The following is a 144,179-nucleotide window of genomic DNA, read 5'->3' on the forward strand; positions in this document are numbered from 1 at the left end:
TACCATGCCCAACAGGCCATGAAATGTTCTCACCTTCTTCCTATAATGGTGTATCTTTCTCTGATATTTTATCATTTGCAGTATAGTCTCATCAAATATAGTGTTTGCCAAGCATTCAAAAACTAATATGTGAGGCCAAAAAGAAAAGCGTTCTCCTAAGCCTATAAGATGAATGATAACCAGGGCTGGGGATTTAGCTCAGCGGCATAAGCGCCTGCCTTGCAAGCAGGCAGTCATGAGTTCGATCCCTAGTACTGATAAAAAGGAAAAACACACAAAAAAAAGATGAATGATAACCTTTTGGATTTTTTTGAATATTTTTTTAAGATGTCCATATATATACACATATATGCCTATATTTAGGATCATAAAAATGCTGTATGAAAATTGGATTAATGTGTACATTGTGTTTTGGATCAGACAAGATATGTAGAAGTGTGAGGGAAAGACATTCACATACTTTATATTAATGCATAAACGTTCAATATTTCTCCTTACATAAAAATATGAATGTAATTTTATAAATGTATATAAAGGCATTGTCCTGATATATAGTCACCATATTACAATATAGCTATTAAATATGTGCATACACACATATATTTATAAATGTGAACTTTTTCTTCAGCTGTAACTGAATACATTCCAGAAGCAGTTTTAATGAATCTTCATTATCTTTTACACTTTTCATATTAAAACACATATACATAAATCTGTTGATATACTGCCCTATACAGTGACTTAATATCCATAACACTTACAAAAGTAATTCATATTAATGACAAAGTGTTCAAATTCTGGGAATGCATAAAGCCAAATAATTGTTCTCTGCATCCCAAGAAGAGATTTTAAAATACCTTTATTATATATTCCTGTATATTCCCTTACTTACATAATAAAGTCTTAGAGGCCGGGATTTAGCTCAGCAGCGTAAGTGCCTGCTTCCCAAGCACTAGGTCGTGAGTTCAATCCCCGGTACCAAAGAAAAAGAATCTTAAAAGTTTTCATTACAGTAAGTTCCTGCAGGGTCAATACCTTGCAAACTTGTTAAGTATTCTTAAAAATTATTCTTAATCATTCTTTGGCATATTCTTTTTTAAAAAAGGATTTTTCTCTTCATTGGCATTTCTCAATATAATGTATGCTTCTTTACATTATGTCCATGCACAGGAGCCATGCCTTTAAAAAATTAAAGAAAGGAGCTAGGCCATACTAAATACCACAATGAGGAAACAAGTAATTTTAAAATGTGGAAAATACTCATATTTCCTATGTGCAGTTACAAATACAGATTACCTACTTCCATGAGCTCAATAAAGTGTTCTCCATTAACAATTTGCCCTACAAATATTTGTTTTGGATTGATTCTCAAATTATGAAAGTAGTTGGGCCTAGTGGCACATGCCTGTAATCCCAGCACTCCAGAGTCTCAGGCAGGAGAATTGCCAAAAGTTCGAGGCCAGCCTGGCTTATACAGCAAGTCTGAGGCCATTCATGTTAGTGAGTGCTAGTAACCTTAAAGTTTTCTCTTCAAACACATCTCCTATTGATAAACTCCATGAAGTTTTTAGTTAGGATTGTTTTAATTTTCTTTAATATTTGAAACTTAGCCTTGCTTGGTATGGAATCATGGAAAGGCTGTTTTACTTTCTTTTAGAATTTAAATGTTACCTCTCCCTACCTTTCTTTCCATAGTTTGTAAAGTGAACTGACTGGTAATCTTATTGGAAGATATCTTACATATGCCAATACCATTATCTATTAATTCTTTCAAGATTGGAGATTGAGTTTTTGCTTTTGATAACATGATTATAATTTGACTTATATAATTCATTGTGCTTTACAAAGAGTTTATTGAACTTCTTGGATGTGTATAATCATACTTTTCATGGGCTCAATGTCATGTTCCCTGATTCTGACTGGCCAAATCCACATGTCTTAGTTACTTTATGCTCGTCACTGAGACAAAATACCTGAAGCCCAAAGTTGGGAAAGGAAAGGTTTATTTCTTACAGTTTTTGGAGGTTTCAGTCCACACTCAGCTGGCTCCAAGACAGGCGGGCATGGCTAGACTGCTGTTCATGGCGGCTGCAAACAGCAAGCTCAAACCAGCAAAGAGAAAGACATACCTTCTTCCTGCCATTACATCACATCCTGGCTCCACCCCTTTGTGGGTGAAGCACTAACACCATCAATCCAAGCACTATACAATGAACGAATAACAAATGCACAATTCAAACTCATGAGGCCTGGGGGACACAGACATAAACCATGACACCACATTTAGGAACATCTTGGGAATTTATCATTTGGTTTTTACATCTTTCAGTTTTGAAATTTGTATTTTGTTAGAAATAATTTCTACCTCTTGATGACATTCTATAATAGTGAGATGCTGCCCTCTTAATTTGCTGTGGTTCCATGTATTTGAACTTTTGCACTTTGAGTATATTTAGGAGAGTTTATTTGAAGTCATCTCCAGTTTTTATTACTTGTTTGCTCTGTGAAGGGACCATACTTTCTTGTTTTGGGGCAGGTTTCATTTTTTTGTCCTTGTCAAAAATTATACATTTTTACTATTATAATATACCAACTTTGAAAATAAGTTCTAAGCACCCTCCATGTTGTATTGATAGGTCTGGTCTCTAGGTATCAATCAATTTCTTCTCCCATTGGGCCTGCAACCCCTTAGTTGCCCAAAGCAGACAATAGAAAGTCAAGGAAAATACTGCGTGGTAGGGAGCAGAGGCACAAAGACTATCTGTGAAGAGTTGTGGGTGCAAAATAAAAGCAAAATCACAGCACAGAGTTTAGGGCAACAGGCTGAGTAAAACAAAAACACAAATGGCCTTTTTTCAAGCAGGCAGAGCAGGAGAAGAGCACGGGAAGACTACATTTCTATCCATACTTGGAGCACTACTGCCATGGTGCGGAATGAGTTTCAACACACTGGGCACCCTGACAGCATCCTTCCCATAAGGCCTAGCTGCTACAGAAGGTCCTGCTTATAGGGAATTTGAAGAGCTTTAACTCCCAGGCTGGGCCTCCTGTGCTCTCCTAAGCCCTAAGACAAACCTGGACACCGGGCTACCTTGCTGTAGAACCTAGGGAGTGAGAAGCCCACTGTGGACCAGCAGCTGCCAGAAGCCTCCCTCACAGGAAGTCATTGGGTTTCTCCTAGTGTGGATAGGACCAGAGCTACCAACTCATAGATAAGTTTAGGCCTTTGAGGCACCAGTCCTCTGCTCATGCTTCTTTGACCCAGCAGGAGTAAGCAGGCTGTTAGATGATGGCCCTATGCTATAGGGTTTTGGGTCCCTTATTGCAGCAATGTGAGAACAGCAAGGTGTGGCAGGTGCATAATTGGTCCCAGTCCCTCCCTCTCCAGATTGTATCCTCAACAGGATGTATTTGTGCCTTGACCTCGGTTGTCCTCGGAGAAAAAGATTTGGGGGCTAAACTTGGGTTTGGGCCCTTCTGACCTCTTACAAGTATTGCTCAAGTACTAGCAAGGGCTTTCATGGAGGAACAACTCATCGTTCAGGATTTTATGAAACAAACCGCTTCTTCAAGATGGCAGCATTTCCCAGAAGATTCAACCTACTCTGCTTTCACAGGCTGTATTTCCTCCCATCCAGTATGACAAAAATGTCACCAAAGAGACAGACACTAGAAACTGTGAATGTATTGCATTTTGCTCAATTTGAAGAGGCTCCACTCTTAGAATATTGCTTTTGCTTTCTATTTGATATCAAAATCATTTCTAATGTGCAACATCCTGTGTTCCATTTCCAACACTGCAAAAAGAAAAAGTCAGATCAAACCTACCCCACTGTAACAGGCAGCGTCTCTTTTCCCAAAATCGACTCCCACGGGTTCTCAGGTCTGCTCTTCTTCATCCAGCATTCTATCTTCAGTGTTTCATCTTGATATTACATTGTCGTACTGTGGGCAAATCCTCAGAGATCTTTGCCTAAAAAGGAAAAGAAAATGGTTACATCTAATAACATGGAGAGTGAGAAATATAGACATCAGGTCGCCTGAGTCTCATCCTGATTCAGTCCCAGATTCCTTGGGAGTCCTACTCCACAGTCTAATTCAGTAATATGAATTCTAAGACAGCATATTTTCCAAGTTGGTGTGTAGTGGAGGCATTAAAGAACCTTCTATAAAACCAAGAAATTGAAACTAAGCTTTAAAAATATCCTTATTTCACCTGACTCCTTATAGAGGGAGCAAAATTTGTCACACGCAGGGAGTGAGAAGCCCACTGTGGACCAGCAGCTGGAGCACGCAGGCTTAGCACCAAGATATTTACAGAATGTGACTTTCAGTGTTTTTCTGGATGAACTGCTGGACCACAGCCTGACTAAATATGGATAATTTTTGGCTTTGTTCTACCACTCTTGTGAGTAAAATCACCTCTGTACTTTTGGATGCGGGTAGAGTAGCTACCTTCACAATTTAGCTGAATTATGAATTAGCACATTTTCCCATTTTTATGGGTTTCATTCTACTCTTACTCACAGGAGGCAAAGGAATCCAGATAATCAGGGCCCAGATCATGCTCTATGAGACCTGAGGCCATAACTGACCCCTTGTGTGATTATACAGGTGCAGGACAGTCTTGTCATGACAGCAGAGGAGGAGAGACACATTGCTCTTTTCTACTGGCAGTGCTCATAGGGTTGGTGCATTGAGGCCCGAGGAAACCCTTACTTACTTCACACTAGCTCTGGCTTTCCTTACCATCATAATAGCCATCTTCCTAATGAAGATTCCCCAACAGCCTTACAAGGAACCCACTCTTTGGGTATAGAAACATTCCTAAAAGCTATGGTTCAAAGAATTAAAGATCTGTGGTGCTTGCTAATTAACCAGACTATGGGCACAGAGTTAAGGGAGGAAACAGGTTAATTCAAAACTAGCCCTACTTAAGATTAGGTAATAGGAGACTTTTTCCCTCTCAATTTTCCAACTTCTAAGAGCTCCAAGGTAGGAAGGACTGTCAAGGAAGACCAGAACAGTGGAATTATATTCTGGGGAGTGAGGAGTCTCAAGTGGCCTAGCAGCTGCCGGGATACACCATAGCAGGAAGTCACTAGGCGGAACATTGGTTCCTCTCAGGGTGGACAGGTCCAGAAAAGCCCACTCAGAGACAAATGAAGACTCTTGGAGCAGTTTTCCCCTACTTTGGTTTTCTCGTTACAGCAGTGTGAGAACAGCAAGGTTATGCTGGCTCCAGGTGACAGCTGTACTCAGGCCTGCTCCCTCATTCCCCAGGTTCTATCCAATCAGTCTGCATTTACACTTGGTTCCTGATGGGGCTCAGCAAAAACCCTGGCCGGCTAAGCTTAGGTCTAGGTATCTGAACTCCCCCAGGCCCTTCCTTCTTCAACTGCTAGGTCTTTCGTGGAGAAATTACTCATGGTTCGGGAGTTCATGAAACCAGCTTGTTACCTTCTTCTTGTCAAGTCTGAAAAAGAAGTGCAGAAAAGATATAAGAATATCTGGGAGTACTCTAACTTGGATGATTTGAAAAAACTTGCCCTAGTTTTAGATTTGGTTCCATTTAATTGCTATCTAATATCAAAATTAGATCTAATGTGCAAGCATTCTATTTTGTCTCTGGCCTTTGGAAAAAAGAAACAAACAAGGGAAGGAGGGAGAGAGAGAGAGAGAGAGAGAGAGAGAGAGAGAAAACAAAGAAAGCATATTTTCTCAAGCAGGCTGAAATCAAGTATACAGTGGATTTTTAAAACATCTTTTGAGACCACAACTAATAGCTTCTGCACGTTTTCAGGTTCAAGATCAACTTTTGTCATGACAGAATATGAGGGCAGCTTGAAGGCTTTTTTCTATTGGTTATCTGTTGAAAAGGAGAGAAATACTAACTCCTGAGAAAAACAATATTTACCTCACACTAGCTAGTGCTCTACTTGCCCTCTCCATAGTTAGCTCCTGTTGGAAAATCCTCAGCAACTTTAGAAGGCACCCACCCTTGGGAATGTAAACCTCCACACACCCCACATTTATTGGACCTAAAAGTTCGTGCTGTCCACTGCTCAGTGGAAGCTTGGAAGACAGAATTAGTAAAAGGAAAGAGATTTATTCAAACCAAGCCCTGAGGAAACTAGAAGAGGTTTTTCCTGTTCTGAGCATCTACTTATAGGAGCTTAGGATTTTGAAGAGTTTTACTGGGGGGAAAGGGCAAAGAGTGAGAGGAGAGGCAGGACATCACTGTCTTAGCCTGGGTCTTGTGTCTACAGTGAGTAACTCTTTACCCCTATCTCCTGTTATTCCTCAAAACATAAAAATCCACCTTCACATCCCTGGGCTAGGATGTGCATTTTCTTAAAAACAAAACAACTTTTCTGTAATTCCAGTCATATGACCTGACCAGAAGGACATTATTGAAGCCTCTTCCTAAAATGTAGCTACTATATTTTAGTGTATGGTAAAGATTAGAAAGATGGGGCAAACAATAGTGGTAAAGTCAGTTCTGCAGGACTCTGTTCTGTTGTACTGTGACTCCTGAGTGCATCACACAGAAGGCTGGGTAAAATTCTGTGGGTGCCCCACTCCTCGAAACAGTCTACTTCACTATCTGCTACTCAGAATCTGTATTGAGAAGGTGGAGGTAATGTGGACTACTGATCCCCAGGGAACTGGAGTGTGTCAACGTCTTGTTCAGGTATGACCTCTCCTCAGCTCTGGTGATGCTGGCAGGGACTCCCAGGGAAGGGGACTCTTGGGACATTCTTGAATCTTTCTAGATCTCCATCAAGATGGTCATTGTTGTTCTGTGAAGAAAGTCTAGACCATATATTGAAAGATACACGTAGTAATAATGCAAATATTATGTATGACTCTGAAATGCTTTCTGATGGTACTTTTCTTCTTTATCTGTCCATGTTTCAATATTTTTTTCTTTTGAATCCTTGGCAAGTATCCTTCTTTTTTAGTTTTATATATTGATTATACAGACTAGTGAGTTTCATTGGGTCATATTCATATATGCATATAGTACATGTTGATCATTCTTTTACGCAGCAGCCTTTCCTTTTCCCTGCCTCCCCCTCCCCAGATCTTCTTCCTCTTCCCTAGAAGTCTCCATCTAGGTAGTTTCATTCTTCAGTTTACACATGAAAGAGTATGATAAGCCTTATATCTAACAGAGAAAACACAGAAACAAACATCTTATGAAGTCACATGAAATAGTTGTGGAACATTTCATGTCAGAGGAAAATGGTAAAAACCTCAAGAGCACCTTTGGGAGAAAGTGATACCTATGTACCTAGAAAGATCCCACCATATGCATCTTGTATGACATGCAACAATGGCAGCCATGTAGTCACTCCTACAGTTTGTGAAAAATTGTTGTAATTCATCAAAGTAGTAAATGCAGGGCTCCTTACATTTTCCTCCTTGCTGGGTCATAGATCACTTGGATTTGTGAATTTATGTCATAGAAGATCTCTGAAATTTAAGAAATCAACCAGGAAATTTACCCTATAAAAGATACAACTAGATGCTATGAGGAAGGTGGATAACATTGAGTAAATTAAGTAAATCATACTTAAATGGACAGGTCGAGTGAAAATTAATGTCTGACAGGACAAGAGTACTAATGAATAACCATGGACTTAGGCCTCCATTTCCACTGAATTGGCGCTTAAAGCAAGTTCACACCATGGTGAGCTCCTGACACCAACCAGAGCAAAATGCAAGAAAACCATGTTTACTGGTATCTCTGTCTCTGACAAGCAAGGGCAGGCAAACACTACAGCACAGTACTTGAACTGATACATGCAACACTACTGCATCAAGTAGAGATAGTTTCAGCACATGGGGGGCCATTTTGGCTTCCTTCCCATCTTTGTCTTTTTCCTGATTGTCCCGAAACCTTTTAAATTTTCCCCATTTAATATGATATTTGTGATTGTTTTGTCTCATCACTTTTATCAGATTGAAATATCCTTCTAAACCTAATCCTTCAGGGTATTTTTTAATAAATAATTCTGACAAAAGCTTGTTTTGTCTCAATTGAGATGATCATGTGATTTTTGTCCTTACTCCGCTGTAGTGATGAATTACATTCATTGATTTGCATTAGTTGAACCATCCCTACTTCTCTGCGAAGAATCCTACTTGGTTATAACATATGATTGCTTTGAGGATTTGTTGCATTATTTGCCAATATTTAATTGAAGTTTTATGCATCTATGTTCCGTGAAGAGATTGGCATGTAATTCTCTTATTTGGTTGGGTCATTGTCTGGATTTGTAATCACAATAATGCTCACAGGAAGGAATACCTCTGACAGTACTCCTTCATTTCCATTTCATGAGTTCGTTTGAGGAATATTGGTGTTAGATCTTCTTTAAACCTCTTATAGAATTGGGCAATGGATCCACTGGGAACTAGGCTTCTCTTTATTGGTATTTTTAAACTGTTCCATTTCATTGCTGGTACTGGGTAACTCAGGGGATGTATGGCATGTTGGTTAAGTCTGGGTAATTCACATGTATCTGGGAATATATCGATTTCCTACGAATACTCTAATCTATTAAAAGTACAGGTCCTAATAATCTGGATTTTGGTGGTGTTTGCTATGATTTCGCCTTTTGAATTACATTGATTTTCATCTTGTTTTGAAGACCCACCAAGCTTTTGTTCTTCTGTCTCCATCGGTTTTATCATGTTGTATCTTACTGGATTTTATTATACGTGATAGTACAAACAAAATTTTTTATAGACGAGGAGATAATATACTAACCATTGTTCATTTTCTATTAGTTGGTTCTGAATACCCTGTAATACTTTCATTCTCTTGAATGGTTTTACACTGTCTTGTTATGTTTGATGCTATAGTATATAAAGTTATACTCAAATATTTCAAGGAAAGAGACACTATGGTAGCTACTGTTATGTCGGGTTGTCTTGTGGTGAAACACTATGTTGCGTAAATTGTAAAAAAAAAAAAAAAGAATTACACTGATTTGGGTCTTTTCTTTGTTTTTGTAAGGCTGGCAAGAAAGATGCCTTTTTGTATTTCAAAGAAACAGCTCTTCAATTTATTGATTCTTTGTATTGGTCTTTAAATCTCAATTTCATTAATTTCAAATATAAACCAAAGATATCTTCTTCTTTTCCAAGGCTTCCCTGATTCTAAGTTTTTGCCAAAATCCAGAGATGTATTAAAGGTTGTGACATATTTTGGAGGTTCAATCCTGGCTCCTCCATGCTTTTCTGGAGACAAGTGGTCCTGTCACTACTTTATCTTACCACCCTAACTGACATCATCTTTACATTTGCTTTTGGTACTTTAAGAAACATGAGTGCCTATTTACAGTGTACTCAGCCCAAAAGTCAGTTTTAAAGAAATAAAATGGTCTCAGGGGTCATGCTACATGTTATCAGGAAGGCCTTTATATATTTGTTCCATTTCAAAATTTTCAATATTTTTGTTGAATCTAATGGCCAGTATTACTTAGCAGTTTGATCATCTTTATGCTTCAAAAATAGATGAAGGAGTACATCATATTTCTGTTTAGATTGTTGTAATATGTGGGGGCATTTCACCTGGATTTTTGAAAATACTACTTCAAAAGAACGTGCCAGAATTCTTGGCTTCAATAGGAGGGACCACTTCCTTGGCCTTCCTAATTCCAGTAAGGAGCCACAGAATTTTGGGTTATTTCAGAACTTTACCAAGAATAACAATTCCTGCAATGTGTCACTAGGAACTGTGTTGCCATTTGTGTCTTATAACTGCTACAAGGATGCATGACTCAGAGCACAGTGACACCAAGTGGAAATCTGCTAACCTTTGCTCCCAATGGACAGAAATAACAACTAATTCCCCACATAAATTCCTGTAGTTCACTTGGAGTGAAATCCTCTAACACTGCCCACAGTGGAAAGCATCCTCAACCTTGCACATGTCCTCCAGCTGCACAATCCCTGTGCTCTGCTCCCTGGCAACTGGCCTTCCACTCTCCAGGCTTTGAACAGGGCATCAGCAATGTTCAGATGCATCTTGACACATCAGGAAAGTCCCAAAGAAGGAATGTGGCTAAGGGCCTCCAAAAACCAGAGCAAAAGCCCCACACAGTGAGCTGGTGGCCCAAGGCCAGGAAAAGTATAAGGCAGCCATGTTTCCTGGACTTTTTCACTCTTTAACTTGTTTTTTTCCAACAGAAAGGGCGGGAGAAGATTTCGGTAAGACTCAGCCACGGCGCAATGCTGCCATCCTGCGGAATTACTTTCCTCACACTCAGCACCATTATGGCTTCATTGGCTGCCATACCCAAGTGTTCGGGGAGATTCTACTTGTACTGAATTAGTAGGGGCTTTGACTCCAGACTGGGCTTACTTCATTTCAAGGTGCCACAAGAGCAGTACACACTGGCGCTGCCTTGGAGTGGGGACTGAGGGACCCGGAGTGGACCCGCAGCTGCCGGGAGCCGCCATTACAGGAAGTGGTGGTGGGGTGGAGACTGTTCCAAGTGACAGCTAAACTTTCAGTCCTGCTCCCTCACTCTCCAAGTTTTGCTCCAACACTCCGCATCTCTGCCTTTCTTATGGTGGCCTCACAAAAAAAGGGTGGAAGACAACTTGGATCTGGCTCTGTGTGATATCGGGAAGCCCTGCTTTCTTTGCTGGTTCCTGCTCTTCATGGAGGAGCTGCTCTGCACTTGGAGCTTCATGAAACTTCTTCCGCACGATGGCAGTGTTGCTCCGCAAGTGCTAAATACCCAGTGTCCCCTCCTCTCTCCCTCTGCCCTTCGCGGTTGGAAAAAAACGATAAAAAAAGCCTAAGACAAACCTATAGGAACCCTACTCAGTGCTTCACTAGACAAAATATGGAACCACTGTTAATATAGTGCTTTGGCTTTCAACTTGATGGCAGTATGGATTTGCTACTCAAGGTTCTGTGATCTCTCCCCAGCTCCACAAATATGAAAAGAAGCTGCTGTAGGGTGTAGAAAGCAGTTATCTGCTCTGCCTACACCTTTAAATGATTGTTAGCAGGTATTTTGGTGCTGGCCTGGTGCAGTGATAGTGAACCTATGCGAGATTGCATCTCAGCTGGCTGTTGGTTCATAGTGAAACCTCTAAAAGCTTTACCATCACTGGACCTGTTGGTCCCTCCTTGCAGCACTGTGAAAACACTAAGATGCACTTTAGGGTGTCAGCTGCCTGCTCAGAAGTCATCCTTCACTCTCCAAATTCTATCCTGACACACTGCTTTTGTGTGTTTCTTCTGGTGGCCTCAGAGAAAGGGAAGATAGACCAGCTTGGGTCTGGGGTCTATTTGACCCCAGCAAGCCCTGCTTTCTGGAGTGTCTGGGGGTTTCTCAGAGTAGACTCTCATTTCTTAGGGCTTTGTGAAGTCTATTCCGCAGGATGGCAGTATTGCACCAAAAGCGCCAAAATGGCCCTCTCCCCTGTGCTCTGCCTCCACCCTCCGTGTTTGAAAAAGAAAAAAAAAAAAACAAACAAACAAAGATATCTCACAATTTCTTTAGTTACAAAATAAGTTCCACTGTTTGAATGCTGCTTTGCCTTTCAGTTTGATGCCAGCGCTAGATGTTAATACTTGTGATCCTGTGATGTATCTCCAGTTCCATAAATATGAAAGTAAAATTAACAGATTAAGAACTTTATAAAAGTGAGATCAAAGCTACTCACAATCATGATTCAGCTTGAGTTTTCCAAAATCAATTCCATAATTCCAAGCTTTTCCCTTTTATTGTTCTTCACCCAATATTCAGTCTCCAATGCTTCTGCTTGATCTTCAAATTACTTTTTTGGTATTGATGACCAAACCTCAGGGATTCATGCCTAGAAAGGAAAACAACACAATTGTGGGCTTCATGAAGAAAAAACTCTAGACTCCAGGGTGTTTGATTCTGATTCTTACTTAAGTTTCAAGTTCCCTAGAAGTTTTGGTTCATATTGGGACCTAACCACTAGTCCATTTGTGTTCCTCAGAGACTGACTTTAAGTGGACCTAACAGTCTGAAGGCTGACCTCGTCTTACCTGAAATGATACACATAACTAAAAATACACACACTTCGATCTGAGAGATCATTTTTGTCCCATTATATTTCTCCTTTATGAAGGGAGTGCAAGCATTTTTCCACAGGAAGTGGCCTATCCCTGGTTCTCAAGGTTGTAACCCATGTATGGGTTATTGCTTTAACTTAGGGAGAGGTTGTTTTTTTGTAAGGGAGAGCTCTTACATTTTTTCCTTGCTAATTCAGACATGGACCTTAGAAAGGATTCAGAAAACAGGTAGGTGCTCTATAAGGGACAGGCATAGTCATAAAACTTTGTATTTCAGGGTGATAACCTCTTGCATGTCTACGCCCATGTTTCCAATCCCTAGACACAATGTTCTAAGTGGGCAGTGAACACCACAATACATTGGCATTTAAATTGTATTTAGTTACTTATTGGGGTTTAGAATTGATATTTTCACTTCTCATTCTTAAGCTGTTTTTCATATTATCCTAAAATATTTGCAGAACTTGGATTATAAAATTTAACATTTGCAATGATCTTCGTTAGTGGGTTGTGATCCAAATACTAAGTTCTCCTTTATCATTTTATCCATAAAATCTATTCATTTCTGTATATGCACCTACATAAATACAGTTTACACACATTATGTAAATATACACATATATATTCTTTAAAAATTGGAATATATAGTCTTATATTTGTATTGTAGTGACATGAGGCTTATCACATGTCTGTAACCTCAGCTTCCTTGGAGGCTGAGGCAGTGCTATTCCAAATTCTGAAACCCACTAGACTCAGTGTAAAATAAAAAAGAATGTGCTCTACATCAGTTTAAAGACTGTTGTTTCAATCCCTCATACTAGGAAAAAATAAAAACTTGTATCTTAAAGTTTGATTTTGAGGCATTGACTGAATGGGTGCCAACTTGCAATGATGCCACCTGAGCATTAGGAGGGATCTTAAAAGTCTTCTTTTAAAAGCCCCACAGAAGGAAAGCAAAAGTTACAGATAACCCTTGAATGTTGGAATCTCTCAGAATCAGGCATCCGGATTATATCCTCAGAAAACTTAAATATAGATGTGATTCTACCATTCTTATGGAGTTAAAATTGCTAATTAAACTCTATTTATATACATAGGAGAAACCTGTTGAACTTTTCCAGCTCTCAAATTCATTACCTGCCTGATCCCACAGAAAACATAAAGATGTGCACGCAGTCACTCGATTCACTGAAAGCTCAAGTTATTCATTAATTTCTGTCTATATGCATATAAATACGTTGTCCCAAATGTCATACCAAAACATGCACTTTAACACCAAGCAATATCCCAAATACCAGCTTTGGAGGCTCTGTATTTGCATATCCTTACAGCCACCACAGACTCACGTCTATTCACATATCATTGTACGTGTTGGTCACATGACATGTTTTGCAAGTTCAGTCCTGGCTCTTTGATGCTTTTCCGCAGACACAGGGTCCAATCAATGCTTATTTCACATTGTTCACTGACATCACCTTTGTTGCTTGTTTTTCCCATTTCAAGAAACATGTGTGCATCCTGCTAGTAGATTCATTGAATGGTCATGTGTGAAGGAGGAGAAGGTGTCATAAGTCATGCGACATATCTCCAGTAAGGGGTTGAAATACTTGTTTTCAAATTTTTTCCTTGACATTAATGACCAGTCCCACTTCTTTCATTATTTTTAAGCTTCAAAAATGGATGAATGTGTATGTCACTCTATTTTTTTAGACTCCTCATAATATAGCAAGTTTTTCTGGCTATTTGGAATCTCTACTTAAGAACTCTCCAGAATTCTTGCTTTGAGTAGGCGAAACTATTCTTTGGGTTTTCTAATTCTTGAAAGGAGCCTACAGACATATATGTATAATTGAAAATCTCACCAAGCATCCCAGTTCCTCAAATATATCACCAGTAAGTCGCTTGTACTGTTGTGTTTTTTTTTTAAATTCTTTGAATTCAAGGATGAATAGAAAGAAAAAAAAAAGAAAAACAAAACAAAATTTCAAAACACATCAATCTGGGAGCAACAATGGTACATATGCTGCACATTATCATCCCCAAGTCATTCACCTAGAGCAGAAGACATCTGCATTCAATTGTCTGAACAACACCAGCACAAATCTTTCTCTTCAGAGAAATGAGTGTTATAACTATCCTATTTTTATAAACATACACATTTTTCTTTCAGCTTGTCACACTTATAAAAAAACATGGTGTTTACATGTGTGTCTTATTTATTTCACTAATGAGTATATTCTCAAATTGCATCCATTCACCTAAAAGTGTCCAGTTTATCCTTATTTATGGTTGAGTAGTACTCCATTGTATAAAAATACCACATCTTTTTTATCCATTCCTCAGGGGATGGGCATTTAGGTTGTTTGCAAGATCTGGCTATTATAAAGTATGCTTCTATAAAATTGAGTGCACACAGATTACTGTTCTCTGATGTTTTTAATTCTTTTGAGAGGATTCTCAGAAGAGGAATAGCTGGTTTGAATGGAACTTCCAATGCTAGTTTTTTCAGGAATCTGCACACTGATTGCCGAAGTGGTTGCACCAGTCTGGATCCCCAACAACAACAATGGAGAAGGGTTCCTTCCTCCCCTGCATCCTCTCCAGCATTTGTTATTCATTTCTTAATAATACCATTCTTTCCGGAGTGAGGTGAAACCTCAGTGTTGTTTCAGTTTGCATCTCCCCAGTGACCACTGATGTAGAACATCTTTTCACGTATATTTGCCTTGTCTGTTTCTTCATCTGGGAAGTATATATTCATCTCGGATGCTCATTTTCAGTTTGGGTCTTTAAATGTGGGAGGACTGATTTTTTTGAGTCCTTTATATGTTCTCCATAGAAATCCTTTGTCTAAGGAACAGCTGGCAAACATTCTCACCCACGTTGTGGTTTATCTCTTCACTCTATTGGTGGTTTCTCTTGTTGTGAAAAAGCTTTTCAATAAGGTAACTTCCCAGTGGTTGGTTCTTTTTGATACTGGCTGTGCAATCAGGGTTTCATTCATAAAGTCTTTGCCTATGTCATCTTCAAGAGTTTTATTTACTTTATCTTCCAGGAGACTTAATGTTTCTGTTTTAATATCAAGATCTTTGATCCATTCTGATTTTAGCTTAGAACACAGTGAAAAACATGGGTCCAATTTAAATCTTCTACATGTGCAGAGCCAGTTTCTCCAGCACCATTTGTTTAACAGGCTATCTTTCTTCCAGTGAATGTGTTTGGTACCTATATCAAAGAGAAGATGGCTTAGCGTGTCTACAGTTTTTGTGCATCTTCTTAATCTGTTCCATTGACATTCAGATCTCTTTTTCTGCCAGTACCACACTGTTTTTATCACAATAGCTTTATACTATAATTTCAAGTCAATGATTGCAATGCCACCATGTTGTGCTTGTTGCCCAGGATTTCCTTTGCTATTCCAGGCCTTTTTCTGGTTCCAGATGAATATTAGGATTGTTTTTCTAATTCTACGAGCTATGCTATTGGAATATTTATTGAAATTGCATTGAATCTGTATAACAGTTTTGGAAGAATGGCCGCTTTCATATATTGGTTCCAACTACCCTAAAGCAAGGGGTTTCTCTCCATTTTCTAATATCCTCTTTAATCTCCTTTTTCAGAGTACTATAGTTTTCAAAGTAGAGGTCTTTTACATCCTTTGCTAGATTGATTCCTAAATATTTCTTTTTCTTTGGATGCTATTGTAACAGGTATTGTTTTTCTGATTTCTCTCTCAGTCAGTTATTTGTGTACAGGAAGGCTTTTGATTTTTCAGTACTGACTTTGTAACCAACTACATTACTGAATTTGCTTATTAAATCTAACAAACTTTTGGTGGAGTTTTCAGGGCCTTATAAGTATGATGGCATCTGTGAATAACAATAGTTTAGCTTCTTTCTTTCCTATCTTTATCCCTTTTATTTCTTGTCTAGTTGCTCAGCTAATGTTCTCAGGACTATGTTAAATAACAATGGAGACAGTGGACCTCCTTGTGTTGTTCCTGATTTAAGAATGAAAACTTTAATTTTTTTCCCATTTAGTATGGTGTTGGTTGTTGGTTTGTCACAGATGGCTCTGATCAGATTGAGATAATTCGAATTTTCTGTAACATTTTTATTGTGAATGGGTGCAGGACTTTGTCAAAAGTTTTTTTTGGCATCTCTTAGGATGATCATATGATTTTTTGCCTTGGCTTTGTTACTATGGTGTATTATATTTATGCATTTATGTATGTTGAAGGATCCCTGCATGCCTGGGATGAGGCCACCTGCCCATGGTATAAATCTTTTGAAGATTTGCTGAAGGCTGTTTGGCAGTATCCTATTGAGAATTCTTACATCAGTCTTCATTAGGGAGATTAGCCCGTGACTGTCTTTCTTAGTGGGATCTTTACCTAGTTTTGGAATCCAATGTTTACATTCAGCAATTTACTTGGAAATGTTGCTTCCCTTTCACTTTCACTAAACAGTCTGAGAAGCAGTGGTATTACATCTTTACTAAATTTCTTGTAGAATTAAGCAGTAAAACTATCAGAGCCTGGGGTTTTATTTGTGCATAGGTTTTAAAATAAATCTTTGATTTCATTTATTGATATTGGTTTATTTAGGATTTTATATCTTATTGATGGAGCTTTGGTATTTCATACGTATTTACAAATCTATCCATTTGTTCTGTACTTATCATCTTATTATAATACAACTTTTCAAAGTGGGTATAGATGATCTTCAGAATTTCTGAGGGGTGTGTTGTAAATTCAACCTTTTCATTCCTCACTGCTTGAATCTGTGCCTTTCTTTTTTTCCTAAGTTTGACTAAGGGTTGGTCCATTTTATTTAATCTTTCAAAGAACCAAATCATTGATTCACATATTACTTGTATTATATTGTTAGTATTCTGTGTTTTAATTTACCCTTTGTGTTTTATACTTATTAAAATGATACACGTACCAGAGCAGAGGGACAACCAAGTGGGACCTGCTACAATTTGCTCTCAAAAGAAAGAACAACAAGGAAGTACAAATAAGTTCCTGTAGTTCACTTGGAGTGAAATCCTCTAAAGTTGCCCACAGTGCAAAAGATCAGCCTTGCACATGTCCTCCAGCTGCACAATCCCTGTACTCTGCTGGTTGGCAACTGAATTTCCACTTTCCAGGCTCCATAATAGGGCATCAGCAATGTTCAGATGCATCTTGACAAATCAGGAGAGTCCCAAAGAAGGAATGTGGCTAAGGGCCTCCAAAAACCACACTAAAAGACCCCTTCCACAGTGAGCTGGTGGCACCAGGCCAGGTAAAGTACAAGGCAGCCATCTTTCCTGGACTTTTTGAATCTTTGACTTGCTTTTTTCCAACAGGAAGGGCGGGAGAAGAGTTCAGTAAGACTCAGCCACGGCGCAATGCTGCCATCTTGCGGAATTACTTTCGTCACACTCAGGGCCATTATGGTGTCATTGCTGCCATGCCCAAGTGTTGGGGAAGATTCTACTTGTAGTGTATTAGTAGGGGCTTGGGCTCCAGACTGGGCCTCCTTCCTTCCGAGGTGCCACAAGAGCAGTGTACACTGGCGCTGCCTTGGAGTGGGGATTGAGGAACGCGGAGTGGACCCGCAGCTTTCTGGAGCCTCCATTACAGGAAGTCCTGGCCATCACAGGAAGTGGTGGTGGAGGTGGAGACTGATCCAAGTGACAGATAAAGTTTCAGTCCTGCTAGCTCACTCTCCAAGTTTTGATCCAACAATCCCCCTCTCTGCCTTTCTTCTGCTGGCCTCACAAAAAAAGGTTAGAAGACAACTTAGATCTGGCTCTGTGTGATATCAGGAAGCCCTGCATTCTTTGCTGGTTCCTGCTCTTCACGGAGGAGCTGCTCTGCACTTGGGACTTCATGAAACAGCTTCCGCATGATGGCAGTGTTGCTCCGCAAGTGCTAAAGACCCAGTCTCACCTGCCCTCTCCCTCCGCCCTTCGCGGTTGGAAAAAACGCTAAAAAAGACAAAGACAAACCTAAAAGAACTTTACCTATTCTTTGTCTAGAGAACATGGACAAACTGTTAGTATAGTGCTATGGCTTTCAAGTTAATGTCAGTATAGATTTGATACTCAAGCTCCTGTGACTTCTTCCCAGCTCCACAAATATGAAAATTAATATTTTAATAATTTTGTAATAATGATGTCTAAGCTACTCACAGTCATCAGACAGCTTGTCTTTTTCTTTCTTTCTTCATTCCTTTTTTTTGTTTGTTTGTTTCTTTCCAAATGGAACTCAGCACCAGCCTTTCTTATCTGGAACCAGTTTCAAAGGTCCAGTCTTCCTCTTATTGTCCTTCTTCAGCCAGCATTCTACCTCCAAGAGAGGTAGAATGATCAAGAGAGATTGCTCTTGATATCAAATTCACTTCTTGGTATTGATGACCAAGCCACAGGGATCAATGCCTAGGAAGGAAAATAACATACTTAAAACTCTGGGCTTCCTGAGGAACAATTCCAGGCTGCAGTGTGCTTCCTTGCTTGCTCCTGACTCAGATTCCAGGTATCCTGCAGTCCCATTGCAGTTTCTGACCTGAGCCCCAGTCCCTGTGTGTACCCCACAGGCTGACCTTAGGGGGGCCTCACACCTTGAAGGCTGAGCAATGTTTACCTAGAGGGACGCATATATTCAATGTGTATATATTCATGTTGCAGAGAAGATTATGGCCCATGTATTTATAATTGAAGAATGGTGTAAAATAATTTTGTCCCAGTAACTAGCCTGTCCCGTGTTCCGAGGGCTGTGGTCTGTATGTTGTTTGTTGTTTTCTGTTAGGGACAGCTTGTACATGTCTCCTTGATAACTCAACATGGACCATCAGAGGGATTAAGGAAATAGCCATGTCCTCATGAAGAGTCAGGCCCTATCATAAACCTTGGTAGTACCCAGTGATAACTGTTCTTTTATTTTAAAAGGAAAAAAAGAAAAAGGATAATACAAAATTTAAAAAATAGTATTAGAGATTCACAATGGTTATTTTTCTTTTTAAGACAAGGTCTCTGGCTGGGGATTTAGCTGAGAGGCATAAGCGCCTACCTTGGAAGCATGTGTTCATGAGTTCTATACCTGGTAATGGTAAAAAAAAAAAAAAAAAAGGCAAGGTCTCCTACAGGGTTTCAGCTGACTTTGAACTCACTTTGTAAAAGCCTAAGAATCTCTAAATTCAAGGATCCTCCTTGTCTCAGCCTCCTGACTGTAGCTGTCACAGGAAGCTGAGTTAGTGAGAAATAACAGGCATTCTGACAGGGCTGAGCCCTCAAAGGAGCCAGAGCACAGGTTCACATACCTTGCAGCCTAGGAAGAAACAAACATCCCCTGCTATGGCCAGATCTTAAGAGAGGAGCCAAAGAAATACATGCACATACCAAGCATTGGTAACTCAAATAGCTCTCCATCACCCTGAGGAAGTCAGGGGTCAGCTTCCTAACCTCACAGGAAGCCTCAGGCTGCAAAGCATGCCAGCTTATTCTGTGCCTCTATGCTCCATTTGTTCCTGATTTAATCAATTGTACCTGGGCCATTAATCATACAGGGGGAACCCAGTTGTCTCTCACCTTGTAAATTGCTATTTTTCCCCACCTCTGACCCATTTAATCTCATGATTTTACTGTATTAAAAGTACCTGGAAAAATCAGAGTCTTTGGCAACCTGCTCAGGACCCCTTCTGTCTCTCTCCAACAGAAGCTTTCTTTCTGTCCATAAATATATTCTACTCTGAACCTTCATTGTTAATAAAATGCATTCTGTTTTAGGGAAGAAAACTTATCCTGGACATGGTAGGTCAGGAGTTTCATTCCCCATTATCACAATGGTCTTCATTAGTGGCTTGTGATCAAATGCTAGGTTCTCCTTTATCATTTTTACCCCTATAACCCTATTCATCTTTATAGATACATGTTTACACATATATGGTCTATACATGCTATGTAAATGTATATATTCTTTAAAAATTGGTATTCTTAGTCACATAGTTTTATCCTAGTTCCATGAAGCCTGTCTGTAATGAACATGTCTGTAATCTCAGCGATCTTGGAGGCTGAGGCAGTGTTATTCCAAATTCTGAAACCCACTAGACTCAGTGTAAAACAGAAAGGGATGTCCTCTACATCACTGTAAAGACTGTTGTTTCAATCCTTCAAATCTGCAGAATGAAAAGCTTGTCTCCTAAAGTTTGATTTTGAGGCACTAACTCTCTGGGTACCAACTTGCGTTGACCCTGTCTGAGTAGTAGAAGAAATATTAAAAGTCTGCCTTTAAATGTGCCAAAGAAAGAAAGCAAAGATTAGGACCCTTAAACACTGAAATCTCTCAACTCACACATTCACATGACAACACCTGTGTCCCCAAAAGAAATCCTACTTCTTCAGGTTGTATTCTCTTTTCGATGAGTTAGTTACATTCTTATTACCAGCATTTTCTTCAGGAAGTATGTGTTTTGTTCATTGAAAATTGTGATTTAGTTTTCTTTTTTTGGTTTGGACATTTCTTGATTTAGGGACCATGGTAATGGCTCATCTCAGGAATGGTTCTCAGAGTAATCCTTTCAATTTTGTAAAACTGTTGGGGAGTAATAGTGATAGATTTTCATTAAAGGGGTTACAGAACTGTGCACTGCATCCACCAAGACCTAGAATTTCCTTAATTGTTATGTTATTACATTACATCTTCCATTTAATTTCCCGTCAATGGATTTTTTTTTTTTTAGGCTATGTATTTTTTCTTGGTAGTTTTTCTTTGTGTGTGTGTGTGTGTGTGTGTGTGTGTGTGTGTGTGTGTGTATTTCTTCTGAATTCTGTAATCAGTTACAGTATGCATTTGCAAGGTATTTACTCCTATTCCTGAAGATTTCTATGGAATTTGTTATCATTCTTCAATTTTTTACTCTAATATTAAGTGCTGTGATTCGGATGTAGTTTTTTCTTTTCAGGAGGGTCATATGATAGGATCAGGGTTTTTCTATGCAGTTCATTCTTTAAAGGACAATTTATTCATCTCATTGGTTATTTTCTAAAACTTTTCAGAGTCTGTGCCATTCATTGCAAACAGGCAGTTTCAAATGCCATAGCACCATCTCTAAAAAGCAAGAAACTAAAAAAACTGTCTTTTCAGTTGAAGCGTTCCAAAGCTAAAGTTTTTGAGGAGATGCAAAGCTGTGTAAAGGTAGTCTCTGTAATATCTTACAGGTTTACCCTTAGCCCTTTGATGCTTCTGTGCAGACAAGGAGTCTTGTATTCCTTATTTCACCATCCTCACTAACATCACTTTTCATGAATGCTTTTTGCCTTTCAAGAAACAGCTGTGCATCCTTACAGTATACACATTGGAATGGTCATGTCTGGGGGAGTGAGGGGTTGTCGCAGGTGGTGCTACATGTCTCCAACAAGGATATTAAATACTTTTGTTTTTCAGAATTTTCCTTGAGTTTCTTAAAATTGCAGACCAATACCACCTCTTTAGTCATCTTTAAGTGTCAAAAATTGATGGAGGTGAACGAGATGCTTATTGTTTGGACTCACCACAATATGGGGAGTATCTGTGGCTTTTTGAAATTTCCCCTTAAGAAAAACTCTCCAGAATTCTTTGTTTGAATAGGAAGACCCACTATTGGGGCTTTCTAATTCCACAAATAAGTCTAGACACATTTCTCTACAATTGACAGTCTCACTAAGTAGTCCAATTCCAGTAACTTAAAACTAGGAACTCTCTTTGTCACTTCAGCTAATCCTGCTACAAGGATGCAGGCGCCAGAGTCGAGTGACAACAAGTGGAAGCTCCCAAAGCACAAAAACACAAAATTAATTCCCCACATAAATTCCTGTGTTTCACTTGGAGTGAAATCCTCTAACACAGCCCACCATAGAAAGCATCCTCAGACTTGTACATGTCCTCCTGCATCAGAATCCCTGTGCTCTGCTGGATGACAACTGACCTTCCACCCTCCAGGTTCTGTAACAGGGCATCAGCAATGTTCACATGGATCCTGAAAAATCAGGAGAGTCCCAAAGAAGAATGTGGCTAAGGGCCTCCAAAAACCAGAGCAAAAGCCCCTCACAGTGAGCTGGTGGCACCAGGCCAGGTAAACTACAAGGCAGCCATCTTTCCTGGACTTTTTCACTCTTTGACTTGTTTTTTGACAACAGAAAGGGCGGGAGAAGAGTTCAGTAAGATTTGGCATGGAGCAATGCTGCCATCGTGCGGAAGGACTTTTCTCATACCCAGCGCCATTATAGCTGCCTTGATGTTATAAGCAACTGTTCAGGAATATTCTACATGTAGTGATTAGTACGGGCTTCGGCTCCAGACTGGGCTTACTTCATTTCAAGGTTCCACAAGAGCAGTACACACTGGTGGTGCCTTGGAGTGGGGACTGAGGGACCACTAATGAACCTGCAGCTGCCTGGAGCCGCCATTACAGGAAGTCCTGGCCATTACAGGAAGTGGGGGTGGGGGTGGGGATGGACCCAAGCAACAGCTAAACTTTCAGTCCTGCTCCCTCACTCTCCAAGTTTTGCTCCAGCACTCCGCATCTCTGCCTTCCTTCTGCTGGCCTCACAAAGAAAGGGTAGAAGACAACTTGGATCTGGCTCTGTGTGACATCAGGAAGCCCTGCTTTCTTTGCTGGCTCCTGCTCTTCACAGAGGAGCTGCTCTGCACTTGGGGCTTCATGAAACTTCTTCCGCAGGATGGCAGTGTTGCTCTGCAAGTGCCAAATACCCAGTGTCTCCTCCTCTCTCCCTCCGCCCTTCGCGGTTGGAAAAAACGCTGAAAAAGACAAAGACAAACCTAGAAGAACCTTATCCATTGCTTCTCTAGAGAACATGGAACCACTGTCAGTGTAGTGCTTTGGCTTTCAAGTTGATGTCCTTACAGATTTGATACTCAAGGTCCTATGACGTCTTGCCAGCTCCACAAATATGAAAATTAACATTTTAATAATTTTGTAATAGTGAAGTCTAAACTACTCACGGTCCTCAGACAGCTTGTCATTTTGTTTCTTTCTTCATTCCTTTTTTTTGTTGTTGTTGTTTTCCAAATGGAACTCAGCACCAGCCTTTTTTTTCTAGAACCAGTTTCAAAGCTCCAGTCTTCCTCTTATTGTCCTTCTTCACCCAGCATTCTACCTCCAAGAGAGGTAGAATGATCAAGAGAGATTGCTCTTGATCATCAAATTGTCTTCTTGGTATTGATGACCAAGCCACAGGGATCAATGCCTAGGAAGGAAAATGAAATACTTAAAACTCGGGCTTCCTGAGGAACAACTCCAGGCTGCAGTGTGCTTCCTTGCTTGCTCCTGACTTAGAGTCCAGGTTTCCGGAAAGTCCCACTGCACTTTCAAGCTGAGCCCCAGTCCCTGTGTGTTCCCCACAGGCTGACTTTAGGGGTGGCCTCACACCCTAAAGGCTGAGCAGTGCTTACCTGGAGGGACTCATATATTCAATGTGTATATATTCATGCGGGAGAGATGATTTTGGCCCATGTATTTATCCTTGAAGAATGGAATAAAAGCATTTTCTCCCAGTCAGTGGCCTGTCCTGTGTTCCCAGGGCTGTAATCTGTATGTTGTTTGTTGTTTTCTGTTAGGGACAGCTCGTACATGTCTCCTTGATAACTCAACATGTATCATCAGCGGGATTTAGGAAATAGCCATGCCCTCGTGAAGATTCAGGCCCCCTCATAAACCTTTGTATTACACAGTGATAACTGTTCTTTTATTTTAAAAGGAAAAAAAGAATTAAAAGGATGATATAAAATTTAAAAACATAATATTAGAGATTCACAATGCTCTATTTTCTTTTTAAGACAAGGTCTCATATGCAGTTTGGGGTGGCTTTGAACTCACTTTGCAAAAGCCTAAAACTCTCGAAATCCAAGGATCCTCCTGCCTCAACCTCCTGACTATAGCTATCTGAGAAAGCTGAGTTAGTGAGAAATAACAGCTAATCTCACAGGGCTGAACCCTCAAAGGAGCCAAAGCACAAGTTCACATATCTTGCAGCCTTGGAAAAAAGAAATTCCTCCTGCTATGGGCCAGATCTCAAAACAGAAGGCAAAGCAAATACACCACATACCAAGGATTGGTAACCCAGATAGTTCTCCATCACCCTGAGGAAGTCAGGAGTCAGCCTCCTACCCCTGCAGGAAGGGTCAGGCTGGAAAGCATGCCAGAGTATTCTGTGCCTCAGTTTCCCATTTGTTCCTGACTTAATCAATTTTACCTGAGCAATTAATATTACTGGCTGTTCACAGTTCACTCCCACTTTGCAAATTCCCATTTTTCCCACCTTTGACCCATTAAATCTCATGATTTTACTCTATAACAGTCCCTGCAAAAATAAAAATCCTTGGCAACCTGCTCAGGACCCCTTCTGTCTCTCTCAGAAGGAAGCTTTCTTTCTCACCATAAATATATTCTACCCTTAACCGTTATTATTCCTCAAATTCATTCTACTTTTTTAAAGAACAGGAATTCATACTGGATATGGTAGGTAAGGAGTTTCATTCCCCTATATCACAATGGCCTACATTAGTGGGTTTTGATCAAATGCTGAGTTCTCAATTATTGTATTTACACATCAAAACCTCTTCATCTCCATAGATACTGACTTACAGACATACATTTTATACATATTAAGTAAATATATGTATATGTTTTAAAAATTGGTATTCTTAGTCTCGTATTTTAATCTAATTGCATGAAGTTTACCTCATGTCTGTAATCTCAGCGTTCTAGGAGGCTGTAGAAATGTTATTCCAAATTGTGAAACCCACTAAACTCAGTGTTATATAAAAAGTGATATGCTCTACATCAGTACAAAGATCTATGTGTGTCCAACAAAGAAGTAAATACTTGTTTTTCAAATTTTTCCTTGTGTTTCTTAAAATTTCTGACCAATAGCACATCTTTAGTTATCTTTAACCTTCAAAAATAGGTCAAGGCGTAAGTGATGCTTTTTGTTTAGATTCACCATAAAAAGCAGAGTATTTGTTGCTTTTTTGAAATATCTCCTTAAGAAAAACGCTCTAGAATTCTTTGCCTAAATAGGAGGAACCACTTTTGGGGCTTTCTAATTCCTAAAATAAGTCTAGACACATTTCAGTATGATTGATAATCTCTCTAAGTATTCCAGTTCCTGTAACATGTCCTTAGGAACTCTCTTTGTCCCTTGTGCTTTATACCCCATACAATGATGCAGGCTCCAGAGCAGAATGACACCAAAAAAAGGCTTCCACAGGACGAAAACACAACAAATAATTCCGCACATAAATTCCTGTGTTTCACTTGGAGTGAAATCCTCTACCAGTGAGCACAGTGGAAAGCATCCTCACCTTGCACATATCCTCCTGCATCAGAAGCCCTGGGCCCTGCTGGCTGACAAGGGGCCTTCCACTCTCCAGGATCCATAACAGGGCATCAGCAATGTTCAGAGGCATCCTGATACATCAGGAGAGTCCCAAAGAAGGAATGTGGCTAAGGACCTCCCAAAACCACACTAAAAGACCCCTTCCACAGTGAGCTGGTGGCACCAGGCCAGGTAAAGTACAAGGCAGCCATCTTTCCTGGACTTTTTGAATCTTTGAGTTGCTTTTTTCCAATGGGAAGGGCGGGAGAAGACTTCAGTAAGACTCAGCCAAGGCACAATGCTGCCATCCTGCGGAATTACTTTCGTCACACTCAGGGCCATTATGGCTTCATTGCTGCCATACCCAAGTGTTGGGGGAGATTCTACTTGTAGTGAATTAGTAGTGGCTTTGCCTGCAGACTGGGCCTCCTTCTTTCAAAGGTCCCACAATAGCAGTACACACTGGCGCTGCCTTGGAGTGGGGATTGAGGAACCCGGAGTGGACCCGCAGCTGCCTGGAGTCGCCATTACAGGAAGTGGTGGTGGGGGTGGAGACTGAACCAAAGGGACAGCTAAACTTTCAGTCCTGCTCCCTCACTCTCCAAGTTTTTTTGTTTTTGTTTTTGTGTTTGTTTTTTTAAACATCTAATTTATTTGGAGAAAAACAAACACAAAAACAAAAAACCCAAAACAAAAAAAACCCACAACCCAAAGGATGGGATTTTACATCTCAAGACATCTCCCAGGTAGTAAGTCTACAGGTTACAAATCATTTTTATAGAAGATATTTTTGTACAAATTTTACACGTATCCAGAAGACCTAAACCAGTCCCTGTTTCTATTTAGTGGAGGCAAGGAAGGGGAGTGGGACAAAATAGCTTTTTTGTATACAACTATTCAGAAGAGCAGAAGTAAAGAGAGTAAACTACCTTTTCATTATCTACAACCAATGGTTTTAGAAGAAAACCCGTTCAACTTTGGGTATGTCTAAAAGCCTGCGTCCTAATTACTTGCCAACCCCACCAATTAATGGTAATTTACTAGGTATACCTTTAGTCCACTAGGTAAATGGCTCATTATGCCCACTGCCGCAGCTCACAGTCACAGGGCACATACCCTCTGCAGGGCCAGAAAGGCTACCCTAGGACCAATGGGAGAAAGCCTTGCAAATAAAGAGACCAACCATCATCTGTCAGCAGCACCAGTACTGCCCAGTGAGAAGAAATCTTATTTACCAAGCTGACCCCCAACTAAAGCTATTGTGTTCCAAGAGAAAACAGGACCTTGTGAAATATTTATCATTTATTCTCTCAAGCTAAAAACCACATCCCCTCCCACAAGCAGAAAGCCACACACTGACCTAGGCCATATTATAACCCAAGCATTGGTGTGGGACTTCAGTGAAAAGTTATGAAAACAAACTAAACCCCCAGCTCCCCCAATTGAGATTGTAAGAAAAGCTTCCATGTAACTGTCCCTATTTCTCTACTTATTCATCACCAAAGATCAACATAGAGCATTCTGATCTATAAAAGGGGTCAGAGCAGAAGGGAAGGAATGAATTAAAACACATCAAAGAACTGATTTTTTTTTTTTGAGAAAAGCAGTGATTCTTCATGTCACAGCATCCAGTGGCTGAGATAAAAAATTGCCTAAGAGGCTGCATCTTTAGATCTAGAGACTAGTTTTAGGGAGGTTAGAGCAGCATGAAGAACATGAGATTGTTAGGAGTCTGAAAAAAAAAATGTTTTTTTGTTTTGTTTTCTGAGCCAGTCTCATTACTATATAGTCCAGACTGGTCTTGAACTCACTTTGTAGCCCACGCTAGCCTCAAACTTGCAGCAATCCGCCTGTCTCAGCCTCCTAAGTGCTGGAATGACAGGTGTAGGCCACCATGCTGGGCCCTAAGAGTCTGGATGTGTTAAAGCTTCAAGGTTTCCAAAGAATGTAAATGTATTTAAACTTTCAGAAATGGTAAGAGAAAGGACACAATCAAGACACAAGAATGGAATTCCCATGACCCCTAAGTGCTTCCTGCTCTAGGAAATAACCATTCATGTGTTTATCAGGTCACACCACTTTCCCCTACTACCTGGTGCAAAATAATCCATCACCTCCCTAAATCTCTCCTCCAAGCACAATTTCCCCATTATTTTGGTCCCCAAGCAATTGTATTCTTCAGTGGCCTGTAGACACACTCCCAACTACACCCCTAGGGGGTAAACACTAAAGGCATTTCCCCTAGGCTGGCTCCATCAACTCAGAATAAAAATAAGAGGAAGGGTTGGCAGCCTCCTGGAGACAAACAATTTGAAAGAGAAAATCTACCTTTCCAAGGATGGAAAATTTATTCAGATAATGCTTGAGAATTCATATAAGCCACAACAAGAATGAAAAGGTAGAAACCTCACTGTTCCTTATCCCTCCCCTACTGCTCAACCACTCCAGACATCGTATCACTGTCATTACCATTTTTGCTAAATGGAGACCCCTAGGCACTAATCACACAGGCAATTGCATGGTATCCTAAGAACACACCACAATTTTTCCATTAAAAAGCTGTAGTCTCTGTTTCTGACTATAATGGTGATTCTCCGGTTACTTCAATACTTTAAAAGGCTGCAGCAGCATGCAAAAGAATTTCATTAAAAAAAAAAAAAGTTAAGAAAAGTCTCCAGGAAGATGGTGAGCTTTATTTTGCCTTGACTGGATAGAAGTTTGATTTGCTCTTGAATTTCAGGGTGGAGAAAGACTAGGAGAAAGCACAGGATGTAGATGTCTATTCAGTGTAGTCTTCTCCTTCATTATCATCTTCACCATCCATGCAGAGAGCAGCATACTTGCTTGCAGAACTGAACTTGGAGGCTGGATTTTCCTCAAGTTTCTTTGGCTCAGGTGCAGATCTAGAGTCTTGATCCTTTTTGCCATCTTTCCTATCTGACTCCTTCCAATGGTCTTTGTTCCCTCCATCTCCTGGACCACGGATGGAGTTCCCAGTTTGGCCTTTTTGGGTACTCATTCCATTATTTTCATCTTTCCTTGCTGGTCCCTCCTCAGAAGGCTGAGCTGGAGGTAGTTTCCCCCCACCACTTGTAGGAGATTGGTGCTCTGTGTCTGAGCTCTGAGATCAAGCAGGAGCTTTAGAACTTACTTCACCCACACATTCTCCTTCGGTGGAGGGGCTGGCATTACTTTTAGAGGCTGATCGGTTTGGGAGGCTTAGAAGTTGGAGAGTGACAGTCTTCCTCCTTACTGAGTGTTTCATTTTCTAGAGACTTCTCACTCTCTCTTCTTCGGGCACCCTGGTCTAACTTACTTCTGCCAGATGGGGCTGAGATTCCAGTCTGTGATGATTCGCTTCCTGTCCTTGGTCTTTCCCGTTCCTGAGTTTCTTCACTTCGCCAGCTTCGGTGTCTTTTCCGAAGGCCATCGTTCTTGTTTCGGCTCATCCAGCTGCCGTTGCAGCTGCTCCTGCTCTTTTTGTAGCCGTTCTTTCACTTCTCTTTCTCTGGCAGCCCTGTCAACAGGCTTTGCTCCTCCAAAGATAGAAGCTGCTCGACTGGACTGGGAGGTACTAGCAGAAGAGTCATCTTCCTTAGGAGTACTCCGAGGCTTTAGGTTCAGTTTGGGTCTTTGGGGGGGACCTCTGTCATCAGGCCTATAATCGTCCCGTGAGTAATCATCTCTGGAGCCCCAAGGTCGATCATCTCGTCTGTCATACCGGTCTTCATATCGGTCTCCTCCTCCTCTGTAATCATCATCTCTACGGTACCCACTACCAAAGGCTCTTCTGCCACTGCCTATTCTGGAATCATAGCCTCTATCATAGTCTCTGCTGCCTGGGTCATCATATCGATCTCGGCCTCCATATCGACCCATATCCCGGCGTGGGCCATCCCGATCCCGATACCCATCACGGTACCGGTCTGAATCATAACGATCTCGATACTTGTCGCCAAAGCTATCATCACCTCTTCTTGGTGGATAGTCATCAAAGCTGTCTGTGGCAGGACGTGCCCTCCAGTCTGTGTCTGTTTTGTCAGAATCTCGATTTCTATCTCGCCTGAAAGAACGATCATCCCGGTCTTTATCCTGTGCTTGATCAGCAACATCCACTCGAATTCTCCTGTTACCTAGAGACTCTTCATTGAGACTCAGGGCACTGAGCAGGGAATCCAGGTCCTCAAATTCACCATAACCAAAACCTTTCAACCTGTTTGGATTGCTGGATTCACGTGGCAAACGCACTGCACTGATATTTAAGCCTCTAAAGAATTCCTTAATAGAGTCTTCTGTCACTTCATAGGGCAAGTTTCCTAGAAAAGCAGTGTAGGGTGGCGATTTGGGAAGACGGCTCCGGTCAATATTAGGTTCCCGAGCAGCTCGTGGAGCAGTGGGAAGGATGGAACGGTCAGTTGGAGGTGCCCTATACACATCATCATCGTTACTGTGCCAAGTGGTTGAAACATCTCCTTCCAGGTCATCTGTTTCATCAGCCCAGCTGACTGGTTTGGGAACATAGGTGGTTCCTCCACCGGTCCCTCCATCCTCAGCCAGAAAGTCTGTTAGGGAGATAGTCTTCGCCTTCTTATTCTTCTTTTTTGCTGAGGCCGCCATGTTGGGAGAGGGGACTCTCCAAGTTTTGCTCCAACACTCCGCATCTCTGCCTTCCTTCTGCTGGCCTCACAAAAAAAGGGTGGAAGACAACTTGGATCTGGCTCTGTGTGATATCCAGAAGCCCTGCTTTCTTTGCTGGTTCCTGCTCTTCATGGAGGAGCTGCTCTGCACTTGGGACTTCATGAAACCTCTTCCGCAGGATGGCAGTGTTGCTCCGCAAGCGCCAAATACCCAGTGTCCCCTCCTCTCTCCCTCCGCCCTTCATGGTTGCAAAAAACGCTGAAAAAGACAAAGACAAACCTAAAAGAACCTTATCCATTGCTTCTCTAGAGAACATGGAACCACTGTTAGTATAGTGCTTTGGCTTTCAAGTTGATGTCAGTATAGATTTGATACTCAAGGTCCTATGACGTCTTCCCAGCTCCACAAAATATGAAAAGAAAATTAACATTTTAATAATTTTGTAATAGTGAAGTCTAAGGTACTCACGGTCATCAGACAGCTTGTCTTTTTCTTTCTTTCTTCATTCCTTTTTGTTTTTTTCCAAATGAAACTCAGCAACAGCCTTTTTTTTCTAGAACCAGTTTCTTGGTAGTTTTTCTTTGTGTGTGTGTGTGTGTGTGTGTGTGTGTGTGTGTTTCTTTTGAATTCTATAATCTGTTACAGTATACATTCGCAAGGTATTTATGGAGCCTTGTATTCCTTATTTCATCCTCCACACTAACATCAGTTTTCATGAATGCTTTTTGCCTTTCAAGAAACAGCTGTGCATCCTTACAGTATACACATTGGAATGGTCATGTGTGTGGAAGTGAGGGGGTGTTGCAGGTGGTGCTACATGTCTCCAACAAGGATATTAAATACTTTTGTTTTTCAGAATTTTCCTTGAGTTTCTTAAAATTGCAGAACAATACCACTTCTTTAGTCATCTTTAAGTGTCAAAAATTGATGAAGGTGAACGAGATGCTTTTTGTTTGGACTCACCACAAAATGGGGAATATCTGTGGCTTTTTGAAATCTCCCCTTAAGAAAAACTCTCCAGAATTCTTTGTTTGAATAGGAAGACCCACTATTGGGGCTTTCTAATTCTGCAAATAAGTCTAGACACATTTCTCTGCAATTGACAGTTTAAGTATTCCAATTCCAGTAACTTATAACTAGGAACTCTCTTTGTCACTTCAGCTTTATACCTGCTACAAGGATGCAGGCGCCAGAGTCGAGTGACAACAAGTGGAAGCTCCCAAAGCACAAAAACACAAAATTAATTCACCACATAAATTCCTGTGTTTCACTTGGAGTGAAATCCTCTAACACAGCCCACCATAGAAAGCATCCTCAGACTTGTACATGTCCTCCTGCATCAGAATCCCTGTGCTCTGCTGGATGCCAACTGACCTTCCACCCTCCAGGTTCTGTAACAGGCCATCAGCAATGTTCAGATGCATCCTGAAAACTCAGGAGAGTCCCCAAGAAGAAATGTGGCTAAGGGCCTCAAAAACCAGAGCAAAAGCCCCACACAGTGAGCTGGTGGCACCAGGCAAGGTAAACTACAAGGCAGCCATCTTTCCTGGACTTTTTCACTCTTTGACTTGTTTTTTGACAACAGGAAGGGCGGGAGAAGAGTTCAGTAAGATTTAGCATGGAGCAATGCTGCCATCGTGCGGAAGGACTTTCCTCATACCCAGCGCCATTATAGCTTCCTTGATGTTATAAGCAACTGTTAGGAATATTCTACATGTAGTGATTAGTACCGACTTTGGCTCCAGACTGGGCTTACTTCATTTCAAGGTTCCACAAGAGCAGTACACACTGGTGGTGCCTTGGAGTGGGGGCTGAGGGACCACTAATAAACCTGCAGCTGCCTGGAGCCGCCATTACAGGAAGTGGGGGTGGGGGTGGAGACTGATCCAAGTGACAGCTAAAGTTTCAGTCCTGCTCCCTTACTCTACAAGTTTTGCTCCAACACTCCGCATCTCTGGCTTCCTTCTGCTGGCCTCACAAAGAAACGGTAGAAGACAACTTGGATATGGCTCTGTGTGAGATCAGGAAGCCCTGCTTTCTTTGCTGGCTCCTGCTCTTCACGGAGGAGCTGCTCTGCACTTGGGGCTTCATGAAACTTCTTCCGCACGATGGCAGTGTTGCTCTGCAAGTGCCAAATACCCAGTGTCCCCTCCTCTCTCCCTCCGCCCTTCGCGGTTGCAAAAAACGCTAAAAAAGCCAAAGACAAACCTATAGGAACCCTACTCAGTGCTTCACCAGAGAAAATATGGAACCACTGTTAGTGTAGTGCTTTGGCTTTCAAGTTGATGACAGTATAGATTTGGTACTCAAGGTCCTATGACGTCTTCCCAGCTCCACAAAATATGAAAAGAAAATTAACATTTTAATAATTTTGTAATAGTGAAGTCTAAGGTACTCACAGTCATCAGACAGCTTGTATTTTTCTTTCTTCATTCCTTTTTGTTGTTGTTGTTGTTTTCCAAATGGAACTCAGCACCAGCCTTTTTTTTCTAGAACCAGTTTCAAAGCTCCAGTCTTCCTCTTATTGTCCTTCTTCACCCAGCATTCTACCTCCAAGAGAGGTAGAATGATCAAGAGAGATTGCTCTTGATCATCAAATTGTCTTCTTGGTATTGATGACCAAGCCACAGGGATCAATGCCTAGGAAGGAAAATGAAATACTTAAAACTCGGGCTTCCTGAGGAACAACTCCAGGCTGCAGTGTGCTTCCTTGCTTGCTCCTGACTCAGATTCCAGGTATCCTGCAGTCCCATTGCAGTTTCTGACCTGAGCCCCAGTCCCTGTGTGTACCCCACAGGCTGACCTTAGGGGGGCCTCACACCTTGAAGGCTGAGCAGTGTTTACCTAGAGGGACGCATATATTCAATGTGTATATATTCATGCTGGAGAGATGATTTTGGCCCATGTATTTATCCTTGAAGCATGGAATAAAAGCATTTTCTCCCAGTCAGTGGCCTGTCCTGTGTTCCCAGGGCTGTAGTCTGTATGTTGTTTGTTGTTTTCTGTTAGGCACAGCTGGTACATGTCTCCTTGATAACTCAACATGTATCATCAGCGCGATTTAGGAAGTAGCCATGCCCTCGCGAAGATTCAGGCCCCCTCTTAAACCTTTGTATTACACAGTGGTAACTGTTCTTTTGTTTTAAAAGGAAAAAAAGGATGATACAAAATTTAAAAACGTAATATTACAGATTCACCATGCTCTTTTTTCTTTTTAAGACAAGGTCTCATATGCAGTTTGGGGTGGCTTTGAACTCACTTTGCAAAAGCCTAAAACTCTCGAAATCCAAGGATCCTCCTGCCTCAGCCTGCTGACTATAGCTATCCAAGAAAGCTGAGTTAGTGAGAAATAACAGCCAATCTGACAGGGCTGAGCCCTCAAAGGACCCAGAGCACACGTTCACATATCTTGCAGCCTTGAAAGGAACAAATTCCTCTTGCTATGGGCCAGATCTCAAGACAGAAGGCAAAGCACATATACCACATACCAAGAATTAGTAACCCAGATAGTTCTCCATCACCCTGAGAAAGTCAGGAGTCAGCCTCCTACCCCTACAGCAAGGGTCAGGCTGGAAAGCATGCCAGCTTATTCTGTGCCTCCGTTCCCCATTTGTTCCTGACTTAATCAATTTTACCTGAGCAATTAATATTACTGGCTATTCACAGTTCACTCCCACTTTGAAAATTCCCATTTTCCCCACCTTTGACCCCTTTAATCTCATGATTTTACACTATAAAAGTCCCTGCAAAGATAAAAGTCCTTGACAACCTGCTCAGGACCCCTTCTGTCTCTCTCAGAAGGAAGCTTTCTTTCTCACCATATATATATTCTACCCTTAACCATTATTATTCCTCAAATTCATTCTACTGTTTGCAGGAACAGGAATTCGCACTGCTATGGTAGGTAAGGAGTTTTATTCCCCTATATCACAATGGCCTACATTAGTGGGTTTGATCAAATGCTGAGTTCTCAATTATTGTATTTACACATAAAAACCTCTTCATCTCCATATATACTGACTTACAGACATACATTTTATACATATTAAGTAAATATATGTATATTTTTTAAAAATTGATATTCTTAGTATCTAAAATAATCTAGTTGCATGAAGTTTACCTCATGTCTGTAATCTCAGCGTTCTAGGAGGTTGTAGAAATGTTATTCCAAATTTTGAAACCCACTAAACTCAGTATAATATAAAAAGTGATATGCTCTACATCAGTACAAAGATCTATGTGTGTCCAACAAGGAAGTAAATACTTGTCTTTCAAAATTTTCCTTGTGTTTCTTAACATTGCTGACCAATAGCACATCTTTAGTTATCTTTAAGCTTCAAAAATAGGTAAAGTTGTACATGATGCTTTTGGTTTAGATTCACCATAAAAAGCAAAGTATTCGTTGCTTTTTTGAAATATCTCCTTAAGAAAAATAATCTAGAATTCTTTGCCTAAATAGGAGGAACCACTTTTGGGGCTTTTAATTCCTGAAATAAGTCTAGACACATTTCTGTATAATTGATAATCTCTCTAAGTATTCCAGTTCCTGTAACATGTCCTTAGGAACTCTCTTTGTCCCTTGTGCTTTATACCCCATACAATGATGCAGGCTCCAGAGCAGAATGACACCAAAAAGAGGCTTCCACAGGACAAAAACACAACAAATAATTCCGCACATAAATTCCTGTGTTTCACTTGGAGTGAAATCCTCTACCAGTGAGCACAGTGGAAAGCATCCTCACCTTGCACATATCCTCCTGCATCAGAAGCCCTGGGCCCTGCTGGCTGACAAGGGGCCTTCCACTCTCCAGGATCCATAACAGGGCATCAGCAATGTTCACAGGCATTCTGATACATCAGGAGAGTCCCAAAGAAGGAATGTGGCTAAGCACCTCCAAAAACCACACTACAAGACCCCTGCCACAGTGAGCTGGTGGCACCAGGCCAGGTAAAGTACAAGGCAGCCATCTTTCCTGGACTTTTTGAATCTTTGAGTTGCTTTTTTCCAATGGGAAGGGCGGGAGAAGAGTTCAGTAAGATTCGGCCACGGCGCAATGCTGCCATCCTGCGGAATTAATTTCCTCACACTCAGGGCCATTATGGCTTCATTGCTGCCATACCCAAGTGTTGGGGGAGATTCTAGTTGTAGTGAATTAGTATTGGCTTTGCCTGCAGACTGGGCCTCCTTCCTTGAAAGGTCCCACAAGAGCAGTACATACTGGTGCTGCCTTGGAGTGGGGACTGAGGGACCCGGAGAGGACCTGCAGCTGCCTGGAGCCGCCATTACAGGAAGTCCTGGCCATCACAGGAAGTGGGAGAGGGGGAGGGGATGGACCCAAGTGACAGCTAAACTTTCAGTCCCGGTCCCTAACTCTCCAAGTTTTGATGGAACACTAAGCATCTCTGCCTTTCTTCTGCTGGTCTCACATAAAAAGGGTAGAAGACAACTTGGATCTGGCTCTGTGTGATATCAGGAACCCTGCTCTCTTTGTTGGTTCCTGCTCTTCATGGAGGAGCTGCTCTGCACTTGGTGCTTCATGAAACTTCTTCCGCAAGATGGCAGTGTTGCTCCGCAAGTGCAGAATACCCAATCTCCTCTGCTCTCTCCCTCCGCCCTTCCCCGTTGGAAAAAACGCTAAAAAAGACAAACACAAAACCTATGAGAGCCCTACTCAGTGCTTCACTAGAGAAACTATGGAACCACTGGTAGTATAGTGCTTTGGCTTTTAACTTGATATTGGTATAGATTTGATACTCAAGGTCCTGTGACCTCTCCCCAGCTCCTTGAATTTGAAAAGAAAAATTAACATTTTAACAAGTTTGTAATAGTGAAGTCTTAGCTACTCACTGTCATCAGACAGCTGGTCTTATTCTTTCTTCCTTCATTTTGTTTTTGTTTTTCCAAATTGAACCAGCACTAGCTTTTGTTTTCTGGAATCACTTTCAAATATCCAGTCTTCCTGTTATTGTTCTTCTTCCCTCAATATTCTACCTCCAGAGAATTCTCTTGATCATCAAATTTTCTTCTTGGTATTGATGGCCAAGCCACAGGGATCTATAGGAAGGAAGATAAAATACTTAAAATTCTGGGCTTCTTGAGGAACAAATCTAGGCTCCAGAGTGCCTCCTTACTTCCTCCTAAAACAAATTTAAAGTTTCTGAAAGTGGCACTGCACTTTCTGACCTGAGCCCCAGTCCCTGTGTGTTCCCCACAGGCTGACTTTAGGGGGGCCTCACACCCTGATGGCTGAGCAGTGTTTACCTGGAGGGACTCATATGTTGAACATTCATATATTCATGTCAGAGAGAAGATTTTGGCCCATGTATTTATCCTTGAAGAATGGAGTAGCAGCATTTTCTCCCACTTAGTGGTCTATCCCATGTTCCCATGGTGATGGTCCATTATTGTTTTCTGGTAGGGAGAGCTCTTAAATGTCTCCTAGGCTGGCTTTGAACTCACTTTGTAAAAGCCTAAAACTCTGGAAATTCAAAGAACCTCCTGCTTCACCCTCATGAGAGTTGCTGTCACAGGAAGCTGAGTTAGTGAGAAATAACAGGCATTCTGACAGGGCTGAGGCCTCAAAGGAGCCAGAGCACAAGTTCACATACCTTGCAGCCTAGGAAGAACTAAATACCTCCTGCTATGGGCCAGATCTCAAGACAGAAGGCAAAGCAAATACACCCACATACCAAGGATCAGTAACCCAGATAGTTCTCCATCACCCTGAGGAAGTCAGGAGTCAGCCTCCCAACTTTACAGGAAGGGTCAGGCTGGAAAGCATGCCAACTTATTCTGTGCCTCTGTTCCCCATTTGTTCCCGATTTAATAAATTGTACCTGAGCCACTAATCTTAATGGGTGAACACAGTTGTCTGTCACCTTGTAAATTGCCATTTTTCCCCACCTCTGACCCACTTAATCTCATGATTTTACTCTATAAAGGTTCCTGGAAAAATCAGAGTCCTTGCCACTTGCTTGGGACCCCTTCTCTCTCTTTCAAACAGAAGCTTTCTTTCTCTCCTTAAATATATTCTACTCTTAACTTGCACTGTTCCTAAAATTCATTCTCTTTTAGACAACATGAACTCGTACTGGACATGGTGGGTCAGGAGTTTCATTCCCCATTATGACAATGGTCTTCATTACTGGGTTGTGATCAAAATGCTAGGTTCTCCTTTATCATTTTTAGCCATGAAAACCTATTCATCTCCGTACATACACACTAACACACATACGGTCTATATACATTATTTAAATATGTATATACATCCTTTAAAAATTGGTATTCATAGTCACATATTTTTATCCTAGTTCCATGAAGCCTACCGCATGTCCATAATCTCAGCAATCTTGGAGGCTGAGGCAGTGTTATTCCAAATTGTGAAACTCACTAGACTCAGTGAAAAATAGAAAGGGATGTGTCTAAGTGCAAAGGCTGTTGTTTCAATCCTTCAACTCTGGAGAATGACCTTAGTCTCCGAAAGGTTAATTTTGAGGCACTAACTCTCTGGGTACCAACTTGCGTTGACCATGTCTACGTAGTAGAAGAGAACTTAAAAGTCTGCCTTTAAAATGCCAAAGAAAATAAAGCAAAAATTAGGATCCTTAAACATTGGAATCTGTCAAACTCACACATTCACATGACAACACGTGTGTTCCCTAAAGAAATCCTACTTCATCAGGTTGCATTCTCTTTTCGATGAGTTAGTTACATTCTTGTTACTAGCATTTCCTTCTGGAAGTATGTGTTTTGTTCATTAAAAATTATTTAGTTTTCTTTTTTTTTTTTGGTTTGGACATTACTTGATTTAGGGACCATGGCAATGGCTCGTCCCATGAATTGGTTATCAGAGTAATTGTTTCAGTTTTGTAAAACTATTGGGGAGTACTAGTGATAGGTTTTCGTTAAAGGGGTTACAGAACTGTGCACTGCATCCACCAAGACCAAGAATTTCCTTAATTGTTATGTTTTTACAATACATCTTCCATTTCATTTGCCGTCAATGGATTTCTTTTAGGCTATTTATTTTTTCTTGGTATTTTGTGTGTGTGTGTGTGTGTGTTTCTTCTGAATTCTGCAATCTATTACAGTATACCTTTGCAAGGCATTTACTCCTATTCCTGAGGATTTCTATGGAATTTGTTATCATTCTTCAATTTTTTACTCTAATTTTAAATGCTGTGATTTGGATTTATTTTTTCTTTTCAGGAGGGTCATATGATTGGATAAGGGTTTTTCTATGCAGTTCATTCTTTCAAAGGAAAATTTATTTATCTCATTGGTATTTTTCTAAAACTTCAGAGTCAGTGTCATTCATTGCAAACAGGCAGTGTAAAGTGCCAAAGCACCATTTCTAAAAAGCAAGAAACTAAAAAAATTGTCTTTTCTGATGAAGTGTTCCAAAGCTAAAGTTCTGAGGAGATGCACAGCTGTGTAAAGGTAGTCTCTGTAATATCTTACAAGTTCACCCTTGGCCCTTTGATGCTTCTGTGCAGACATGAAGTCTTGTATTCCTTATTTCACCATCCACACTAACATCAGTTTTCATGAATGCTTTTTGCCTTTCAAGAAACAGCTGTGCATCCTTATAGTATGCAACTCGAAATGGTCAAGTGTGTGGGAGTGAGAGGGTGTCACAGTTGGTGCTACATGTCTCCAACAAGGATATTAAATACTTGTTGTTTTTTTAAAATTTTTCCTTGTGTTCCTTAAAAGTAATGACCAATACCACTTCTTTACTCATCTGTAAGCATCAAAAATTGATGAAGGAGAACGAGATGCTTTTTGTTTGAAGTCACCAAAATATAGGCATTATTTGTGGCTTTTTAAACTCTCTTCTTAAGAAAAACTCTCTAGAATTTTTTGCTTGAATAGTAGGAACCACTTTTGCGGCTTAAAATTCCTAAAGCAAGTCTAGACACATTTCTATATAACTGACAATCTCATTGAATATTCCAGTTCCTATAATGTGGAACGAGGAACTCTCTTTGTCACTTTTGCTTTATACCTGCTACAAGCATGCAGGTGCTAGAGCAGAGTGACACCAAGTGGAAGCTACAAAGCACAAAAACACAACAAATAATTCGCACATAAATTCCTGTGTTTCACTTGGCGTGAAATCCTCTAACACTGCAAACAGTGGAAAGCATCCTCAGCCTTGCACATGTCCTACTGGATGAGAATGCCTGTGCTCCGGACCCTGGCAACTGGCCTTCCAACCTCCAGGTTCTGTAACAGGGCATCAGCAATGTTCAGATGCATCCTGACACATTAGGAGAGTCCCAAAGAAGGAACCTGGCTATGGGCATCCAAAAACCAGAGCAAAAGCCCCACACAGTGAGCTGGTGCCCCGGGCCAGTTAAAGTACAAGGCAGCCATGTTTCCAGGCATTTTTCACTCTTTGACTTGTTTTTTTGCAACAGGAAGGGCGGGAGAAGAGTTCCATGGCACTCATCCGCAGAGCAATGCTGCCATCATGCGAAACCACTTACCTCATACCATGCGCCATTATGGCTTCCTTGCTGTGATACTCAACTGTCGCCAAAGATTCTACTTGTAGTGAATTAGTAGGGCCTATGGCTCCAGACGGGGTTTCCTTCTTTCCAAGGTCCCACAAGAGCTGTACACACTGGCGCTGCCTTGGAGTGTGGACTGAGGGACCCGGAGTGGACCCGCAACTGCCTGGAGCCGCCATTACAGGAAGTGGGGGTGGGGGTGCAGACTGATCCAAGTGATAGCTAAACTTTCAGTCCTGCTCCCTCACTCTCCAAGTTTTGCTCCAACACTCCGCACCTCTGCCTTTCTCATGGTGGCCTCACAAAAAAAGGGTGGAAGACAACTTGGATCTGGCTCTGTGTGATATCGGGAAGCCCTGCTTTCTTTGCTGGTTCCTGCTCTTCATGGAGGAGCTGCTCTGCACTTGGGGCTTCATGAAACCTGTTCCGCACGATGGCAGTGTTGCTCTGCAAGCGCCAAATACCCAGTGTCCCTCCTCTCTCCCTCCGCCCTTCGCGGTTGCAAAAAACGCTGAAAAAGACAAAGACAAACCTAAAAGAACCTTATCCATTGCTTCTCTAGAGAACATGGAACCACTGTTAGTATAGTGCTTTGGCTTTCAAGTTGATGTCAGTATAGATTTGATACTCAAGGTCCTATGACGTCTTCCCAGCTCCACAAATATGAAAAGAAAATTAACATTTTAATAATTTTGTAATAGTGAAGTCTAAGGTACTCACTGTCATCAGACAGCTTGTCTTTTTCTTTCTTTCTTCATTCCTTTTTGGTTTTTTCCTAATGAAACTCAGCACCAGCCATTCTTAATCTGGAACCAGTTTCAAAGGTCCAGTCTTCCTCTTATTGTTCTTCTTCAGCCAGCATTCTACCTCCAAGAGACATAGAATGATCAAGCCAGATTGCTCTAGATCATCAAATTGTCTTCTTGGTATTGATGACCAAGGCACAGGGAACAATGCCTAGGAAGGAAAATGAAATACTTAAAACTCTGGGCTTCCTGAGGAACAACTCCAGGCTGCAGTGTGTTCCTTGCTTGCTCCTGACTGAATGTTCAGGTTTCCTGAAAGCCCCACTGCACTTTCTGAGCTGAGCCCCAGTCCCTGTGTGTTCCCCACAGGCTGACTTTAGGGGGGCCTCACACCCTGAAGGCTGAGCAGTGCTTACCTGGAGGGACTCATATATTCAATGCGTATATATTCAAGCTGGACAGATGATTTTGGCCCATGTATTTATCCTTGAAGAATGGAATAAAAGCATTTTGTCCCAGTAAGTGTCCTGTCCCGTGTTCCCAGGGCTGTGTTCTGCATTTTGTTTGTTGTGTTCTATTAGGGATAGCTCTTATATGTCTCCTTGATAACTCAACATAGACCATCAGAGGGATTCAGGAAATAGCCATGTGTTCGTGAAGAGTCAGGCCTCATCATAAACCTGTGTAGTACACAGTGATAACTCTTCTTTTATTTTAAAAGGAAAAAAAGAAAAAGGATAATACAAAATTTAAAAACATAGTATTAGAGATTCACAATGGTTATTTTTCTTTTTAAGACAAGGTCTCTGGCTGGGGATTTAGACCAGCGCCACAAGTACCTGCCTTGGAAGTGCATGGTCATGAGTTCAATCCCTGGTACTGGTAAGAAAAAAAAAAAGGCAAGGGTTCCTATGGGGTTTCGACTTACTTTGAACTCTTACTTTGAACTCACTTTGTAAAAGCCTAAGAATCTCTAAATTCAAGGATCCTCTTTGTCTCAGCCTCCTGACTGTAGCTGTCACAGGAAGCTGAGTTAGTGAGAAATAACAGGCGTTCTGACAGGGCTGAGCCCTCAAAGGAGCCAGAGTACAGGTTCACATACCTTGCAGCCTAGGAAGAAACAAACACCCCCTGCTATGGCCAGATCTCAAGAGAGAAGCAAAACAAATACATGCACATATCAAGCATTGGTAACTCAGATAGTTCTCCATCACCCTGAGGAAGTCAGGAGTCAGCCTCTCAACCTTACACGAAGCCTCAGGCTGCAAAGCATGCCAGCTTATTCTGTGCCTCTATTCTCCATTTGTTCCTGATTTAATCAATTGTACCTGAGCCATTAATATTACTGGGTGAACCCAGTTGTCTCTCACCTTGCAAATTCCCATTTTTTCCCCACCTTTGACCCATTTAATCTCATGATTTTACTCTATAAAAGTCCCGGCAAAAATCAGAGTCCTTGGCAACCTGCTCGGGATCCCTTCTGTCTCTCTCCCACAGAAGCTTTCTTTCTGTCCATAAATATAGTCTACTCTGAACCTTCATTGTTCATAAAGTGCATTCTGTTTTAGGGAAGAAAACTTATCCTGGACATGGTAGGTCAGGAGTTTCGTTCCCCATTATCACAATGGTCTTCATTAGTGGGTTGTGATCAAAATGCTAGGTTCTCCTTTATCATTTTTATCCAGAGAAACCTATTCATCTCCATAGATACACACTTACATTCATATGGTCTATAACTATTATGTAAATATATATATTCTTTAAAAATTGGTATTCTTAGTCACATAGTTTTATCCTAGTTCCATGAAGCCTGTCTGTAATGAACATGTCTTGTAATCTCAGTGATCTTGGAGGCTGAGTCTGTGTTATTCCAAATTCTGATACCCATTAGACTCAGTGTAAAACAGAAAGGAATGTCCTCTACATCACTGTAAAGACTGTTGTTTCAATCCTTCAAATCTGCAGAATGAAAAGCTTGTCTCCTAAAGTTTGATTTTGAGGCACTAACTCTCTGGGTACCGACTTGCGTTGACCCTGTCTGAGTAGGAGGAGAGATCTTAAAAGTCTGCCTTTAAAAGTGCAAAAGAAAGAAAGCAAACATTAGGATCCTTAAACATTGGAATCTCTCAAACTCACACATTCACATGACAACACGTGTGTCCCCGAAAGAAATCCTACTTCATCAGGTTGTATTCTCTTTTCGATGAGTTAGTTACATTCTTGTTACCAGCATTTTCTTCAGGAAGTATGTGTTTTGTTCATTGAAAATTGTGATTTAGTTTTCTTTTTTTGGTTTGATTTGGACATTTCTTGATTTAGGGACCATGGTAATGGGCTCATCCCAGGAATGGTTCTCAGAGTAATCCTTTCAATTTTGTAAAACTGTTGGGGAGTACTAGTGATAGGTTTTCATTAAAGGGGTTACAGAACTGTGCACTGCATCCACCAAGACCTAGAATTTCCTTGTTATGTTTTTACATTGCATCTTCCATTTCATTTCCCGTCAATGGATTTTTTTTAGTCTACTTATTTTTTCTTGGTAGTTTTTCTCTCTCTGTGTGTGTGTGTGTGTGTGTGTGTGTGTGTGTGTGTGTGTATTTCTTTTGAATTCTCTAATCTGTTACAGTATACATTTGCAAGGTAATTACTCTTATTCCTGAAGATTTCTATGGAATTTGTTGTCTTTAATTTTTTACTTTAATTTTAAGTGCTGTGGTTTGGATGTATTTTTTCTTTTCATCAGGGTCATACGATTGGATAAGGGTTATTCTATGTAATTCTTTCTTTCAAAGGACAATTTATTCATCTTATTGGTTTTTTTCTAAAACTTTTAAGAGTCAGTGTCTTTCATTGCAAACAGGCAATTTAAAACACCAAAGCACCATTTCTAAAAAGCAAGAAACTAAAAAAAAATTGTCAAAAATTTTCTGTTGAAGCCTTCCAAAGTTAAAGTTTTTGAAGAGATGCACAGCTGTGTAAAGGTAGTCTCTGTAATATTTTACAGGTTCACTCTTCGACCTTTGATGCTTCTGTGCAGACATGGAATCTTGTATTCCTTATTTCACCATCCACACTAACATCAGCTTTCATGAATGCTTTTTGCCTTTCAAGAAACAGCTGTGCATCCTTACAGTATACACATTGGAATGGTCATGTCTGGGGGAGTGAGGGATTGTCGCAGGTGGTGCTACATGTCTCCAAGAAGGATATTAAATACTTTTGTTTTTCAAAAATTTTCCTTGAGTTTCTTAAAATTGCTGACCAATACCACTTCTTTAGTCATGTTAAAGATTCAACAATAGATTAAGGTGTATGAGATACTTTTTGTTTGGACTCACCACAATATGGGGAGTATTGGTGGGTTTTTGAAATCTCTCCTAAAGAAAAGCTTTCCGGAATTGTTTGCTTGAATAAGAGCAACCACTTTTCGGGCTTTCTAAGTCCTCAAATAATTCTAGACACATTTCTGCCTAACAGTATCAGAGTCTCACTATGTATTCCAGTTCTTGTAACTCATCACTAGGAACTCTTTCACTTGTGCTTTATACCTGCTACAAGGATGCAAGTGCCAGAGCAGAGTGACACCTAGTGAAAGCTCCCAAAGGACAAAAACACAACAAGTAATTCTGCACAGAAATTCCTGTGTTTTACTTGGAGTGAAGTCCTCTAATAAAGCGCACAGTGGAAAGCATCCTCGGCCTTGCACATGTCCTCCTGCATCAGAATCCCCGTGCTCTGCTCCCTGGCAACTGGCCTTTCACTGTGCAGGCTCCCTAACAGAGCATCAGCAATGTTTAGATGCATGCCGACACATCAGGAGAGTCCCAAAGAAGGAATGTGGCTAAGGGCCTCCTAAACCAAAGCAAAATCCCCACAGTGAGCTAATTATACCAGGCCCCGTAAAGTACAAGGCAGCCATGTTTCCTGGACTTTTTGAAACTTTGACTTGTTTTTTTTAAATCAAGAAGGGTGCGTGAAGAGTTCAGTAAGATGGAACCTGGAGCAGTGCTGCCATCCTGGGGAATGACTTTCCTCATACCCAGCCCCAATATGGCTTCCTTGCTGTTTAATCAAATGTTGGGGAATATTCTACTTGTAGTGAATTAGTAGGACCTTTGGCTCCAGGCATGGCCTATTGATTTCAAGGTTCCACAAGAGCTGTACACACTGGCGCTGCCTTGGAGTGGGGACTGAGGGACCCAGAGTGGACCCGCAGCTGCCTGGAGGCGCCATTACAGGAAGTGGGGGTGGGGGTGGAGAATCATGAAGGGACAGCTGAAGTTTCAGTCCTGGTCCCTCACTCTCCAAGTTTTGCTCCAACACTCAGCATCTCTGCCTTTCTTCTGCTTGCCTCACAAAGAAAGGGTAGAAGACAACTTAGATCTGGCTCTGTGTGATATCAGGAAGCCCTGCTTTCTTTGCTGGTTCCTGCTCTTCATGGAGGAGCTGCTCTGCACTTGGGACTTCATGAAACTTCTTCCGCATGATGGCAGTGTTGCTCCGCAAGTGCTAAAGACCCAGTCTCCCCTGCTCTCTCCTCCGCCCTTCGCAGTTGGAAAAAATGGTGAAAAAGACAAAGAGAAACCTGTAAGAATCTTTGTCAGTGCTTCACTAGAGAAAATATGGAACCAGTGTCAGTGTAGTGCTTAGGGTTTCAACTTGATGTCAGTATAGATTTGATAGGCAAGGTCCTGTGATCTCTGCCCAGTTCCACAAATATGAAAAGAAAGTTAACATTTTAATAATTTTGTAATAATGAAGTCTGTTACAGTCATCAGACAGCTTGTCTTTCTGCTTTCTTTTTTCTTTCCCAATGGAAAGTTTTTGAGGAGTTTGCATAGCTGTGTAAAAATAGTCTCTGATACATTTTACAGGTTCACTCTTGGCCTTTTGATGCTTCTGTGCAGACATGGAGTCTTGTATTCCTTATTTCACCCTCTTCACTATCATCAGCTTGGCCAAATGCTTTTCGCCTTTCAAGAAATGGCTGTGTATCTTTATACTCATTGAAACGGTCATGTGTGCGGGAGTGAGAGGGTGTCACAGGAGGTGCCACATGTCTCCAACAAGAATATTAAATGCCTGTTGTTTTTCAAGTATTTTCCTTGTGTTTCTTAAAATTGCTGACCAATACCACTTTTTTAGTCCTCTTTTAGGTTCAAAAATATATAAAGGGGTATCAGATGCTTTTTCTTTAGACTCACCATTATATGGGGTGTATTTGTGGCTTTTTGAAGTCTCTCCTTAAGAAAAACTCTCTAGAATTCTTTGTTTGAATAGGAGTATCCACTTTTGGGGCTTTCCAATTCCCAAGTTGAGTCTAGACACATTTCTTTATAATTGACAATCTCAGTAAATATTCCAGTTCCTATAATATTTACTGTCACTAGAAACTCTCTTTGTCACTTGTGCTTTATAGCTGCTAGAAGGATAGAGTCCTCAGAGCAGAATGACACCAAGTGGAGGGCTACAAACCGGTGTGCCCAAAAGACAGAAACAACAAATAATTCCCACATAAATTAGCGTATTTCACTTAGAGTTAAACAATCTTATCAAGGCCCACAGTGGAAAGCATCCTCAGCCTTACACATGGCCTACTACAGCACAATTCCTGTGCTCTGCTGGCTGACATCTGACCTCCCACTCTCTAGGCTCTGTAATTGCCTCAGCAATGTTCAGATGCATCCTGACACATCTGGAAAGCCCCAAAGAAGGAATGTGGCTAAAGGACTCCAAAAACCAGAGCAAAAGCCCCTCAGAGTGAGCTGGTGGCACTATGGTAGGTAAAGTACGAGGCAGCCTTGTTTGCTGGACATTTTGACTCTTTGACTTGTTTTTTTCTGTCAAGAAGGGCGGGAGAAGAGTTCAGTAAGACTCTGCCACAGAGCAATGCTGCCATCGTGCCGAAGGACTTTCCTCATACCCAGGGACACTATGGCTTCCTTGCTACCATATCCAAGTGTTGGTTAAGACTGTACTTTGAGGGAATTAGTAGGAGCTTTGGATCCAGACGGGGCCTCCTTCCTTCCAAGGTCCCACAAGAGCATACACACTGGTGCTGCCTTAGAGTGGGACTGAGGGACCTGGAGTGGACCCAGAATGGACCCGCAGCTGCCTCGAGCCGCCATTACAGGAAGTGGGGGTGGGGGTGGAGACTGATCCAAGGGATAGCTAAACTTTCAGTCCTGGTTGCTCACTCTCCAAGTTTTGCTCACACTGCGCATCTGTGCCTTTCTTCTGGTGACCGCACAAAAAAATGTAGAAGACAGCTTGAATCTGGCCCTTTGTGATATCCGGAACCCTGCTTTCTTTGCTGGCTCCTGCTCTTCATGGAGGAGCTGCTCTGAACTTCGGGCTTCATGAAACTTCTTCCGCACGATGGCAGTGTTGCTCCGCAAGTGCCAAACACCCAGTGTCCCCTCCTCTTTCCCTCCGCCCTTCGCGGTTGGAAAAAACACAGAAAAATACAAAGACAAACTTGTAAGAACCCTACTCTGTGCTTCACTAGAGGAAAATATGGAACCACTGTTACTATAGTGCTTTGCCTTTTGAGTTGATGGCAGTACAGATTTGATACTCAAGGTCTTGTGATTTCTCTACAGCTCTACAAATATGAAAAGAAAATTAACATTTTAACAATTTTGTAATCGTGAAGTCTAACCTATTCAGAGTCTTCAGACAGCTTGTCTTCTTTCATTCTTCATTTCTTTTTCCTTTCTTTCCTAATGGAACTGAGCACCTGCCTTTCTTTTCTGGAACCAGTTTCAAAGGTCCAGTCTTCCTGTTATTGTTGTTCTTCACTCAAAAATCTACCTCCAGAGATTTCACTTGATCATGAAATTCTCTTCTTGGCATTGATGATCAAGCCACAAGGATCCATGCCAAGGAAGAAAAATAAATTACTTAATACTCTGGGCTTCCTGAGGAACAACTCTAGGCTCCAGTGTGACTCCTTGCTTCCTACTGATTCAAGTTCCAGGTTCCTGAAAGTCCCACTGCACTTTTTGACCTGAGCCCCAGTCCCTGTGTGGTCCTCACAGGCTGATCTTAGGGGGGGCCTCACACCCTGAATGCTGAGCAGTGCTTACCTGGAGGGACTCATACAGTGAAAGTGTAAATATTCATTTTGGAGAGATGATTTTGGCCTCCATATTTTTCCTTGACGAATGGAGTAGAAAGCATTTTATCCCAGTAAGTGGCCTGTTCTGTGTTCCCAGGGTTGTAGTCTGTGTATGGGTTATTGTTTTCTGGTAGGGACAGCTCTTAAGTATCTCCCTGGTAACTTAACATGGTCTGTTCAGAAGGATTCCAGAAATAGCCATGTCCTTGTGAAGAATCAGGCCCCATCAGAAACCTCTGTAGTACACAGTGATAACCTTTCTTGTATTTTAAAGGGAAAAAAGGAATAAAAAGAATGATACAAAATTTTAAAACATAATATTAGAGATTCACACTGCTTAATTTTCCTTTTAAGACAGGTCTCTTACGCAGTTTAGGGTGTCTTTGAAGTCACTCTGCAAAAGCCTAAAACTCTCGAAATCCAAGGATCCTCCTGCCTCAGCCTCCTGACTATAGCTGTCACAGAAAACTGTTAGTGACAGATAACAGCCAATCTGACAGGGCTGAGCCCTCAAATGAGCCAGAGCACAAGTTCACATATCTTGCAGCATTGGAAGAAACAAATTCCTCCTGCTATGGGCCAGATCTCAAGACAGAAGGCAAAGCAAATACACTCACATACCAAGGATTGATAACCCTGATAGTTCTCCATCACCCTGAGGAAGTCAGGAGTCAGCCTCCTACCCCTACAGAAAGGGTCAGGCTGGAAAGCATGCCAGAGTATTCTGTGCCTCCGTTCCCCATTTGTTCCTGACTTAATCAATTTTACCTGAGCAATTAATGTTACTGGCTGTTCACATTTCACTCCCACCTTGCAAATTCCCATTTTTCCCCACTTTTGACCAATTTAATCTCATGATTTTATTCTATAAAATTCCCTGGAAAAATCAGAGTCCTGGGCAACCTGCTCGGGACCCTTCTGTCTCTCTCAGACAGAAGCTTTCTTTCTCTCCATAAATATATTCCGTCCTTAACAGTCATTATTCCTCAAATTCATTCTACTGTTTTATAGAACATGAATTCGTACTGGACATGGTAGGTAAAGTGTTTCATTCCCCTATATCACAACGGTTTTCATTAGCGGGTTTTGATCAAATACTCAGTTCTCTTTTATAGTATTTACACATAAAATCCTATTCATCTCCATAGATGCACACTTACACACATACGTTCCATACATATTAAGTAAATATATATATATATATATATATATATATTCTTTAAAAATTGGTATTCTTAGTCTCATTTTATCCTAGTTGCATGAAGCTTATCACATGTCTGTAATCTCAGGGTTCTTGGAGGCTGTAAAGTGTAAAATAAAAGGGATATGCTGTACATCAGTACAAAGATCTATGTATGTCCAACAAGGATATTAAATATTTGTTTTTTTCAAAAGTTTTCCTTGTGTTTCTTAAAATTGCTGACCAATAGCACATCTTTAGTTATCTTTAAACTTCAAAAATACATCAAGGTGTACGTGATGCTTTTTCTTTAGTTTCACCATAATAAGTGGAGTATTTGTTGCTTTTTGAAATCTCTCCTTGAAGAAAAACTCTCCAGAATTTTTTGCTTGACTAGGAGGAACCACTTTTGAGGTTTTCTGATTCCTGAAATAAGTCTTAGACACATTTCTGTATAACTGACAATCTCATCTAGTATTCAAGTTCCTGTAACATGTCACTAGGAACTCTGTCACTTGTGCTATATACCTGTTACAAGGATGCAGGCGCCAAAGCAGAGTGACACCAAGCAGAAGCTTCCAAAAGACAAAAACACAACAAATAATTCCGCACATATATTCCTGTGTTTCACTTGGAGTGAAATCCTCTAACACAGCCCACAGTTGAAAGCATCCTTCTCCTTGCACATGTCCTCCTGCATCAGAATCCCTGTCCTCTGCTGGATGCCAACTGACCTTCAACTCTCAAGGTACTATAAGAGCATCAGCAGTGTTCACATGCATCCACACATCAGGAGAGTCCCAAGGAATTAATGTGCCTAAGGACCTACAAAAACCAAAGCAAAAGCACCACAAGGTGAGCTGGTGGCACCAGGCCAGGTAAAGTACAAGGCAGCCTTGTGTTCTGGACGCTTTGATCTTTGACTTGTTTTTTTTCCATCAGGAAGGGCGGGAGAAGAGTTCAGTAAGACTGAACATGGAGCACTTCTGCCATTGTGCAGAATCACTTTCCTCATACCCAGCACCTTTATGGTTTCTTGCTGTTATACACAAGTGTTGAGGAAGACTCTACCTGTACTGAATTAGTAGGGATATTGGCTCCAAAATGGGCCTCCTTCCTTCCAAGGTCCCAGAAGAGCAATACACACTTGTGCTGCCTTGGAGTGGGGACTGAGGGACCCAGAGTGGAACTGCAGCTGCCTGGAGCCGCCATTACAGGAAGTCATGGTGAGGGTGGGGAGTGATGCAAGTGACAGCTAAACTATCAGTCCTGGTCTCTCACTCTCCAAGTTTTGTTCACGCTGCGCATCTGTGCCTTTCTTCTGGTGGCCTCACAAAAAAAGGGTAGAAGGAACATGGATCTGGCTCTATGTGATATCAGGAAGCCATGCTTTCTTTGTTGGTTCCTGCTCTTCATGGAGGAGCTGCTCTGGACCTGGAACTTTATGAAACTTCTTCCGCATGATGGCAGTGTTGCACCGCAAATGGTAAATACCCAGTCGCCCCTGCTCTCTCCCTCCGCCCTTCGCCATTGGAAAAAACGTTGAAAAATACAAAGACAAACCTATAGAAACCCTATTCAGTACTTCACTAGAGAAAATATGGAACCACTGTTAGTGTAGTGTTTGCCTTTCAACTTGATGGCAGTACAGGGTTGATACTCAAAGTCCTGTGATCTCTCGCCAGCTACACAAATATGAAAAGAAAGTTAACTTATCCATTTTGTAATAGTGAAGTCTAAGCTTGTCACAGTCCTCAGACAGCTTGGGTTTTTTCTTTCTTCATATCTTGTTATTTCCAAATGGAAAGTTTTTGAGGAGATGCACAGCTGTGCAATAGTAGTCTCTGATACATTTTACAGGTTCACTCTTGGCCTTTTGATGCTTCTGTGCAGACATGGAGTCTTGTATTCTTTATTTCACCCTCTTCACTAACATCAGCTTGGCTGAATATTTTTCGCATTTCAAGAAAGGGCTGTGCATCTTTACAGTATACTCATTATAATGGTCATGTGTGCGGGAGTGAGAGATGGTCACAGGTGGTGCTACATGTCTCCAACAAGGATATTAAATACCTGTTCCTTTTCAAATCTTTTCCTTGTGTTTCTTAAAATTGCTGGCCAATACCACTTCTTTAGTCATCTTAAAGCTTCAACAGGAGATGAATGTGTAAGAGATGCTTTGTTTTTAGACTCACCATAATATGGGGAGTATTTGTGGCTTTTTGAAATCTCTCCTTAAGAAAAACTCTCTAGAATTCTTTGCTTGAATAGGAGGAACCAACTTTGGGGCTTTCTAATTCCTAAAATAAGTCTAGACACATTTCTATATAACTGACAATCTCACTGAATATTCCAGTTCCTGTAATATGTCATGTGGAACTCGCTTTTTCACTTGTGCTTTATAACTGCTACAAGCATACAGGCCCTAGAGCAGAATGACACCAAGAGGCGCTCCCAAAGAACAAAAACACAACAAATAATTCCCCACAAAAATTACTGCGTTTCACCTGCAGTGAAATCCTCTAACACTGGCCACAGTGGAAACCATCCTTAGCCATGCACATGTCCTCCTGCCCCAGAGTCCCTGTGCTCTGCTATCAACTGACATTCAACTGTCCAGGCTCTCTCTATAAGGGCATCAGGCCTGTTTACATGCATCCTGACACATGAGGAGATTGCAAGGAAGGAACATGGCTAAGGGCTTCCAAAAACCAAACCAAAAGACCCCCCCACACAGTGAGCTGGTGGCACCAGGCCAGGTAAAGTACAAGACAGCCATGTTTCCTGGACTTTTGCAATCTTTGACTTGTTTTTTTCCATCAGGAAGGGCGGGCGAAAAGTTCACTAAAACTGAACAGGGAACAATTATGCCATCGTGCATAATGACTTTCCTCATACCCAGCGCCATTATGGCGTCTTTGCTGTTATGTGTGGGGAAGATTGTACTTGTACTGAATTAGTAGGGCCTTTGGCTCCAGACTGGGCCTCCTTTCTTCCAAGGTCCCACAAGAGTAGTATAAACTTGCGCTGCCGTGGAGTGGGGACTCAGCGAACCCAAGTGGACCTTCAGGTGCTTGGAGCCGCCATTACAGGAAGTAGTAGTCTGGGTGGAGACTTATGCAAGTGACAGCTAAACTTTCAGTCCCGGTCCCTAACTCTCCAAGTTTTGTTCATGCTGTGCATCTGTGCCTTTCTTCTGGTGGCCTCACAAAAAAAGGGTAGAAGACAACTTGGATCTGGCTCTGTGTGATATCAGGAAGCCCTGCTTTCTTTGCTGGTTCCTGCTCTCCCTGGAGGAGCTGCTCTGCACTTGGGGCTTCATGAAACTAGTTCCGCATGATGGCAGTGTTGCTCCGCTAGCGCTTAATACCCAGTCTCCCCGTCTCTCCCTCCGCCCTTCGCGGTTGGAAAAAACACTGAAAAAGACAAAGGAACCCTACTCAGTGCTTCACTAGAGAAAATATGGAACCACTGTTAGTGTAGTGCTTTGGCTTTCAACTTGATGTTGGTATAGATTTGATACTCAAGGTCCTGTGACCTCTCCCCAGCTCCATGAATTTGAAAAGAAAAATTAACATTTTAACAAGTTTGTAATAGTGAAGTCTATCTAAGCTGGTCACAGTCCTCAGACAGCTTATGTTTTTTCTTTCTTCATATCTTTTTTCTTTCCCAATGGAAAGTTTTTGAGGAGATGCATAGCTGTGTAAAAATCGTCTCTGATACATTTTACAGGTTCAGTCTTGGCTGTTTGATACTTCTGTGCAGACATGGAGTCTTATATACTTTTATTTCACCCTCCTCATTAACATCAGCTTGGCTGAATGTTTTTTGCCTTTTAAGAAAGGGCTGCGCATCTCTACAGTATACTCATTAGAATGGTCATTTGTGTGAGAGTGAAAGGGTGTCACAGATGGTGCTACATGTCTCCAACAAGGGTATTAAATACCTGTTCCTTTTCAAATCTTTTCCTTGTGTTTCTTAAAATTCTGGCCAATACCACTTCTTTAGTCATCTTAAAGCTTCAACAGTAGTTGAAGGTGTAGGAGATGCTGTGTGTTTAGTCTCACCATAATATGGGGAGTATTTGTGGCTTTTGAAATCTCTCCTTAAGAAAAACTCTCTAGAATTCTTTGCTTGAACAGGAGGACCCACTTTTGGGGCTTTCTAATTCCTAAAATAAGTCTAGTCACATATATAATTGACAATATCATTGAATATTCCAATTCCTGTAACATGTCATTTGGAACTCTGTCACTTGTGGTTTATCCTGCTACAAGCATACAGGCCCCAGAGCAGAATGACACCAAGAGAAGGCTCCCAAAGGACAAAAACACAACAAATAATTCTGGACATAAATTCCTGTGTTTCACTTGGCGTGAAATCCTCTACCACTGCCCACAGTAGAAACCATCCTCAGCCATGCCCATGTCCTCCTGCATCAGAATCCCTGTGCTCTGCTGGTTGCCAACTGACCTTCAATTCTCCAGGCTCTCTCTATAAGGGTATCAGCAATTTTCAGATGCATCCTGACACATTAGGAGAGTCCCAAGGAAAAATGTGGATTTAGGCCTCAAAAAATCAAGAGCAAAAGGCTTACAGGGGGAGCTTATGGAAGTACTTTGTGTAAAACAGAAGGCCTCCATGGTTCCTAGCTTCTCTGTTAGTTTCCAAAGGTTTTTTTTTTTCCAAGAGGGAGGGCAGAAGAAGACCCAGCCATGGAGCACTGCTGCCACCCTGCAGAATTACTTTCCTCATACCCAGCGCCATTATGGCGTCCTTGCAGTTATACTCAAGTGTTGGGGAAGATTCTACTTGTAGTGAATTAGAAGGAGCTTTGGCTCCAGATGGAGTCTCCTACCTTCCAAGGTCCCACAAGAGCACTACACACTGGCGCTGCCTTGGAAAGGGGACTGAGGGACCAAGAGAGGCCAGGCAGCTGCCTGGAGCCGCCATTACAGGAAGTCCTGTGGGGGAAGGAGGAGACTGACCCAAGTGACAGCTCTATTTTAAGTCCTGCTCCCTCACCCTCCAAGTTTTGCTCCAACACTCCGCATCTCTGCCTTCCTTCTGCTGGCCTCACAAAAAATGGTTAAAAGACAACGTGGATCTGGCTCTGTGTGAGATCAGGAAGCCCTGCTTTCTTTGCTGGTTCCTGCTCTTCATGGAGGAGCTGCTCTGCACTTGGGGCTTCATGAAACTTCTTCCGCACGATGGCAGTGTTGCTCTGCAAGTGCCAAATACCCAGTGTCCCCTCCTCTCTCCCTCCGCCCTTCGCGGTTGCAAAAAACGCTAAAAAAGCCAAAGACAAACCTATAGGAACCCTACTCAGTGCTTCACCAGAGAAAATATGGAACCACTGTTAGTGTAGTGCTTTGGCTTTCAAGTTGATGACAGTATAGATTTGGTACTCAAGGTCCTGTGACCTCTCCCCAGCTCCACAAATATGTAAAGAAAATTAACATTTTAACAATTTTGTAATAGTGATGTCTAAGCTACTCACAGTCATCAGGCAACTTTTTTTTTTTTTTTTTTTTTTCTTTCCAAATGGAACTCAGCAGCAGCTTTTCTTTTCTGGAACCACTTTCAAGTGTCCACTCTTCCTGTTACTGTTCTTCACCCATCATTCTATCTCCAGAGATTGTTCTTGATCATCACATTCTCTTCTTGGCATTGATGACCAAGCCACAGGTATCTATGCCTAGAAAGGAAAATAACTTACTTAAAACTCTGGGCTTCCTGAGGAACAACTCCAGGCTGCAGTGTGCTTCCTTGCTTGCTCCTGACTCAGAGTCCAGGTTTCCTGAAAGTCCCACTGCACTTTCTGAGCTGAGCCCCAGTCCCTGTGTGTTCCCCACAGGCTGACCTTACGGGGGCCTCACACCCTGAAGGCTAAGCAGTGTTTACCTGGAGGGACTGACACATTGAAAGTGTATATATTCATGTGGGAGACGAGATTTCGGCCCATGTATTTTTCCTTGAAGAATGGAGTAGAAGCATTTTCTCCCAGTCAGTGGCCTGTCCCATGTTCCTATGGCTGTAGTCTATGTATGGGTTATTTTTTTTGTGTGTTAGGGACAGCTTTTACATGTCTCCTTGTAAATGCAACATGGACCATCAGGAGGATTCAGGAAATAGCCATGTCCTCCTGAAGAGTCAGGTGCCATCATAAAACTCTGTAGTATACAGTGATGATCTTTTTTTAATTTTGTGTGGAAAAAAAGAGTTAAAAGGATATAAATTTTTAAAGCATAATAATAGAGATCAACAATGTTTAATTTTGTCTTAAGACCATGTCTCTTATGCAATTTGGGTTAGCCTTGAACTCACTTTGTTTCCCAAAATCTCAAAGTGGGAGGATCCTCCTGCCTCAGCTTCCTAACTGCTGGTATTAGAGGCATCTGAGTTAGAAATATTACAGGCAGTCAGACGGGGCCAGAGCAGCAGTTTAGAAACCTTATAGCCTTGGAAGATACAGTCACTTCCTGCTGTGGACCAGATCTCAAGACAGAAGGCAAAGCAAATACACAGGCATACTTACGATTGGTAATCCAGATAGTTCTCTATCACCCTGAGGAATTCAGGAGTCAGCATTGCACTCCTGACATAAATGTCAGGCTGCTACACATGCTGGGAGGCCTAGTTAGGTTCATACATATGTTCATAAGTTCATACATATGTGGAAACAGTTTAATCTCAAAATTTTGCCATGTAAAATTGGAATGAAAGACACTTTCCAACTATTTATAGAATTCCCTTTTTCCATTCAGTACTCCTCAGTTATTACTCCATAAATTTTGGGACCCTTTTTGTACACTGAATGTATATTTATGGTGGAGCCCCACCCAGTGAGCCCCAGGTAGCCAGGAGCCACTGTGTGTTGAGGGCACAACCGGATGGCTTCCACAGTGATCTCTGCCTAGCTGTGCAGCCTCGCCGTGCAGAAAGAATATTTATACTTTGCACATCTTAACAGACTGATTTCTTCATTTATATACAAAGTCCATTATGGTCTCTTGAAACAATTGTTGCCTTAACATGTAGCTTATCTCCTATGAGTGCAACTCTTCCAACTTTAATTGGTTATTGTTTGCATAGAACTTCATTTACTTGTAACCTATTCATGAACATGATCTAAACAGGATCTATAACAGGATCTATATTTTCTCTTTTAGAGAAAATATAGTTCGATCATGTTTACTTTAACTCAGTTCTGCCAATCTCTGCTTATAAATAGGATAGTTTGTCAAGTTTAAATAAATTATTGGTAAATAGGTTCTTATTTCTGCCATTTTACCTATTATTTAATATGTGGGTTACAATTTTTCTTAACTACTCTCTTCTGATTGATTTATCTTTTGTATGATATTTTGTTTATAACCTTATTTTTTCAGAATATTTAGATTTTTTTCTCTGTATGAGTATCCTGGTCAATACTTTATTCTAATTTCATGGTAATTTTCATTAAGTAATTAGTTTTTATGGTACATAAAGCCTCTCAGCTTCAGTTCATTTTTGTGTTATTTTTGCAAACTTTAACATAAATATTTTATGCCTATTAACATAGACTAATAATTCACTGGATGAACTTCCTTTTAAAATCTCATGGGGAAAAAAGATACCACAAGATACACTACTTCTGTCTTTTATATTTATGTGTGTAGCTACTTTTTCCTTTATATGACTCTAATTTTCATCTAGTCTTCTCATTTGAGCTTTTTCTTTTTCTCTTTTTTTTTTTATTTTGGAAAGAACAAAACCAAATGAGAAAGAAAACACAATGGGATCATTCAAAACAAAAGGATGGACATAGCACATGAATAAAACCACAATACTAGCTGATCTACAATGGTTACTATTATGTCTCTTGTTATCTTCAATAGAGTTGTCTACATCATCATGCATAGTAAAATTGAACCTGGCAGTACAGAACAATATCAATAAAAACAAAACATTGGAGTCATAGGACTTCAAAAGCAGATAATAGCCAAATGGGGCTTTTTATCTTATTTCATCTTGAAAAACTCTTTGTGTCTATACTATGAAACATCTTTGATGGGCAACCTCAATAAATCGTTAATCTAGGGCTGCCATGATTTGTCTTTGATTTTTGAAAATTAGTACTGCAGAATGTGGAATTATTGAAGTTTTATTTTTCTTTTAGAACTTTAATGATTTGTTTACTGGCAGACTGTAGATTGAACCTGGACCTTCTGTAGTTCTTTTTGTTTTTGTATTTTTGTGCTACTGTCTCCCTGAGTCTGCAAATTGCCTGCTCTAGGCCCCAAACTGTGATGCTCCTGCCTCAGCCCCACAGAGTGCTGAGACTACATTTGAAAAAGATCCATTTCTCGTCTGCCTATCATCTATCTTGTATTTTGCACTTCATTTACATTTTGGGTTTCTAATAAAAGAGAAACTATATAGCATTTAAACTTATGCATCTGATTTATGTCACCTAATATGGTCTAAAGATGCAACTATTTTCTTACTGAGCAGTCGTTTGTCCTTCCTTATAGCACAGTAGTACTTTATTCTGTATAAATACCACATTTTCTTTATGTGTCCATCTGTTGATAGACATACAGATCTCTTGTGAAAGTCAGCTATTGGAATTGTATTATAAGCACCTATATGCGTGTATCATTGTATTACAATGTCTTTAGCTCTTATGGGAAAATGTCTATAAGACAAATAGCTGAGTCAAAGAAATTTCTATATTTACTTTATTTTTCAGCAATATCCATACTGAAATCCATAATATTCTATTGGTAAACAGTAACACTATTGATTTTTATGTATTCGTGTTGTATTCTCTCACACTACTGAATTTGTTTATATAATCTAGAAGTTTTAGGGGGAACTTTTTGAACAATCTATTAAAAGGATGCTGTCGGGGCCAAATAAAGATAGTGTGATGTCTTTTTTTCCTATACATAACCTTTTTGTTTCTTTGATTTCCAGAAAGCTCTAGCTAATGTTTCTAAAGAATATCATTGTCTTCTTTTAGTTTTTCCCATTAATCTGAAATTTCTTTGGTCATATATGACTTTTAATATAATGACATATGATCCTTCTAAGCTTATATTCTTTAGAGTATTTATTTATTTATTTGTCTTTTTGAGACAGGGTCTCATTATGCAGTTCAGGCTGATCTTGAACTCACAACAATCCTCCTGCCTCAGTCTCCTGAGTGGTGGGATTACAGGTGTGCGCCACCATGCTAGCAAGTTACTAATTTTTAATCATGAATGAATGTTAGAATTGGTCAAAGAGTTTCTCCATCTATTAAGATGATCATGTGACTTTTGACCTTGAATTACATTGATTGATTTACATACACTGGCAACCCCTGCACCGATGAAATGAATCCTACTTGATCATGGTATATGCTCTTTTTCAGGATTTGTTGTTTTCTGTTTGCCAGTATCTCATGGAGGATTTATGCATCTATGTTCACTGAAGAGATGGGCACACAGTTCTGTTTCAAGGTTGTGTCATTGTGGTTTGGAATCATGGTAATGCTACGTTCTGGGAATGAATTCAGGAGTATGCCTTACCTTTTAATTTTATGAAAGTGAGGAGTACTGGTGATATATTTTCCTTAAAGTGGTTATAAAATATAGCAGTATATCCCTTGGGACCTAGCCTTTTCCAAATTGGTACTTTTTTACATTATTACTTGCACTGCGTTGCCTTTTATTGGATTGATCAGAATTTTTTATCTTCTTGGTATAGTTTTGGTCATATATATATGACTAAACTATATGAATCTATTCATTTTTACTGAATTCTCTAATCTATTAGAGAACGGTTTCTCAAAGTACTTAGTCTTGAAAATTTCTGTGGTATCCATTGTCATTTTCCCTTTTTCTTCTCAAATTGTACCTGCAATGATTCGGGTGTATTTTTTCCGTTCTTGAGGGTGCTAAGATTGGCTAAGGGTTTCTATATGATGTTCATTCTTTCAAAGAACCATTTCTTCCACTCATTGGTTTTTCCCCTAATTTTAGTCTCAATGCCATTCATATAAATCAATTTAAGATGCCAGAGCCTCATCTTTCAAAATCAAGACACCAAAGAGGTTTTCTCTTTCTTCTTGAAGCCTTCTCAGGCTAAACTTTTTGAGAAGACACAGAGCTGTGTAAAATTGGCTTTTGACATGTTTTGCAACTTTAGTCTTGGGGTTGATGCTTCTGTGCAGACATGGGGTCCTGTCATTGTTAATTTCACCACCCTCACTGACATCACCTTTGATGTTTGTTTTGGGCATTTCAAGAAATAATGGTGCCTTCCTATGTTTATAGCAGCACAATTTTTAATCGCCAGATCTTGGAAACAACCCAAGTGTCCATCAACTGAGGAATGGATAAAAAAGTTGTGGTATTTCTATACAATGGAGTATTATTCAGCTATAAAGAAGGATCACATTGAGATATTTATCAATAAATGGGCACAGCTTGAGACCATACTCATAAGTGAAATAAATCAATCTCACATGTGTGAATACCGAATAGTTTCCCTAATGTAAGTAATGATTCAAATATATAAAAGTATGTGGTAATCATGATTCCCCATTATGTGCCTTGAAGCCTTATAAAGTTTTCACTCATTAATTAGAAAGGCTTTATTCTGGGCTTCTTGATATGGAAATATTTGAAGCTATAGTATATGAAGTTTTATCCAAATATTTCAAAGAAAAAGACAGACACTATGGTAACTACTATTAAGTCGGGTTATATGGTGGTGAAGTACTAGGTTGCTGAAACAGTCATGCTTTGACCTGTATTGTTATATTGTTATGTCCTGTTTTATCTCAATCTCCCCCTTATTCTTTAAAAAAATTATTCAGTTCTTTCTTATGTTTGTCTTAATTAAGGGGAAAAATTTAAAAAATTAGGATATATAATAGTAACTCTTTTTGATTTCCTATTAACTTGTTTTGAAGTCCTGTAGTACTCCCACGATCTTGTTTTGACTGATTAGACTCTGTTCCATTCTGTATGATAGTATCAAGTTTGAGGGTATAGGCAACTACTTTGAAGGCAATAAGATTCACTAAGATGCCCATACTGGTTTGACTATTGTCTCCTTTGGAAGTCCTGTAATGTTAATGCCTAAGTTTTATTGGTCTTGTTCTCTACTGTTTTGTCCAACTTTATAATATCTAATGAGATAGACAATTCTTAAGGAAACAAGAGACAACGTTGATAACCATTGTTGATAACCTTGTACTCTGTTCTACACCATGTGCTATGTCTATCCTTGGTTTTGACTGACAGCTTTGTTTTGCCACATTTGACTGTATTCTCTCCCCCCCACCAAAAAGTAATAAGAACTAAGGAGTAATAAAATCCAAAATGTGTAAATTTTGTTGTAAAAAAGAGAGGGGAAAAAAAAAAGAGCTCTAACGGATATAACAGCAAGTGTGTTTAGGGGTGTTAAATAGCTGACTATATCAATGTTTTTGGATCATTGAACGCAGCTGTTTGCAGTCTCCCTGTTTGAATGTCCACTTTGTATTCTTTGATACTGTGATTTGAGCAACTATCCTTAAGATGATAATATGTAATCTATTAACAGGTGATTTCTTACTGTTATTTTTTTTTTTTGTAGTTCTGTATTACGCGTACCCTTATACCGCTTTGTTTTGTTTTGTGTTTTTCTCTTTTTCCTCTTAAATAAAAAAAAAAAGAAAAGAAATAATGGTGCCTCCTTACAATGTACTTAGCCTACAGGTCACATATGAAGAAGTGAAAAGGTATCACAGGTTATGCTATATATCTCCAGCAAGGATTTTAAATACTCGCTTTTTAAAAAAAAAAGTTCCCTGTATTTTTTGGAATAAATGACAAATACAACTTATTTAGTCATCTTTAAGCTTCAAAAATAGATGGAGGTGTATCTTATGTTGTCTTTTAATTACAATATGTGGAGTATTTCTGGCTGACTGGAATAATTAGTTCAGAAAAACTCTCCAGAATTCTTGCTGTAAATAGAAGGAACCACTTCTATGGGTAGATTCCTGAAAGGAACCTATAGACACTAGTGTGTGCTTGAGAATTTCACCAAGCATGCCAGTTCCTGTAATGTATCAGTAGGATCTCTCTTGTCATTTGTGTTTTGTACATGCTAAAAGGATACAGGCCTCAGAGCAGAGTAACCCCAAATGGAGGGCCACAAACCTTTGTTCCCAAAGGAAACAACGAATAACTCCCCACAGAAATTACTGTATTTCACTAGGAGTGTCCTCTAACACTGCCCACAGTGGAAAGCATCCTCAGCCTTGCACATGTCCTCCTGTATCAGAATCCCTGTGCTCTGCTGGCTGACAATTGACCTTCTACTCTCCAGGCTCTGTAACGGGGCATCAGCAATGTTCAGATGCATCCTGACACATCAGGAGAGTCCCAGAGAAGGAACATGGCTAAGGGCCTCCAAAAACCAAAGCAAAAGCTCCACACAGCGAGCTGGTGGCACCAGGCCAGGTAAAGTACTAGGCAGCCATGTTTCCTGGACTTTTTGACTCTTTGACTTGTTTTTTTCCAACAGGAAGGGCGGGAGAAGAGTTCCATAAGACTCAGTCGCAGAGCACTACTGCCATCCTGCGGAATGGCTTTCCTCATACCATGCGCCATTATGGCTTCCTTACTGTGATACTCAAGTGTCGCCGAAGATTCTACTTGTAGTGAATTAGTAGGGGCTTTAGCTCCAAACCGGGTCTCCTTCCTTACAAGGTCCCACAAGAGCAGTGCACACTGGTGCTGCCTTGGAGTGGCGATTGAGGGCCGGAGAGTGGACCTGAAGCTGCACTGGTGCCGCCATTACAGGAAGTCGCCATGGTGGAGTTGGGGGGGGGGGGCGACCTGGGTTCCTCCGGGAAAGACTTGACCAGAGACCACTCAGACTGCTCTGGGCAGCACTGACTCCTTTGCCTGTCACTTAGAGCAACTGTTAGTGGACCTTTATGGTTGTCCTGGTGGTACGGGCTTCGGGTTTCTACTTTCAGCATTCTAAGACCGCAGAAACAGGACAGTTCCAAGTGGCATCTCCATTTCAATCCTAGTCCCTTACTCTCCAAATTTTCCTCCAATACTCTGTATTTATGCCTTTCTTCTGGTGGCCTCACAGAAAAAGGATAGGAAGACAGCTTGGATCTGATTCTAAGCCCTGCTTTCTTTATTGATTAGGGTTTTTCCTGGAGGAGCGGCTTGAGATTTGGGGCTTTATGAATTTTTTTTTCCACTGGATGGCAGTATTGCTCCAAATATCCAAAAAAGCCCGCTCATCTGTGCTTTCTCTCCACCCTTCATGTTTGAAAAAAAATGTCCAAAAGACAAAGACACTAAAATTGTTGCTGCTATCCCTATTGTTTAATTACAGAATATGGGTTCCACTATTAGAATACTGCTTTTGCTTTCAATTTGATGTCAGTATAGATTTAATACTCAAGGCCCTGTGGCCTGACCCCAGCTTCACAAATATCAAAGTAAAATTAACATTGTAAGAATTTTGTAAAAGTGAGATCTAAGGTACTCACTATTATTAGTTGGATTGTCTTTGCAAAATCAATTTTAGACGTCCAAAATCATTCCATTAATGTTCTTCACTCAACATTTTATCTCCTGTGCTTTCTCTTGATCATCAAATTGGCTTCCTGGTATTGATGACAGAACCTCAGGGATCCATGTCTAGGAAGGAAAACAAAATACTTAACAACTGTGGGCTTCCTGAAGACTGAATCTAGGCTCCAAGGTGGTGGTTCCATGCTAACTCAAGTTCCAGGTTCCCTGAAAGTTCTACTGCATTGTGGACCTCAACACCAGTCCCAGTGTGTTCCCAGAGAGTGACTTTAGGTTGACCTGTCAAGCTGAAGGCTGAGCAGTTTACCTGGAATGATGCATATATTGAGGATGTATATAGTCATATTGGAGAGGTCATTTTGGTCCCACATATTGTATTTATCCTTGAAGAATGGAGCGCAAGCATTTTCCCTCAGTAAAAGGCCTATACTGTATTCCCTTTGTATGTGGGTTATTGTTTTCACTTAGGGACAACTCTTAAATTTTCTCAGACATGGAACTTCAAAAGGATTCACCAAATAGCCATGTGCTTGTCAAGAGTCATTTGAACCATCATAAAACATTATATTACACAGTGATAATCTTTTGTATGTCTTCTCCCATTATTTCAATATATAGAGACAAAGTTGTAAGCAGACACTGAAAGAACAAAAGACATTGTCATTTAGATTATCTTCAGCTACTCACATGTTTTATAATGGACATTTTTCACTTCCAATCTCTGGGAAAATGTTGACATTGTCAGAAATTATTTTTATTATGCTCAAGTTTGTGTCCCAAACCTGTGTAGGACACAGTCTAAAGCAGAAGAATTGCAAGTTCATGAACAGCCTGGTCAACTCAGCAACCTAGAGAGGCTCAGACTCACAACAACACAGATGCTGAGGATACAGTACAGTGGACAGGGCATGGGCTCAATATCCAACACTGCAGGGGAAAAAAAAAAACAAGCTCTTACCATAAATTCTTGTTCATTTTTGTTTGTTTTGCTGTTGTTTGGTTGAGACAGGTTCTCTCTATATATTCCATGCTGGTCTTCACTTCTGTAGCCCAAAATGGCCTTGAACTTCAGGTGATCTTCCTGAAACTCTTAAGAGCCACACTGAAACAAAGCAAAATTCAAGAAAAATTACCCTAAATTGGCATATTTTGCATTCAGGCACCCTGATGTGTCCCCCATGAACTTAAAGATACATGTGTTCACACTCCTCAGTTAAAAAAAAAAAAGAATGGTCATTGGGATGATACGGATTTCACTGGCTCTTTAGAGATTTTAGTATAATATTGCCATAAAACCATATTTAGCATTCCAATTCATAAAAACAACAGGGTGTTTGTTTTACAATTTTTTTTTTTTTTGCATTGAGGATTGAACTCATGACCTTGCACTTGCCAGGCAGGCGCTTAGGCCACTGAGGTAAATCCCCAGCTAGAGTGTTTATTTTAATATGATCAAATCATCTTGAACTCCTTCAGCAATAATTTATCATTTGTAATATGCTAGTCTTCTTTCTCTTTAGCAGAAACTTATCCAGAGCCTATTATTTATTTTGATGCTATTATAAATGAAACTGATTTCCTTGAATTTTCAGGTTGCTCACAGCTAGTGTATACGTATGCAAATGTGACTGATTTGTGTTTGTTTTTTGATACAGTTTCTTTCCATAGCTCAGGCTTGTCTTAGATTCAAGACCCTCTTGCCCCCCACTTCATACTTAAAGATTCAAGGCATGCACCCCCACACCCACCACTACACCTGATTTTGCTGAGTGGCTTTTCTGCCCAGCACTGTTTGATGCATTAGATTATTAGGTCTCATAGGGCCTTTAAAATTTTTAAGGATTTTCTTTGTACAATATCATGGAATTGGCAGTAATCATTTTTCTTCTTCCAATTCAGATGCCTTCTCTATATTTTTCCTGCCTGGTTACCTTGGCTAGAACTTCTGATACAAATTCCACTGCAAGAGAATGAAGTGAACCTTTTTTTCCTGCTCACGATATCAAGGCAAAGCTTTTAATCTTTCACCCTTGAGTATATTACCAGCTGTATGATGGGAAAACACCCTTCTAATCATAGTTCATTGTTTTTGGCTGCTTTTCTCGAGGGATAAAATTATTTTATTCTGCCACTTTCCTTGAAATTATTTCACTCCCTACTTTGCTTTTCCAGAAGCAAACTTGGTTCTTTATTATGTACCTACTATGACAGCCACCTATGAGACATGATGCTGAGCCACAGGTAATGTCAAGGACTTTGTAATTGTAGGTTGATCTCCCATCCTTTTAACTGTTCTCGGTCCTCCACAGTTTATATAGAAGAAGATACAACTCTTCTGTGGCCTCTTCAGTACCCCCACCCCAATAGGGAGCACCTGAGACCTTCAGCAAATACACCTGGTGTTACTGTATGACACCTGGAAGAGGTCTGGTTTTGCTGTTCTCTAGAATTCCCTGCACCATAGCCCACTTACATCACTTAAAGGCATGCTGTGTTTGTTTTGTGGTACTAAGGACTGTAGTACTGGGGACTGGGGATACATGACAGGCAAAAACTTGCCAATCAGCTATATCCTCAGCCTGGCTTGCAAACTCTTAACTTTTAAAAAATTATTATTTTTAAGACCAAGTCTTGCTATGTAGTCCAAACTAGTCTTGAGTTCATGATCCTCCTGAATCATTACTGGGATTACAGAAACATACTGTCACACCCAGGTTTTGCCTGCAAACTGTTACACTAAAGAGCAGGAACAGGTGACAGGCGTTCTCTACAGCCCCCTCCCCTTTGTCTCACAGTGGCTCCTCCCTGTTCCTTCTACAAGGGGAGAGACTAAGGCTCCTCCCTACCACCTCCAAATACAGTAAACCTGACAGCTGCCGGTCCACATCAGTCCTCTCACAAGACAGGTTCTCCAGTGAGGTGCCTTCGGGGTCCAGATTTCTTGTGAGGCCTCAAAAGGAGACCAGGAGGCTGAGCCTAGTGTCCAAGCCTCTTCCAACTGGTTACCAGCAGGACCTTCTTGAGCTAGGAACGCTCACGGGAAGAAAGCCATCATGGCGCTCTTTGTATTGAAACTTGCGGCAAGAAGCGGTAGCGCTCTGGCTATGGACAGAAGCATTGCCCTCCAGCACTCTTCTATCGCCCCTCCAGTCTTAAAAACTCCATCCAGAGGCAAATGCCAGGAAACTTGGTTGCTTTGAGTTTTTAGCAGCCTGGTGCCTTAATTTCACTCTCTGGTGAGTTGGCTTACGTTTTCTACCTGAAAACCAACTAAACCCTATATCCACTTTTGATTTTCTTACTCCACAGCTGTTCAGGAATCTACTTTTGTCTGAAGTTAAATTGCCATCCCAAGTAATCTGTGTGCCTCGGCTCATTATTAACTCAGTGCTTCCACTTGACAGCCAAGGTTCTAGGCCCAAATGGGAAAAGGAATTGATTGATCTTTGGAGATCATGAGCTACCACTGGAGAACTCCAAGTGGCCTTTGAGCTGCCTTTCTGGACATTAGAGTCCACCTCCATTTTGTCACTTTTTGTGTTGAATGGTTGGCAACTCCTTGTCGAGTCACAAGAGGAGACCCAGAGAGCTTGTGTCACTCTTCCATAATCTGCCATCCTTTCTCCTTTCATCCATCCTGGTTCCTTTCTCCTTTCGAACAGTTTCTTGAGGCAATTTTTTTTGCTACTGTTTTACAACTTCTTTGGAATTTACTTCATATGTTTATGTTCTATTTAGACTTTTAGATATCAGACTTGCAAAGCTTTCTCATCAAGCATGGTGTTTGCAAAATATTTACAAAATAGTAAGTACTGACCAAGAAAAAAGCAGTATCATACCACCTATTAAGACAAGTGATAACCTTTTGTATTACTTCCCCCCATATATTTCAATATTCGGCTCACACACAAAAAAACCCAATATTAAAATTGGATTAATGTGTACATTGTGATTTGGATAAAATAGGTGTTTAAGATTTTGAAGGGAATGCATTCATATATTTTAACATAAAAACATTCATTACTATGGCTCCTGAAAGTCTGGAGATACTGTCATCATGATTAAAATGTACCTATTTAGAGCAGGAGGTGGGTAGTACAAGACTGTCATCCCTATGTTCAGGAATCTTCAAGAAGATTGGGAGTTTGAGTTCAGCATGGATTACATAGGGAGCGCAAAGTCACTCTACAGAGATAGACCCTGTCTCTAAAAGCAAAGCAAAACAAAACAAAAAGTGTAGCTGTTAAATATGTGCATCTAAAAATGTGAAATTTTTCATTAGACATAATTGAATGCACACTGAAGGCATTTAACAAAACCTTCATTATCTTTTATAATTTCCATATTCATACCTTTATACACAAATTTCTTGATTTCTGCCTAGTGCCTTATTCAAGAGACTTACAAAAGTAGTTCATATTAATGACAAATGTTCAAATTCTGAGACTTTATAAGGTCAAGTAAGTGTTTTCTGCATCTCGAGTTTTAAAATGTATTGATTATACATTCGTGGTCCCTTCCACTGGAAAGACTTAACTCTCCATTCTTTTGTACACACAGTGTTCAAATCTGTTTTCTGCATTTATTACAGGTTGAACATTTTGTAAGCTTAACTACGCTTAAAGATTATTCCTATATATTCTTTGGGATAGTCTTTTAAGATTCCCCTCTTTTTTTCACATTTCTCAAAATTATATCAGTATATATCTCACCACAGTAGCCATTCATAAAAAGCAACTGGTCACAGTAAATACTACAAACAGGAAAGAAGTAATTTTAAAATGTCGATATATTATAAATATTTATGTTTCCTATGCACATAATTTGCTCTAAGTTGATTCTAAAATTATGGATGTAATATTAGTTTCTGGAAAAGTTTCTTAGAATATTCAAATGGATGAAGAACAAACAGCGATGCTCGATTGTATAGTTGATTTTTTCCAAACAACCGTTGCTGGCCGCTTCACATGTATATGCACTGCAATGTTATACATGAGGTATAGGTTATCAGATATACAACCATATCCATATAACCTCATGCTACACCATATATACATGTATGTAAATATTTATATGTTTATATGCTGGTTGCCGGTTATCATGTATGTTAGAAGTAAAGTAAAACACACATTGCCATTTCTGTTCCATGTCATTAGCAAGCTTACATGTTTGATTTTCAAAGTCCAACAGTTTGCTTTTTTCCCTAAATCTTAGGTAGAGTAGGAATGATCAGCACACAGAGAAAATGGTTCAGACTTTGTGAGAGCAGAAGGGACAACCTGCGCAATTCAATTGATCCAACCTTGGATTTCTTGGAGTGTTATTTAATGGACAGGATGGGGAGGTTAAAGGTCACGTTTCCCCTTTTCACAAGGCAGTTAGAACCATAGAGCATGTTTACCAGAGTCTACAAAGTATTCTTTCATGGCAATGAAATTGACACTGTAAGGAAAACACAATTAAAGTTGTCCATTTCTCAAGATGAAATAGTTAACTCTGAATGGAGAAATTACTGGGCAGTTAAAACTTTTTCTTACAAAGCTCATGCCTTTAGTGAATCTCTAAGCAAAGAGGCCCTTGTAGAGAAATAAACTAGAATGAAAGCCTTTGTAGATAGAATGTAGGCAGAGTAGGGGAAGGGAGAAGAAAAGCATATTCTTTTAGCTCAGGCTGAGTAGAAACAGTAAATGCGTTAACTGCAATGTCACATAGAATTTTTAAACACAACAACTGCTCCTCGGCAAGTCCCAAAGTAATTAACAGGAAATATTATAAATGAATCCAAACTCAGATGGAAGTAGGACCAGGGAGCTCACAGCGATACGTAGGGATGCTTGTGCCAGGACCCCAGGACCAGGCCAATGAGGAAAAGAGGGAAGGGACTGCATACTAGGGGTTAAACTACTCACTGCAATCATCCTGGGGGTGCCTCTTTGCCACACCCTCAGGCTTGCAAGACTGAAGTAGACCCTTTGCTGAATTTCTTGATACCATTTCTATTCTTTGGATATGGGCAATGCCACATTTCTAACAGTATATATAGGCCAACCATGAAACCGACCATAACCAAACCAAAGGGGAATGAGACACTGGACAATTTGTCAGAAAACCCAGAACTACTGGGGAGACAGAATTGGCTATATTGTAGGTGATGGAATCTGCTTTATATATCACTTTTCGTTCTAGTTGGCTTACAATGTTGTGCATATCCTCCTTTCTCCTTCTACTTGGTTGTTCTATCCATTTTTCAAAGTGGGATACAGAATTCTCTATCTTTGTAGAACTCTTATTTCCCCTTCCAATTGTGCTCAGTTTTGCATCACAGATCTGATGATTCTTTGGTAAAGGGAATATGTCTATATAAAATTGTCACATCTTGATAGATTGACCATCTTATTCATATAAAATGTCCATCTTTGTCTCCTGAAAAAATTTTTGTCTTAAAGTGTATTTTGTGTGCTGTTAGTATTAGTGTTCCAAATTTGTTTTGATTGTTGTTTGCATGCATAGACTATCTTTTGAAATTCTTTTACTTTTAACCATTTATGAACTGGATCTAAAATCACTTTCCTGTTAAAAGCATATAGTTTGATCATGCTTATTTAAACTTTCACTAATTTCTGCCTTTAAATGGGAAAGTTTAATCCACTTAATTAAATTACTGATAAAGAAGGACTTATTTCTACTATTTTCGCAATTCTTCAGTTACTATCTTCTTTTGTGATTATTATTTTTTGTTTTCCACTATACCATTTTGTTGTTCTTCCCATTTCTTTTTGAGTCTATTTCAAGTTTTTCCTTCATGGCTGATACAGTTAACTGCCTAATTGTATAGTAATTTTGATTACATAATTTATTAGCTTCTATAAAAAACACATTCCAAAGAATACTGGATAAGCATGTTTGAAGCGAAGGGGGCATTCTGAGGGAAATTAATGGCAGTATGTTTTCCTGTAATAAATTTTTAAAATTTAAGCATTCACTATATTTTTGATGACTATTAATCCACCATTTAGTAATTTCCATTAAATACGAACTTCACAGTGTGTCCTCATCATCCTTATTCACTGGATCTGATAAAATGAGACTTCTGTCTCTTTCTCCAAGTTAAAATAATGATGGAAGGTAATTATTTTCAACAGATTCAGGACATGCAGGCAGGCACAATAGTCCAAATAAATAAAGACCCTCATGAAAGAGGACTTCCAGAACTGTTTCCCAAAGTGGTGAGAAGGATCAGATATGTGTATGCAAAGCAAGGGATTGTTTTTGTTTGTTTTTGCTTTTTTTGAGGATGATTAATGGCAATGTGTTTTTACTGTGGTGAGTGTTTAAATTTTTAGATCATCCCACATATTTCTTCTCTGTAGGTATGTGTTTTCTTTTGGATGGACAGTTATTGTCTAATGCCTTCACATTTTATTGTAAAGGATTCAACTTTCTGTTTGCAGTATGAGATACCTTAATCACAAACTCAATGAAGTCTTTATTTAGGAATTCTCAGTTTAACTTATAGTTATGAAAGTTAGTCTTTCTGGATAGGGAATTATTGATAGGCAATTGTTTGTTTTAGAAATATAAATGCTAACCCCTTTTGCCTTTCAGTTTCTGGAGAGAACTGTTCATTTTATTCAATGATTCTTGTATGTGAAAAAATCTTTATCTTCATGTCTTCAATAGTACTGATTTTGATAGCATGATTATAATGTCACTTTATAACTCCTGTGTATAGTTCACGTAGATTAAAGCCAGGGCCTCACATTTGCCAGGCAAGTACTGCATCACTCAATTATAGTGCTACCTTGGTCTGCAAACTTCTGGTTTTGCTGTGGTCCCCGTTTTGACACAGATTCTCTCCCTGTAATCCACACTGGCCTTGAACTCACTACAGGCATATGCTGACAATTCATGATTCTCCTGATTCTGTGTTGTGATTACAGGAACATGCCACCACACCCAGCTCTGGCCTGCAAACTCTTGCTCCAAGGGCAGAATGGGTGGCAAGTACCTTCAAGAGCCACCCTGTGAACAGGGTCCCTCTGTCCCATACACACTGGGGTGGACCTGAGTGCCGCCCCACTACTTCCTGTGATGGCAGCTCTGGCAGCCTCTGCTCCACCCCAGACCCCTGGGCACCACCTAGCTTCTATACCCAAGTAGCGCCAATGTCTAGGTGGTTCTTGGGGCCTTAATCAGGAGGTAAGGAAGCCCTTTCCCGACTCTAAGCCTTCCCCAGTGCGCTACAGGCAGGCTCTTTCTCCACCAGCTAGACCTCATGGGAAGGGAACTGCCACAGTGCAGAGTGGACAGAAACTCTGTCCGCGCGAGGGCAGTAGTGCTCCACTCAGGGCTGGCTTTCAGTCCTCCTCTCCCGCCTTCCCTGTCCGAAAAAAACGCCACCCAAAGACAGGTGCCAGAAAACAATGTTTCCTTATATTTTGTTTACCCTAGTGAACTGAGATAAATGCTGTGCGTTTGCTTTATTGGGTTTTGTGTGTTTTAACAGGAAATCAAACAGAACCCTATATGGACACCTCTTCATCAGGAACCCTCTTGTCAGAAATTTAAATCTCAGCCTGACATGGTGGTACACTCTTTAATCCCTTTGCCCTGGAGGCTGGGGCAGGAGGATCACTGCAAGTTGCAGGCTAGCCTGAGCTACCTGAGTTCAAGACTAGCCTGGAATATATAGAGACCATGTCCTAAAAAAAAAAAAGAGGAAGAAGAGAGGGGAAAAAAAGGAGGAGGAAATTAATAGCAGGCCCACCTGGAGCCTCTGTTTATTATCACTAAGCATTTCTGTATTTTTCATACGGTAAGAAGGTTCCAGGTCCAAATGGAATAAAAAATTGTACCTAAAGATCAGACTGAGCTACCAACAGACACTTCCAAGTGGTTTTTGACCCGTCTTTTCTCCTGTACAACCAGAAAGTCCACCACCATTTTCTCAGCTTTCATGGCTGGCAACTCTTTGTCAGGAGATAAGAGGATGCTCACACAGCTTATATCCCTGTATGCCATAATGTGGTCCATGACGCGTTACACCTAAGCTTCCATGTCTGTGAACTCCTAGAGTTTTATCACAGTTTTATCTAGTTGTTTCTTCATTTGAAATTGGAGTAAAGCACATTCTTTACCATTAAATACTTTTTGGCTTCATACTGTCACTACCTTATTTCTCTTCGTTATATTTTTTATCTTTGAGTTGTAAGACTTGCAATATTTCATCAAACATGCTGTTTGCCAGTTATTTAGAAAACAATACTTGCTGACCAAGAAGAAAAGCACACATATATCACGTATGAAGACAACTTTTTGGACTATTTCAAATGCACAAAAAATAACAGTAGCAATCAACAAATGGGATTATATTAACTACAAAGCTTCTGTGTAGTAAAATAGGCAGTCATTAGAGTGAAAAGACAACTTGCCAAATGGGAAAAAAAGTTTTGCCAGCTCCTCAGAGGACGAATTTCTAGAAAATACAAAGAACTAAAGAAAAAGTTAAACCACTTAAAATTCAAACCCCATCAAGAAATAGGTAAGAGAAATGAACAGACAGAGGGAGAAAAACGAATGGTCAACAAATATATAAAAAACTGCTCAACATCTCTGGTCACTAGAGAAACACAAAGCAATGTTGAGATTCAATCTTATTCCAGAAAAAGTGGCAATTATAAAAAAAATCAAACAATAACAAACGTTGGTGAAGCCATGGTGGTGAAAAAGGAACCCTCCTTCATTGGTTTGGGAATGTAAAATAGTATAACCATTATGAAAATCAATTTGGTGATTTCTCAAAGAACTGAAATTAGAAACTCCACAAGACCCAGAATCCCCCTCCAGGTATCTTCCCCAAAGAGCTTATGTCATCATACTGTAGTGACATACGCATACCAGTGTTTATAGTAACACAATTCATAATAACTAAGTCCTGAAAACAGTCCATCAACAGCTGATTGGATAAAGAAAATAGGGTATCTGTGTAAAATAGAATACTACTGAGCTATAAAGAATGACAGATTTAAGAAATTCATAGGAAAATGGATGCACCTGGAATGTATAATGTTGAATGAAATAAACTAGACACTCAAGCTTAAATGCCATATGGTATCTCTCATCTGAATGAGACAAGATAAAAAGAAAATAATAAACGATAGATAGAAAGGGATGGAGGATGGATCTCTTGCAATAGGGAATTTGTTCAAGGGAATAGATGCAAGGGCAAGGAGAAAAAAAAAGGGGGGGGGGTAAGTAGATTAAAGATATGCCATGGCCCAGGGATTTAGCTTAGTGGCATAAGCACCTGCCTGGCAAGCGCGAGGTCATGAATTTGATTCCCGGTACCAAAAAAAAAGATATGCCATGTGCAGGAGCCTAATAACCTCAATTAATGTAAATATTATATGCTATAACATTAGCTAAGGTTAACATCAGCAGGAATGGAAAATGACATGGGACAGAGGAAGAAAGAAGGACAGGGAGGGAACAGGAAAGGGACTTAAAAAAACAACTTACCTATGTGTAACCACTCCACAGTATAATTACAAACTGCATGAACTACAAACATGTACTAATAACTTTTTCTAAAGGGAAAGAAAGTCTTTTTAAAGTTCCCATTCCTTTATAGATCCAATGTTCAAATACATATTCTGCATTTATTACTGGTGGAATGCTTTGTAAACATGTTAGGTATTCTTTTTAAAATTCCTAAATATTATTTTGAATATTATTTTTTAAAGACTCTCCCCTTCTTTTTAGCATCTCTTAAAATTGTATGTCCTCCTTGGTAGTATTTCCAGGTACAGAAGCCATGCATAAAAAAGTGCAGACAGCCTGGCCTGGTAACACAGGCCTGTGCCCCCAGCTTGAAGCATGCTGGGTGTCAAGTATAAGCCTAGCCTGGGCAACTTAGTAATGTACTGAGAACCTGCCTCCAAATAAAGCTCATGTAAAATAAAAGCTGGGAATGTAGCTCCATTGGAAGAATCTGGGTTCAATTTCCAGTACCACTAAAGGGAAAAATTCAGCTAGGTCATAGCTAATGCCACAAATAGGAAACAAGTAATTTTAAAATGCATGCATGTTATAAATATTCCATTTTCCTATGTTTCATTGCAAACAGATCACTTATTTCCAGGAGCTCAATAAACCTTGTGTGCAACAACAATTATATTGCACATATTCATTCTAGATTGATTCTCATGAATGTAATCTTAGTTCAAGAAATGGCTTACAAGCCAGGCATCCTGGCACATGCCTGTAATGTCAGCACTCAGGAGGCTGAGTCAGGAGGATTTCCAGGAGTCTAGGGACAGCCTAGGCTGCATAGTGCCCTCAAGGCCAGCCTGAACCACATAGGGAGAATCTATGCTGGGTAAAAGAAACTCAACTGAAAAGTTTTAGAGTATTAAAATCCATGTAGGACAAAAGAAAACATCTTGTATAAGTCCAGTTTGTCCCAAGACCCAGTCAAGACCATTCTGCACTCAACATTACCTCAACATTCACATGACCCAAGTCTTGTCATTTCCACTTTCTTCCTGCAGCATTCTGCCCCTTTGTTTCAAATTGGCTTCTGAAATTGAAGGGTCAAGTGTTGGGGATCCATGCCTAGGAAGGACAAAAAATGTGTTTATACCTAAGAACTTGGAGAAGAACAAATCTGAGCACTAGGACACTTGGTCACCATCCTGTCACACTTCTCTGATTCCGGCAAATTCTAGTCTACATTCTGACCTTGGTCATGGTGACATCCAAATAGAGTATATTTTCTCAAGAGGCTAAGAATGAATTCTATGCTACAGTAGAATTGCTAAAAAATCCTCTTTGATCACAAGTAACAGCTTATAAGATTTTATGTATTTCTTTATTATTTAGAGATAGAGTCTCTCTAAGTGTCTAAGTTAACCCAGGCTGGGCTAGAACTTACAAAACTCTGACTTCAGCCTTCTGAGAAAATAAAAAATTGTGTTGTAGTGAATAACATGAAAAAAGAAAAAGGCTACTATGGAATGGCAGAAAATGCTTGTAAATCAGGTATAGTTAGCAACTTGTATTGAGAATATAAAGAACACTTATGACTCAGTACTGAAAAACAATCAATTGAAAAATGTGGACAAAAGTGTTGAACAGAAATTTGTCTGAAGACATCAGAATGGCCAATAAGTACATCAAAAGATACTCAACATAATTAGCCATTAGGGAAATGCAAAAATAAATTAAAAATTTAAAACCACAATAAGATGCTACTTCACACCCACAATCCATACCTTTGTTTATATTTTTTATTTTAATGTTTATTTGTTTCTATTTGCTGTACATAATGATTTCACACATGGAGAGGGTTGGTACATGTATGTAACATATCTTCTTTTTATTTTCCCTGCCCTCCCATCCTTCTGTAGTTTTGTCAACTTTCCTTTAGCAAAAGATCTATCTCCTGTTTCCTATTATCCATTATATTTGGTCTTTATATTACTTATACTTGGGTTTTTTCACATAAGAAACACTGCAATATTTAGGATTGTGTGTGTGATTTACTTAACATTGTGGTCTCAAGGTGCATTCATTTTTTTACAAATGACACAAATTTACCCTTCTTTATGACTGAGTAGTACTCCACTTTATCTATTTAACTATTGATGGATATATAGGTCTTATTTTCTTTATCTATTTAACTATTGATGGATATATAGATCTTTTCCATGATATAAGTATTACAAATTGTACTGCTGTAAACATGGGTGTATGTGTGATGTCTTTAACTCTCTGAGGATGATAACTAAAAGACAAAGAGTTAGATTGAATGGAATTTCTATTTTTAGTTTTCTGAGGAATCTCCATGCTGATTTTCAGTGGTTGTACTACTTTATAGTCCCACCAACAATGTGGAAGAGTTCTCTTTTCCTAGGCATCCTCACCAGCATTTGTTAGTATTCGATTTCTTGATGACAGCCATTCTTTCTGAAGCGAGGTAGTATCTCAGGATTGTATTAATTTTCATTTCTTCATTGGCCAGAGATATTGAAACATTTTTTCACGTATTTATTAGCCATCTGCATTTCTGGGAAGTGTCTGCTCATTTCAGTTGCCTATTTTTAAATATTTCATTTCAGTTGCCCATTTTTTATTTTGGGAGGTCTTAATTTTTAGAGTTGTTAGTCTCTCTGCCAGATTTTTCCCATTCTGTACTTTGTCTTTAAACTCTGTAGGTTGTTTCCTTTGTTGTGCAAAAGCCTTTTAATTTGATATAATTTCATTCTTTAACATTAGAGTGCAGATATTTTCCCACATTATTAAGTAGCCTATCGCTAGTTCCTTTGCCGCTTAATGTTTTTGTTTTAGGAACCAGTGTATATTCTCGTTGCTATATTGGACTGGGACCTTTGAAAGCATTCAGAAAATAATAAAGTTGCTCACCAAGAAACAAGCGAAGTCATAAAGTTTTGTATTGGGCTGGGGATTTAGCTCAGTGGCATAAGCGCCTGTCTTCCAAGCAGGCAGTTGTGAGTTCAATCCCTGGTACCGATAAAAAGGAAAAAGACAAAAAATAAGTAAAAAAAATAAAGTTTTGTATTAATCACTATTTGTATATCTATTCCCATTCTTTCAATACATACCGAAAAAGTTCTAAGTAGACAGTAAAACTCCACATTATTTGAATTTGAATTATTTTTAGTTACTAATTGAGTTTTAGAATGGACACTGTCACTTCTGATTCACAGAAAGTTTTTCATATTGTCATAAAATATTTAGAAATCCTAGACTTTAGAAAGTACACATTTGCTTTGCAAAGACCTTTTTATAGATGTATTCATCAGAAAATATTAAGATCCCATTTAACATTTTTATCCATAAAAACCATTTCTCTCTCTATGTATAATTATATAATTATATTTCACATATTATATAAATATACATTTATGCTAGAAAAAAAAAGAGTTTTAAATTCTTCACAAGGTTCCATCTTAGAGCCCTGTTGAATACAAATGCTTGTAATCCCAGCACTCTCAAGGCTGAAGCTGGAGAATCATAAGTTCAAGCCCAGCCTGCGCAAATCAGCAACTTATGGAGAAACTGTCTTAAAATAAAAATTATTTTTTAAAGGGGCTAAGGACATAGCTTAGTAGAAAGAGCCGGGCTTCTGTCCTCAAAACTGAAAAGAAAAACATGTTTTACTTAAATTTTGGTCTTAAAATTTTTTTTTCTTAAAATTTTTAGGACAGGGTCACTTTATGAATTCCATATTGACCTTAACTTCCTATGTATTTCAAATTGGTATGGAATTTAGTGTGGTCTTCCTGTCTCAGCCTCAGGAGTGATTTTAAAATTGTCTTTAAAGGCCACAAAGAAAGAAAGCAAATTTCAGAAAGAATTGCTTAATATTGGCACCTCATATTCAGGTAGACTGAGATGTTCCCTGAGAGAACTTAAAGATGGATATTGTCACCATTCACATGCAGCTCCCATGTTTCATTAATGTCTGTTTAAATTCGTATAAATTCAAAAAATACAAGTACATTCTCAGGGTAACACTATGATCACAAATACACCGGTTTTTGAATTTGTGTGTGCATCCAAATGGATGTACCTATGCACAGCTCACGTCATGTCTCTTTAGATATAGTTACATGTATTTACCACTTTACACAGGCCTTACTCCACCATTGACATATCCATACCAAAGCATATTTTCTACTGCTTGATTTTTTTTATGCATTTCACTCTATCCCTTTATGAAATGATAAGATAAAAAGTATTTGGAAGGTTAATCACAGTGAGAAGAAATAAATACTTTTTAAATATCGGTGAGCCAGACAGGGGGTATGATGGGGTGGGCGGCAGGGGTGAGGGGAGAGGAGGCTTGGGAATTTAGCACAGGCTTCTAATTCCCCGCACTCTTGGAGCCTGAGTCAGGAGGATGGAAAATTGGATCCTAGCCCGGGCTGCTAAGAGACTTATTAAGATGCTGCCTCAAATAAACAAATTTAAATAAATAAATAAATAAAAGGACTGGGGATGCGTAGCTCACTGCAAAGGCTCTGAGTTCATTCCTCAGTAGTGAAAAATAAAAGTCTGTGCCGTGTATTATCTTTCCTTGATGCATATATAATAGGTAGCTTCATAAAGAAACGTTCAAATTTTACCATAGCATAATTGTTAATGCAAGTGTTCTTACAACTTGAATACATTTCAAATATAATTTTCTCGAGACGGCTGACATGTTTAAAAAATATTGTCACTTTTTAAAATAGAGGTAAAATTCATGTAACATAAAATTACCCATTTTAATGTGTGCAATTTAGTGGCATTCAAACCATTCATAATGTTGTGCCAGAATATTCCTCTATTGCATAATTTTAATTCCCACAAAAGGGAGTCTTGGACCCATTAAGTAGAAATTCCCCATCGCCTTCCCTCTGACCTGCCCAGCTGCCAGCAGCCACCCTTTTGCCCTCTATGGAGTTACCCATATGAGGGAGGGTCATATAAAAGGAGTCATCACTAAACTTGGGCTTTTGTGGTTGTTTATTTTACGTAGTGTGTTTCCTCTCTCTCTCTCTCTCTCTCTCTCTCTCTCTCTCTCTCTCTCTCTCTCTCTCTCTTTCTTTCTTTCTTTCTCTCTTTCTTGTTTTTATACCAGGGATTGAACTCATGACCTCGTGTTTGCCAGGCAGGTGCTGAGCTGAACCCCTGGCTCATAGTATGTTTTCGATGTTCGTTCATTTTGCAAGCTACATCAGTAGTGCACTTTAAAATAATGACTGAATATACTTATCACATGATCATTATTGACTCATCAAAGACATTTACCTTCTGTCCTCCTTTTGGGTATTTCTACTAGCGCTATTACAAACCAATATGTAAAAGTATTTGTTTTAGTACCTGTTTTCAATTCTTTTGGTTATATGAGTGGCATTGCCATGTCATATGCTTCTATATTTAAATGCTGTGAGCATTCACAAACTCTTTTCCATAGCAGCTGCATAATGTTGCATTCCAACCAGCACTGTAGGAAGGTTCGTTTTTTCAACTCTTTGCCAATACTTGATTTTTCCCTATTTTCAGTGCCCAGTGTACTTACTGTATGTGAAGTGCTAAAATGAGGTGGGTGTTTTATATTTGGGTATATTAATAATATTAAAGAATCTTTGCATGTGATTTTGGTCATTTGTATAACTTCTTGTGAGAAATCGCTGTTTAAGTCCATTGTCTATTTTTGAAATTATGTTCTCTTTTTTCTATTGAGTGATGAGGGTTTTTTTTTTAGGTATTTTGGATATTAGAAGTTTTTCAGGTAATTGCTTTGGGAATATATTCTATTAGGCTAGCTGCCTCTTTATGCATTGATGATGTCCACTGTTGCAAAACATATTTGAATTCTGATGAAGTTCATTTCTTTCCCATTGATTTTGCTTTTGGTAGCATATCCAAAAAACTACTGCCAAATCTGAGATTTACCCTTGTATTTTCTTTCTAACTTTTATGTTTAGATCTTTGATACATTTTGAGTTCATTTTTGCACCTGGCGTGAGGCAGGGTTCTCACTGCATTGTTTTGTATGTAACTAACCAATTGCTGCCGCATTAATTGTGAAAAGGTCTATTCATTCTTCCATTGAATAACATTAATGAAAACCAGCTGATCATAGCATATGGGTTTATTTCTGGACTCTGAAGAAATTCCAATGATCTCCATGACTATTCCTGAGTAGAGCACTGCTAGAATTACTATAGATCTGGTAGTAAGTTTTGAAATCTGGAAGTGTGAGACCTCAACCTTGTGTTTCTTACTCAACAACTGTTTTGAGCCTGGTGTAAGTAATACACCCATATAGTTCTTGCAGTGGGGAGGCTAAGGCAGAAGGAACCAGTGTTTGAAGTCATCCTGGACTATAAAGTGAGCCTTTGTCTGAAACAAACAAGACACTGTTTTGGCTATTTGCATCTGTTGCAATTGCAAAGGACATTTAGGATCCTCTTCAATTCTCCAAATGTCATCATTGGGATAATGAAAGGGATTGCATTGAATCTGTACATCCTTTTTAGTACTGCCATCTTCTTGGGGTTTGTTTGCTTTGGTTTAGTTTTTTTTTTTAAAGACAGGATCTCACTATGTAATTCAGGCTGGCCTTGAACTCACAGGAATCCTCCTACCTCAGCCTCCTGAGTGCTGGGATTTCAGGTATGCGCCACCACACTTGGCTGACATCTTAATCATACTGGGTCTTCCAATTCATGAACACAAGGTGCCTTTTAATTGAATTAAGTCACTTTCAATGCCTTTGGTAATATTTTATAATTTTCAAATACAAGTCTTTTATCTCTTTAGCAGAATACTGCCCTAAATATACTCATAATTTTGATGCTATGTAAATGGAATTGGTTTCAGATTGTTTGTTGCTACTGCATGCCTGTAAAAATCAGAATGATTTGTATTTGTTTGTTTTTGAAACAAGGTTTTCCTCTGCAGCTCAGGTTGGCCTTGAATTCAGCTTCCTGGGTGCTGAGATTATAGGCATAGACACTGTGTCCAGCTCTATGTCTGAGTTTTATAAGTTCATTTCCTGTCCTACAATATTTGCTGCATTCGTTTATTAGCACTAATTTGTTAATCTTTAAGTATTTTCTTTGTATGAGATCATAGAATTGACCGTCAAAGACCTTTTTCCTTCTTCCTTCCAATTTTGATGACTTTTCTGTATATTTCTTGCCTAATTATTTGACTAGAACTTCCAGTACAAAGTTTACTGCAAGTGACCAGTGTAGGCATTTGTTTCCTTCCTCGTGATTTTACAGCCAAGGCTTTTGGTCTTTCACCCTTCAGTATCCAACCAACCATAAAGTTTCTCATACATGTCTGTTGCCTTAATGAGAAAATGCCCATGTAATCAGAGTTCATTGTTTTTGACTGCTTTTCTGGAGGAATAAAGTCCTGAAGTCTCTTATTCTGCCCTTTTCACTGGCATCACTTTTGCAACTTGCTTTGCATTTCTGGAAGCAAACGTGCTTCTTTACAACGCGCTTGCTATGTTAGCCATGCATGAAGACAAGAGGTGTGGTTGCAGGTAATGCCAAATGCAACAGGCAGAGTCTTCAACTATAGGTAGATCTCCAATCTTTTTAACTGTTCTTGGTCCTAGTGTTCTTATGCACAGTTGTTACAGCAGAAAACAAACTCTTCTCTGACTTTCTGGTCAGGCCCTGGAGGCTTCCAGACAATGAGGAGCACCTGAGATCTTCAGCAAGTACACTTGCTCCTTCTGTATGCAAACCGCAATTGCCTGCCCTTCCTGTTCTCAGGTTCCTCCACCTTGGGATCTGTATGTCATTTTCCAGTAACCTCATGTAAAGGCCTGCCTTTTTAGTTTATTTTTTGTATAGTGGTAGTGGTTGTGGTGGCTGTACTGGGGATTGAACCACAGGCTGGACTGCCAATGTTTCTTCTTTTTTAAAGCCAAGGTCTTGCTATGCAGTCCAGGCTGACATTGAACTCACTATTTAGCTCAGCCTGACCTCAAATTCATGATTTTCCTGTGTCAATGCTGGAATTTTGGTATGCGATTCCACACTTGGCTTCCGCCTGCAAACTCTGGCCACAAAGAAAAGGCTGCATGTGCGATAAGACCCTTTACTTGTCATAGTGGGGTCCCTTTGTCCAGTACTAAGAGGAACCCGAGGCCCCGCCCCATGGCTTCCTGTGATGGCGGCTCTGGTAGCTGCTGTCCAGTTTGTGGTCTCTCATTCCCCAGGTTATACACCGAGCTAACAGCAATGGCTAGGTCTTTTCCAGGGTCTTACGAGAAGGCAAAGAGGCCGCGCCTGGAGTCCACACCTTTACAATCTCCTTACACGCTGGACCTTCCAACAGCTAGGCTTTATGGGAAGGAAACTGTCATGGCACCTGATGGACTGAAACTCTGTCCGCACGATGGCAGTAGTGCTCCACTTGTGGGCACAAGCATTGCGGCCAGTGCTCTTCTCCCGCCCTTTCAATCTGAAAAAAACGCGATTTAAGAGGCTCGAGGAAAGATGGCTGCCTTGGATTTTGTCCATTCCAGAGCTACTAGCTCACTCCACCGTGCTTTTGCTTTTGTTTCTTTGTGAAACCAAATTGAGGCCTAAACTCAACCCTTTTGAACAGGAATCTTACTTTCTCAGAAATTATATTGCTATCTCACTTCTGCTCTTTTATCACTCAACACATTTACCTGACATCTAATTCTGTGCTTTAGGCAGTTAGTATCAGGCCCACATGGGAGAGGGAATTGATCCCTGGAAATAAGTAATACTGAGGTACCAATCAACAATTTTAAGTAGCCTTTGACCTGCTTTTCCTCCTAGAGAGTCCACCTGTACTTTCTCACCTTTTGTGTTGAATTACTGACAACTTAAAATAGTCTATATTCTTATTTATACAAGATTATATCTTAAGGCTATTGAGACAAGTGACAACCTATTTTATTACTTTATTGCATACTTTTAATACTTTGGTATTTAGATACACACATACACAAATCTTTTGTTCAGATTGATTCAGTTGCCTGGGATTTAGCTAAATGTGGTAAGTGCCTGCCTGGCAAACGCAAGGTCATGAGTTTGATCCCTGGTACCAAAAAAACAAAAACAAAACCCAGATTGGTTCAATTTATACACTGTGGTTGGGATCAAAACAGGTGTACATTTTTTAAAGGTTTGAAGGGAATTCACCCCTGTACTTTAAATTAACTATAGATTCTCATGAACAGTTCTAAAATAAATAAGAATGAATGTATATATAGAATGTCCTGACACTGTAAGTCACCATGAATAAAACGTATTAATTATTATCCAGGCATGGTGGCCCAGGCCTGTCATTCCAGCACTTGGAATCTGAGGCAGGAACATTGGGAGTTGAAGGCCAGCTTTGGCTTAACAGGGAGCTCAAGGCCATCTTGGATTACATGAGACCTTCTTTCACAAAATAAAACAATGTAGGTATTAAATATGTACAGTTATATATGTGTGTATATAAACGTATTTTTCTTGGACATAATGAGTGTGCATTAAAGGAAGTTCTAACATAATCATTATCTTTTACAGTTTCCTAAATCATTCACATACACACTTGAATTTGTTGACAATCTGCTCTGCTTAGTACCTTATCACCCAAGAAGCTTACAAATGCCATTTAGTACTAATGGCAAAGTGTTCAAATGCTGAGACTGTATAAAGCCAAGTAAATATTTTCTGCATCCCATTAAGCATTTTTAAAACATCTTTATCATGCATATATGTATTCCCTCACAAATATAAAAAGTTCTTTTTCAAAGTTCTCATTCTTGGGTAACTCCAGTGTTCAAGTATGCTTTCTGCAGTTATCACTGGTTGAACATTTTGTAAATGTTACTCAGTTCACAAACACAAGTGTTACTTCAGTATACGACCTTAATTTGTTTCTCAATTTTGACAAAGATGGCCACATTTGTGTTTGTGTGGGAAAGATGGCTGTGGCCATATTTGGTATCCTATGTGGTTTGCAAACAAAAACAAAATTTTGCCAAATGATTCTGTTTGCAAGTAGAATTGCTTGCAAATAAAAGCATTTGTGAATGGAACTACGATTGTATTCCTAAAGATTACTTGTAAAGGGGCTGGGGATTTAGCTCAGCGGCATAAGCACCTGCCTTGCAAGCAGGCAGTCGTAAGTTCGATCCCTGGTACCGGTAAAAACGAAAAAGACAAAAAAAAAAAAAAAAAAAGATTACTTGCAAATATTCTGGGTGGGCCTTCTTTCTTTTGATATTTCACCAAATTATATGTTTTTTTGAAAAGAATCTGTCCTAGGACAGTAGCCATGCATACAAAGAGCATTTAGATTGCAGAAATTACAGAAAGCCACAACTAGGAAACAAGTAATTTGAACATGTGGATATGTCTTACTTCCTATGTTCAATTTGAAATGCAGATTGCTTAGTTTCCGGAGCTCAATCAAGCATTTTGCATCACCATTTCTTTGGCATATATCTGTTCTATATTATTCTCAAACTATAAATGTAATATCAGTTTCTTGAAAAGTCTCTTAGAATATTACATTGGTGAAAAACTGTAAATGCTTCATTGCTAATCTCATTTCTGACATAATCATTGACAGCAGCTTCATGTAAATGTGCATACATGCATAATGATATACAAAGTTATCAGACACTCATGTTCTTTTCAAATTTTGATCCTAGAGAAAAAAATTCCTGTAATTTCAGTACTCTGGGAGGCTGAGGCATGAAGATCACAAATTTGAGCCCAGTTTATGAGATCCTGTCTCAAAACAAATAAATATGGTGGGCTGGGAATATAGCACCATGAAAAGGGTCTGAGTTCAAAACAAAACAGACACAGACACACACACACACACACACACACACACACACACACACACACACACCCAAAAAACCCCAGAACAATAGAAAACAGAAAGTTTTATTTTAAATTCTGATTTCCTCCCAAATGCCTACTCAGGTGAATTCCTAAGAAAGTACAGCACAGACAGTTTGTATCTAGAGGAAATCAAAGTCCTTGAGGCTTGGGAATAGAAATCATGCTATAGTAATCAGAGTCCTTTTCTCTTTGATACTTAGGTTTGCTCTCTAACGAGACTAGGGACAAGATTAAAACTTTGAACTTTTTTCTAGACCTGAGAAATCAGTCGTAACTCCATTGTAGCTTTTGCCTTTCCTGAATGGGGAGAATTTTTCATCTCCCCTCCCTGCTCCAGTTGGCATTCCCATTCTGAAGTCTGAATCTTTTCAGCCAGCTGAAGTTGAATCAGGCTCTAGAATTTGGTGCACCTTTCACACACGGGTACACTGGGTGCTCCTGAATCTCTAGTCAGGGGCGTATAGCTAAGACTTCAAGTGTTCTAAAACCGCTTATATTGAGATATTTGCTAACAGATCAAGATTCCAAATTGAGCATAGACAAGACCGGATAGCAAGTTCTTGCTTAAGTATCTCCTGGCAGCTCTTGTTGCAACCCGTGTTCCTTGCACTCCAGATTCTAAACCAAATGAGCACCAGTGTCCAGATATCTCTTAGAGCCTTAAGAGAGGACTGGGAGCCCCCCATGGAGTCCAAGCGGGTTCTATTTTGCTACTAGAGGGACTGTCCTCCAACAGCTAGGCCTCATGGGAAAAGGGCTGTAATGGCGCCAGGTACGATAAAAGTCTTTCCACGCGATGGCAGTAGAGCTCCTTGTTTGGGCACAAATGCTGTACGCTGCTGCTTTTCTCCCGCCCTTCGCGCCTGAAAAAAATGCTGCCCAGAGACAAAGATGCCAAAAAATGAGGCTGCCTTGCATTTTGTCCAGTTCGTTGAAACAATTCATGCCACTGTAATTTTATACCCCTTTCTTCTTTTTTCTTCTGCTTTCCTCTTCCTCCTCCTCCTTCTTGGTCTTCTTTTGTAGAAACAGGAATTTGAAATGTTTTATGGTAGTACTTTTCTTCCTTATCAGCACATAGCTATTTGGTGAATCTTTGCCAAGTGTTCTTTAATTTGAGAGAATGTCATCAGCCTTACATGTGACACACACACACTATAAAGTCACAGAAAATGGTTGACGAATACTTGATGGCATGCTTCTGATAGGGTGTCCAGGACATTCCAGCATACATGTGGCATGTATACAACATCAGTCAATTCAAATATTACCTCTTGTCAGAGAGGTAGGCACACTCAGGAATGTCACAGGAGCCAGTTCCCTTCTCCAGCAGCTGAGTGCCTGGAACATGACAGCCCAGGAGAGGCCATATCTGAACAAGATGTTGAAGCACTGGAAGGTCACAGTGGATCATTAGACCAACACTCCTTCTTTAGAATACAGAATACAGAAGTAGAAGCAAGTAGAGAGGGATGTCTAAAGGAGAAGGATACTCACAAAAGTTTAGGTCAACACAGCCAAAGACAAAAATCACATGATCATCTCAATAAATTCAGAAAAAGGATTTGACAAAGTCCAACACCCATTCATGATAAAAACCCTAAAAAAAAAAATTGAATACATGCTCTTGATCTCAATCTGATAAACGTTAGCTATGACACAGGAATAGCTAACATCATAAAATGATCAAAAACTGAAAGCTTTCACTTTAAAATCAGGAATGAAACAAGGATGTCCACTATGGTTTTAGGTAACTAAGTTAGATAGAAATCTTATAGGCAGCCAGCCAAGGCTGGGCCCTCAAAGGAGCCAGTGCAGAAGATGACATACTTTGCAACTGTAGGGGAGACAGATACTTCTGCTGTGGGCCAGACCCCAAGACAAAAAATAAAACAAATGTGCCCACATGCTTCCTAAGGATAAAGATCAGAGATTGGTATTCTAAATAGGTATCCATCACTTTGAGGAAGCCAGATGGAGCCACTAGCCAACCCCCTACAGGAAAAGCCCCCATTCAGTATTCATGCCTGCTTGCTATGTGAGCAGCTTCCCCATTTGATTCCTATTAAATCAATTTTACCTGAGCAGTTATTCTCATGATCTTATTAGTTGACCATAGTTCTGTCCCACTTCAGGCCCATCTTGTGATTTCCCATTTTGACCCACGTTAGGCCCGCCTCACCTTGTGGTTTTGCTCTATAAAATTCCTAGAAAATGCAAGGTCTTTGGCAACCCACTCAGGACCTCTTCTGTCTCTCTTGAACAGAAGCATTCTTTTTCTTAATAAATACATTCTGCTGTTAACTTCCGCTGTTTCTAAAAATCATTCTTTGATTTTAGAGAACATGAACTTGTACCGGACATCTAGTAGGCTGGAAGATTTCCCCCCTGTATTACTATCACCAATCCTACTCAGTATAGTTCTGAAAACACTAGGCAGAGTAATTAAACAAAATAAAAAAAGGAAATAAAGATAGGAAAAGAAGTTAAATAATCATTATTTGCAGATGACATAATACCCTACATAGGAGATTCTAAAAATACCAACAGACTTCTTCATAGTCTTAGGAAAGCTCAGCAGCCTTCCATTCACCCATGCCTCACTGTGGAGACCTCCATGTATGGAAGACTCGGGACACAGAGTTAGTTGGAGGGAAACATTTACTCTTAAGCTGAAGCTGGGGTATTTGTATCACAAATACCTGCCTTTGGGGGCTCAGGGTTTTGTGGGAGAACAGGGCCCACAGTGAGACAATGGGCAGGAAAGGATAGTGCTGGGCATTTCTCTAGAGTGTGTGCCTCTCTACCTCTGTCTCCCATTTTTCCATAGATAATCAAAAGGAACTCCACCTCCTGGGGCCTTTATTTACATTTTGTTTTCACACAAATACACTCTTTTCTTTAAGTAAATTGGGATAAGCTTAGCAGAGGAGGGGGCATTATTGAGATCTCTTTCTCAAATTAGGTGACCAAGCAGAAGAGATGTGTCCTTAAAAGATTAGGGAAAGGGTTAGGAACAGGAAGCAAAAGCCAGTCTGCTAATAAACACCGGAGAAACCAGAAGTGGCTAAAATATTTACGTTTATTGACTATCCATAAGTTTTTAGCTATATTAATATTAGTTTCACATAATGATCACATTTATGATAGGGAATTTGTGCCTGTACATGATATATCATGATTCTTCTTTCATGTTCCCATTTCCCTCCTGTCCTTGTTTACAAAAGCCTGGTTTCCATTTTTTTCTTGTTTTCTTTTCCCTTCCTTCCTCCACCCTTCCCTGGTTCACCTTTGCATTTGAATATTTTTTTCCCCAGTTCACAGTATCTATTATATGTTTTGGTCCTTATTTGTACTTTTGATTTCTCACACCACAGAAATAATGTAGTATTTACAAAAATGTGTCTGATTCATTTCATTTAAGAGTATGTGGTTCCAAGGTGCACTCATTTACCTAGAAATAGCTCAAATTTATCCTTCCTTCCTTCAGGCTAAGTATATAAGAAAATTCATTTTTTATACATTAATTGATTGGTGGACATTATTTAAAAGATTTAACTATTACAAACTGTGTTGCTATAAACATGGGTGGGCAAATATAGCTGTAAGATGCTGTTTTTAATTCTTCCAGAAAGATATCAAGAAGGGAAATATGGAACCTCTAGTCCTATTTTTTTGAGGAATCTCCACACTGATTGCACCAGTTTGCACTCTCACCAGCAGTGGAGAAGGGTTCTTATTTCCCCACAGCCCCGATGGCATTTGTTATTGGTTGATTTCTTAATACCATTCTTTCTGGAATGAGATGGAATCTCAGCACTATTTTAAATTGCATCTATGAATGACCAGTGATGTTGAACATTTTTCCATATATTTATCATTTCTACTTCTGGAAAGTGAGGCAGGATAGTGATTTGAATGTTTTCTAGTGGCTAGATTTCTTTGCCAAACTATTAAATGTAAACATTTTCTTTTCTTTTCTAGGTATGGAAGACGGAGATTGGCCCCAATTCAAGACAATTTGATACAAAGAGGAAACACTTGACATAGAATGCTGCATGAAGAAGGTCATGTGGAAATTCAATTCTTCAGAAGCTGCCTTATGAGGGTTGGTAGTTTAGATCTTTTTTCCCCCTATTCTTTCTTTCCTTCCTTCCTTCCTTCCATTCCTTCTCGGCCCTTTTTCCAGTGTTAGGGATGAAGCAAAAGACTTGCACATTAGAACTGACATTGATATTATATAGAAACCAAATAAATTGAAGATTATAAGACTAGGAAGTATCCTCAATCCATCCAAGTGAGAGTAGCCACACTCCCAGCTATCTTCATCTCTTTTTGCAGTTTTTTTTCCAAACTCCCTGAGAGGAAGATGGGGCATTACTGCAGTTGGAGGCAGTACTAAGGCAATCCTTCCATCCTGAGGAAATGGTTTTACAAAATCCTGAGCCATGAGAAATTCCTTCGCAGAAAGATCTAGCAGTTGAAGAAGGCAGGGCTATCTGAGAGCTCGGATAGCCTGCAAACCTTCTCTGAGTCAAGCCAGGAACCAGGAGCAAATGAAGACTGATTGGGTGAGTATGCAGCTGCCACCTGGAAGCAGCACAGCCCTGCTGATCTTAGGATCCTGCAATGAGGAAGCCAACTCGTGACAGCTAAGGGGCATCCTGTAAGGGCCTGAAAACTCGCCACAAGGGATAGAGATAGGAAATAAGTGTCATCAAGAGCCTGCATTTGTTCACTAGTGGATCCCTCTGTCCAGCCCACACTTACAGGAAACATGGCTCCTCCCTGCAACTTTCTCCTACAACTTCCTGTGATGGCGGCTCCTGGAAGCTGCTGGCCCGTTTCTGGCCCCTCTACATCCAGGTTCTACGATAAGTGTTAATGGCCGGGTCTTCAGAGAAGGCAAAGAGGTCTAGCCTGGAGTTCAAGACGCTTCCATCTAGCTATAGGCAATATGTTCTCCATAGCTAAGATTCATGGGAAAGGAACTATCATGGCGCCCATAATACTGAAACTCTGTCCACACGATGGCAGTAGTAGTGCTCCACGAAGGGTCACACGGATTGCCCGCCAGTGCTGTTCTCCCGCCCTTCCTGTCTGAAAAAAATGGCACCAGAAATGTGGCTACCCTTGAGTTTTACCCAGCCTGCTGGAACTTGCTCACTGGAGTGCCACTTACTTTTGGTTTCTGTCTGAAATCAAACTGAAGTCTAAATTTCACCCTTTATTGCTTATACCAATGCTCTTCACTTAAATTTACACCTCAAATATTATTTTCAGGTTATTAAGTTGTATGTTTTGGGAATGCATTTCAAGGACTGAGGCCAAAAATTAAGAAGACAATTCTCAATAATTAAGAGCAGGAGTATGGCATTTCTAGGCATCAAGCTACACATTACTTGGCTTATTATTCTTAATGACAAAATTATTCTGAGACTGGTTAAAATGGTAAAAAAAAATATATATATATATATATATATATATATATATATATTTTCCTCAAAGTTATTGCAATTAGTGCCTTGTAATAGGAATGAAAGAAATCAAGGTTATCTCAACATACAAAGACATTTTGGGATTTAAAATCAAGAAACAGAGTGAGAAGGGTCAGTACATGATTTCCTACTAACAGAAGACTTCAAGGTTGGAGGCCTAGTCTTTCTAAACTGACCTAAGATTGTGGTTTTCACTGGGCCAGGCCAACCAAAAATGAGCCCCAAGATAAGTCTCATCCAAAAGAGGGCTCAGAAGAGTAAAGTCTGCTCAAAGAGATTATCATTTTCTGGATCTCAAAAAGCTATTTCATTTATACTATGTCAAGTGGAAAGTACTAATTTGCTTGGATCCCTAGTTAAAAGGCATAGATATCTAGTATCCATGCAGATCATACAATGCCTCACTTTGGGTAGTATATTTTTCAAATATGAATAATTCTCAATGATTAGTTCCTCAGAATTTATCCCATGCTCCTCCTTTAAGATGGAAACATAAGTACTTTCTCATGTTATCAGTTTTCTGCTCTCTATTGAAAAGGCTTTTGATCTAAATTTCAGCAGAACATGGTAGTCACACACCTGCAGTCCCAGCTATTCAGAAGGATCACCAGTTAGAGGTGAGCCTGGGCAAGAGGTGGGGTGTAGCTCAGCAGAATGTCCCAGGGTTCTTTCTTTAGCATCATAAAACAAAACAATGTTTATTTCATTTTCTTTCATTTTAACTGTATTTCTTCTCATTTGAGACAATATTGTTGCTTAGAATTTCTTCAGAAGACAAGGAAAAATTGCATTGAAACAAATGAGAAATGTTACTTTATGGGTTAGTCACATTTAGTCTGCTACAATAGATCAAAGTCTAGTGTTTTTTTAAATTTGTCAACAGCTCTTTATGTATAATATTGGCCTACTCACCTCATCCCCTGCTACTCAAAATAAAATGCAAAATATAACATTCTCCTTTAACGTATCAAAAAACTCACAAAAGATAAATTATCAGAGTAGAAAGTTATGGAAACAGAGTTAAGAAAAGCACCAGTTGCTTTGGTCTTCTGAGTGGCCTACCTGGATTTCATTGTCACCACCCTCACAGGTGGCAAAGAGCAGAAGATGGGAGAGGCCCGAAGGGAACTACAGTAATGAAATGGACCTTCTTTCAACATGTTCCCCAAAGCAAGCACCTGTATCACATGGTTATAAGTTGGTTCTATGACCTTGCAAGCGAAAAGTAAATCCAGTCTGATTTTTAAATCTTTTAGAGCAGAAATGAAGTAGAATTACTCCCAAACATAGTCTGAACAATTTTTATAACACTGATACCCAATTCAAATGTAAATGTGACTGAAAAGAAAATTAAGAATCCATTTCATTGAGGAAGAGATATAAAATAGAGATATAAAATTCTACAGTATCAGTAAATTAAATTCAGCCTCGTGTAAAAGAAAATAAACTGACATGGAGTTTGAAGGCAGAGAAATTTAACCTTGCAAAAAAATTAAATTTCACTACTTTTCCCAAAAAAGAAGAAATTTAAGACCGTATAAAGAAGAAATTTAAGACTCTGTAATCTGAGGTATTCAGGAGGCTGAAGCAAGAGGATATATAAAGTTTGAGGCCAGCCTTGACAACTTAGGGAGACTCTGTCTCAAAAATTAAAAGTTTTAAAAGGGGCTGAAAATGTAGCTTGGTGGCCGAATGCTTGCCTCCAATGAAAGACTGGTGTTTATCCCAAGACCAGAATTATAACTAGTGAACACTTAATTGGCCCTGGGAAGTTTTGCTTTATAATTGTGCAACTTCAATGAGATTGAGCAGGATACACAATTTATATTCTCTACTGTCCAATTATTTCAAAATGCACTGTTTCTCTGTTCATAAAAAGCATTACTGCTTATGCAGAAACAGAAACATGAATAAATATGAAGCAGAGAAATCTAGAGAAAAGAATCCTAGGCAGTTTTTACCTCTTAGTTCAAAAGCTATGTAAAGTTTAAAGTCCTTAAATGAAAATAACAAAATTTGAGTATTTATCTTGAGCATCAGGTTTGAACAGTTGAAATATTTACTAATAAGCTCTCCATTTGGAAAGACGTTTTAAAGGATTGATGTCATTTTTGTTACTTTCTTAACTTTGTGAGTCAAAAAACTGGAGAGGACCCCAGGAGCCTGGACAGTCAGCTAGGTCAAGGTCCACAAGGTCTAACACCTGCAATAGCCTCACCAGTGCTTTAAGCATCCACACATTTCTATTCCCCTGCACAGATCTCTGAGATGTGAGCCCTGTGCTTGATGATGTCTGTGAGGTTGATACAGTGTGTCAATTTCAGAAGTTTAAAAGTTTAATTGAGAGACTCAGCAGGGAGCAGACTTAGGGTTCTTACTTGGTAAATATTCTCATTTTGTGCAAGAGGAGGGCACAGAGATTTTGTGATTGCTACACCTGCCCTGGTGTCCGGTGGCCTGTGTATAATATAAGAGAGGGAGAGAGACTTTCTCTTCTCCCCTTTGGCTCTGGCTGCTGCCGTGAAGTGTTGCCCCAGTGCCATGCCACCCCACCTTAGAGCCAGCTGATTACGGACTGAAAACTCCACAACAGTGAGCTAAATAAGCCTTTCCTTCCTTCAGCTTGGGTGTCAGGTATTTTGACACAGCAATGCGAAAAAAGTAACCAAGGCGACTTCCAAATGTGAAAATCTGTAGCTCTAATGTTAACTGAAGAGGCTATCAGCAGAGCCATAGTCTACTGGACATGGCATTGTGGCATTTTTTTTATTGTTTTATATTTTCTTGTTTCTTTCTTTTAAGACAAGATCTCCCTACATGTGTGTTGTGCTGACCTTCAACTCATTATGTAGCCCAGACTGGCCTCAAACTGCAGGCAGTCCTCCTGCCTCAGCCTTCTAAGTGCTAGGATAAGAGCTGGGCACCACCACACACAGCCCAGAACAAGTTTTAAAAGGGCCTGAAAAGATACCCGAGAAGTTTGGTTGTTTAATGTTTTACTAAATCAAAAGCAAAGAGGAACATCAGCCACGTTTCCTAGTGCCTCTGTTGCTTAGTGGTTTTGTTTTATTTTGGTTCTGGTTTTTTCTCATGCAGTGGGCGGGAGAAGAGGGCCTGGGGGAAGGGCTCACTTGCTTTCCTGGAACCATACTGCCATCACGAGGAAAGAGTTTCACAAAAGCAAAGGAAAGCTAAAAGTTGGAATTCAAATGTGGAATGGCCTGACTCCATGCCAGGCCTGGCCTTCTGGGAACTCAGGATGAAGGAATCTGAGAGAAGAAGCTGCTCAGTAAGTGGGGTGGGACTTGGGCAGGGCTCTGGTTTCCTGTCACTGTAAGTATGACAGTAGGAGGCCACAGAGAGCCTGTGGAGAGCTCTTGACTTGTCTTCTGTCCCTGTCCACTGGATAATGAGGCAGTAGAGTAGTGCAAGGTACCCTTACACTTTAGGGGCTGAGTTCCTGTCTCAGCAGTATTAAAAGTGCAGAGCATGGGCTGGGTGTGGTGGCACATGTAAATCCCAGCACCCAGGAGGCTGAGGCAAGAAGATCGCACTCAGTTTGAAGTCAGCCTGAGCTACACAGTGATTTCTAGGGCAGCTTGAACTACATAGTGAGATCAAATCTCAAAATAAAAAAGGAAGGAATTTAAAAAGTGCAGGGATGAGGTGGTGAATCTTATTCCAGGTGATGTCTAAGAACAGCTGGTGTGCTTTTTGGGATCTCAGATATTCTGAAGAGCTTGGTGTCCCATTGCCTGGAGTAAGAAGGTCCTGAGAAGTGTGTACCACTGTGTCAAGTCAGTGAATTCCAGAACATCAGTAAGAGACAAGATACATACACAGAAAGCATAGAAGTATTGTTCTGAGCCCAGGAAGGAGGTAACAGACATTGGTGAGCAGTCCTTTTCCGGGGCCCATTATGAAGACACAGGCTCATTGACAGGCATCTGCTGTAATTTCCGCTTTCATCAGGGGACACAAATGGGTCTCTCCCTGAGGAGGAAGAGATTTGAGGCTTGAGACTTAACTGTTCACTCCTGATAGCTGGTGTTGTGTTCTGTGCCTACTTCTTAACCTTTCACTGATGAAGACTGCTTGCAGGCCCCAAACGGTATCCTTCCTCAGGGCATTAAGAACTCTTGCCTCTTTTATGGTCACACTTCTGACCTAAGTTAATCTCCGTGTATGATTCACTCAGAGCAAGGGCTAAGCACATCACTGCAACAAGCACTGGTATTATGATCCTTTTACTTTGAATTCCATTCCATTTGAATGCTTATATGAGTGTGTGTCTGTGTGAGAGAGAGAAACAGGCAGACAGACAGACAGACAGACAGAGGGCGTGGATTTGTTGCTAAAACTTTAGACTTTCATGTAGTGTGGCCATCTTCAAGAGTTCTGAGGGGTTTTTCTTCCTTCTAGCATACTTTTGCCAGGCCTTGTATCCAAGGCCACCTCATATGACATTAGATATCCTTCAGGTGATTGGATTTTATGTAATTTAGAAATTTAACCTAAGACTGTTGTCTTCATTATAAAAAGTGACCCTTTTCATGTCTATGTGTAAATAAAACTATTCATAATTTTTAGAGAAATGAAATCTAACAGTGAAGACTACTTTAAAATATGAGCGGTAGAATCTCATGATTTCAAATGTAAACCTTACTTGTTACTATTTTTCTTTTTTGGTACTAGGGATTGAACTCATGACCTTATGCTTACCAAACACTTGAGCTACTGATCTAAATCTCCAGCCCTAGTTCAAACACTTAGACATGTATAAAGTGAATACTTGATAGCATGACCTTAGAAAAATTACCCCAGACAGAAATGCTATGGATAGTTTTGGTAGAGGACTTGCATTGCACATATTCACTCTTTAAATATCTATGTAAGTCTATGTATTCAGTTTAAGGTAATCATCCCTGTTTTCTTAGACTAACCAAGTAGGATGGGGTTTGATCCTCAAGATCAAACATTTTGCTTTAATCCCCAGTCAATGATGTGAAACGTCTTTCCTGATCCCGATGCAGTCAATGTTATGGAGTCTTTGCAAGGATTTAAGAAGACTACTTGGATATCAAAACTATATGAAATCCAAGCCATCAGAGGATAGGCCCTTTGTTCCTCCTATTGACTTTCATTGATCAATTAATCTAATTGTCACTACTGTTTTGTGTCCTATGGCTGTGTGATCATTTTCATTTTTTTTTTTTTTTGTACTGGGATAGAACCCAGGGCATTTTTAAAAAAAAATTTTCTGACAGGGTCTGCTCAGTTGCCCATGCTGGACTCAAACTCGTGATCCCCTTCCTGGATCTGCCTCCCAGAGTGCTGGGATTTACAGGTGTGCCAATATCACATAAGGCTTGTGATCAGTGTTTTTTCCAGAGTTACTGGACAAAACGTGTGCACTTGTGAATTTTTGTCTTGGCCTGTTGTAACTGAAATAATTTTATATAGTTGATGGTCACCTTTAATCTTCACAAGGCATCTAGAATCATTAAGATATGCTTTGATGTATGTGCATTCCTCCAGGATAAATATCACTTGAGAGTTTTGTTTATTAATTATTGCCTCTTGGCTCTGAACATACTAAATATCCTCTATAATACAGTGAAAAATTTTCCTCTGCATGCTGAACTCTGATGCTATCAAATGGGACCCAAGGACCAGCATGCTAAAGGAGGGTACCAGACTGTCTGCCTCAAGCCCAAGGGACAGGGACAGAAGGTAAAGAGCTAAAGCCGTGCACTTGGCAAACTGCTTCCTCTAGTTTAGCCTATGCTAGGAGGGCCCGTAAGCTCTATCTCTGTGACTTCTCGTGCCTGGGTTTCTTGATAATTGCTTGCTCAGTCCTGGCTGCTCATTGGTTAGCATGTACAGCTATGTCTTACCTTTGTCCAGAGCACCTAGAGAGTCTGGGGGATGAAGCAAAGAGAATCACAGTTGTGGTCAGGGGCTTTTTAACCTTTCCAAAGGTCCAATCTTCAACTTTTGGTTTCTCATACAGGATAAACTTCATCAGCTGACTTCCTCATGATAACATTATTGCTCCAGAAATGTTAAACACCTCTATTCCCAATCCCACCCCCACTTGCTGTCTATTTAGTCTTTAAATGATGATAAAAGACTAACGCATAGGAAACAGATCTGCCATGCATTTGGCTCAGTTCAAAGAAATTTGCTCACATAGCGGTGATTTTGCTTTTTGTTTCCACCCAAGATCAAAAGAGACCTAAATCACCCACCCTCATGAGACATCTCTTTTCAAGAAATACATTTCCTTCAGACAGGTGCTTCACAATTCAGCATCTTTCTACTTAATGCTAGTTCATAAGGATTCCCAATTTATCAGGTTGTCTTCTTCAAGGGCCAAAACTCAGGATTCTACGACTGTATAGAAAAAGAAAATGTTAGAAGTTCTAGGCTTGGAGGAAGCCATCTCAAGTCATCTAGCTTCATGGTCCTTGATAAGACAGGCTTCCTACCTTCCCAGAGAGTCTCTCTCCATTTTCTAGAAGATACTAGTCCTTTAAAAAGCTGGTACTTGGTTTATTTTCTGAGACTCTTACAGTCTTTATAGCTCTTACATGTTCATGACACATCTTACGTGTGTACCAAATGTCCCTCTAAGTCAAATAATAATGTTCAACAATTATTTCTTTCATCTGTCTATCACTTCAATTTGTGAGGATCTAACTGCTGATTCTCTCCATTAGAACAAATACAAGAGTCTGTTTCTAGTGAATATATTATTGGACCTTATTAAGATTTCAACCACATTTTTCTCTTTATTTGAATTTTCATCTTGTTTTCAGCATCTGTTTTTTAGGAAGAATATTGATTGATTGATTGATTGATTGATTGATTGTCTTTTTGAGACAGGGTTTCACTATGCAGTTCAAGCTGGCTTTGAACTCATTTTGTGGCCGAGGATGGCCTTGAACTCTCAATGATTTTCCTGCCTCAGTCTCCTGAGTACTGAGATTACACGCATGTACCAAAACACCTGTCCTTACATTTTATTTTATGTGCTTTTTTTCTATATGTGATGTTGGGGATGGAACCTAGGCCTTACCCAGGCTAGTAAAATGATCTCTCTATGAGCTACATCCCAAGTACTGTTTTATGTACATTTGAAATGACATTTTTTATACATATTTACTTAGTAATATGTTCTTATACATGGTGGCATAATTCTGACAACAAAAAATTGTTTACTTAGTGGGCATGTTTATTTTTCATATTATCTGAGTTTTTAAAAATGCGTGTAGAGTCATATTGAATCTGATTATCTTTAGGCACAATTATTTTACATGGGCTCAGCATTATAAAATTTTCTAAATTTAACTTTTTTCCTACCTACATAGCTTTACTATCCCCTTCTAACAGGTGACTCACGCCATTTCAAAATATCCAGGTCTGGCAAGATTATAAATTAAAAAGTATCAATTTTCCTAATTTTAAAAATTATATAATTTATGTAACTTTATAATATTCATTCATAAACTAGGTTGATATATGTGCCTTATTAGGGATGGAACCCAGGGCCTTGTACTTTCTTGACAAACACTCTATCACTGAGCTATGCCTCTAGTTCTCTTTTATTTCGACATAGGATCTTGTTAAATTGCACATTGGCCTTCAATTTGTGATCTACTGCGATCTCTGAGTGGCTGGAGTTACAGGTATGCCCCATATACATGTAAAGTCAGCCCACTTAGCTTTTTTTGTGGCACTTGGTAAAGAATCCAAGATCTCATGCATATTAGGAAAGCACTCTAGCGCTGAGTTGTATACCCAGTCCTCAACATGTCTTTTTATTTTATTACTTTTCACATATTATATAGAAATCTTTATTCTTCAAGTGTTTCCAGATACTGAAAAAATAATTTCATTTACTATTTATGAAATACCCATGTAATTCCTAAATATGATGAAATCTAATATGACTTAAAAATCTTACTTCATTCATACATAACGAAAACAACAAAGTTTTATGGAAGCAGAGACATACTATCTTCTCTCATTTTCTGTTATACAGTTTCAACAGTTTCCTAACATGCATTTTTGTAGTCAACCCTCCATATAGTCTCATCAGTATTTGAAGACAATATATTAGTCTGCTCAAACTTCTATTGAAAGAATCACAGACCAGGTGGCTTAAGCAATAGATTATTTTCTTCCAGTTCCAGAGGCTGAAAGTCCAAAATCAAAGTGCCTACAAGTTTGGTTTTTGGTGAGGCCTGTGTTCTGGGTTTGCAGATGGCACCTTCTTACTGTGTCCTGAGTGTGGCCTGTCCTCTATGCACATGCAAATGGAGGAAGAGAGAGCAAGCTCTTGGTCTCTCCCTCTTCTTATTGGAAGACAGTCCTGCAAGGTGAGGGGCCCACTGATGATCTCATTTAACCTAAACCCTTCAGCAGTGTGACTGATACAAGTCATATAAACTCTGCTTACCTATTCTTAGAGGGCTACCTGACCATGACCTCTGAAGGCTTGACTACCTCTTTAAAGGGCCTATCTGCAAATACCGTCACACTGGGGTTAGGGCTTCACTAGACAAATTTTGTGGGCATGCAGTTCATTCCATAAGTGATACTAATTTTTCTGTGAAAAATATTATAACTGGTATTAGTAAGCTCTCCTAATGAAAAATGTGCTAAATAAAAATATAAAATGCTTATCTAAGATCAGTTTGCAGATTAAGTTCTTTTAGCATTTTGGTATGCCTAAGTTTTCATCCATTTAAAAAGAATTCTAGTCATCCATTACCATCTGTCATGACCAGTTTGTCTTTGTGCTCACCTCAGTACACTTGTTTGTTTTGAGAAAGGGTCCTGACCATGAACTCACTTTGTAGCCCAGGCTAGCCATGAATTTATGGCAATTCTCTTGCCTCAACCTCCATGGTGCTCAGATCACAGGCCTATGCCACCATGCCTGACTGACTACATACACTTTCTACAAGGCTCAACATGGAGATCCTAACATACATACATACTCCCTGTCAAAAACATACTGTTTTGTATATTTCCTTTTCCAACTATTTCACCACCCTGAATTCACAGGCCTGCAGTTTAGTATTTTATTTGCCTCCACAGGCCAGTGTTCCTCAACTGTTGTCCTATATTATCATTTGGTAGGTAAATCAGATTTCCTATTTCTGTCTACTTTACTATAGAGATCTTAATCAGTTTGGGCTGTCATAACAAAACAGCATGCACTAGGTTTCTCTCAAAGCACAGAAATGTGTTTCTCACCTTTCTAGAGGTTGAAAAGACCTAAAACAAGGTGCTGGGCAATTCAGTTCCTGTTAAGGGCCTGGTTTTCAGATAGGGAAGGTTCTAGTATTCTCACATGATAGATCTCTCTGTCTCTGTCTCTCTCTCTTTTTGAGATAGGGTTTTACTATGTAGTTCAGGTTGGCCTTGAACTCACTTTGTAGCCCTGGCTGGCTTTGAACTTGCAGCAATCCTCCTGAGTGCTGGGATTACAGGTGCATGCCACCATGACCGGCCCCTTTGTCTCTTTATAAGGACAAATATCACATTACAGAGATATCATATTTATCTAAACCTTTCCAAATCCCACCACGTCAGGGCTTAGGACTTCAGCATATGACTTTTTGAGAGCAGGGAGCACAAACCTCAGTTTCTAGTACTAGGCTCTCTCCCCTCACCCCATGCATTGAAACCAATTATTACATGCTGGACAGGCTTAATAGCCTAATCAATATACATGTATCATCTCAGTCTCTGTGAGTCAGAAGTCTGCACAGTTCAGCTAGGTGCTTGACTCAAGGCTACAGGGAAGGTGTTGGCCCAGCCTGGGACTTATCTGAGGCGCAAGGTCCTCTTCTAAACTCACATGGTGGTTGGCAAAATTCATTTCCTGGTAGCTTTACAATTCACAAGGCCAGCAAGACAGAATCTCTGACCTCCAAGAACTTGTAAGGAGCTCTCTTGATTAAATCAGGTCCACGAGGGCACTCTTCCTTTGGATATAAATTCAGTCACCTCATTGAAGGATTTTAATTACATCTGCAAAAGTTCATCACTTTGGCCCGTTGATACTGAATCACATCACACTTACAGGTACAACCTATACCTAACTGTAGGGGATTATATAGGAAAAGGGAGCCAACAGAATCATCTTAGAGCTCTGTCTACAAGTATGTGATGGTTTTTGGTGGTAATGGTGACTGATTAGACACAGGGCTTTCACATGAGCTAAATCTCCTGGCCTTTTCATGTTTTTAAATTTTTTTTGTCTTTTTCATTTTTATCGGTACCAAGGATCGAACTCATGACTGCCTGCTTGCAAGGCAGGTGCTTATGCCGCTGAGCTAAATCCCCAGCCCCAATGTTTTTTAATTTTGAGACAGGGTCTTCGCTAAGTCACTCCTGACTAGCCCAGGCTGGGCTCAACACTTGCCATCCTCCCACCTCAGCCTTCCAGAGTGCAGAGATTACAGTGCAGAGATTACATCACATCCAGCTTTTTAAATTTAAAAACAAATTTCCATGTAGGATCTCACCAAGTCACTAAATTTCCCAGACTGGGCTCGAACTTGTGATCTTCCTGCTTCAGCCTCCCGCAGTGCTGAGACTGCAGGCATGAGACTCCCTGCTCAGCAAGTATCTAGGCTTAAAAAAAAGATTTAAGCTACAACATCTATGAACATATGTTAAAGAGTTAGTTGCACAATCCTTTACAAATATTATGCCATCTTTATCTTTTCTCCCTTCCAAGATTAAAACTTTTTCAACACTCTAAGCTGGTTTTTTTGTTGTTTGGTGACACAAAGGATTGAATCGACAGCCTTCACATTGTATTATATCCTCAGACCTTTTTTAAGTTTTCAGATAGGATCTCACAAAGTCATTAAAATACTAAGGCTGAGCTTCCCAAAGTACCATTATTATAGGAACATAAACCAGACCTGGAAAATTTGCTAGCAAAATCTTTATTAATTTATATCCCTAAATAGAAGCTCCTATTGTCCATTTTAAAGAGTCATTCAATTTATAAGTGTTTCTGTAATTCATAATTTATAGACTTTTGCTTCTGGGGGGTTAGGATTTTATATGTTCTTCCCCCTCACTCCCCTCTATTACTGCTTTACTAGTTTATAATTTTTCTCTTTCATTCTCTAAGTTTTTGTTTGTGTCAATATCCAGTGAATAAAATGCTATGACTTTGTAAACATCATTTTAGATGATTCATGTTTAAATACAAACGTGTATATGTACCTACTCCCCAAAAATGAATATTATGTATCCCAGCTATATATTAATTAAAAATCATTAAATAAAAATTTAAGTTATGTTTCCTTTTCCTTTTCTGTACAACCTTCCCCTGCCCTGTATCTCCTAAAATAATTTATTAGTCATTTCCTATAAGAACCTATATAATGTACTCATAGGTAATTTAAACACACATGTATATAAGTTTTCTAAAATATGTTGAATCTTTTTGTTTTGTACCAAGGATCGAACTCACAGACTTGCGCTGGCCAGGAAGATGCTTTTGCCGCTGATCTAGATCCCCAGTCCAACATCTTGAATCTTATTCATACTATTTTTATCAATTTTTTTTTGTGTCTACCTAGGAATGCAGCTCAGAGTGTTTCACATGCTGAACAAATGTTCTACTATTCCACCCCCAATTTTTATTTTCTTGGCAAAATTTATTTCAGAATTTTCTGTTCTCCAATGTGTCTTGTTTCTGTATGTGGACTTAACTGTCATTCTGACATCCTTTTTATCATCATTCTGGAGATACTCATATCTTCTCTATTATACGTCTAGCTCATGAATCTTATATATTTCTCTTTTTTTGATGTTAGGGAATGGAATCTTCCTGTGATCCTTAATTTTTTTACATCGCAGGCTAAAATAGCTTAGACACTGTATGTATTAAGAATATTTGTTGACAACGGCAGCTTCCTAACCAGTAAATATGATTACCTTTTCATTTATAATAAGCACTTAGGATTCCTGTTTTCTAAATGACCTGCTTAATTCCATTACACATTTGGCATTGGTTTCAATACAACAGAAATTGGGTTTTTTTAACCATAGAAAAGTCAAGTCCAAGCATGCAAAATACTTCTTTTCTTTCATGTGTCTTCCCTCCCTGCTTTTGTGTGTGTTGCTGGGGGTGGAACCCAGGGCCTGTGCATTCTAGGAAGTAGCTCTACCACTGAGCTCTATATATCCCTAGCCCTAAATCATCTCAACTACTGAGGTGAAATGTCTAGAGTGAGGAAAGTAGAAGAATGGGCTCCAGAATGGTTCTCAGTTGGGCAGTGAACCCTAAGTAATTCTTCACTCTTCACCAACTTGGGAGCAAGAAGAATGTTCTGAGTGTTCAGCACCCAAATGGCGGCCATCTTGTCAGACTTACTAACCAGCTTCATCTGAAACTTTTTCTGAAGCATCTGCAAGTGTGAGAATATCTGGACCTCAAGGACTTCATCTTTTCAGAGAACAAGTAAGAGATGAGTTCTCTCTTTCCCCACCAACCTCACTAAGGGAACAGAGATGAGAACAGAATTCAGTCAGGGGACAGGTCTTTATCTTAGCCATTAGAACCGGTTATAAGCCACTATCTTTGCTGTCTCTGGGCTCAGAAAATTTCTTTGTGGACTGTCTTACGTTTCTTGGACCCCATAAATGTGTTTTCACTCCAGGAGGGACTTGGCCTCTCTTGGCTTAGCAGGGTGGCCTCCAGCACTTCTCCATTTGCTCTCCTTGCTCAAGGCAATGGGATCCAGACTTCTGTTACCTCTAGAAACCCCAGTGAGCTCATATGCTGTTTGGAGATATCAGATTGAATTACCCTGTTTTATGTGCTGTGTCACTGTTGCAAGGAGCCATTATCTCATGGGTCAAGGACTAGAGGACGTGGCTTGCCTTATCCTCTGCCAGGAACAGGAGACAAGTGACTGCAGCTTTCCTCAGTTCTCCGAAAGGCTTCCTCAGCCAAAGTCTAACACCACAGCTCCCAGGACCTGGACTTCCTGGCAGCACCTGGCTCCCTCCTGCCTCCCCAGTAGCCAGCTTCTACCTGGACAAAACCTATGTGAGGCCAGCATGGAGCCTTTTCCCAGAGCTCCTGGAATAACTCAGAGAAGCCAGAGAGGGCCAATTCAGGACTAGGGCCTGCTCCACCTTTCTGACCAATGTACCCTAAACAGGAAGTCCTCACAGGAATGAAACAATGAGGCCATAGGACATTTGAAATTACTTCCTCAAGACGGTAGGAGTACTTCATGTATGTCAAAAAGTTCTGTACCTTAGCCCTCTTATGCCCATCTTGACAAAAGAAAGAAAAGGAAGGAAGGAAGGAAGAAAGAAAGAGCCATCAAGACCAAAAAGGGAAAAAAAAGGAGCCAGAAAACATGGCAACCTTGTTTTTGCTCACTGGTTAAAGGCTGATCACACTGTTACCATTTTGCTTTTGGTTTCCATGTGAAACTAAACCAAGACTGAAAACCACCACTATTATAAGGCATATTTTCTTTTTTTAAAGAATTTAGTTTCAGGCAGGCACAGTGGTGTACACCTCTGGTCCCAGTTACTCAGGAGGCTAAAGCAAAGGATGGCTTGGGCCCAACCCGGGCAACACAGAGTGACCATGTTTCCATTAAAAAAAAACCAAAACTATAAAGAGGTTACTCAACAGTTGTATCTTGTGATTTCATTTACCATTGGCACACAGCCCATTTCTATATCAATAAATTGACTTGAACTGCTTCCTGCAACTTCTTTGGGTGTGTAGGTGTTCATGTCAACTTTTATGTTTTAGATAAACCTTAAAACCATTTGCTCATTAGGAACTAAAATTCTGTGCTTGGCAAGGCTTCACAAATAACCAGCCACTAAGTAAAACATGATCAGAAAACCTGTAAAAGTCACTGATAACCTTTTGGATTATGCCCTTGTAATCCTTTCAACAAACAGAATTCTGTATTTATATTCATACACAACAATAAACTTATATTAAATATGAATATTTGTACATTATGATTTGCATAAGAAATTTACATTCCTGCTTCCTAGGAAATGCAACAAAATTATACAAAATTTCAAGCCCTTGTTGTTCGTAAATAAATCATTATGAAAAATGACATTTAGTTTTCCATTTATTATGTTTTATATATAATATATAAAATATACAAATGCTACGTATCATGCACATATACATGCACATTGGTTCCCCTTAATTATAATTTGACTTATAGTAGGTGTGGCTTTACAGAAAGTCTTCTGCACTACCTATATAAATTTTATGTTTCCATTATCAATACATATTTTCCCTAGTTGGAAATCTCTTTATATGTCATTTTAGAAAGTAATTTTAGTTACAAGTAATTACAAAAATAACTTACTTTGTTAGCAACTTGACCTCATTTTGAGAAATAAAAAGTAAAAAAATAAATGGAACCTCAAACAAGAAATAACTTTTAAACTATCTGTCATAAATCCTCATGTTTATATACCTAAAATCCCAGTTAACTACTACCTGAAATGTTCATACATACTTTCCTCATTCATTACAGCTTGAAGTCTTTGGAAATATCATTAACTAATTATTCTTTGGAATATGCAATATTTTGATGTTGCCTCTTATCTTTTAGATCTCTTATATTTAAGCATACTTGTTTACAAAATAGCAAGACGTACTAGACATGTATAAAGAAAGGTAGGAGCTGGGCATGGGTGGCACATGCCTGCAATTCCAGCTGAGGCAGGAGGATTGCTGCAAATGCAAGGCTAACCTGGGCTACACAGTGAGTTCAAGGCCAGCACGAACTGCATGGGACCCTGTTTCAAAAAGCCTAAATAAATAAAAGCAGAGAGGTCAGAAGTAATATATACTGTCATAGTCAAAAACTTCTAAAATGTGGGATTCTCAAATTTTCCTGTTTTCAAGAGAGGAAAAGAAAGTGCTTTAAAGGATATAACTGCATGTATATTTAAGTGTGTAAGACAGATAACCATATTACTAAGTTTTTGTTGGATCATTGAACAGAACTATTTGCAGTCTCACTGTTTGAATGTCCACTTTGTATGCTTTAATTTTGTAACTTGAACAACTATTTTTAAGATGACAATATGTAATCTATTAACTAGTGATTTCTTACTGTTTATTTTTTTTGAAATTCTGTATTGCTTGTACCCTTTTTCTGTTTCGTTTTTTTCCTCTTTAAATAAATTTTTAAAAATTTCCTGTTTTCTGTGATCAGTTAGAGGTATGAATATATTAAAATTAAAATGGTCACCAAATCAAATGTCCTCAACAGCTACTTCTGCACATATTTGTTCTGGATTGGTTCTCAAATTCTAAGTATGTTTTTAGGTTTCGAGGAAGCTCTTAGAATACACAGCTTATCACAAGCAAATGGATATACTACAGCCCAGATCCCACTTTCCTGAGGGAACTGCTACAAGTAGCTTGACGAGTACATTGGTTTAAGTATACAAAAGTGATATACAAATATTCATTAGCGATGATGTTACTTATTTAGATTTAATTACATCTCATCAATATACTTTCCATATTCTTTAGTGCAGTACTAAATATAAACATGTATGCACGTACACATACAAAGTAAATGTCTGCATTTCTTTTCTTTAAATCCATCCTGATTATACTCTATGTGGAGTTTGGTGCCATGAATTCTTGACTCAACTTTGGACAATAGACAATTTTTACTTGCATTAGCTAGTCACAGGAAACATTATCATTTTTTAAGTTAATCTCACAGCATTCCTTTGTGGTTGATCAAACCCTAAACTAAAATCCACCTTAAAAAGAATCACTTAGTGGAGCAAATATATAGCAGTTAGGAAATGGTAGGTGTGCCAGGAGAGGTGGTACACACCTATACTCCCAGCACTCAGGAGGCTGAGGCAGGAGGATCGCTATGAGGTCAGCCTGAACTACAGTGAGATCTTGTCTCAAAAGAAAAAAAAAAATAAAAAGGTATACATTAAGTCAAGACACTCAGTGGATGGGCCTAGGGATGTAGTTTAGAAGTGGAGCACTTGCCTAGCATATGTGAAGCCCTGGGTTCCATCCTCAGCACTGCCAAAAATATAAAAGGAAAAAAGAGGTTCAGCAGAGTATTCCTTCTGTGTATGACCTATTGTACTTTGCTCTATTTATCAGACAATTGTACACCTACTGGTACACATTACAGGTTGTCAGGATTTACTAGTATAAATTTTGAGTTATATGATACATGCGGACTATCTTTTCAGCTTGAGTTGTTTCCTTCTATTACAGTTTTTTTCAGGTCTTATATCACAAACATCATCACATGTCATTAAATATGTTTCAGAAAGATGAATGTTCTGTTAAGCAGAATTTGTAAACAGAATTGTTAGCACAAAAATTAAAAGCAAGGCCTTTAAACTTTGCATATAGAGAGAATTTGCAAATTTTAAGGGAAAATACATCGTGTAATATGTTAGCTTTTCAGTTATATATTGTGATAGTGTTGCTTTTACAATTTTGCAAAAATTTCATTTGATCCCCGGTACCACACAAAAAAAATCAAAAGTAACATTTTCTCATTTTCAAGCAGCTTTACGAGTACATTGGTTTAAACTAGAATAAGTTAAAAATTTAAGGCAAGCCATTGGATGTGTCACTCCAGATAGTCACAGTTAATTGCTTGATTTCAAGGTTTCTGTGTTCTTCCTTTGTACCTATTCAATTTTCTGAATCCATATTTACATGTTCAACTTGAATTAATCCTGTATATAAAAAGCAGAATGACTTTGTTATTTTTTCTTGTATTTACAACTAGAACATCTGATTCCATCTCTTTGTTTTTCCATCTCTGAGGTGAAAGTGTAGACACCTCCCCTGATGAAGACATGGAGAATAGATTTCAATCTTCCCAAAGCTTTAAGAAGACTACCTGCTATGGCTGAGCCTGGAAAAGGGCTCTTTGCCCTTTCTCACCACCAGTCTTGCAAAAGAACCCTCTGATCTTCTTTCCTGTGGAGTGTGGTTTTGAGATCACTAAGAAGCAGGTAGAGAGGACTCATCTTCCTTAGGGGAAATCCAGGACATGAAAACCCCTTTTCTTTCCCCTATGGAAGCTGAGATAAGAGTTGGTCCCACTAAATGAGCATGTGCGTTCACACTGGGCTCTAGGAAAAGGCTGCCCAGCCAATTAGCTGTTATTTCAGAAAACACCTCCATGCTTTCTCCATCCTTGGCCTCTTTTTACTGTGTGGCTCTCTATTCGTACTGACGTTCTAGAATTCACTGGCTTGGCATACTGGGACACCCTCATTCTCATCAGGCCCTCCTTGCTCTAAGCAATGAGGTACTAGACTTCTGCATTAATTTGACACCTTCACAAAGCATATTGGCTACTTTAGAGGCCACTTGGAATAAGATTTCCTTCCTCCATCCTGACCCTCTACCACTGCTGACACCTCGTGCCAGCTTACTGTCACACTGTCCAAAAGGCAGGTATAGGAGTCACATGCTCAGATCCCCCCCAAACAGGATGTGAGTGGCCTGTCCTACCTCTGTCTTCACTGGGTACACATCTGAGCCCTCCTACTTCGTGTACTTGGCTGCCCGGCAGCTGTTCATTCAGGCTGGCCTGCTCCCACCCTCCCGTCAGCTTCCTCCCTAGGATCCTGCCTTTGCCCAGACCTCCTGACCTAAGTGAAGAAAACCTGCTTAGTGTCACAGCCCACTCATCCTCACCAAAGACCCAACCTGTTTCAACCAGTAGCCCTCGCAGAATTCTCATTTGTGACTTGGGGTTTTGTCAGCCTACTGCCTCTTGATGGCAGTATTGCTCTGGAAAAGTGGCTTAGTCCTTGCTTCCCAGACCCTTCTGTTCCCGCCCATTCAATCTGAAAAAAAGCATCCTTGAGACAAAGAAGCCAGGAAACAAATCAGCCTATTTGCACTATTTGGGGGAAATCTATTTGCTGGAATCACTTTTTGCTTCTGGTTTCCCTCTAAAATCAAACTGGGGCTTATACTACCCAGTTAGGCCTTGTTAGTTATGGATTTCATGAATTCCATTTCTACTCTACCCATGCTTTGCAGATCTGCTCTTCTTTCACCCTTGATACCCAGCATTTTCCCACTCTTTTTGCTTCAGTAAGGATTTCTCAGCAATTAGGGCTGAGAAAGTGACCAAAACAAGGAAATAAGGGCCTGGGAAAGTGCAAATCTAAGCACCAGGTCAGGTGACTTGTCCCCCTTCCAGATTCCCTGGGAGTCCTCCATTTTCTGACCTGGACCTTTGTCCTTAGTCTTGGCCACAACCACAAGAGGAAATCCAATCAGCTCTCACATCCAAATTCCACACTATGTTCCTTTTGGGAGTGACAAAAATACTCAAAGTTGTATGAATTTTAGTGAAAAGAGGCATGAGTTCGCCTCATAGTTTTATCATTTAACACTGGCACGAAAGCATGTTCCTTTCCTTTATGGCTTCCCATGGTTTTGTTGCATTTGTGGGTAACACTCATTCATTAAGTTTTTGGAGACAGTCTTACAGTGTTGTCTTAGTGCTTACAAAGAGCTCAGATAATTACCATATGTTGATGATAAGTAAAAGCACTGTCATTAAATCTGGCATTGAGCAATAATAACCTTTGGCATATTTACTCTCTCTCTCTCTCTCTCTCTCTCTCTCTCTCTCTCTCTTGCTCTCTCTCTCTCTCTCTCTCTATATATATATATATATATATACACACACACACACACACACATATATAGTTACAGTGAGGCACCACAATAAACTCACAATTAAATTGGATTTATATACGCAACACATTTTTAAGTCCAGTATTTTTCATTTCTGATACCTGAGTAGATTGCAATTATCCTGAAACATTTGCAAAACCTGGATTTTGAACAATAAAACATGCCCAAAGAGCTTCTTGGTAGACCCATTCATTAAATATTGGATTCTTAATGTTTTTCAGTGTATATGCAGGACACAAAATACCTATAATCCTACTATTAAATAAACTTAATATTGAGGCCTGCCTTATCCAAACATTGCTGTGGTGACATATACAGTACATGTGTCTCCTAATAATGAAACAGGCACTGCAAACTTACACTAGGTCTTTTTAAAAACCATGCTTTTAGAATTTAAACTAAATTTTTATTTAAAAACATGTTTTAAACTATGGAGCAAATGGAAGTAAAAAAATAAAGATGAAATTGTTCTCTTCAAAATTGTTAAGAGTAGATTTCAAGGGTTCTTTCCATATATGCAAAATATATTAACCTCATTATCAGGGGATAGATATGTTAATTAGCCTGACTGTGCTGATCACAATGTAAGCAAGTATCAAAACATGTTGTTTCACACCCTAAATATATCCAAGTTTCATTTGTCAATTTTAGTTTAATATTGCTGGAAATATATATTGGTCTAAAAATTAAATAATCACCCTACCTGCTCAAATATCTGTTCAAGATTATCAAAGAGCAAACTTTAGCAAATGCTTTGGTCGTAAAGGTAGCTTAAAAATTTGGTACTTCTCAAATTCAGTCACTTAGATGTACATCCCATGAAAACTTTGAGACGGCTGTACTCACCCCACCTGCATATGGCTCTAATCTTTCATTAATTTCTCTTTACATAAATACAAATAGAGACACATATGCACTGAGAATTGCAACTTGAACGGCATACTCACACTAGGTATAACATTGAATAGTATTGTAAAATATTGTAACTTCAAAGTTTTCACATAAATCATCGGATATAGCCATTTATATACGTTTTCCTCTCTTTAAACATAATTGCGCTGCTACTGAGAATAGTTTTGTACAGTCTTCAGCACTAACATGCAATTTGCACTCTTGCATCCTAGCATATAGATATATATCAATGCTTGAAAATTTTTTGTATTTTACTCTAGAAAAACTCTCTATTTTTAGGAAATTATAACAGTTTACCTCCTGGTGAGAAAGCATTGAAATTTTGCGAATAAAATAGAAAATAAGAGGCACCTCAATCACAGTGAGAAATGACCCAAATAGTCTTGCCTCACATCTTCTTTTGCACAAGTGATATGTACTTTAAAGCAATAATATACCCTTGTACTTAAAGTCTTACACCAAGTTTTCCTCACCTGTAGCTGTAATGCTTTTTAAATATTATTTTTTGGGATACAGAAATGTTTTTAAAATTTTGCCTGTTTTTGCATTTCTAGAAACAATACACTTCTTTACAATGTACCTGCTACAACAGCCATGTATGAAGTGAAGCAAGGTCACAGGTAATGCCGTCTCCAGCAGACAAAGACTTTTTATGTTGGTGCATCTTCAGTCCTCTTCACTCGTTTTTGGTCTCCTCTGTTTGTGCGTGGTCTGCTCTCTTAGCAGAAATGCTAGCCCTTCTTGGCTTGGATGGCTTTGACTTCTCTTCAGAGCTGGCCCAACTCCAAGCAATCTGAGTGCACCTGGGACTTCCAGCAAGCATATGGCTGGAAGCCATGAGGTATTGTCCTGCCCTTTGCCCTCTGGCTCTAAAAGGGCCGGGGACCCAGAGCTTGTGGATCCCACGTGTCAACCTTCCTCTGGCTATGAGAAACTGTACTTTGTATGCTAGTGGCTTCCTCTAGTCCCGCCCTCTCTCAGAGATACTAAGACTCCACCCCCGACTTCCTGTGTCTGGATTTCCCAGCGATTGCAGACTTACTCTTTCTTCTCCACTGGCCAGCTCAGCTAGTAGGATGTTTCCTGAGGCAGACTAAGAAAACTGATATCTAACTGAAGCTGGGTCTGCTCCACGTGCCTACAGAATGCATTATTCCAAAGATCTTTCTTCTCAGGAAGCCTTAGGGCTTTTTTCCAGAAATGTCCTCATGGTGGCAGTGTCGGCCCACGAGTTGTGTAGAACACTGTCCTGAGTCCTCTTTTCCCGCCCTGGCTAAGGTGGAAAAAAAAATAGTGACCCACAGACAAAGGCACCAAGAAATATGGCTTCCTTGCTGCTAGGCGAGTTTGAAGAAACCTGTTCCCACTGTTGTGCTTTTGCTTTCGGTTTCCATCTAAAATCAAATTGAGGCCTAAACCTACTCTCATCAGGAGTTTTTTCAGTTGGAGAATTCAGTTTCCACCTACCCAGTCTTCTCAATTCTACGTTTTCTTCAGTCAGCACTGCATCTCTAACATTTTCTATTGGGACTAAATTGTCTCCAAGTATCCCTAGGCAAGCCTCAGGGGTCCAGGCCTAGTGCAAAAAGAAAGTAGTTACACCTAAAGGTTGGAAGACCACAAATCTTGGCACTAACATGTATATATATATATATTTTTTTTTTTTTTAAAGGAAAAAGAGAACAGTATTTCATAACAGAATGATAGAATAACAGTAGTTAATACATTGTGTGTTGCTATCTTTAAAGCAGTGACTCAGAGTACAAATTTTGGGCATAAAAAAATTCTCCAATCGACGTTAGCATAAACCTTCCTTTTCAATGCACTGAGACACTAGTCATATCATTAACTTGAATTTTTTTCCTTTTCCCTTCCTTTCTTTCCTTTTTCCCCACCTTAGTTCTTTTTTTTTTCTTTTGAACAATTTCGTTCCATTTCACAGTAACTGTTGTACATTTTAGATCTTCTTTACTCTTTCAGTTTTCTCATACTAGGGTGAGGATTTTTACACATGTGAGTCTGATTAATTTCACTTATGAATAAGAAAACTGAAATCTAACTTACCTATAAAAATAGGTAAGTTGCATCTACTTACCTATAAAAATAGATTTAGAAAAACATTAGACAAATTCCAATAACTATTCATGATTTTAAAAAACCCGCAGAAAATTGAAATAGAGGTTCTTTATTCAATCTGATAAAAACGATCTATGATAAATCAACAGCCAGCATCATACTAATGGTCAAAAACTGAAAGCTTTCACTCTAAAATCAGGAACAAGACAAGGATGTCCACTATTACAGCTCCTTTTTTTTTCTTTTTCCTTTTTATTGGTACCAGGGATCAAACTCACGACTGCCTGCTTTCAAGGCAGGCACTTATGCCGCTGAGCTAAACCCCCAGTCCCCTACAGCTCCTTTTTAATATAGCTCTGGAAACATGTACCTTTTGATCTGACTTGCTTCCCAGGTTCATTTGGAGTCGACTCAATTTTCTGACCTCAGCATTAGGCCAGAATGTCGAGGGAAAAGTTGCTATTTGTCTGGAACTCTAAAGTAGGTGTCTAGGTAGTTCATAGGACTACAGTGCCGTGTGGAATGATACACATACTCAAATATGGATAAGTCCTAGGTAAAGAAAACTGATTTAGTGTCACAGTTTCATGATCTAAGATTGGAAAACAGGAACAGGAACCTTGCCATGTTACTAATGTTGGAATTAAGTGGCTTTCTATGACTTTATTGTGTATGTGCATGTGTCATAAGGGTCAGTCTTACATCATTTTTCATAACTAAGACATGCTATTTACAAAGAGTTCCAAAAATCAAACTGAAGCAAGGAAATAACGAGAGACCTGGGAAGAATGAACCACAGGCACTCTGTGCTGGCATGCTTGGGCTTAGGCCTGTTTTCTAAAGTTTGGGTGGCATTTTACTAACCTAACAAGAGGCTCCCAACAGTAAAATTCTGTTTGTTTAATTATTTATTTATAAGAACTTTCATAAAATTTCTGAACGTATATTCATATACATATGAATACATATTAATGTGTATGTTTGTTTCTCTTAAAACATAATTGCATGGATACTTAAGGTAATTTTGTACAAAACCTTCATCATCATTATACAATTTCCATGTTCCCACACATATGAATTTGAAAAAATTGAAATGTCTTTATTTTACACAAAAGTCTCTTATCATTGAAGAGATTTAAAATAATACTTGCTGAAGGCAAACTCTTCAATTTTTGAGAAATCATAAAACCATAAATTAATGGTAGTTCAATCTCCAATGCCAACAATAATAACTTTAAAAATGCTTTTATCTATTAGTTATATAGATATAAAATATATTGTTAAAATAATTTTCAAATTCTTTTGTACATTAAGTGTTCAAATGCATTTTCTTTTTTTATTTAAAGAGAGGAAAAAAAAGAAAGGACATAAAAAAACAATGCAGTAAAAGGGGACAAATAATACAGTATTTCTAGAAAAAAAATATATACAGTACGAAATCACCAGTTAACAGGCTACACATTATCTTCCCAGAAACAGTTGTCCATATCACTAAATTAAAGCATATAAAGTGAACATTCATGCAGTGGAATTGGAGACAGTTCCGTTCAATGATCCAACAAAAGCTCAGTCACATGGTTTTCCATCCTACACTCTCGAACATACCTGTGGTTATATCCATTAGTCCACCTTACTTTCCTCTCTTTTTTACAGTAACAATTAGACTTTTAGGGTTTTATTACTCTCACGGTTCTTAGTACTTTTTTGAAGAGAATAAAAACAAACGTGACTAAGTAAAACAGAGTCGGTTAGAACAGAAGGGTGGGCATAGCACGTGATGCAAAAATAGAATACCAGGTGATCAAAAGTGGTTATCATTGTGCAATGCATTTTCTATACTCGCTGTAGATAGAATACTTTTTAATTTCATAATATATTTGAAACACTAGTTTTAAAAGAGCTCTTATGTTTGGAGTTTCTCAAAATCAGATATTCTTATTAACAATATTCACAGATATAACACCCATAGATAAAGTAATACAGTGAAATCACAAGCAATGCAGCTCAATTAGACAAGGACTTCTAATACACAGTTGGATTTTTTCCCTCTTGTTGGATATGCTCAGGAATATAGATTCTTTAGGCTTCTCTCAAGTGGACAACACGGTAAGTTTTTGCCAGAAATTACATTTGCACATATTTGTTCTGGATTTGTTATTGAATCAAAAATATAATCTTTGCATTATGAAAAATATTGCAGGATGTACAAATCTATGGCAATAACATGGAAACACTTTATTGCAAAGGAATTTATCCCATGGGAACCACTATTGGCACTTAATGGGTACATGTGTTCAAAGAGTGTAAACAAGATGTACAACTATTCATGAGAACTGGCCCTTTAAAACTAAATAAATATAGCTTCAACTAAATAAATATAACTTCAAATCGATAAACTCCCTTATTTGCATATAAAGTGCTTGAAGCACACAGACATTCAGCCATAGATAGACACATCATTATTTATTTTCTTCATTTACATCCTGGTTAATATGTAGGTGAAGTTTTCTGCCATTGATTTTGCTCAGCTTTGATGATGGATACTTTCCAATAGCATAGCTGCTCATGATAGCAGTTTATTTTTATTAATAAATTTATTTTTAGGGTACAGTCTCCTTTTGTATTTTAGGCTAGTCTTGAACTCAGTTTGTAGCCCAGGTTGGCCTCAAATTCACTGAGATCCTCTTGCCTCAGCTTCCTGAGTGTTGGAATTGCAGGCATGTGGCATCAGATCTGGCTAGCAGTTTATTTCTAAGTCTCATAAAACATCTTCGTTCATCACTTCTTAAGGATAACACATACATAGGGAAAAGAAATGATAAACCAAATAATTGAAATGTATGACAGAGAAGATAGTTTCCATTATGTTAAGCTAATTGATATTCTAACCTATTTTATTATGCCTTTCCTCTATGGCATGACATTTATGTGTGTGCACACATGGGTATGTTTCTGTGCTTGTGAACAGAGGTTTTGGGCATGAATTCCAAGTAACAATCCACATATGAGATTTTCTTATTTGAAATTTTCAGTTTTTCATCAATCTTATATAGAAAAGCATGTGGTGGATTGACAACCAATGGTCAACTTGTGACATCCAGCTGAACTGAATTAGCATGGTTCTGGGTGTGGATGGCCCACCTGAGAATTATTGCCAACAACATAAAAAGGAGAACTGGAGAGGAAGAAGTGGCATTGTTGGGTTTACTGTTGCTCTTGGAGGTTCTCCTGGAGGAGCTTGTAGAGCTTCTTTCCTGATATGAACTTGGCTATCCTCACTGTAAGAGGAGCTCAGGACCTTGTCACTGAGAATGACTGTGATTCACTTTGGGGGAGCTCTGGTCCTTACTCTGAGCATTGCTTTCCGGCTCTGGAGCAGAAGATGGTGTGCTATTCAGTCTCCAGGAGAAGCTTGTCACATTGGCTTCCTAATATGCGCTCGGCTGTTCTCATCATTGGAGGACCTTGGGACCTCTTTGTCACTGAGGATAGCTGTGGCATTTTTGGGACAGCTCTGGTCCTTGCTTTGCGCATCACTTCTTGGTTCCAGTGCAGATCCCTCAGTCTGATGACACACACTTTCTAGTTTCCACCTCTGAACTTTGAACTCTCCAGCACAGCTTCATGAGACAAACTTGCAGGAGACACTGTCATAGGCTCAAGATCTTCAGCTGAACTTATTCAGGACATTGCTATGGGATCCAAGCCCTCAGCTGGATTCTTTGGGTCTTTAGTATGTGGACAGATTTCCTGCACATTTTTGTATTTGACTCTTTAGGTGACTACTATAAACTAATACTATACATTATGAGTCCTATATTAAATTGTTTTCCTCACAAACCCTGACTACAACAGGCCACTTTAAATATAGTTTAGGAAAAAAAGAATTTTGTGTAATATAGTATTACCTCTGTTGACATACATATTTGTTTGTGAACAGTTTGGTTAACACGTAGAGGCATTTTGCAAAATTTTGTTTTTGTTTGTGATTTCTGAATTCTGTGATGAACATGAACGTGGCCATCTTCTCCAGAATCACAAAATGAATTAAGATCATGAACCCCGAAGTACCATTATAATTATTTGCAAAAAGTTTCTTTGCCCAATACTTATTTAAAGTAGGGCATTTAATAATTCTAGTGTGTATAAAAATGATCCATTTTAATAGAAACTTAGAAGCTGAAGATAAATGATGTTTTATAACTTGCAGTTTTATTAAATGTTCATTGAACCATTTTTCATCAGTTTCTATATTTTTCAAAAGCAATCCTTGCTGGTCTTCAACATTTCAATCCTTAAGATGAGCATAGTTGAAATATGAAGGCTCTACCTTGTATTCTTGAGAGGAAAACTATCCTAATATTTGTTTAGAAGCCTTTTATATATTTGACTTTCTTCATATTCACACCTTATAATCCATGTGTATTTATGGTTTTATAGAATCCTCAAGCAGAGAAGAAGAGTCTTTCACAGGAGTCACTTTCATGACTTTAATTTGAGCAATGATATCCTAGGGACACAAAAAGTACAGGCAACCAAAAAATAAGTGATTAATTGGAATTCATCAAAATATTTTTTTTTCTTCGAAGTACTGGATATTGAACTCAGGCCCTTCCCACAGAGCTACCTGTGTAGCTGTTTTAAATTTAATTTTCTTTTTTTTTAAATTCCAAGCTAAGGGGCTGAGGATTTAATTCAGCGGCATAAGCGCCTGCCTTGCAAGCAGGCAGTCGTGAGTTCAATCCCCGGTACCGATAAAAAGGAAAAAGACAAAAAAAAAAAAAAAAAAAAAATTCCAAGCTAAGCTTGAACTTGTGATTCTCTACTCTGTAGTCTCAGCATCTCAAGAAAATAAAATTTTTGTGTTGCAAATGATACCATCAAGAAAGAAAAATGGCTATCTACAGAATGGCAGAAAATACAAAATATGTATCTAATTAGGGATTGTATCTAGAATATAAACAATACTTACAACTCAATATTGGAAAAAAGCACAGTTAAAAGTAGGCAAATGTTTTGAATAGAAATTTGTCCAAAGAAGACATCAATTTAGTCAATAAGCACATGAAAACATGTTCAAAATCATTAGCCCTTATGGAAATACAAATAAAAACTATGAGTAGCTACTTCATGCCCATTAAGTTGTCTATATTTTTATCTTTTGTTCTGTTTTTAAAATCTTATTAGCACTTTTTTGCAATTTACAAAGTTTACAGTCATCTTGGGAATGGTTACATGTACATATTACAGTTTGTTTTTTTGCTCCCCTTTCCCTTCCCTCTTTCTTGAGCTGGTTCCACTCATTTTCTCCAGGTTTTCCTCAGTAGACACTCCATACAAAAAGCACTAGGTGGATAATGCCAGTGTCGACCAACAGCTTGAGCAATAGCTGGGCCTACTTGCATCATGGTTACTGTAGCCTCTCAGAAATTGAATGGTTTAACTACATAATACACTTCCCTAGGTGGCTATGAATGAGCAGATATTCCAAAGACTTGCTTCTCAAATGAAAGATTTAGTTTTGTACCCTTAACTTTGCAGTGGGTTGGTTTTGGGGACCTGACCAAGATCCCCAGTCTCCCTAATGAGTGCAGAGTGAAGGCTTAAATAAATGAGAGAAGCAGTATGATTTTATGGCTCCAGGAGGATCAAAAATCCCTAGTAGAGTTCAAGACTCTGGGGGATGGGACAACGAGCTTTGCTGGGCAGCCCATATTTATTAGGTTTTCAAACAGAGAGGGGATATTGAGGAAAGTGTGGGAAATGAGCAGGACCTTGGGAGTTACTTCAAAGACTTCTCCAAGTAGTAAATTATGCCAATTTAGGAGAACTGTTTTATCTCCATGATGACATTTATTGTGGGAATGAGACAGCCGGAGTGAGATGTCTGCAGATGCAGTCTCTATCCACTTAATTGGAGTTCGATCCAGATGTCCTCAGCTGTGTCTTTACCTTGCCCTTTGAGGCATCTCTGGCATCATAGGCCATTCTACAGGTCTCAGCCAGGTCCTGTGATTCATACAGGTCCACTTACTATGAATTCTCTGCCCATCTTTGGACAAGGGGCCTAGGCCTAGGTTAGACTCATAGATAAACTTCGAAAGTCAATTAGTTAATTTCAAATCCTGCTCAGAGCTGCTTCATAGTGGTCTCCATAAGGTTGAGTTTTGCCAATTCCTCAGATGCCCTCAAAATATCTTTCTTCTTTCAAATGGTACAAATTGCTTGACTTCTTTGTAGTGCTACTTGTGATAGTTGATTAATATTGTCAGTGTGAATAAATAACACCCAATTAGACTTGCTCAGCATACTTCTGGGTGTGGAAGACCCACCCTAGGGAGGATTATTGCTAGAATGCTTTAATAGGGAACCAAAGAGGGAATGATTATTTTGGGTTCTTTAGAGGAGTTCCAGTCTTTCACCTTAGACATCATCTTCTGGCTTCCAGTGCAGTTTCTTTAGCATCTTGATATGGTCTGGTATGGGACACTGCATGGAACTCCAGGTCTTCAACAGGATCCTTCAGATCCCCATTATGCAGAAAAATCTTTTGTATTCTTCCACACTCAACTCTATGGGCTGTCATCATAAACAAATCTATAAATTCTTATATATTTGTATATCTTGTATTATATCTGCTTCTCTAGTAAACATTGACTGATACACTAATCTTTTTATCAACCATGGTCTCTTTTGCCTTAGTTTTGCAGGTGCTTTCTTTCTGACAAAATTGCAACTTTTCAAATTATTCAGCTGTTGTTTGCTCTGAATTCTCACTTTAAATTTGGCTAAAAACAGCCGTAAGTACCTATGCTACAACCTGAACATTAGTCTGCCTTGAAATTGCTTCTGCTTGACTGAACAGGGTCTCCTTGAAATTTTTTCCACCCAAATTTATTAGTTTGTTGCATTTCATTTCATGAAGTCTCAGGAAAAGGGTAAAATGTAGACAATTTGTTTTGCCAGCCATAAGACACATGACCTCTAGTCCAACTGCCAATGGAGTCCTTGTGCCTACCTGAAACCTCCAAAGCTTTGTCTTTACTATGTTTATTCCTATAAACATTTAGGTCTTTTGAGCTCAGACCATCTGTTTATAGCATTCACAGGGTTGTCTAGCTAGCATTTTCAAATGTTTCTAAACTCTTCCTATAAACCAGTTCTAAAGTCTTCTGAACACCATGGTCAGGCACAGTCATAGCAATGACCCCACTCTTAGTAACATAATCTGTATTAATCAGATTTTTTGTCATTAGGATAAATACTTCACACCCTCAATTTAAAAGAAGAAAGATATATTTTGGCTCATAGTTTCATTGGCTTTAGTTCATGGCCAACTGGCTCCAAGGCAGAAATTGCCTGATGAAAAGGCATTGCACACCAGGCATGGTTGGACACACCAGTAATCCTGAGTCTGAGGCAGGAGGATTGGTGTGAATTTGAAGCCAGCCTAGGCTACATAGTGAGTTCAAGGCTGGTGTGACATACAAAGGGAGATCCTGTGTCAAAAACAAAACAAACCCAAAACCAAACCAAACCAGAAAGGGCATCAGAAAGTTGTTCATTCCCTCGTGGCCAAGAAACAGAGAGAAAAGGAAGGAGCCAAGGACAAGAATATATACCCTTCTACTACACACCCTCAGTGGTTCGCTTCTTTCAAACAGGCCCCACCTCCAAACAGCATAGGCAGCTAGGAACTCATCAGTGCACTGTTACACTGATGAGTAGCACCCATGATCCAGTCACCTTCCAAAAGACCCAACTCTGAATATGAGATTTCTGACATTTCAGGTATAAACCATACCACACCAGAAACTGGAAATCTAAGACAGCATTTTCAATATGATAAACGCTGTACAAAGTACTATTTGATTGATATACTTAGCATTGAGAAATTAAACACTTCTTAAGATCTAGAGTAAAGCAAATAATTACTCTGTCACCTCTTTTTTTCAACATGGCACCAGATGTTCTAGGAGGCACATAAAATTTTAAAAAGTGAAAATTTAGAAAGGAGGAAGTAAACTGCTTTCATAAATGATAATTAAATGAAATTTAGATGCATGTGTAAGGCTGATTATTTAAAATCCATGTCTTTCTGAGTGTGGTGTTGCATGCCTGTATCCCAGAATTTGGGAAGCTGAGGCAGAAAAATCCTTTGAGGCCTCGCTGGGAATTGATATATATGAAAGGTTTTTGCCTTAGTAGAAATTATGTGGTGGTCTAAGGTGGCGGAAGGCCAAAGCAGGAATGTCTACCACTTCCTACCTCTTCCTCAGCCTTAATTGCAACTCCCCTTCCTGTTTGCATGCACAGAAAATTCCAACCAGCTCCTGGTGCATCATCAATGCCCACCATAAGTGCCACTCATATATATATATATATATCTCCCATGCCAGTGGTCATGGAGTTCTCTCCACATCCTTGGAGTAAAGGCTATTTTTACTTTATATTCTCTCTTTTATTGTGCCAGCTGCCATCTTGCACCCCCTTCACTGTGTTACTGGAGGCAGCTAGGTTGCTGTGAGTCATACGGTGACCTGCCAACAGCCTGCATTTCCTTGTTGCGTGGTGATGAGCAGCTGTTTGATAGTAAATCATCTGGTAATTGCCCATACAAGCTTGCTAAACAGTTGGCCTGTTGGTGGCCATCTACTCCACAGCCTTCTCAGCCTTGATCTCTACTCTGCTTCATAAACAGGCCAGCCACAAATGATTAGCTAATATTCATATTCCTTATTTCCTTTCTGAGCTATCTCAGCTTAGCCATAAATTAGGTTCCTTTTCTGGTATTCTTATTTCAAGAGATCTCTATGAATTGATCTACAAAAAGGTTCACACTAGTCTATGTATTATAGTTCAAATTGGCCAAATATATTTGAGTGCACTCTGATTTTATAAGATGATTGTCGGTCTATATATCTGTTGTCTTTTTGTCCATTTGCCTGCTCTGTAAAGAGCTGTTTCTTTTTATTTGAGCTCAATAATTTTCCTTCTCTTTTACATTTTCAGATCATTTAATCAAGGTTTATTTGGGTTATAGATTTAAAAAACATGGTTTCACCTAGGTTGCCAGCTGGTCAAATGATGCTAAAATTGGTTAAACAAAATTTTGGGGTGAGGAGATATTGGATAGGACTCCAATTGATAAACAAGAAAGTGGCCACCTGGTAACTTTAACCAGCTCTTGTTCATTAATTGGAGGCCCCAATACTCTCCATAGCCTTATGGAAGATGCCTCAACTAAAGTTCATATGACTAAGACAGTTCACTGTTGATGATCTGATGGTATATTATGACAAGTGTTTTCTTTCAGATCCAGATGTCTACCTTTTTCTTGTGTTCTAGCCAGGAGATTCAGGTCAGACTAATATGAGGGCACCAGTCAAACGATAATTTTTATACTTAGAGATGCTTAAATAGTGAGCAATCCAAACAATGTCACAAATTTCTTCAGTGCTCAAATGTTAAAACACACATGGGTAACAGAAAACAATAGTTCCATTTAATGTTCTATGTTAAGCTTACTGTCTCTACTGCACTGTACTGTTACCAATCTTCTGAATGTTCAACAACTAAAAAGAGATAATTACAAATTCCTTTTGGATTCCTTTTGCTGGAATCCACCAGATCTTTTCCTAAAAAAGGTCATATGATGCATATTGGGGCCATAATTAACTATACTCAACTGGTGTTAAATGACACTGCAGCTGACCTCTTTCCTAAATAAAAAGGTAAAAATAATAAAACAGGCCATCCTCCAAAAATCAGATGGCATTAGACATTCTAACAGTATAAGAGGTACTTATACAATTATAAAACCTAAATGTGTGTGTGACAAATGAATGACATGTCAGTTTCTAAAATTCCCTGGACTTTATCCTTATCCTCCTTCTAGGAAGCCATTGATAAAATTATAATCATAAATACCTTGTTGATCCTATTATTTGACTCCTGCATAATTAATTGATTCTTTGCCTTTGTCTCCTTTAGACTTAAAGCTGTATACCTACACAAGATAAAAAGCAGATGTCTGATGACTGTGGAAGAGACAGATACCTTCCACTGTGGGCCAGATCCCAAGATAAAAGGCTAAACTTGGCCCCACATGGAGTCCTTACTAATATGGCTTTTCATGTTTTCAACAATAGAGATAAAAATCAAAAGAAAAAATAAAAATGTGATCTTTTAGCAGTGACACTTGGAGCTCTGACACAGATAAACTGATACAAGGCGGAGCTGCCTGAGCCTCTCCTGGACCATGCTTCAAGTACAATAAGAAAGGACATTGTGTAAGAGAGTGCCACAACCTTGGTGTTCTTCTGGGGCCTTGTCCATATTGCAATCTCAGGGGCCATTAGAAGAGTGAGTGTCCTAGCTGCCAGAGAGCAGATAAGCCATCCTCTAACTCCTTGCCCTCACAGGAGATCTCATCACCTCTGGATTCATCACTGATGTACTTGGACTTGCTGCTGAAGACTGATGGGGCTTGGGGTCCACAGACCTCCATTAAGGTATCCTTTTCAGAACCCCAAGTCCCACTGGCGGTCTCAGGTAAGACATTCTCTGTACTTGTGGACATAGAGGGCATGTATAGTGTTGTTCCTGAGTTTTCAGGCCACTATATTAAATCCTCTGTCTCTGTAGTGGGTGTTGATGGCCAATCTATGCAGACAAGTTCTATTCCATGCAAGTTCTAGATGTGCTTCCTCTCTGGTTGATCCCATAGCTTGAGATACCTCCAATCCCACCTGCACTACCCATGCCATGCCTTTTTAATTCATCTCAGGGATCCTTCAATTTTTCCTTGTGTTTCCCAATATCCCATAACTCCCAAACATTTACAGGGACTTAAACCTATAATTAAGTGCCTTTTAGACAATGGTTTTCTTAAACCTACCCATTCACCCTATAATACTCCCATTCTCCTGGTGCAAGACCTTGGGGTAATCAATAATGCCATTACCCCAATCCTCCCAGTGGTGCCAAACCCTTATACCATGCTCTCTCATATTCCTCCCTCCACCACTCACTTTATAGTCATAGATCTTAAAAATGTCTATTTGTTCCTTTGTGTTTATGCAGACTGACATAGACACTCTGAGGTCTCAATAAATTAAACCTGTCATCTCTATAGTGAAACTTCTCCTCAGGTACAGATAGTACTCCCTTCCTTTCCTATTCATCAATTTCTTGGGCACAACCCTGGTCAGGACTGGCAGGTAGATTTTACACACATGCCCTACCACAAATCTCTCAAATATCTTCTCTCTTTGTTTGTACTTTTTCAGGATACATAAAAACCTTTCCCACAGCCAGAGAGACTGCTAATATACTTACTACAGTCCTGTTACAGGAAATCATCCTAAGGACTACAATCAAAGGAGTGGCCCCTACCTTGTCTTCTTGATAACCCCAATAGTGGTCAAAGTTGCTGGACTGCCATCCTGGTTCCACATCACTCAAGCTAAGCAGTGCCCTCCCAGCCCTAAATATAACCATCCTGAGTGGTCATCTCACCTTTCTATTGCCCATCCATCTCCATCTCACCAAGGCCTCACAGCCACAACTCTCAGGCTAATTATGTTTTGTTATCCAATTTGGTTCCTAATTCCTTACATTCTATTAATTATCTGTTTTATCGCAGGACTCTTTACAGTCTTTCCTAAAGACTCCCACATCATGAGTAAGATTGTCTTCATGTTGTTCTGTGTGACAGCTGTCTTAGTTCTCTCTACCCTCAGCTTTTTAGTCAGGTGTGAGATCCCTGAAGGCCTAGGCTCTTATCTTCCTTATAGTGATGTAGCCACAGCCCTCCCCACCACTCTTATTCTTTCCAGCTCAACTCCTGGACCAGAGACAAGCCCTACCTATCTATAATTTTAACTGTTACCCTTTCAGATGGGGGAATGATCATCTCTCATAATTTCACTCTTCCTAACCCCACACTTATTTTTCAGAATTCTACCTCATCATGGTCCTGATGGAACAGCATATTTAAATCAAAGGCACCTTTCCTTCTACCTCTCCTGGTCCTTTCATATGATAATAGCCTGCCTCCTCATAGCACCTGTCTCTTTGTTTTTCCAGTCTAGGATGCGGGCATTGACCAATGATGAAGTTCTCCTGGCTGAAACATCTGGTACTAGCTTGTACATGGGTTAGGGGTAGAAATTATGGTGGTGATCTAATTTGGCAGAAGGCCAAAGTGGGAATGCCTACCACCTCCTGCTTCTTCCTCAACCTTAATTGCAACTCCTTTTCTTGTTTGCATGCACAGATATTCCAATCAGCTCCTTGCACATCATCAATGCCCGCCATAAGCGCCACTCCGGTCAGAGATTTCATATATATCCTATGCCCCATGTTCCGGCAGAGAAAGCGAGGCTGCCTTATGGAAAGCTCAAAAGTTTGGTGAAGGTTTTGATGGGCTTGAGAAGTGAGCAGGCACATTTAAAACAGGTGGGCAAACTGTGACCATAGAATAAGTCTAGCTAAGAACTCAGATTTGTGTTTTGTTTTAGTGTATGTTTGCAGTACATAAAGAATGTACTCCTTGTAGGGAGATGATATATGGACATAGCACATCTGAACTCTTTTTCTGTCATCCCCTTCTCCTCTTATAACTCCCCTCTCTCCATCTCTTGGTCTGTTTCCATTTTGCAAAAGATCTATCACTTGATTTCCTATTATCTATCTTTTATTTTGCTTTTATTTATATTTGGGTTTTTATATAAGAGAAATCATATGATATTTAAGCTTCTGTGTCTGATTTAGTTCACTTATCATTAAGATCTCAAGGTGTGTTCATTTTCCTTCAAATGACTCAAGCTTATCCTCCTTTGTGGCAGAAAAGTACTCCATTGTATATTTGTAAGGTCTAAAACTGAAGAAAAGTTTTTATGTTTTTAAACACTTTAAAAAAGAGAAATATGCAACCATGTACAGCTTGCAAAGGTCAAGTTATTCACTCCCAGTCCCTTACAGAAAGAATTTGCCTTTTGCATCTAGGATACAAGATTTACACTGTCACTTTTTCTAGATTTTCAGGAAGCCTCATTGAGGTCTAAAGTATACTTCTCTATGAAAATGATTTCTCTGAGGTAAACACAGTATAGAACAGACTAGAATTTATATTAGGCCAAGGCCTAGAAATATAGTAGAATGTCATCCAGATGCAAGTAATAGCCTTGCCTATGGACGTACCCTTCCTGCAAACCAATGGAAATCATAACTCAATATGGACAGAGGCCCTTTCTGGAGGGTCACACTGAGCACCATTATACACAGTCAAGAGGTCACCTCCTGCACTTCAAATTTCTTTTTATTTTCATGTACTGATTTCTCAAAAGACAACACACTGAGTAGAGGGGAAACAGGAGAATGCAACAGACCATTGAGGTCTCGGTTCAGGCCTACCGTGGAGTCAAATAAAGTTGGAAACAACAGAATCAAGATACTGAGTTTGCAAACCCTGTTTAGCCTGTCAAATCTCTGGCTTCTGCATGCATCAGCCCTCCAGTGCTCTAATGTTGCCCTGGATGGTGACTAGGCATATCTGTAGAATAAGAACCACCCAAGGAAGGAGGAGTGGAGAATGGCTGCAATAGCTTCCTCTTTAGCCAGGCTTTTGAAGACAAGGATGCAGAGCCACAAAAAATAGAAATTTCAGTTCAGAGGAGAATAAGAGCGGGAAGAGAAAGGAGGACAGGGGAAGAACAGGTAAACACCCATGTACTTGCACACATACTCATTAAAATCTGTATTCTCATTTCCTTTTCCTGAATGATTTGTTCTCACTTGCATTTATGGGGCTGTGTCCACCAATGGTCACAAATATCAACAAAGATATTTACAGAAAATGTCACTTTTGACTGCAGTAGCTGAAAGCAACCATTTAGTAAGTGAAGCTCTCTCCTCATTTCTACTCACTTATTAATTACTGAGCACCTTTGCTGACTTAGGCTCAGTATTACAATCCCTCTTTCATTTTCTGAACTTTGATGCATGTTGCTTTGTAACAAAAAAGAGTTTTTGTAGAACGACAGATTTCTCTTTCTCACATTCATTGTCCTTTTAAAAATAAGTAATATTCCAAGGAAAGAGGGCCATGAACAGAGTGAAGGTCTGCTCTTAAGTGTGAATCTGAGGAATGTCAGAAAGTACTCAGTAAATAGGAATACTGATTTCACTCATGTCTCACTTTGTAAAAATAACTATGGTTAATTTTAGTTTTAAAGGGAATGATGCATGGGACTAGTATGAAATCAGGGTCAGGTGTGCAACAATTAGGTCTATATATTTGTTATATTACTTGATAATTTTGGAAAATCGAGTTTAAGATATAGAACAATGTAGCTATCAGGAATGATGGGAAGATTAAACTGAGTGGCACGTGATACCAATGTGAGTGACAGATGAGGGTTATATAAGAGCATCATCACAGTTTTTGTGTGTTGCAGAGAATACTTGATAACATAAAGTAATGGTTTTACTTAAATGTGAGAATTACATGGCAGCCATCAATCAATGTCATAAGGACCAAGCCTTTTTGTTTATGGGTCACTGGTTTCCCACATCCAAGTAATGTTCAAAAAGGCTTTTGGTAGGAGTTAGGGATCAAATGAGCGTCAGTAATGGGATGAACGTCATATGTGTCCCTTTTCCATATTAACTGTTTATAAAACAGTATTTTTACTACTATATGTGTATTAGATAGCAGTCAGAGGTGGATGGGTTAGCAGTTTTATAAGGATTGTGTATGATTGATGATTGTTTTCTCTATCAGACAAGATCAGGCTCGTTCAGGTTACTATGGCCATAGGCACGATTATATATCATTGGCAATTGAAAACACTGCTTTTTGATAGAATAAAAGATTCGAGTAGAGTTATGAATGAAGTAAAGTTGGGTGGATTGCAAAGTCACAGACAGTGCAGGGATAAGGGACGTGCTATGAACATAAACACGTATTACTTCAGAAAACAGCTCATATTATGACAAATTATAGTCAGGGAAAGAGTAGTGTACATAGATGTCTTCTTGGCTTGCTCCATGGTTCCCAGTATGGCAGTGCCAGTGAATAGAGCATGAGTCCTTGATCTGCCCTCCCTCGACTATCCTGGGCCGGTGGTGCTGCTGAGTGTAATGTAGATCTGGGCTCTGTGCTTCTTTTGTTGTCTCATGATGACTTTCTAGCAAGAAGAGTACAATGGTGCAGGCGAGAGGTGTATGGCGGTGTTGGTGAGAGGAGACATCCTGTGGAGCAGACACCTCCCAGGAAAGCCTTGACATCAGTGATAAGGCTGTCTAACATTAGAAATCTAAAAGTATCAACACAAAATACAAAATAAAATAGAAAACAACAAAATAAAAAACCAAAATGCAACCTCTAACACCCTGCTCACCCAGCACAGATCCCAAACACAAAGAGACAGAGGAAATTGGAAGCCAACAAATAGAACTCTGTGAAATGATATCAGAAGAAGGGAAAAAGCAAATGGATGAGACCACAGAAAAAAATAATCTCTAAGGTGCAAAAAGAAATGAATATCAAAATAATAGGCACTAAAGTAGACACAAACAAATAGAGGAGCTCAGGTGAATGATAGAAACCATGAATGCCAAACAAAGACAAGAAATGGAACCAAAGAAACAGATCCAAACAGAAATACAGGAGACTAGAAACTCCACTAAAAGTATACAGAGCAGACTGAATGAAGGCAAAGATAAAATATTTGCTCTAGAAGCCTGGAATGTGACTAGCGATGATGAAAAGAAAAGTATCTTAAAAATCACAAGAGGCCATGGAAATTCAATCCAACAGCTACAGGGTGAAGCACAGGAGAACAAAATAAGACTGCTTGGAACCTGAGAAAGCTGGAGACAGTGCAAAAGCCATTAAACCCTCTTCACAGAAATAAAGGCAGAAAACTTCCCAAACATAGAAAAAGAATTTGACATACAAATAAATGAAGCATATAGAAATCCAAAACAGCCATAACCAAAATAAATCTACACAACGGTATATAATAATCAAAATTCCAGAAATTCAGCACAAGAACAAAACACATAAAAAAGCTAGAGAAAAGCAATACATTACGCATAAAGAAAAGTCCTTCAGAATCACAGCAGACTTCTCAACAAAAAGTCTAGCATCAAGTAGTATTTGGAATGAAGTATTTTAACCCTAAAGGAAAACAAACTTCAACCCAGATTGATATACTTCACAAAATTATCTTTTAAAATTGATGGAGAAATGAGATACTTCCATGACAAACAACAACTGAAGAAATTTATGACCACCAAATCAGGTCTACAGAATGCTCTGAAAGATACATTAGAAAGAGATAATGAAGACCACAAATATAAGAATCAACTGAAAGAAGCTGCCAGGGAGAGCAAGCAATTAAACAGAGCAAAAAGATAGGAAACAAAGAGTAGGGAAACAACAGGAAAAGAAAAAACAATATATATCAATTATAACATCAATGTAAATCATCTCAACTCACCAGTCAACAGAAACAGCCAGGCAGAGTCGACCAACAAGCAAGATCCAACAATATGCTACATTCAATAAACACATTTAACCTAAAAGGAAACTCATAGACTAAAAGTCAAAGGATGTAAAAAGATTCTCCATGCCACAGGAACCCAGAAAAAAGCAGGGGTAGCTATTTCTTTTCAGATAATTATAAAGACAAGAGCACAAATTAGTACAAGAGACTAAAGAAGCAATATAAAGAATTAATGAACTGAAAACTGTTTTGTTTGAATGAATAAATAAAATTGATGTCATTAACCAACCTCATGAAAAAAGGAAAGAAGAAAAGGACTTATATCCAGAACATATAAAGAAATGAAAAACATCAAGTCCCCCAAATTCAAAGATCTTCTCCAAAAATGGGCATCTGAGATGAACACATATTTCTCGGATGAAGATATACAAATGGCAAATAAATACATGAAGAAATGTTCACCATCACTGGTCATTTGAGAAATGCAAATTAAAACAGCACTGAAATTTTATCTCATTCTGGAAAGAATGACTGTCATCAAGAAATCAACTGATAACAAATGTTGGTGAGACTGCAGGGAAAAACAAAGAGTTCTGCACTATTGGTGTGTGTAGACCGGTGCCGCAACTATAGAAATCAGTATAGAGATTCCATAAAAGAACTAGAATTAGAAGTTCCATTCAATTCAACTATTTCCCTCCTGGGTATTTTCCCAGAAAAATTGAAAAGGTTATGTCACAGTGATATATGTGCACCCATATTTATAGCAGCACAATTTGCAATAGCTAAATCTTGGGAACAACCTAAGTGTCCATCAAATGAGAAATGGATAAAAAAGATGTGGTATTTTATACAATGAACTATTACTCAGTATAAAAAGGACGATCTTGAGGCTTTTATATATAAATGGAGGCAACTTGAGAATATCTTCATACATGAAATAAATAAGTCTCATATTTATAAATATCACATTGTCTCTCCAGTGTAAAAAATAATAAAAACTGAAGGAAAAATAAGATCCAAAGTGTATAATAGATATTGTAAAAATGAAAGGGAAGGAAGTGCTCTAAAGGGTATAACTGTATGTATGTGTGTTTATGTATGTAAGATAGATAACCATATTACTAAGTTTTTGTTGGATCACTGAACAGAATGGTTTGCACTGTTATCGTTTGATTGTCCACTTTTATGCTTTGATTTTGTAACTTGAACATCTGTTTCTAAGATGACAATATGTAATTTATCAACTAGTGATTTTTTAGTGTTAATATATTTTTTTGAAATTCTGTATTATTTCTACCTTTTTTCTCCTTTGCTTTTGTTCTCTAAATAAAAAGAAAGGGGGAAAGAAGAAACATAAATTCAAGCAATTGAGAATGAAAGGGCTAAATCACAACAGATCCTACAGAAACCCAGGAGACCATCAATACCTACTTTGAGAACCTATTTCTAATAAGATGGAAAACACAGAAGAAATGGAGAAATTCCTAGGACAACTGAATTGCCATAACTAAATCAAGAAGATATAAAAATTCTAAATAAACCAATGTCAGCCAATGAAATTGAAAATGTAAACTCATTGAGAGAGAAATTAGGGCAATTGCACCCTTTACAATCACATCCAAAAAACAAAAACAAAAAGCAAAAAACAAAATGCTTAGGAATCAATCTAACAAAGAAAGTAAAAGACTTATACAGTGTGTTATAGTATCCTAAAAAAGGAGATCTAAGAGAATGGCAGAAAATGGAAAGGTAGTTTGTGCTCTTGGATAGGAAGAACCAACATAGTGAAAATAGGCATAGTTCTCAAGCTGTGACATAAATTTAATGCAATCCTAATCCTAATCAAAATACCATTAATATACCTAACAGATCTAGAGAAAACACTACTAAAAATCATTTGGAACCAGCAAAGATCTAGAATAATAAAAGCAATTCTGGACAACAAAGACAAGTCAGGGGACATCACAATCCCAGACTTGAAATTATACTACAAAGCTACTGTGATAAAATCAGCATGATATTAGAAAAAAAAATTAGGCCTGAGAAGGAGTGGAATAGAATAGAAGACACAGTCATATTCCCAAACACACTCAGCTACGTTATCCTTGACAAAGGAGCCATAAATTCACTAGAAGAAAGACAGTGTCTTCAACAAACTGTGCTGGAAGCTGGGGATATAAGTCAGTGGCACCGCACTTGCCTGGCAAGTGTGAGGTCATGAGTTTGATTCTTGATAGCAGAAAAATAAAAATAAAAAAGATGCTAGAAAAACTGGCTTTCTACATGCTGAAGACAAAAATGAGGGCCATGTCTATCACCATTTATTAAACTAAAATCAATATGGATCAAAGATCTAAATATTAAAATAGGAACACTAAATGTACTGGAAGATAAAAAATAGGTAGAAATCTTGAAGACATAGTGGTAGGTAGAGAGCTCATAAACAAATCCTTAACCTTCATGGGAAGTATTTCAAATAATCAACAACTTTGATCTTAATAAAAAGGTTTTGCACAACAAAAGAAAGTTCCAACAAAGTGAAAAGGAAACCCACAGAGTGGGAAATAATTTTAGCCAACGGTCCCTCTGATAAAGGATTTCTATTGAGAACTTAGGAAGAATTGAAAAAAACCTGCCCCCCCCCAAATTCAAAGACTGAATTCAAAAATGGGCATCTGACATGAATATATACTTCTCAGATGAAGAGATATAAATGGCAAATAAGTATATGAAAAAATGTTCAACATCATTGGTGTTCCAAGAAATGCAAATTAAAAGAACCCTGAGACTTCATCTCACACCAGAAAGAATGGCTATCATCAAAAAATCAATTATTATTATTTTTTGGTACTGGGGATTGAACTCATGACCTCATGCTTGTCATGCAGGCGCTTACGCCACCGACCTACATCCTCAGCCCAAAATCAACCAATTAAAAATGCCAGTGAGACAATAGGGAAAAAGGAACCCTTCTCCACTGTTGGTGGGAGTGTAGAGTGGTGCAGCCACTGTGGAAATCAGTGTGGAGATCCCTCAAGAAGCTAGGCTTAGAGGTCCCATTAGATCCAGCTATTCCCCTTCTGAACATCTTCCCAAAATAATTAAAAACATCATAGCACAGTGATATATGTGCTCCCATGATTATAGCAATACAATTTGTAATTGTAAATCTTGGAAACAACCCAGGTGCCCATCAACCGAGGAATGGATAAAAATGATGTGTTTTTTTTTAATATAATGGAGTACTATTCAGACATAAAGTAGGCTAAACTCAAGGCAGTAATAGGTAAATGGATGCAATTAGAAACCATATTCATAAGTGAAATTAATCAGATCCATGTATGTAAAATGGTCTTGACTCACAGTGTGAGAAACTGAACAAGTAAATAGGAACCAAAATGTACAATAGATACTCTGAATTGGAAAGAAACTAAAAGAAAATACAAACTCTGATGGGGACAATGGAAAGCAAGAAAGGGGAAAAGAGAATATATCTGTCTGTCTATCTATCTATCTATCTATCTATCTATTTATATGTATATCTATATATATACATACATATATACAAACAAAATAGTTATGATATTTGTACAGCAAATTTCTATCTGTTCCTTGAAAAGAATATTTTGTGCTAATATTTAGAGAAGATATCATACCTATATGCTGTATTCTGAGTAATTACTACTAAGACAACAGTGCACAATGTATCAGTTACAGTGACTGTCCTACTAACTTGTTTTGAAACTCATTTTCACTGTTTATCTTTTTTTTCCACTTTAAAATTAAAAAAAAAATAAAAAGGCTTCAGAGAAAACATAATCCATGTCCTGGTGGCCACTATACCATCACAGTGTTCAGGGTCTGGGTTAATGTTTTTAGAGCCATCTGACCTTTACACATCACAAACCACACCTCCTCTGACACCCCAGATTAAAAGCTCATCTGGTCACTTCATGACAAATTTGCCATCCCTGGCTGTAACTTAAAGCCACACAAGGAGATTTTTATAAAAAAAAAGTCCCAAACTAGGACCCCATTTGGTGAGATTCTAAATTTAATGCTTTGAGACGAGGCCCATGTATCAGTATTTATTAATTTTTCTCTGGTGACTGAATCCAATAGGTGAAATGAGGGTTTCAGGACAAACAGGTGCCCTCAGATGTTCCCCTCACTCTTCACACACCTTTAAGAGACGGAAGGCTTCCAGTCACTTCCCAGTTTCACTGCCTTTAACTCTGGAATCTCAGTTATCCATTTTTGTGGGCTTTGGGGTCTTCTTCCACCCAGACTGGGAGATGACTACTTCGCAGTAGAGGCAGTGGCTAAGCAAGCCGCGCTCTGCCTGGGTATCTATCTGGTTGAGATCATGGTTACTCAAGACACCACCTAAACCAGAGAAAGCGAAAAGAGGAAAGCTGAAGACAGGAGCCTAAGGAGGCTTCCAGGTATCTCCCAGCAAAGAGGAGGACAATCCTGCAGACCAGCTGTGGGGAGCCAGGGCCCTTTGTGAGGTTCTGATTGTGGCCTCAGACCCTTCCTGAGGGCCTCTGCTGGTGGTGGCCGCATTGAGCTCGTGAGGGGCTCTGCTGTTGGCGGCTCCACTGGGTCAGTCCTACCCTGTGGGCCCCAGAGACCACCGGGATCCTGAGCCACATGGACGCTCTTCAAGGAGGCCTGCTGACTCCCTGCCTCTGGGTGCATGGGAGGGCGGCGGGGTGGCTGCTGTCCGCTCTAGGCCTTGTTGGGCAGCGGGGTGGGAAGGGGTGGAACCCAAAGGTGGAGCAGGAGGAGGCAGCCCCGGGGAGGGCAGGAGGGAGGCTCCGGGGCCTGAGGCTGAGGGAGAGGGGGGAAGGCTGGGGAGCAGCCTGACTGAGCAGCCCAGGCTGCAGGGAGGAGAGGAAGGCCTCAGGGGTTTCCAGGTCAGGCCCTGCTGGCCAAGCAAGCAAAGGTGGGGAACCCCATCAGGGGGATCCCCCAGCAGGGGGATGCCTAGGCTCTGGATGCCAGCATGGCCTACACCGGTCCCCAAGTCCCCCATCTCCTGGCGCCTTGTGGGGCAGAGACCGGGGAGCCGAGCCCCGCCCGCCCGAGGAGGAGGATCCCGCCGCTCTGTGGGACCCCGCCTCCGGCCCCCCAGCTGTGTCCGCGATATTCTGGGGGCCACCCCCTCAGATGCAGCCCAGGAGATTCCGCCTGTGAATCAGGGTCCTGCTTTCCCAGCACCCCGGTGAACTCTCCTGGCCACCAGCAAGCCCTCCGGGCTGTCTGCGCGGGTGTCATGCGCCCTGCCACCACTAGGTGTCGACGGAGATCCGGCGAGAACCGCCGCCCAGCAGGGCTCGCAGGGCTGAGCCAGGGCAAGGGTAACCTCTGCACGGTGGGGTTTGCGCTGGTGCGGTGGGCGACAGACGGCGTCTGCATACCTTGCCCTCGCCTCTGTCACACACAGCTGTGTGAAGGAGGCCGAAAGCCACTTTCCGCTCTCTCCTTTGCATTCCTCTCGCCTCCCACGCCCTGCGCTGGATGGCGGGCAAAGCACAGGAGCTGCCAATGCAGCCTCATTGACTGACTATTCCTGTGTTCTCCGAGCCTCTTTCCCACGTGGGACAGGGCCGGGGCCAGAGCTTCTCTTGCTCACATAACTGACACCAAAACGACTAGGAGTACGCTAGGCTTGGCTCAGGTAACGAGTCGCATTTTAGTTGCTGTGTGACTTTGAGATAGTTACTTAGTCACTTTGTGCCTATGTTTCCTTATAAGCGCAGTGGAGATTGTCACAGTACCTGTGTCATGGAGTTACAGTGGAAATGAAATACTTGGCTTTGGAAAGCACTCATAAAGGTCTGGCATGTGTGGAGCACTCATTCATATTAGCCGTGCTGATTTCTCGTTGTAGACACTTGTAGTAAGGCCTCAGTGCCTATTTTCTCTTGCGGTCTCCAATCTAGATTTTCTAGTTTTTGACTGTGGCAAGTGTCTCTGGCTTCTTCGACTGTTTCTAGTGGCTGTTAAGTGCTCTGTGAAGGAATTATTATTATATTTATTTTATTTTTGCTACAGATTCTCACTATGCGGTGCAGGATGGCCTTGAACACACTGTGCAGCCCAGACTGGCCCAAACTTATGGCAATCCTCCTGTCTCAATTGCCCGAGTGCTGGGATTACAGGCATGAGATACTACCTTGAATTTAGAAATTAATTTTTTTATTTATTTGACAAATATTTTTAATGTGCCATGTGATGTTTAGAAAAGTGTATACATTGTAGAATGCTGTCAAGTTAATTAACACACATTACCTCACCTATTTCTTTTGTTCCTGTTATTGTGAGAACAAATGTACTCTTTTCAGTAATTTGATGCATTGTTTTAAACGATAGTCACCTTGTACTGTAGATGTCTTAAAAGAGATCTGTCTACTCCATCATACCCTAGCAATCACCATTGTACTCTCTGGTTCATAAATATAACTTCATTTTTAAAGACTTCATGTAAGGGGAAGATCATATTATATTTGCCTTTCTATGCCTTCTTTATTTAATTTGGCACAATATTCTTCATATTCATTCATTTTGTCAAAGGAGCAGATTTCCTCCTTTTTATTTGAAAGTTTGAAGAATATTGTAGACTCCCTCAATTGAGGAGTCAAAGATGAGAGCTGAGGAAAATGAAGTAAATAAAGTTTGCTGGACAGAGTCGTAGAGAGGGCAGTTAGTGTGGCATAGAGACTTGTATGTTTGTGAAACTACCCACGAGTCACACAGGAGGACTGGAGGGAACAGTGCACCCAACTCCCACAGGGCTGAGGCAGCACCTGTTCTCACCAGCTAGACTTCAGAAGTTCAAAACTCAGGTGCATGTGGTGGAACCCTCAGAAAATCCTGCTTTCACCCCCACCCCAAGTCTAAAGAATCAAACTTCCCAAATAATTTAACAACAACATAATAAGGTAAAAATATTTCTAGAAACAGAAAAATATTCAGTATCCTATAAGGTAAAAGCCAGCATCTGACATCTAATAGAAAGTTACTAGGTACACAAAGAATCAATAAAACCCAAGGTGATGGGGAAATCAAACAAAAATGGCCTGAATTTGATATAGATGTTGAAACTAGCAGGATAAAGAAAGTAAAGCAACTATTTGTGTATGTTCAAAAGGTTTAATACACCCATGGAAGGTATATTTTTAAAAAACACTCTATATTGTCATTTTTTTGTTGTTGGGATATAAAATATCTGACACAATCTAAAGGAGGAGAGATTAATTTGGCACACGATTCAGGGGATTCAGTACATGATTGGCTGCCTCCACGACAGAAATATTACTGTGGAATAGCCCTGCTCACCTCAGGGCTAAAACAGAAGGGAGAAACACCCTCATCCCCAGTTACACACCACTTCCAACATTGCTCAGGCTCCTAACAGCAATATTTAGCAATGAACTCATCCATGGACCAGTCCATTAATGGCATAACACCCCCATGATCCAGTAATCTTTCCAAAGCTCCATCTCTAAACACATGAGGTTTTGGGGAACATTTTAGCTTTAACATGTCATGGAGACCAAATCAAGCTTCTTATAGTGATGAAAATTGCAATATTTACAATAAACACTATACTGATAAGTTTAACATAAGCTTAGATGTTGCATTCAGTGAATTTGAAGATATAGCAAAAGAAGCTATCCAAAATGAGATACTGAGATAAAACAATATAAAAAAAAAGAACAGCAGTGAGTTGTGAAACATCTCCAAACAGCCTAATGCATGTGTAAAAAGTATCTCTCCAAAGGAGGAAATATTTGAAATAATATCTGAAAATATTTCAAATTTGATGAAAATATCAATTCACAGATTTAAGTATCTCAGTGAATCTCAAATACAACCAACATGAAGGAAACTACTCCACAGCACATTGTAATCACTTTCTAAAAACCACAAATAAATAAAAAAGTCTTAAATATATGTAGTCAGAGAAAAAAAAGACCCTGTATGTTTGCACGAATAAAGATATGAATGATAGCAAATTTCTCAGTGGAAACAATGTAATCAAGGCACTAGTGGAGAAACATCTCTAAACACTGAGAGAGAAAAAATATGTTAAACTAGAATGCTACATTTGGTGTAAATAAATTTCAGAAATATAGGTAATTTCTGGGCATTTTCCCAGAAGAATTGAAAACATCATACAATGACACATGTGCACCCATGTTGTAGCAACACAATTTATAATAGTCGTATCTTGGAAACAACCCAAATGACCATCAATCAAGGAATGAATAAAAAGGATGTGGGATTTTTAAACAATGGAGTACTACTCAGTTGTAAAGAAACATTGCATCAAGACTTTTATGAGTAAATGGTCATGACTTGAGACCATCTTCATAAGTGAAATAAATCAAACCCACATGTGTAAATACCATATTGTCTCCCTAATGTAAGAAACTGAAAAGTATATATGATCCAAAATCTACAATAAGTACTGTTTAAGGGTAGGAAATTTCTCAAAGAGGAAAAGTAATTGGGATAGGGGAAAGGAAGAAAGAAGGAACGAAAAAAGGAAAAAGATATAAATTTGTATATTTATATATAAGATGTATATATTTATATATATAAGATATCTTATACATAAGATAGCTAAAATGACTATACTACTAATTGTATTAGTTATATACTCATATGATTAGATCAATTTTACATGTTTATATCTGTCAATCTAAGCAACCCTTTTGGAGGTAACAATATGTAATATTGCAACCATTGTTAAATTCTTATCATCTTGTTTTGTAAATCTATACTGTAACTGTACTGGGTTTGTTGTTGTTTGTTTGACTCTTTTCGTTTTGGTTTTTCTTTTCTGTGTCTTTTTTCCTCTTACATAAAAAAATACAGGTAACATAAGGAGATGTGCTAAAGCGAAAGAGATTCATCACTAGTGACACATACTACAAACAACACTAAGGAAGTCCTGAAAGCAGAAGGGGAATAATTCCAGAGGGAAATACAGATCTATCAAGGAACAAGTAGCATCAGAAATGGCAACTAGATGGCTTACTATATTATTTATTTATTTATGTAAATTTCTTTACAAATAAAATATACAACAACAGTAGTATGAAGGCTGGGAAAAATATGTCAATGTCTATTGTTGTGTAGTTCTTATCTTATGCTAGAAGATTCATACTTTGAAAGTAAAGTTGAATAAGAAAAAGTATACATGATGATCCCTAAAGCAAGTGTTAAAATAACAAAGAAATGTGCTGTAACTTATACCCAACAAACTGACAAATGAGTTAAAATGAAATCATAAAAGTTTCCAACAAATGCAAAAGAAAGTTGTATAAACAAGTAGAAAAACAAAAACCAATTATGTAAGTAGTAGATAAACACATGATAGAATTAAGTGAGCTTGACCATAGAAATAGTAAAATAGAACATTGTTGCTATACTGTATTTAAGTTGTGAAATTGTCAAATTGGATTAAAAATCAAGACACATTTATATTCTGCCTACAAGAAGCAAATTTTAAATATATTAACAAAAATAAATATAGGAGATTGAAATAATACATTATTTAAGCACAAATCAAAAGAAAAATTTAGAAGTTATATTAATACTAGACAAAGTGGATTTCAGAGATTTTCTTATCTTGGATTTTAAAAATTATTTCATCATATTAAAATGCTTAATTCATCAGTAACACATACTAATGCAAAGTGTTTATGCACCTCTCAACAGAGTTTCAAAATATATTTTAGTAGAACTAAAAATTCTTCAAGAAGACAGATCATGAATATAGTTAGGACTTTCAATACCATGCTTTTAAGGATTAATTTTATAAGTTGCCCCCAAATTTGTATAAATATTTAAGACTTGAACCGCACTAACAACTTGAAATGATAGACATTGAAAACTCATTTTAATGGGAAAAAGTACGTATTATTTTCAAGTACCCAAAAATATTCCTCAAGATAGACCATATTTTGGGCCTTAAAATGTGTCAACTAGTTTAAGGGTTCAAGTCATAGGAAGATTATTCTCTGATCAAATGGAATTAAAAGTGAATAACAGAAACATCTGCAGAGAAAATCTCACATATTTTAAAACAAAATCACAAATTTAGAAATAAGACAGATGTCAAGGTAGGAGCATAAAGAAAACTGGAAAATATTTTCAGTGGAGTGAACATAAAAACACATGTGTAGAAAACTTTTAAAAAGTTTTTAAATTTTTATTTATTTTCTTGAGTCAAGATCTTCCTTTGTAGTGCAGGCTGGCCCTGAAGTCTCTTTGTAGTCTAGGCTGGCCTCAAACTCAAAACGATTCTCCTAACAGATCCTGAGTGCTAGGATTACAAGTGTGTGTCACTGGTGCTTATCAAAATGTTTGAAACACCACTAAAATCGATACATTGGTTGAACTTATAGTATGGAACATCCATATTAGGAAAGAAGAAAAGCCTCAGATCAGTGATTTTAGCTTGTGTTCGAGAAAGAGGAAATTAAACTGGAAGCAAGCAGAAATAAGGAAATAAAGCAGTGAAATAAACATAGAAGAACAGCTCAAAAATTAATGACACTAAAAAGCTGGTTCTTTGAGAAAAACAGTAAAACTGATAAGCCTCTAACAGAATAATTGAGAAAAAAGAGAAGGTGAAACAGTAACATGGGAGGGGAAGTCCGGCACAGAAGGAAGGGGAGGAGGAAGCAAATGAAGATTTGTTATATACAGGCGCCACCTCCCTGCAAGGAATGGAATCAGTAAGTACTGAGGACATGTGCCAGGAAAAATTCAGATTTAATAAAAAAAGAGTGAAAATGGAGTCATCACCACAGATTCTATGTGTGTTAAACAATAAGTATTTGTGGGAAGCCTTGTGATTGGCTGCCACCTTATATCTGCAGGCAGCACCACCTTAACCCCCTCTGGGACTTAAGGTTGGTAGTTAAGCAGCTCCTTGCCTAGCCTGTTTGGCCCATTCAAGGAGTATGTTAATCAGCCCGCCTTATGAACCCATGCACCGGAAATTTGAATTAACCTATAACCCTTGGTCTTGCCACTGTTGCTAAGTTAGCTGATGACGTCTCAGAACCCAATTCCCTCCTCCCCTAATACCCTATATGTTTGTTACTCTTTCTTTGAGTAAATGAGACTTGATCAGACTTCTGTCTTGTCTCTATTCTTCGCATCTCTTGTCCCTTTTCATCCCCACTTCCCCTCTAGTGTCTCCGTGGACTTACCCGCAGGCCAGGACAGGTATTATTAAGAATAGCTTTATACCAATAGGATGAAAAGTTAAATGAACTGAATAAAATCCTTCAAAGACGCAAGCAAGGAAAGCTCTCTAAAAAATGTGTAATTCGCCAGGGACGTAGCTCAGTGGCACAGCACCTCTCTGGTAAGGGTCAGGTTGTGAGTTTGAGCCCCTGTACAAAACAAAAACAAAAACAAAAACTGTAACTGTATCTTTAGTTTTAAAATCGAACTTATAGTTTAAAATATGCTTTAAAATGTCTCCTGGCCCAAACAGCCTCACTCTTGAATTTTACCAAACATTTAGGAAATTCCAATTCCATATAGGTGCTTCCAAAAAAGTTAAAGAAGGAAATAATTCTCAAGCTTACTCTAGGTGGGCAACATTACCTTGCTATTTAAACCACATAGAATTGTTATATGACAAAAAATTAGAGACAAATATCCCTTATGAACATACCAGAAACAATTATAAACTATATACTTTTTAGAAATCCATTTCAATAATACATGTTAGGGATAGTATATCTTGAATACATCAAATTTTTCTCAAGAAAGCAAAGTTAGATTATAATTTTCAAAATTGATCTTTGTAATTCACCACATTAACAATGTATTTAGTAAAACCATATGATTCTCTTGATGAAACTCTCAAAAGTTTCGGAATGAAAAGGAATTTCTATCCTGGTTTGGTGGCATATGCCTGTAATCCCAGAACACAAGAAGCTGAAGCAGAAAGATTGCTGGGAGTTTGAGGCCAGCCGGGACTACATGGCAAAAGTTTGTTGAAAAAAAGTCTGTGTAAAACGCATAGGAACTGCCATACTTAACGAAAAAAAAACGAATGTTTTCCTCCAAAGTTCTGGAGGGAGACAGTGGCTCCTGTATCCCTCACTTATACCCTACTGTTTGTTCTTTGGTTTTAGCTGGTACAGTAAGGTAAAAAAAATCAGACAAAAAAGGAAAAGTCAGTGATCATTATTCATAGACAAAATGATTGCGTAGGAATTCTGATGGAAGCTATGCAAAAATTGAAATTCGTATGTGAGTTTAATGGACTACAGTAGATAAAGTCAGTATTCTCAAATAATCTTTTTTATTTCTATGCACTAGTAACAGTTGCTATTTGAAAAAAAGATTATTACTTACAATAGCATCAGAATATATGAAGTATTTATACACAATGTTGACAAACTCTGAAAAGTATAATAGATTACTCAGAAAATTTAAAGACTTAAATAAATGGAAGAAATACACAGTATTCATAAAAATTGTGGGGCTGTGGATATAGCTCAGTGATAGAGTACTTGCCTAGCATGCTAGAGGCCCTGAGTTTGATCAGTAGCATCACAAAAATCAAACCAGATTAAACCAATCAAACAAACATTACAATTAAGCTTTTACAATTGAGAGTGTTGGAGCATACACTCAAGTATGATGGTAGTGTTTTACAATTAAATATGTTTTACGATTAAGTATGTTGCTTTACATTGCAGTAAGATTATAACCATAGGATTTTCTTTGATTGCCTTTTGTTAGTTTGGGGAGAGTTTTGTGTTTTGTGGCAGGGAGGTGGAGACTATTGTCAAATTTTGACAAATGCTCTCTGTGCACCTACTGTTCTGTCTTATCTATTCTATTAATGTTGTTTCTTAGTCTATTATTGTGGAGAATTACACTGATTCATTTTCAAATGTTAAACCAAATTACAGTTGTACAAGTTAAAGAATTCTGGAAATTGAATGCTCAGCATGGTTACTATAAGTAATGACATGCTTTCATGTACTTAGGGTTCACTAAGAAAGTAGGTCTTATTCTTTCCACGAAATAAAAAGAAAACAAAATGGTAACTATGGGAAATGAAGGCTATGGAAATTAACTTGATTTGGTTATTATTTCACAATTTATTTGACTATAAAAATATCAACTAAATATATACAAAGTACATCAATTATATCTCAGTGAAACTGGAAAAATGTTTTACCAATTTTTTATCCCTTCGGAGAAATATTATTAACCTTAATTTGATCAATCATGGTATATTTTTATTGTTCTACTCCACTTGAAAATAGCACTTAAGTTTTTATTTCAATATAAATGAGTTTGATCAGTAGAATTTTGGTTTGTTTTTGGTATTTTTGTTCTGTTTTTGATCAGTTTTATGGTTACTTGAGAAATGAATTTTGTGTGAGTATCCTGGATAATGACAGTGCCACAAATTTGAATCTCTCAACATATCCTCCCCAAATCGAAACAAGAGAGAAACAAATAAATACACAGAAAATTCACATCTATAACTTAACTAGACCACAGAAACTATTCAAACTTTAAAAGCTGTGATTGGAAAAGTAAGCATCAGATCTCAGTGAACCTTCTTGCAAGAGCTCCTCTCCTTGATTCATACAGAACAAGCTGGAAGAAACTGATTGGAAGAGAGAATAGAGTTCCAAGCAGTAGGCCTAAAACTGACCCAAAATCACCAGCAGGTAGAGACATGAATCCTAAGTTCAAATATACTAAAAAATAAGTCTCAGTAGATCAGAATTCTTACTACGAAGGAGGGGGTTGAAGGATTAATGAAATGGCAAAAATAGACATCGAGAACTTACCTAGAAAATACACAGTGCCCCCATTTTATCTTAGTTATCTGTAGATAGAAAATTCAACAAGTCCCGTTGAGCTCTAGACAGCCCTGTCACATTCTTTCACAGAAATCAAGGACAATCTGGAGAACATTACCTGGAGAGAGAATGGATCTAGCAGGAGGCCTAAAATGAATCTAAAATATTTGTCAAAAGGTTGATGTGACAGTATTGAAAATGTCCCAGACAATCGAGCACTCACCAAAAGAAAGGAATTAAAAAGCGCCACTGAACTGGGTGACGTGGCATAGATCTATATAACAGCAACTAATTCTGAGGCCGAAGCAAGAAGATCACAAAGTTTGAGTCCAGTGTGAGCAATTCAGAGAGACGCTGACCCAACATAAAAGCCAAACAGGGCTGGAAGGCAGCTCAGTGGTAGAGCACTTGCCTAGCATTCAGAGGCCCTCTTTTCATTCCTAGTAATAAATGAATAAACAAATAAATGTCCTATGATTTGAGGTAAAATTTGAAAAGTCATCACTACTGTTGAGAAAAAGGTAAAAAAAAAAAGAATCTTTATCCTTTAAAGGGGAAAAGAAGCAAAAAGGCACAATTCAGGAATCTTCCAAAGTAAAGGAAACAAAAATATAGGCAAATTACATTACCTCTGCCCCCAGAAAAAGAAGAAAGAAAAAAGATTGAAAATAACATACTACTTTGTGAAACAAACAGAAGAGGGTGCCCTTGAACTAAGAACGTTTAAAGCTACTAAAAATCCATGAGCTGATTAAACAAAGATAGCAGCTTCTGTAAGAAAAAGAAAAAGGAAGCGCCTCTGCTGATGAAATCTGCCCCCTCAATGGCAAGTATGATGAAGAAACGAAAATAACACTCTTGTGCAAGTTTCCTATTGTTGTTGTAACAAAATGTCATTGGCTTATTGGCTTGACACAACACAAACGTATTGCCTTACAGTTCTGCAGGGCTTTTTCTTAAACTTTTTTTTTTATTTTAAAGAGATTAAGATAAAAGAGGACCCAACAAAGCAGATCAGAACAGAACAACTTAAGCAACACAGTATTTCACCACAAGATAACTCAATATAATAGTAGCTACCATAATGTCTCTTTCCTTGAAATAGTTAGGCATACGTTCATACACAATGGTATGAAATATAACACAATAGTATAAAACCATTAAAGAGAATGAAAGTAATACAGGGCATTCAGAACCAAATAACAGAGAATGAACAATGGTTACTATATTATCCCATTGTCCATAAAACTTTGTTTATAATACCACACATGATAAAATCCAATAAGATATTACATGATAGAACCAATGGAAAAAGAAGAACAAAAGTATAGTTGAACTTCAAATCAAGATGATATTAAATCAGCATTGGCTATTATAATGTCTTGTTTTCTTTAAAATAGCTGTTCATATCATCACAGATAATAAAATCAAATAACCCAGAATAAAACCATTCCAACTAATGAATGGAAACATTATAAGGCTTCAAAACAATGTAATGGGGGATCATGATTACCATAAATTTTTACGTACTCTTACCATTTCTTTTTTTATTTTCTTTTATTTGGTACCAGGGATCGAACTCATGACCTTGCACTTATCAGGCAATCACTTATGCCACTGAGCTAAATCCCCGGCCCGCTTTTATCATTTCTTACACTAGGGAGACTATATGGTATTTATACATGTGAGTTTGATTTATTTCGCTTAGGAGTATGGTCACAAGCTGCATCAATTTATTTATAAATATCTCAATGTGATCATTCTTTATAGCTGAGTAGTACTCCATTGTATAAAAATACCACAGCTTTTTTATCCATTCCTCAGTCAATGGACTCTTAGGTTGTTTCCAAGATCTGGCTATTACAAATTGTGCTGCTATGAACATGGGTGCACATATTTCACTGTGGTATGATGTTTTTAGTTCTTCTGGGAATATGCCTAGTAGCAGAATAGCTGGATCAAATGGGGCCTCCAATCCCAGCTTTTTGAGAAATCTCCAGACTGACCTCCACAATGGTTGCACCAGTCTACACTCCCACCAACAGTGCAGGAGAGTTCATTTTTCCCCATAGCCTCTCCAGCATTTGTCGTTGGTGATTTTCTTGATCCTGGCCATTCTTTCAGGAGTGAAATGTATTCTCAGTGGGGTATTAATTTGCATTTCTCTAATGACTAATGACAATGAACATTTTTAATGTATTTATTTGCCATTTGTATGTCTTCATCTGAGAAGTGCGTATTCATCTCAGATGCCCATTTTTGGATTGGATCTTTGAATTTTGGGGGTCTGATTTTTTAAAATTCTCTATATATTTTAGACTGAAGTCCTTTGTCTGAGGGACAGTTTATTAAGATTTTTTCCCAGTTGGTGGATTTTCTTTTCACTATGCTGGAGATTTCTTTTGACATGCAGAGAGTGTTTAATAAGACGTGATCCCAGTTATGGATTCTGGGAAGTATTTCCCGTGCAGTTTGAGTCTTGTTCACGAATTCTCTACCTACCCCTATGTCTTCAAGGTTTTTACCCAATTTGTCTTCCAACAGATTTAGTGTTTCTGTTTTAATATTCAGATCTTTGATCCATTCAGATTTTAATTTAGTGCATGGTGATAGGCATGGTTCTAGTTTTAGTTTTCAGCAAATGGAGAGCCAGTTGTTCCAGCACCGTAAAGTAGAGATTCTTAAGGAACAAAAAATCCATTTCCTTTGACCCTGGTACAAAAAAATTTTCAAAAAATCCATTTCTCTGTCCAGCTTGTGTTCTTTACTTTTTCCTCTATCTTGAAATTGTATCAAATATGAAAAAGACAGAATGGTAAACAGGACTATGTTTTGTCAAATTGCAATTAACTGTACTAGTCCCAATTTGGGTTATAATAATAAATTAATTGAATGATAAATA

The 144,179-nt window shown here is 39.1% G+C and overlaps 1 protein-coding gene and 2 long non-coding RNA genes across 4 annotated transcripts; 1 reads left to right on the forward strand and 2 right to left on the reverse strand.

Annotated features, from left to right (window-relative positions):
• Positions 1 to 23,049: 23,049 nt before the first annotated feature.
• LOC106025919 (uncharacterized) lies at positions 23,050 to 109,835 on the reverse strand. Its single transcript, XR_001199509.3, has 10 exons — positions 109,391 to 109,835; positions 75,641 to 75,739; positions 73,718 to 73,831; positions 63,177 to 63,320; positions 62,176 to 62,326; positions 54,139 to 54,336; positions 40,313 to 40,549; positions 35,925 to 36,131; positions 32,476 to 32,716; positions 23,050 to 23,308 (listed from the first exon to the last, which is right to left on the reverse strand). It is a non-coding gene; the product is annotated as an uncharacterized LOC106025919 (long non-coding RNA).
• LOC100721380 (eukaryotic translation initiation factor 4B-like) lies at positions 27,764 to 30,086 on the reverse strand. Its single transcript, XM_063246428.1, is given in 4 exon segments — positions 27,764 to 28,588; positions 28,591 to 28,644; positions 28,647 to 28,860; positions 28,862 to 30,086. Coding segments are annotated over 4 exon segments (1,833 nt in total). The 5' UTR covers positions 30,056 to 30,086; the 3' UTR covers positions 27,764 to 28,217.
• On the forward strand, positions 59,541 to 100,456 carry LOC111754786 (uncharacterized). 2 transcript variants are annotated; one of them, XR_002789457.2, is made up of 3 exons: positions 59,541 to 61,123; positions 87,619 to 87,742; positions 87,976 to 100,456. It is a non-coding gene; the product is annotated as an uncharacterized LOC111754786 (long non-coding RNA). The 2 variants fall into 2 exon arrangements; XR_010046656.1 differs by lacking the exon at positions 59,541 to 61,123 and adding an exon at positions 63,979 to 65,454.
• Positions 109,836 to 144,179: the final 34,344 nt, after the last annotated feature.

Source organism: Cavia porcellus, unplaced genomic scaffold, assembly GCF_034190915.1.
Source record: "Cavia porcellus strain 051 isolate PalLab524CR breed Dunkin Hartley unplaced genomic scaffold, mCavPor4.1 scaffold_3, whole genome shotgun sequence".
Lineage (NCBI taxonomy): Eukaryota > Metazoa > Chordata > Mammalia > Rodentia > Caviidae > Cavia > Cavia porcellus.